This window comes from Vanacampus margaritifer, chromosome 2 (genome assembly GCF_051991255.1).
Source record: "Vanacampus margaritifer isolate UIUO_Vmar chromosome 2, RoL_Vmar_1.0, whole genome shotgun sequence".
NCBI lineage: Eukaryota > Metazoa > Chordata > Actinopteri > Syngnathiformes > Syngnathidae > Vanacampus > Vanacampus margaritifer.
The window spans coordinates 53,666,911-53,811,089 of NC_135433.1; the positions used below are offsets into that span (position 1 = coordinate 53,666,911).

General features: G+C 39.4%; 4 protein-coding genes across 8 annotated transcripts in view; 3 read left to right on the top strand and 1 right to left on the bottom strand.

Annotated features, from left to right (window-relative positions):
* Positions 1-8,271: 8,271 nt before the first annotated feature.
* LOC144043981 (retinoic acid receptor alpha-B-like) lies at positions 8,272-31,798 on the top strand. Its single transcript, XM_077558123.1, has 9 exons — positions 8,272-9,326; positions 24,487-24,641; positions 25,070-25,211; positions 26,033-26,193; positions 26,308-26,484; positions 26,561-26,765; positions 28,022-28,089; positions 28,609-28,699; positions 30,083-31,798. Exons 1-9 carry the CDS (start codon positions 9,128-9,130, stop codon positions 30,316-30,318), a joined length of 1,434 nt encoding a protein of 477 aa, XP_077414249.1. The 5' UTR covers positions 8,272-9,127; the 3' UTR covers positions 30,319-31,798.
* Positions 31,799-33,991: 2,193 nt separating this feature from the next.
* On the top strand, positions 33,992-93,779 carry tanc2a (tetratricopeptide repeat, ankyrin repeat and coiled-coil containing 2a). Its single transcript, XM_077557590.1, has 29 exons — positions 33,992-34,315; positions 56,980-57,057; positions 57,939-58,046; positions 71,476-71,615; positions 71,973-72,135; positions 74,252-74,569; positions 76,211-76,336; positions 76,416-76,682; positions 77,382-77,509; positions 78,104-78,335; positions 78,420-78,592; positions 78,680-78,760; positions 78,842-79,042; positions 79,144-79,278; positions 80,097-80,293; positions 80,443-80,551; positions 81,025-81,147; positions 82,693-82,830; positions 82,928-83,026; positions 83,368-83,559; positions 83,914-84,007; positions 85,963-86,096; positions 86,202-86,325; positions 86,463-86,638; positions 86,721-86,853; positions 87,617-87,708; positions 87,798-87,932; positions 88,045-88,145; positions 90,251-93,779. The coding sequence occupies exons 2-29, from the start codon at positions 57,000-57,002 to the stop codon at positions 91,872-91,874; spliced, it is 5,601 nt and encodes a 1,866-aa protein (XP_077413716.1). The 5' UTR covers positions 33,992-34,315; positions 56,980-56,999; the 3' UTR covers positions 91,875-93,779.
* Positions 93,780-96,056: 2,277 nt separating this feature from the next.
* cyb561 (cytochrome b561) lies at positions 96,057-106,646 on the bottom strand. Its single transcript, XM_077559887.1, has 6 exons — positions 106,353-106,646; positions 104,719-104,929; positions 99,225-99,323; positions 99,034-99,137; positions 98,802-98,959; positions 96,057-97,393 (listed from the first exon to the last, which is right to left on the bottom strand). Exons 2-6 carry the CDS (start codon positions 104,927-104,929, stop codon positions 97,201-97,203), a joined length of 765 nt encoding a protein of 254 aa, XP_077416013.1. The 5' UTR covers positions 106,353-106,646; the 3' UTR covers positions 96,057-97,200.
* A 4,183-nt stretch (positions 106,647-110,829) lies between these two features.
* Positions 110,830-144,179, top strand: part of hdac5 (histone deacetylase 5) — a 53,341-nt gene continuing 19,991 nt past the window's right edge. The window contains exons 1-7 of one of the 5 annotated variants that reach the window (XM_077555707.1): positions 110,830-111,075; positions 123,556-123,716; positions 130,465-131,629; positions 142,155-142,244; positions 143,130-143,374; positions 143,526-143,670; positions 143,790-143,895. In XM_077555707.1, the coding sequence (XP_077411833.1) occupies positions 131,476-131,629; positions 142,155-142,244; positions 143,130-143,374; positions 143,526-143,670; positions 143,790-143,895 (740 nt within the window). In that variant the 5' untranslated portion in view covers positions 110,830-111,075; positions 123,556-123,716; positions 130,465-131,475. The remainder of the gene's footprint in view (positions 111,076-123,555; positions 123,717-130,464; positions 131,630-142,154; positions 142,245-143,129; positions 143,375-143,525; positions 143,671-143,789; positions 143,896-144,179) is intronic. The other 4 variants (XM_077555706.1, XM_077555708.1, XM_077555710.1 and 1 more) reach the window with 4 other exon arrangements.

A 144,179-nucleotide genomic window follows, 5' to 3' on the forward strand; every position in this document is an offset into this window, starting at 1 on the left:
TGTGTATATGAATTTTCTATATCTGTATGTAAGTCTGGTTGAGGGTAAAAGCTCAGATGTGGCCTTGAGTTGCACTTTTTGCGTCTGGGATTTGCCACTCACTGACCTATAAGTAATGTTAACACGGAAATATCCACCAGTGGGTCAGAAGAATCACACATACATGTACAAATGTACCGTACACACCCCAGAGGAACATCATGTACTATGTATAAATCGACACATACACACAATCCACACGATCACTCTGCCCATGACAGGCAATGCATTGCACGCAATATTGTGTGTACTGTGCATTTATTGCAGCTTTGTGCATATTAACACACACGCTCACCCATTGTCACACATATTACTTACTTCCTATTGTCAATAAATTCATGTCGTCATGTCCACACTAATAAAGTAGTTGGTTTCCTCCTCGTTCCAAAAGTGTAGTTCTGTGCTGTGTCTGAGTTTTACTATGTTTGTTTACCTCTTCTTTCTTATCTGTAATGGGTTACATGCCAGACGCAAGGACTTGTATACAAGCATATATATGTGTGTATATGTACACACAGGCCTTTTTGCCTTAGAGACAGAAAATAATGTGTTCAAGTTAGGCTCACTTATTGAGTGGCAGCAACGTAAAATGGCCGCTGCGGATACAAGGGTGAGCTGGGCAGCTGGCAAGCCCGGCACGGGTCTTAACAGGCTCTATATGAATTTTAAGAAAAACAGAAAGTTAATGTAAGCTGCTTGTGTTCTTATTTCCTCATTTTCTTAGAAGTGAGTGCATGGAGATATTTGTCATTGTGATATTTTGTTTGAAGAGGGCATATGTAGAGATGTCTACTTTTTCCACTTCTGATGCAGTTGACACATTTGAGAAAGTTGTGGAGGCAGTCCTGTGTCGGCGTTCCCCAGTCGACCAGAAGCAAGCAAGCAACAAGTCTTTTCATTTTCACTTCTTTAGCCATGTTCCATTCTGCCCCACTCTTTAAATATTGCCTTGGACTTTGTTGCCAGTCATCCTGTATCCCGCGGCAACTCTAATTCTTGCTCTGGTGAAATTTTTTTTTCCAAAATGGCTCACTTCATTGCCCTTCCTAAGCAGCTTTGTCCCTGGAAACAGTAAATGTTCTTATGAAGCACATCATCAGGATCTACAGCATTCCCTCCCACATGGTATAAAAAAGGGGCCCACAGTTCATCACCAAGATATTCAATGCAGTGAGGGTCACTTGCAGTCTTTCCTCTGGCCATCAGCCCAAGTCAAATGGCCAAACAGAGTGGGTGAACAAGGAATTACAAATTGCATATCACTGTGTCTGTCAGGAGCACCTTTCCTTCTGGTCATCCCACCTACCCTGGGTAGAATATGCCCATCACGCTCCGGTCTGCATCGCCGTGGCTACAGTACGTCTCCATTCAGGGCTGCTTATGGTTATCAGCCAATGTGTCCATTTTGTCGGTCCACCATCGCCTCCCGCAAGCCCATTGAGTCTGGTGGGATACCCATGCTGCCTAGCCCCATGTGGCTGTTCATAAACGGCAGACCATTGACAATCACATCCTGCTCATACATGTCTCCTGACTGGAGTGACGAAGGTCCAAAATACTTTAAATTTTCCAAAACTGACTCATTTATCAACGCCGTTGTCAAAGAACCGTGTTTCTCTCCGCCAGGCTGCTTACTCCTCCAGTAGTGCCATCTCCTCATCATTGTATTTTGGAGTTAGAGAACACACAATTTCAGTGTCAGCCTATTTGGCACAACTGATACAGTATTTCTTAATTATTTATAACAGAGATCCCCAATTGGTGTCCGTCGCAGTGGACCACAGGAGATGCCCACAGGACTGTTCTCAAAATAGCTCACCAGAAATGGGACATAATTTTCTAGGAATGTTGTAGAAGTAATCATATGAAAATGTAAACACCGTCAAACATATATAGAAATTCTTGCATATTGATATTGATCTGTTTTTTTTAATTGTCCCTGGACAGAGAAGGAAACACCTTGCTTTATCGGTCTGTGGGGAGATAGTGCCATACAAGCAAAGGGGGAGTGAGGGAATCAAGTCCTTGTTGTTGCCGCTGTCGCAATTATATGACGTCAAACACTACACGTGCTGGAAAACGCCTCCGTTCTGACATTGTTGCTATTGCAACCAGACGAGTTAATAACGTGACCCAGTCTGAACAGGGTCAGATCCTTTTTGGACACTAGCTAAAAACAGTGCGGACAGTCAGCCCTAAAAATTTTATTTGAGGAATCATCTGACTGGAATCAGATATACCTGCAGTCTAAATGCAGTCTTTATGTTCAAAAGAGTAACAAGACCACACTTATTTTCAATTAGGTATGACATCTTCATGTAGCCTTTATTGAAAGTGATGTTGCTTGTTGCAACGAGTTTTTCTGATTTCTGAAATGAGGGAGAAATTCAAAGGAAAGCGTATGTGAAACCTGCATGATTATGTATGTTTGTAACTTGATTTCAGGGATGCATGGATGACATATGGAGATTTTCCCATTTCTGGACAACAGGTTACACGTATAATCAATTATTGAGGGAGTCAATAACTCTCTCTAAAACATATTATACGGTAACTGTACCTTCCTGAAGTAAAAATGATTTCAAATGACTTACAGTACATTGCATATGCTGTCACTGTAAATATGAGCTGCCCTCCCAACATTGCGTGAGACGGCCTATGTTGTAGATGATGTGTGAAGTCAACCATACAAGATTATATACATTAATGTCAATGTGCATGACTGCTGTACATTTTTCTTTTCACCTTAGGCACACACTGTCATGTTTCTCAACCTTTCTTTTCCCAACCGTTTCTGTTGACTATTTGTACATCTCTGTGCACCACCAGCTCTTAACTCCCAAATTCCCACATTTCTCTTCCTCTTCCCTGTTGCCCAGTCCTCTTGTCTTTGAAAAGTTTAACCTACTTACAGCACAGCTGTCTAATGAATAATGGAGGGGAGACAGTTACTATCAGCGTCTCCATCAGCAGGAACCCGCCTTTGTTCGCTTCTCTCGCATTCCCTCAAGCCTTAGCTTAATGTTATTATGTTTATTATATTATATATATTATATCATTCCTTATTTCAGCTGAACTCTTCTGTTTTGGTGTCATTGGTAAGCGTATTAGGTTAAAAAAACAAACATTAAAATACTGTATGTATCATTCAAACCTAACTCGATCTGTGTTGTTGTGCCTCAAGACTTACAGAAGTCAGACTTCTTTACATTGTACAGTATGTGGCACAGCACCAAATACATTTGGGGCAAAAATGCAACAAAAAAACGTTCAATTAAGTAGGTCACAGATTTACAGTGTCAGGCACAGGTGTCAAACTCACGGCCCTCCAAGTGTGCACCCCTAGAAATGACAAATTTATCACATAACTGGCCACATGAGGCCTTAAAGCACATGTGTCAAGATCCGGTCCTCGAGGGCCTGAGTCCTGCATGTTTTTGAGTTTTCGCTACTCCAACACACCTGATTCAATGATCAGGATCATTATCAGGCTCCTTCAGAGCATGCTGATGAGCTTAAATATGAATCAGCTATGTTGAACTTGGGAAACCTAAAAAACATGCAGGACTCAGACCCTGGAGGACCGGACTTTGACACCACTGCCTTAAAGGGTTCAATTGACTGTCACTTCCAAAACAAAGGAGTTCCTTTTCTTTGTGAAGAGTTCCTTAACTTTTTTTGTAATGTGTCTTTTACAAATGCCCATCTTATCCCTGTCAACTGCCCTGTTGTATTTAACCAGTCTGAGTGTGACTTTATCCTCATTAGAGGAGATTGGGGGTCAGTTGAAGCCTTCAGGGTTTCCTAATAACACTGTCACTGCACTTATAGAGCTTTTCCCCAATGTAGGACCGTCTGTTCTTACTTTTGTAAATAGCTGTCTGTCATTTAGTCATTCTGGTGTCTATATGTTCTCATTATTTTATTTCATACATCTCTTTTCCATATGACTTATCTTGTTCAGGGTTGTGGCATGGGGTGTAAAATATCCCACCTGACTTAGGACAGATGAGGAATCCCCTAGGGCAGAGGTGGGCAATCTCGGTCCTCGAGGGCCGGAGCCCTGCAGGTTTTGTAGGTTTCTCACTTCCAACACAAGCTGATTCCAATCAACAGGATCGTTATCAGGCTTATGCAGAGCTTGCTGATGAGCTGATCATATATCAGCTGTGTTGGAGAAGGGCAACACGCAAAACCTGCAGGACTGCGGCCCTCGATGCCCACCTCTACCCTAGGGCATAGGTGTCAAACTCCGGTCCTGGAGGGCTGTAGTCCTGCAGGTTTTGGATGTTTCCGTTCTCCAACACAGCTGATATATGATCAGCTCATCAGCAAGCTCTGCATAAGCCTGATAACGATCCTGCTGATTGGAATCAGCTTGTGTTGGAAGAGGGAAAACTCCAAAACCTGCAGGACTGCGGCCCTCGAGGACCAAAGTTTGACACCTATGCCCTAGGAGGAAATCAGAAAATCAGTTCAGGGAGGGATGGGGTAGTAAGATCATTTTATTACAGTGTTCTGGAGACTAATTTCCATGTCTGCCTGAATAGCTTGTTGTGTCCAACAGAAGTGTCCCAATCATCTCCTTCACCATCTTTGTGTTGTGCTCACCTGAACATCACTGTGACAGTTAGTCAGTCTGCATTTGTTGTTGAGATGTTTCAGGCCATGACCATGTGTGGTTTACTTCTGTAATGTCATTGGCTCCTGATTTCTTTTAGGGGTTCACATGTTTTTTCCTGCCTATTTTCTCTGTTTGCTTCATCACACCAACGCCACAGAGTCATTCCAAGACCAAAAAAACACTCTATCCAAAACCCCCAAAATTTCAAATCTAAATATACTGTAAGTTTGGACAGTCTTACACTGAACTTCAAATACAAAACAGATCTTTAAATACAAAGTAGCTTGGGACTCTGAGAAATAGAATCGTAGGAAGACTTGAGGTAGAATTGAGTTTGAAAGCAGGTGAGCAGGTGGCAGACTACTGAGTGGTCTCTCACAGGCACCTCGTAAAGAGATGAAAACCTACATTTAGGACAAAACTAAAGGGCAATTGTAAGAGGAATGGCAGATGTTGATGGCTGACTGTTTCGTAAATGGAAAATATGTCAGCTGAATGAAAAGGTTTTGGTTATTGGTGGGGGAAAAATTACAGTCATTGTTTTAAGTCAGTATAGCTTCACTACAAAAACCTAATAAAATGTTTAATATGAGAATGAAGTTTTCAAAACAATAAAAGCAGATTTTGGGTTAGTTAGAAAAACATGACCTGAACATAACCCTGTCAGGCACTCTCTCTCTTTCAATTCCTCCTCACCTCACAACACCCATTCACATTCTGCTCTTCTGCATGGTAATGACAGCTTTTTGTTGCAATAAGTCTTGCACTGCCTGTATTCCTGTGATTTATTACTGAATGCTGCCATTATTATGCATGGCTGATTTAAACACAATTTCAGTAAACTGTGTTCATATTAAAATGAAAACATATATGAAATAAATAAAACAACACTCACTGCATCAAGTCAGTGTACCACAAATCAGTTGGTAAACAGCCCAGTGATGTGGTGAGTATGAGAATGTTGAGGCCCAAAGAGATTTTAACTCTTTTAGCCAATTTACCAATTTATTGCTTGAAATAAGAGAGAGAGAGAGAGAGAGAGAGAGAGAGAGAGAGAGAGAGAGAGACCAACATGCAGAATCCAAATTTAAAAAAAATATATATATATTTATTTTAAGTCGCACATGAACAACCTACAATGAACAACGACGACACACACGATATATGACAGCCCTGATCAAAATCAGGTAACCGAATAATTACAAGAGGAAATGGAGGTGAGTAGGTAGAGATAGATAGATAGATAGATAGATAGATAGATAGATAGATAGATAGATAGATAGATAGATAGATAGATAGATAGATAGATAGATAGATAGATAGATAGATAGATAGATACTTTTATGTTGCCAACTGTTCGTGAGCTGATCGCATTTTCTGCTTTGTCTGTGTGTACCGTTGCTGCTTTCAGTCCCCATCCACTCCTTCTTCTTTATGCTCATTGTTTCCCATCCTTTTGCTCATTTTCACCGCACACTTTCCCTAGTGGTTTGCATAGATTTAATGGCCGCATTGATTAACAGGCATAGATGAATGTGATGTGTTTCCCCTTTCAATGTTCATATTTTAACCGGCAGCTAATCAATGAAGGGAGGCATTGAAGCAAAAGCGTCAATTTTTTTCATTTGAAAAAAAAATTGAGCCATGTATGTGTGTGTGTTTTGTATGCTAGACATAAGACACAAGAGATGGTCATGGTTAATGAAGTGATTAAAAGTACAGTACTGGAAAAGAAGAAAAAAAAGTACAGTACTGTACATGTAAATCAGCAGTACAATAGCATGCATAGTTTTACTGTAGCCTATGTCTAATCATCAGATCAATATTAATGTATTGGATTTATATAGCGTTTTTCTAGACACTCAAAGACACTTTATAATGGAACATACTCAGTCATCAACGTGTATCAAGATGTCTTAAGATGTCTTGATTTTGCTTATTAAGTCATTTTGGAACATCAAGACGTCTTAAGACAAACATTTGAAGACACCATACCTTGACAGAGCAGCACATGGCGTTTTTGTGTCTTGAAGACAATGACATATTTCCATGCAGAGCTTAAGATGTCTTGAGACATGGTATTATGACAGAAGCAGCACATGGGATGACACCCAAACAGATTTTTGTGTCTTGAAGACATTGAATGTCTTAAAACAGCTTAAGACATATTTAATTTGACTTAAAACATGCACATCTTAAGGTGTCTTGAGAGATGATATGGATGACTCAAAGAAATGGTCGAGCTATCTTGTTTCAATGGCAGTATTATGATGATAATGATCTACTGATATTTTGTTGTAAAACCTTATATAATGTTATTGGAGCGTCAAATAAAAATTTAATTAAAGAAAACAAACATTAGCATTCTGTATATACTGTGTAACATGGCTTTTCTTTTTTCTTTTTTACATTAGTCATTAGTGTGAAGATTAAATGTCTTCTATGGTATCACTATCCACTGTTCCTCTTAATCAGTTAAATTGAACATTTTATTACTTTTGTCAGTTGAGCCCATGTCTCACTCAGCAACTCAGGCTTGCGAGGGTGCACGCACTTAGCGAGAGTTTGTTTTCATCAGGTTTCATTCAAGACTGCAAAACGTTGCAAAGACGTTTGGCAGACCTTCTGAAACCATTTTTATGCTCAGTTTTTCTTGTCGCCATCAAATTTTGAACATGTTAAAAAAATTATTTGCGACTATAAAAACGGTTTGCAAGCATAAAAATGGGTGATAAGGTTCTGGCAATCACTCTTGGCAATGTTTTGCAGTCTCGAAAAATACCCGACAAAATGCCATCACTCGCAATGCGCGCACCCTCGCAAGCCTTCGCTGTTTAGTGAGACACAGTCTTAACAGACAAAAGTACCGGTAATAAAATTTTAAATATAAAGGGGAACAGTAAAATAGTGATACCGTAAAAGACATCTTCAGACGTTTGAAGACATCTTCAGACGTTTGAAGACATCTTTAGACGTTTGAAGACATCTTTAGACGTTTGAAGAAATCTTTAGACGTTTGAAGAAATCTTTAGACGTGTGGAGACATCTTCAGACATGTTAAGATAATCTTGAGACATCTCAAGACATTCACATTTCCAAGACATCTTAGGGCATCTTAAGGCATCTTAAGACTCGAGTCTATAGACAGGTCTTATAGAGATGCTGATTTATCAAGACGTCTCAATACATGTCTATAGACACATTTTATAGACATGTCTTGACTTTAGAAGACATCTCCAAACGTCTCAAAAATATGTCTTAAGACATAACTTAAGATGTCTTAAATGTATGATTAAATGTAAATACAGATACCAAAAATAGTCAGTTCAAAGTATTTGTACTTAACGTCACTATCATTCCTATATAACAAATCTAATATTCTAGTGTAGTGTTCTACTACCAAATTTTGTTATTGACAGTGTGAACAGGCAGATGGGTGGCGCTCGTGTTCAACTGATGCAGGTGGAGTGAGAGAGGGAAGGAGGAGCGAGAGAGAGAGAGAGAGAGAGAGAGAGAGAGAGAGAGAGAGAGAGAGAGAGAGAGAGAGGGAGAGGGAGAGGGAGAGGGAGAGGGAGAGAGAGCGAGAGTGCGAGAGAGAGAGCGAACAGGGGGAGAGAGAACAGGGGGAGAGGCCAACGAGTACAGGCTGGAGGTTACCACAGGACACAAGCTGAACACAACACAAGAACCATCAACAAGAAGATACGCGCCGACTTGTATTGCACTCACCAGGCTGTCCGCCATTGCAACGCGGGACCCAATATCCCCATTCGAACCTGAGCGGCAATTTTAAAGGGGGCGCGCGGTTTTTATGTTTCGGCCGCCCGGTGGACTCATTGAACTGGAGCGAGACGAGCGGCGCATGCCATCGTCTGGAGTGGACCTCTTTACTTTGGAGCGGTCCGTGAGCCACTTTGAGTTCCCGCGGGCGGCCATGGATTGAACCACACGCCGCTGGTTGCCTGGCTCCGTACATTAAGAAGACGGATGACAGCAGGCTACAAAGATTTAATGTTAGCTAGCGATACAAATAATCTACGTACGTATTTTTTGTTTTAATTCTAAATCGGAACCGGGTACGTTCGGACTCTATACACACCACGTGTGTCGACATTTTAATGTAACGCTATCCCCGTGTTTTTTGTTTTGTTTTTGCTTTTTTGTGCTTTCAATAGCACGTCTATTCATTTCGTGGCACTTGTATCACCGTGAATTAAAAAAGAAAGCAAGGTGTAAACCGGTGCCGCGACTTTGTGTGTGCTAAGTTTGACAGCAAACGGCGCTTGTGAAGGGTTGAAAGGTCAAAAGGACCGGTCATCTCACTCCGTCCCCTCCCCCTCTCCTTCGCCCATCAGTCAACTATGAAGATGTGAACTCTTGTCTCCCTCCCTTTGCCGCCCGGACGCTTTCATTTTGTTTTTTCTTCTTCTAAATACTGAGAGACCAAGGAAAACATTGGCGGGGATGTACGAAAGCGTGGATGTTGTGGGTTTGAGCCCCAGCCCCCGCAGCCCCAGCAGCGGCTCTTTTCTGGGTATGGACTACTACCACAGACCACCAGGGTTCGAGCCTGAGAAAGGACTCCTATCTGGCGTCGGGGGGCTTCAGAGGCCATTCGGGGGATCCCTGGTGACCAGCAGGCACTGGAGCGGATCTTGCCACTGTGAGTCTCGTTGAAACACCCCCCCATCTTCTTCTAAATAGAATTACAGGGAGGCGCCCCTTTTTAATAGTTGTTAATGGATTAGAGTCAGTTTATTAGTCTACACAATAGTTTAGGTTGTTTGTTTACATTATCCTCCTTTTTTTCCCTTCTTTTTTTAGAAGAGCTGAGTTATCCTTTCTTTTGTATTCAGACTCAAGATATTCTGAAGTACAGAGATAAGCAATTACTATTTCATATAGGTACCTTGAAAATGATTTGTATCTCATTGAAAGCTTGACAAAAAGAATTTTAGCTAATTTCATGATTAAAATCTTAAATGTTAAGCAGCCTAATTACCTGAGCAATGTGCCACATCTTATGGTCAATTAATTGTAGTCATTTAGTGCCTTCTTATCTCTTTCTAAGCAGTTTGTGCTGTTTTATCTTTATTATTGTGCACCGTTTGTTAAATGCGACTTTATTTTGCAACAAAAAATATTTCTCTTTGCAGACTGGTTGCCTTTCAGTGAAAATGGCATTTATAGATCAACAGCTGCCTGCACTTAGTTATCAAAACATCAAGCACCAGCCTGAGCTCTAGTTGGAGTGATTTTCCTGTGATGTAACAGTAGTTACACAAATGGCTGTTACACTTATTTTAGTTTTAAATTGGCTTCAGCTATGGTTGAATGTGTCATTTTACACAGCTTTTCTGAACTACATCAGTTGTAAATTCAGAGTTCAGAAATTAATGAATTAATGAAATTAAAGATCAATAGTTGTATTTTTACAATTTCCATCATCATATTGTGAAACCCTACAGATTTAGCTAACATTCAAAACAATGTATACATGTGTAGGCACAGTAAGTAATTGTAACTCAGTTGATGAGTAATATCAAGCATATTTTGAAAACTCAAATTTGGACCATCCAAACACAAGAGATAACAAGTGTAAGGTAGACTGGATTCAAAGTGGTCCTTGGATAATGTTTTCTGAACATTTTTTGAAAAGATTGCATTTGCAGGTGGTGATGTAAGATGAGCCTATAACTATGATAGACTAACATGTTAATGAATAACGCTACTTATTTAGATATCTTTTAACCATGACCTGATTTTCGTTTTCTGACATTTTCTGTTGAAGTTGATGGAGGACCAGAGTAGGCACATTGGGGTGGTCGATGGGGGTTTGTCTCCAGAGTGTGTGTCTGTGTGTCTTTTTGTGTGACTGGAATGATGAGCATCAAACCGGTTCAAAGGTCATAGGCCGAATGGACACATACACACATTCACATTCGAGGCCCACTCCAGTGATTTGCAAGCAGTAGCCGTGGGACGGTACTTGGCTTTGTGTGTGTGTGTTTGGGTGTGATCCAGAGCAATGAGTCACTGACAATTGGGAAGTGACCTACATCTCTCCCTCTCTTTATCCACCTTCTATCTGCCTCTTTCTTTCCTGTGTCAGCTGCCCAGTCATCACTTCTCCGCACTGAATGACCCCCTCGCTCCCTTCGTCTGCTTGAGGCACACTCGCACACAAAGGGGGCGCATGTACACATCGATACACACACTACATGGATCCTCTCACACTCACAGTTTGCCTGGGAATGTGAGAGTACACTGACTAAGTTTGACCCGAGTGTGCGAAAAGGGAGGAGTTGAATAGTTGCGTGTCGATGTTTATATCAAATAGACATATTTACAGTATTATGGAAGTGCATGTGGATTCTCACCGCCATTAGATAAAAGATAAAAAGAGTAGAGTTGGAAAGCTGGTTGTTAATTAATTTGTCCTTGACAGAGTCCTCAGCTGTTTACCCGCCTCTTTATGCCATGCGTTTGACTGAGACTGGCTTTCTTAGCTTGGTGCATCTTTTTTTATGGACTGGAGATGAAAGCGCATTAGTCTACGCTGCAGCTTTTCTTTATGAGTTAATGGCATTTCAATACAGCATCAAAGCTGTGCTATTTTCTTACGGTGAGCATTATTACTCTGTTTGTGTAATATATCCATTTCTAGCCAAAAGTCCCGGACATACACTCACTCTACAAAAGTATCGGGCAGTACACGCACAAAGAATGTCGGGATTGCAGCTTGCCTTAGACATTTTGTGTGGAGAATTTTGGCCTTTAATCCACAAGAGCCTTATATAGTTCAGACACTAATGTTAGTCTGATGTAAGACTAGCATAATCAATTAGTTGTGTTCATCTATCTATCTGTCTGTCTAGCTATCTGCTTTTCCCCTTAAATTAAATTGAGCTTGTTGTGTAAAATCCATTGCTCTTTTTGGTCCCATCTTGAAACAACTGAGGAAAATTAACTCAAGTCAAGTCAAGTTTATTTATATAGCCCTTAATCACACAAGCTTCACATGCCGGCAGTTGACAAATATCAAAAACATCCCCTAATCAAACAAGAAGGCAAGGGGAAAAAAAAAAAAACAACAGGCAAAAAATAAGAAATCTTGAGAAGGGTGGTAATGTGGTAATCCCACTTCCAGGATGATCAGGCTGCAACGAATGCCAAATGGGCACAAATTTACATCGTTTGTGATACTTAACATTATTAACTGTCTAGAATAGTGTGAAGTCCATTGAAGAAATTGAAGCACAGCAAGAAGACGTCAGGCAAGTGGGTCCTCATCCAAATCCAACCCGGTTGGTCGAAGCAGCTATCGCCATGGCGGCAACTTCAAGGTGATGGTCCGGATCGCATCCCGGTCAACCAGCACAGAACCCGTAATGCAACATCAGGGGTTAAAGTTCTCCGTCATGGAGACGGATTTCCATCATTTTCACGCATTGAATTTATTAATACCACCTTAAAAATTCTTGAAAAGGTATTGAATTTTAATATCTGGGTGAGGTCTTAAATTTCACCTGCGTGTACCTTCTCCGTGGAGAAGCAGCAAGCCATTTTAGGAGAAGTTGGCGGAACTGTCTGTCCCTAGAGTGCAGGGTGGCATTGCGGATCGGACATGTCGAGAGTGGAGTCCTCCACACACTACGCGGCCAATTTGAATGTAGGAGGGGAAAGAGAATGTTTTAATCGCTATTCACTGTTTGAAACTTACTCACTGAAGAAAAGGAAAAAGTTTGAACTGTCAGCGTGCTGCGGCGTCATGCTACGGAGGAGCTAGTTGCATGCTAACGTGAGTCAAAGTTTCACCTTCTTTACATATTACGCACCGATGTACTATTTAAACATCATATTAACAATAAAAATGTCAAAACTAACGACCGTCATCATCCTTGTAGCGTAATTAGGTCATAATTATAGTGTGTACATAATCTATGTAACTATGGTGATCAGTTCATCACCCATCTGCGCCTATCTATCGATCTTATCTATGCATGCATTTAAATAGGTGTCAGTTACACATGGATTTTTGTTATTCGCGGTCCTGGCCGATCTCTACCCCTGCAAATAGTTGGGGTCCACTGTCACTGTCCAAGTTACATTATTTTATTAGTAGGGTGATTGGATTACGTTAATAACTACATTTTTTAAACAAGTAACAAGAAACTGTATGAAGAATACAATTTAAAAGTAAGCATCCCAACCCTGCTTATATAGCATAACATGACCATGTATAGATAGATATTTTATTATACATTGATACTGTCATTTAAGTCTGCTTGATTTTTATCTCTCAAAATGCATCAAATAAATGTTTTTAAGTATGTATTGAGTATTTTAAAAAAAATTGCATTCCCAATTACCCTCCTAGAGCGGTCGTGTACTTGTCACATTTTTCATCCCTGATTAATGCCTAAATATTATTTTAAAATAATCAGTCCTACTGCCCTGCAAAATTTGTGTTAATTGACAGCAGTCAATTTAAACATCAAAAAAAATTAGTCAAATGAATTTTTTTTGCTTCAACCCTGGTGCAACATCCAAATTAGTCATTAACACCTAACCCCCCTCCAAGTTGTGGAGAAGGGAGGGAAAGAAAGCAGCGGCAGTCACCAGGCACACATCATTCAGCCAAATGCAAGAGTATAGAAATGAGACTTAAGACGTGAGTTAAGCGTTTCTACAGAGGTAGCGTCTCTGACCTCCGAGGGTAGGGCCCGAATCAATAACAGTATTGACAGTTATTAACAGTAACAAAACCTTAAAATGCATCTAAAGTGGACCGAAAGCCAATGCAAGTTGGCTAGTATCGGGGTGATATAATCGAACATTCTCGTCTGCGTCAAAAGTCTAGTTGCAGCATTTTGTACTAAGTGCAGACTTTTAAGACTGGCCACGGGAAGACCAGAGAATAATACATTACAGTAGTCGAAGCGAGACGTAACAAACGCATGAATTATAATTTCTGCATCACCATCAGACAAAATAGGACGAATTTTAGCAATATTACGAAGGTGAAAAAAAGCAGTTCTAGTAATATTTTTAATGTGCATTTGAAAAGAAAGAGTTGGGTCGACTATAATGCCGAGATTTTTTACTAAGTCACTTTGGCTAATAATATATTTATCAAGTTTTAAAGAGGTATTCGTAAACAGATGCCGATAACGGGCGGGACCGACAATTAACATCTCGGTTTTATCTGGGTTAAGAAGCAAAACATTAAACGACATCCATTGTTTAATGTCGGCGAGGCACGCCTCCAGATTACAGCAGTTGGTTTGCAGTCAGAACAGTGTGGTGTCAGCTATAAGAAGTTAAACTACAACCAAGTAGAATATTCTGGCACATCTCCTCCAGGCAGTATTATCCAGCTGAAAATGACACAGGCATGGAAAGGAGTCCAGTACATTCACAGGGATTCTCCCACTCATCTATTGCAACACAACTGTCAAGAGTTATATCATATCTTACAACACTACCGGAGTTTTATTTTATTTTTGTTTTTTAACACACAAAAAAAAAGATAGCACAGGTGATGCATAGATGCAACTCTGTGTACTCTCGCGAGCACATAGCAAACATGCCAGGGAGATTGGCGAGGATTGGGAGGGAGAGAGAGTAGCCTTAAATCAGCCTCCGGTCACAACAATGATTCCGTACAGAAACGTGGAGTGATGTCTATTGTATGTAATTAGCTTGGTTACAAATGGCAGTGATAACGCTGTGATTTCCTGCAAGGCCCTGGAGGGGACAAAAACAGTAGGCTACAATTCCAGACATTGTGCATGTCTTAATATATCCTTCCCATTTCAAAATAACAATGCATCATGAATTATCTGCATGCATCACCCTGTCTTCTCTTGCAACATATAAAGCATGTCCACGCTAATTTTATATTATTAGGAGGGCTCACACTGGCCAAATGTATTAAAACAAGGAACAGCTATTAGCAGCTTGTGACATACATGCCTTGTCCACACGTAGCCGGGTATTTTTTAAAACAAATATTTCTCCCCTCCCCGTATAGAAAAAAAATTCCATCCACACTGCCTTGTTTGTTAAAAAAAAGAAAAGAAAAATGCATTCAAAAACAAACTTCTTTTTTTTATTTTATAAAAAGGAAATACATGTAAATAGACAATAGAGTGAGTACATCACAACAGAACATATAGGAAAACAAAGAAGATAAATACCCCCCCAAAAAGCTTCGCTTGTCTTTTTTAACAACTTTATCTATCCAACTTACAATAACAAAAACCATTATAGATGGAAGCTTTTCGGACCTGGGGGAAGGTTGCACAGGTCAACTGTTCTGACACTTTCTCATTCCACTGCTGCTCAAATCACTCATGCACAAATGTTTGGCGTTCCCCGTGTCTGGAGCCAATGCACACCTGAATTTTGTTTTTCTTCTTTTCCTTGTCGCATACTTTTTTTCTGTTCACAATCATACAACTGTAGTTATTTATTTGTTCAAAAGACCACATGAGGCAATCACGAAATCGCAGAATAGGGGCAGAGCGCCACTTCCTAGTCACTTTTAAAAGGCTTCCCCAAGGTCCTCAAACCTTCCGCTATACATACAACGCAAGTCAATGCAATAAGTGTCTTCTCTCACAAGATGTCTAATGAGTTTCCCCATGTGAGGGGAGAGATAACATGAGCAATCCTAACCATAAAATTGAAGGCTGTAAGAAGCAAATATCGCCTGGCAGTGGATAACGATTTACATTACGATAGTGGATAACGATTACATAAAACTCCGTTTACGATTGTCACACGCAAACGCGGATCCGGAGAAATCCGCAAATCTCCACTTTGGCCGGAGTTTTTTTAAATTTGAGTTTTTTATGTCCTGTTTGCAAAAACCCCGGCTGTGTGTAGACATTGCCTTAGCCTGAGAGTTTTGATTGTGCTTTGCACAAATACTGCAACCTGTGGAATGCATTTACTGTGAAAATGGTTTTCTCTGTATCATCGTAATTGTGATGATTTAAAAAAAACTACTAGTTCTTGCTGTGAAATATGACAGATGTCCATCCAGCAAATGTAAACACAGCTAAATGCAGAGAAACAGCCACTACTTACTCTAGCCAAACCGTGCCCAGTTGCCTCCAAAATATACGTCATCACGTTGCACAGTCGTGCTGCCCGAGTGGTCGCTCGCTATATACTTCGCACGTACGTACGTGATGTCAGGGTTACGTTTCGTGCGGCGACTACGCGGCTATGCATATGTGCGGCCAACCGTATCGTTCTCTGGCCCACCTCGCCCAATCGTGCTAAACTGGGGATCCGAATCGTACTCAGGCGCAGATCGTTTGCGCTCACACTACCATACTTTAGCAGCAAGCGTGCTTTGGCACGGTACAATGGCCGAGAGTGCGCTCTTAGACCGATATTTAAATACACTCACATTGGTCTGGTTACTGTCATTTTAAAAATCCAAGCCCTCCGCCACATGATGTAGGAGGCAATATGGCGCCGCTGCGTGCGACTTCAGAAGTAACAGTGAGACATTTATCAATGTGGCTTTCGTCTACCCTGAGCAGTTTATTTGAACCAGGACTTATGGCTGTGCCCAATTTGATAATTTTTTTATTTTACGATGTGGCAACTAAAGAAAAAAAAAAAGCTTTTACAAGTACAACCAGGTGAAGACTCTCGAAAACTCTAAAAACGTATTATAAATTAGGGTGTGAACCTGGCAATTCGATTCGATACAGATTAATCCCGATACAAATCTATAAGTCGATTATTGCGATTTATTTTTTCTTTAACTTAGATTTATAAAATGGTAATCAGTTAACATGTACATAAGATTTGCATGAAAATGTATTCATTTGTTTGAAACACTCTATTTAACAAACGGGGTGCAATCTGTTTTATTTTTGGACAGCATTGAAATAAAATATTAAGACATAATGTTCCATAATAACATTCTTCCTTGCTTAAAGTGCGAATCCTAACCCTAAGTAAGACGTTTTGTTGAATATTTCCATCCAAAATTGATGTTTAAACATCGACTCGGCTGCATGTTGAATCGATACAAGAATTGCGCACTGTAATATCGTGATATCTCACCGAATCTATTTTTGTCCAAACGCCCCTAATATAAATATTGAATGAATGAATAAAAATCGAAACTTGCCATAAAGACTTTCGCGAGTGCCCACGCTGCTTGCTGGGTCCCATTCAGTTGAATGATAGCCGCAGCCCGATGCTCCCTCGCCACCCACCATGCCTGTGGCGCCGCCCCTGCCACATGCAATCGCCGGAGTGCTCGGACGCCTTATGAGCGACGACAACCAGGCCATGACATTTTCTTTTTAACTGTATTTTTACCTTTGTTTCTGGATAGGCTACAGCAGTACAGTTTGAGTTTCTAGCTACTTTCCACCACACTTGCACAACATCACTTTCAACACCGTGGACACAGCGCGCATCCCTACCTATCACCCAACCATACGATTGAGTAAAATGAGTTTGTCCAGGATACCCCCATTTGCTGGATGGACATCTGTCATATTTTGCAGCAAGAACTAGTAAGCTGTTTGACAGGTACAGGTACTTTATTTTGTGCACTGTGCCATGTATGTCTGCGATTGGCTGGCGACCAGTTCAGGGTGTCCCCCTCCTTCCGACCAGTGACATCTGTGATAGGCTCCAGCACGCCCGTGTACGTAGTGAGGATAAGAGATTCAGGGAATGGGTGAATACCATGTATGGTCAATTTTAAGAGGTTCAATTGGGCCTCGGGCTCAAGTGCATTTCCGTTTCTCATTTTGTTTAGCGTTTCATTACGCCCCACACTCCTTTTTGTTGTTAGGCATTGTATGTTTAATTGCTAATAGAACCATTGTTACAAGAAGAGATGTATGCAGAGGAAAACCGTTTTCTTAGCATGTTTTCTCATTTAAAAGACATATAAAAATAACAATTCGTCAACTTATCTCCCCCATATTCAATCAAGGAAATGTACTGAAATGCCCATATCTTCACTGTAGTTCATCCCCAGGCTGTTTGGCGTAAAAGTACAGTAACAAAGGTGGCTGCCCAAAGCAAACCGGAGAGTGGGTTTACTGCAGGACGGAGCCCCGGCTGCTGCTCTCATTCAAGTGAATGGGACTCAGCAAGTGAAATTTACTCCAAGTTTTAATATTCATAATAAATACAGTATTGTTTGTGAGTCGAGGAGTTTTCGGCTGGTTGTGTGTGTACAACCTATAATTTTTTTTCAGTCGCCACGGACGGTGTAAATGTTGATTGTGGCAGATTGATTAGCACTAGCCCCTTTAAATTTTCCTTCCAGGAAAGTGGGCATGCCCACAGCTGTTACGATTTTACAGATTCAAATTTTCAGATTGTTTTGCAACGTCAGTGTTAGCGGCCGAGACTGTTGATAAATGCCTTCAACACAAAGGCATGAGAATTGTATCTGAGGTGTTAAACTTAATACTCTGATCACGGCCTCTTACACACAGGTAGTCTTCATCTTTTGATACCATAACAAAAGTCGGTGAATTTGCGGGTGGACTAGTTTTACCCATCTCCCTTTCACCAGCCACTCCTTTAACTCCTCTAAATGACTTTTTGTGTGGTCATTTCAGCAGATTACTAACTGCTGCTGTTACTTACGGTCATGAAGTTTTTCCCTTGTGGGAGTTGAAATGCATGTTTGATAGTCTTTCGTGCATTTGATTTCTTCAGAATTATACAGAAAAATAATATGATGATACAGCTGCTTTGTGATTGTGCAATCATATTCATTGTGTAATATGTTAAGGCTGACCTTTTGCCTTTTCCTTGTGAAAAGATAGTAGGGAGAAAGAAGTCCTGATAAGCAATGCCGGGAACGTGGCCGCTCATTGAGTGAAAACTGATAGACAAAGCCACAGCTCAGTATGGTTTGCTTCTTGTGCCACAAAATAAAAACAACACAAAGAGTGAGATGAGTGTTTTTTGTTTTTGTTTTTTTGAATTCCTGAAAAATGTCAGGTACAGAAGAGAGCTTTTTAATACGTTGTCTGAACTGACTTGCCTTTTTACAACGAGGCTCATTATCATTCATTCACTTTGTGGCTTGTTTGACCTTCTTGACCCTTCCTTTAATTCTAATTCCTGTCTCTCTCTCGCTCTCTCTCTCACTGCCCTACAACATCAGCTTAACCTCCTCCTTTAATCGCCTGATCAGCCCTCTTTACCTGTACACACCTGCTCACCTTCCCTAGCACAGTAAACTGACCCATTATCTTTGCTTCAGTGTCAAATTATCTCACCCCCTTTTTTTTCTTTTTCCTTTTTTTGATAATCATTTCCTGCAAACAACTGTACACTGTTTTTGACTCATATCCCCGCCTTTAACATTTTGCCTTTGTTCAATGACTACTTTCTTTCTGCTGGAAGGCCTGTTTTTGAACAACTCTTCTCAGTTTCCCTTCTGATTCCAGGTTACACAGGCCATGCATGCTTGTTTTGGGTAATTCTATATTATGGACAACAAACAGTAAACACAGTTTAAATGTCACATATTTGTACAGTTTAAAAGACGTCTGGAAACATCAGCATTTTAGTATAAATTATACAAAAGATTTTCAACCGACAGACCAACATTCAGTGATTAATATTCGTCGTTTGTCATCGTGGGAAGAGAGTAGTGCGCACGACGGCCAGCAACATGTGCTGATTAAAATTTATTAATATCGACTGAGGGGCGACCAGCCTGAAAATGTACCCGTCGTTCGGGAAATTTACGCAATTCCTGCTGGACAGTCCGTCCTTGGTGTCAGGTGTCTGGTTGTCTCTTTCACTATCCATTTTTGCCATGTATGAACCGGTATAACACTGCCATTGCTGGTAGAATCTTAATTGTATTATGGGTAGAACCAAGGCAATGGCCTTGCCAGACCCCTTTTACAGCAGCGTGTGCCCCAGTACAAATTATCTGTGCCTCAGAATCGCTGCAGCCCAGTACCGAGTGGTCGCAGAGCCCGGTGCCGGCCCCGGCCCGGTGATTGCAGACCACTGTTACCCAGTAGAGCATTGTGCCTAGCGACAACCCTGAATCAAGACTTATCAACTATCACTGCCTCCAGCGAGAGGTTTGCTGCTTACTGTGCAAACAGGACAGGGTTGCCAGATACTAGGGGTGTTAGAAAAATCTATTCGGCAATATATCGCAATATTACAGTGCGCAATTCTCGAATCGATTCGATATGCGGCCGAATCGATTTTTAAACATCCATTTTTTTATGGGAATGTTCAACAAAACGTCTTACTTGAGGTTAGGATTCACACATTAAGCATGGAAGAATGTTATATTAATGCAACATTAAGCCTTAATATTTTATTTCTGTGCTGTTCAAACATGAAACAGATTGCAACCTGTTTGTTAAATGCAGTGGCTCAGTTATAAGCCAGAATTTTCAGATAAATAAATACATTTTCATACAAATCTTACAGTGTACATGTACAAGTTTGCTGATTAGCATTTTCTAAATTTGAGTGAAAAAATAAATAAATCGCAATAATAGATTTATAGATTCGTATCGGGATTAATCGGTATTGAATCAAATCGTGATACAAATTGAATCGCCAGATATGAGGCAATTCACACCCCTACCAGATACTAAGTCAAATATTCCCTACAATGTAAACTGTTTACTTCACTGTAAAATTGTGAGATTAGCGGGAGAAATGACTGGGAACCACGCGGGAGAAAGGGTTGCGATTCGGGAGTTCCTCACGTGAATTGGGAAAGCGTAAATCCGATTTTTTTTTTTTTTGGGCCCAATGTAACACATGTATCAGATTTTTTATTCATGCAGTATGAGCAGTACTATTGAGATTTTTTTTCTCCCCCAAATCTGACCTGGGCCTCTTTCATTTCCAATGTGTCTGAACGCTCATCTTCACACATTCAACCTATACGTCATCAAAAACCAAATTAATATTATTAATTACTGTCATTAGCACATTTGTTAATATTTAATTGTCATTGTCTCACTTCAGTGCGTAGCGCTTTCAGGCTCAAAAACACTCTTCTCATGTAAAGGAAGTGGTACTGTTTTAACAGTTTTTAGTTTGAGAATTTTACGATGTACAGTAAATAGTCTCTAACTTGCCTTTAAAAGAGCTTATAAAGAGAGTAAGATTGTTAAATTAAAGAATAATTTTTTTGGGGGGCAGAATTGGTATCGGCACTTCTACCACACCTTTGCATCTCTTTAGTTTTGGAAGCATAACTGTGCAACTGCGACATCATAACATTCCCAGCCTAAAGCAGCTGTGTGTGGGGGGCTTTAGGAAGACTGCCAATTCTACGAAAACTGTTGAGTAGTGTGCCAGAAGAAACACGCAAGCACAAAATGTGAGTGAAGTGTCAGTTGGACAGACAGTGGAATATTAGAATTTGGAGTGAGGAAAAGAGAGACAGACATTTCCCTATGTTGTTCCCCTTAGTAGTTAGAGGAGAGGAGATCAAGGGAGGGAAGCTCAATCTCTCTATAGTGGAATGTCTGGTATGGTTACCAAGGTAGGGGGAGGGGGCAAATGTGAGTGTGTGTGCGTGTAGAAGTGTGTTAGGTTAGAGGTTAGTGGAGGCAGAGGGAAAGGGGGAGAAGCAAAGGGATTGTGTTTTTAATCTGGAGGGTCATGACCCTAGAATGTGTCACACTCTATCATTGCCATGTCTCTGAACAAAAGCAAAAGGACAGAAAGGGTGGGGACAAAATTGTTGTGAAGGAAAAGTTCTAATCTATATTTAAGGTTATGATGTCAATCAGAAAGAAATGTTTTCTTTGGCACTTGAGGTTGAAAAATTGAGAGTGGCAAAGCGTGGAAAATGACCCAACTAGACTCGGGGCCCATACCAGAGAGGTAGTTCCCACCTCTTCACACTTGTTTCTTTATAAAATCTAGTAGTACTGCAGTTAAAGCAGAAATCAAAGAAAGTGACTCTTTACTTGTGCTCACTTTTGAACCTTACGCGTGCGTACTTTCTGGTCTATTTTTATGCCTGACAGCCCCCCCCCCCCACACACACACATTTTTTTTTAAGAAAGGTAAGTTAGTCAAGGCAGAGGCACAGCTATAAAAAAAAAAAAGAGAGAGAGAGCGAAAAGTTCAGAGAAACTACCAGCTATCTTATTAGTTCTTAAAAGAAATATGAGCATGTCAACATGAACAGAGTCTACTGGCAGTTAGTCCCAAAAATCCAATCTCTGTTGAAAGATTGCAGATTTGCCGACATGCTAATTTCGCTAGCCTTTGTGCTTCTCTGGTCGCCGAGGTGAACTTGCTCATTTTCTGTCAAAATGTTTGATTGGTGGAATAATTAATCTCTTTCTCATTCTCTTTCATTCTTTGTCATTCTCTCTCACTCTCAACTCTGTGTCATAGTCACACACTTGATCCTCCCCCTTAACCCTCCACCTAACATATTAAATGATATCTTTAATACTGCCAACATTTTATGAGGTGTGATATTAACGATTTATGGTAGTCTCTCATTCGGGTCCCATCAGTGACATGATTGAGGGGCACTTGGAATGTGGATGTGAGTGAGCAGATCAATGATTACACATTTGGAGAGACGACAGAACAGGATATCATAATCTTCCTTCTGTGCCAAACACCTTTAATGCAGTTGAGACCTGTTCACGGGTTGCATTAATTATATGCCAGAGTGAGCCATTATTTGAATTTCTTTGGATATATATATTTGGTACTGCTAGGGATGTGCAGAAAAAATCATTTGTACTATATATACTATAGGCACTACATCTTGATGCAATGGAAGCAAAATACAATGCGCTATTTGGCAGTTACTTTAGTAATTATTAGGGATGGGTAATAAACTGGCCCCGGGGGGGTTGCGTTTTTAAAAATTGTACTATCATGCTTTCTTTATTAGTATGTCTAAGTCAGGTGAATTTGCTCCTTGCTTTGAGAAAAATCTGTAAAGATTAAGAAAAAGTATCACAAAGTCACAGTAACACACGATGGCTTTCCATTAGTATAATGTTAATTCTTCTTAAACAAATGCATTCGCTTTGGTGAATCAATATTTTAAGGGTTGCAACTTGCAACTAATGAGTATTTTAATAATCAATTAATCTATCGATTATTTTGCTGATTAATCAATAAATCCGATTTTTTTTCCCCATCCCTTGATATTATTTCAAATTGACCATGCAGAAAATGCAGATATTAATTATGATTCAGTTACTGGTCCTGAAAATGTCGAAAAATGCATTAATATGCAGGAAAAACCTTGCACAAATAATTTGGCATTTGTCAATCAAGATTGTATTGCTATTCTACTTTGCTCTTTTTTTTTTTGCTAGATATGTCCAGTAGACAGACACTTTTGTTTGTCTTGTTTCCTGGAGACGCCAAAGAAGATCAGATGTTTTTATGGAAGATGGGAAAGTAGATGGCAAGAAAATGACACCCAGACATTTCTGTAACACATTGACGTCATAATAAAAAGGATCTTTTGAACCTTTTGTAGGGACGTTTTACAGAATAGTACATTTGATTTTGATTTAGGCAGTCTCTCAAAGATGGTGAATTTATGCACAAATGTTTTTTTTTTTTTTGTCATTAACAGAAGCTACGCTTGCGTTATGTTCCAGGCGGATAGGGTGGTCTTGTTTGTTTAAGCGTAGTGCGCCATAGAGATTTGAGCATTTTATGGGGACAGAAGGCTTATGAGTTCTGCAGGCTCAAAAGGTGCACTACGGGTTTGGCTTGTGCTGTACCATACAGATACTGTGGACGTCCAAAGCATGTTTGTGCCCATGGTACAATAAGAAAGCTTAAAAGCAATGTCAATCTTTTAGCTACCTTTACATTCGACTGTTCCCGGCTGTCATGGCAACCCCATTTTAGGCAACTGGATGAAAGATGATGGTAGTGAGACAACACTGTGAGATGAGATGGTTAGGTTTGGGCTTCAACCGTTGACATTTTTTGCTACGGCAGTCACGATGAGGAAGTTAGTTGACTGCAGTCCAACTGGATACATGCAACTGAACCTTATTAGACGTGATACGGCATAAATGTAGTACTTTTGCTTAATGTGTGCTTTTAAAAAAAAAAAAAATTTTAATTAACAAACATGATTTTGTCCACTCTGCTTCGAGTCTGGTCTATTTCTCCAAATAAACAAAATGTCCTACCGGGCCTTTAAGCAATAAAAATATATATCAGAGTCAGTTTTACCTTGAAGGATGCTAATTAGTAAAATCATTAAACATAAAATATTCTCTTTTACATAGCACTGAGGAGGCAGCAAGACTTGGCTATATATGCACCTCTGCCTACCCCAGTACATACCCCAGTGCTCCTAAATTATGTTTTGGATTTAGTTCATATTGACACCTGGATCCCAAATTCTGTCAAAATTCATTTGAGACCTTCAATTGAATATGAGTAGTACTGAGGACTCTCAAATGCAAACCCACTATACTACAGCCGACGAATTACTCATCCACATCTTGACTACCATGGCAAATTTTTAGATTGTTTACAAATCTGTTCAAGCGTCTATAATAACAAGTAACGGCCTAACACGTTTCCCCATCCCACTCCCCCGCGTTGCCTCACGACCATCCCATTTCATCCTCGACGCTGCCATGGCCACCGGGAACATAGTGTAAAGCGTAGCAAAACACTGACACTATCACTGCCAAATAAATGTGTCCAAATTGCAACCGAGTTAGATTCTAAGTAAGTTAGGAAGCAAAAGGTGAATCATCTGCTCGCAGAAACATAATTGAATTGGTGTCATTTGTGTTCACGTTTTGCAGCAATAGAAACTGAAAGCACGAGTTCTGGAGAAGATTTGCTGGTCACAAGCCCCCCATCTCCACCACCTCCACCGCGCATCTACAAGCCTTGCTTTGTATGTCAGGATAAATCTTCAGGATATCATTATGGAGTCAGCGCATGCGAGGGCTGCAAGGTACGCAAACTCATGCAGTCACAACATACTGTATCAAAACTCTGGGCAACAACAGTGGTGCAGCTCGACAATGTGCGGCAAGTCTCTTCCACGGAGCTTGAGTCGACAGGGCGTTTGCATAATGTGTCAGGGTGGAGGCCATGACCTTTACACCTCCCCTAGGATCACTAATCCTCTTAGCTTTATCTAATCCAATAAGCACACGCACACAATCTTTACATGCAATTAGTATTTACTTTGTTAACCATTGTGAGTTTTTGTTGGTCTTGGGCCACACTCCTGTTCCAGGTTTATCATCCACAGAGTTACGAGCATTCGAAACACATACACTTTTTGGTCGAAGTTTCCTCCTCCCAAGATATTCAAGGGCTTTAGCAGTGGCTAAAGGTCACTTTACTTCTCTAAAGAAATGTCAATATCTGTTTTAGGGGTTCTTTCGGAGGAGCATCCAGAAAAACATGGCCTACACTTGCCATCGAGACAAAGTTTGTGTCATAAACAAAGTTACACGCAACCGGTGTCAATCCTGTCGACTGCAGAAATGCCTTGATGTTGGAATGTCCAAGGAGTGTGAGTTCATTACAAATGTTCTTAACATGCTTCAAACAAATGTAAATGGGAAATTGAAAAATATAACAATTTTGAGTTTTCTCATAGTACTGACAGTACGGTAAATGTTAAACTCAAACACATTTTAGTCTTGGCTTTTGTCGCCATCTGGTGGCTGTTTTGGACAAATACAGTCACTCTATATATAGTTCCTTGACCTAAATTGGTACAAAATAAAACCATTCACCAGTCACTCATATCAATATGACCACATACACAATCTAATAATTTGCAATACGAGAGAAACTAAATCAGTATTGACACAATCATAATGTATTCACTAAATAATAAAGTTTATTATTGTGGCTGTAGTATACAGTGGTTGAGAACTTTGCTGCGTCATACAAAAAGTAGCTTTCAATATTTTTGCTAGATTAGAAACTTCTCTCTATATAATGCAGTAATGTGTAAACCACTGCAAATGACTACCAGTCTACCGCAATCATAAACTATATAACTAATACATTGTAAAGTTAATACATATTTTTCTTTCTGTGCCAATCACAACAGACCATTGTTACCTATGTAAATGCAGAATTGTTGATATTTTCTTATATTGGATATTGTTCCATTGTGCTAGTGGTCATAATGTTGTGGCAGCTCTGTGTACATTCAGATTAAAGTTTTGAGTGTACTGATGGGCCCCAGATACTTTCAAGTCTCTCTACAAGTAAAATATATTTCTATAGTTAATATTATATAAATATTTTCAATCAGTTATCCTTATTCAGCTAAGACAAAGCTTCAAACATGTTTTTAAATGTTACATTCCTTGACTTCAGTGGTCCGAAATGACCGTACAAAGAAGAAGAAGGAGGAGAAGAGGCAAGTGGAGGTGGAGGTCTACGTCTTGTCGGCAGAAACGGAGCAGATGATTGAGGGAGTTCGGCGTGCGCACCAAGACACATTTCCCTCTCTTGGTCAGCTGGGGAAGTACACTACGGTACTCACACTCAATATTTTTCTGTCAAAAATTGCTCATTTTTTCTAAAAGTTCAATAAATAAGTCTATGTTGTATATGTAATGCCTTTTGATCTCTCCCCTTCCTGACTGCAGAGCAACAGCGCTGAGCATCGCGTCCCTCTGGATGTCAACCTTTGGGACAAGTTTAGTGAACTGTCCACCAAATGCATTATAAAGACAGTGGAATTTGCCAAACAGCTGCCCGGCTTCACAACGTTAAGCATTGCTGATCAGATCACTCTTCTCAAAGCTGCCTGCCTCGACATACTGGTTCGTTTGACAAAAATGCAAACAAAGGAATTCAAATTCAAAGGTTGTCTTACGACTTGATCTCCTTTTGTCTCAGATTCTGAGGATCTGCACACGCTACACCCCAGACCAGGACACCATGACCTTCTCAGATGGTCTGACGCTCAACCGCACGCAGATGCACAACGCCGGCTTTGGGCCGCTCACAGACCTGGTGTTCTCCTTCGCTAGCCAGCTGCTCCCTCTGGAGATGGATGATGCGGAAACTGGATTACTTAGTGCCATCTGCCTGCTCTGTGGAGGTACTGCAGGTGTAAAATGTTGGAGACTTTCATTGTGCCATAGCCAGGTCTGGTCTGCACATGCTTCTTGACGTAATCACTTGCGCCCTTGAAATTGGCGTTTTCCAATGAGAGCTTGTCTGTGATGGAAAAGCTTGTTTGAAACTACTTGTTACTTGCTTTTACCAAGACAGCTATTGCTTTAATAAAAGTGTAAAAGCAATCGCAACTACTGTGCTAAATAGACAAACTCTTTATTGGTAAATGACCAGAGATCTTCATTTGGAATGATTTGATTTGAATAGGAATGACAAAAGTTTCCAGCTCCTGATCTTACTTCAACGTCAACCTTAAATATTTCTTGACAATAATATGTTATAAGTGATCACACTAGTCTAAACATGACATTCTGATTAATAATACATTTTTGGAATAAGAGTTATGAAGCAAAATCCAGCCGTTTATATCCATCTCAGGGGGCGGCCATTTTGCCACATGCTGTCGACTGAAGATGACATCACAGTTGCTCAGGGTTCAGGCAACGACCAATCAGAGCTCACCTGTTTTCTGAAGCTGCGCTGAGACCGGAGCAACATTGATGTCATCTTCAATGACAGAAAGTGCCAAAATGGCCGCCCCCCCTAAGATGGATAAAAACAGCTGCATTTTGCTGCTTAACTCATATTCCACTAACACAATATCAACCAGAATACCATATTTAGACTAGTGGGGCTGCATAGAACATATTATTGTCAAAAAAATTGGGTTGACTTCTCCTTTAAAGGCGCACATCCAACACACTACATACTGTACTACAGGATGTATGGAACTACAATGCGTCCTATTGCATTCTGGGAACAGGAATTAATAAGCTTCAGCTTCATCCCGACAACCCTTATTTTTTTTTGGGTATAATTGTATGTGAAAAGTGAATGTTGTAAATTGTCTCTATGATTGTCCGAAAGGAAAAATTAACAAATGAAAAACAAAACAATTTATAAAGCTAGCTTATTTCTTTACATTCACAGTGCTATTTTATTTATTTTTTATTAAAATGCATATCAAAACCAATTACTGTGTTGGATGTGGCAGGAACAAATTAATGGCATTTGAATTCATTTCAATGGGGAAAATGTATTTTATAAATGAGTTAATAAATGAAGAGTTTGGTCATGGAATGAATTAAACTCATAAGTCAATGTACCCCTGTACTGTATTTCGAATGTTGACAAACTGATCAAGTGTATTCATTTTATGTGTTTGTGTGTGTCCTACAGACCGTCAAGAACTGGAGGAGTCAGACAAGGTGGATGTTCTTCAGGAGCCAATGCTGGAAGCTCTGAAGGTTTGACATTAATTTGAGATAGATGGGCACCTGTTTTTATCCAGTAATGGTACGGGGGGACATGTTACGCTCCTTTCCTGATCTATATAAACACATTCAAGTCAATTGTAGAACACTGTTTTAGGGGTCAAGCTGGAATATGTTCAAATTTCAAAATATCTTTAAACAAGTCCAGGCAAAATGCATCTTTAATGGCAGGATCAAATTGTAACTGTCATAAAATCTTTACTACAACCTAACAATGTTTGTTATGTTTTTTAACAGCAACCGATTTACAAATCCTCTTTATTTTCTTACTGAACTTGTCCCGTTTTGCTCTTGACTTTACTAGGGCAGCACTACAGTAGGCTAATTACTTTTTTCTTTTTACCAAAAGAAAAGATCCAAGTTTGATTGTTAATTTAAAAAAAAAACAATGAATGCATGCTGTTCAACATTCTATAACTTGCTTGACCAAAAGACTACAATGTCAAACGTAAAACATATATGCATTTTTTGTTGTTGTACCCGTTTGTGTAGCTCTATGTCCGGAGGAGGAGGCCTGACAAACCTTGTATGTTCCCCAAGATCCTGATGAAGATTACCGACCTCAGGAGCATCAGCGTGAAGGGTAAGTTCCATGCTAGTCAATGTTCTGAAACGTTTTTGTTATCAAACCTAAATGTTTTCAAGCTACAGTAAAAACAAAGGAATTTGCCTGACTGTCCTAATACTTTTGAAGAGGATATGCTCATCTACGGGCCTTGATTATTTTGTTTGTACACAGCCTGGATTCTCCCATAAAAATAAATGCAACACCTGACACTGCACACCTACACCTAATGGATCCTCTACATATACTACTAATAAAAGCACCATTTATTATATTCACATACATCCTTGTATTTTTTTATGCCACAGCAAGCACATACATTGCATTACATATTTAATGATGTTCATGAGTGAGGGTTTTTCTTCGGGGGGGGGGGGGTTTGTAACACCCAGAAACTGTCACAAACTATGGTGAGCCACCAGTTTAATGGCAAATAAAGAAATGAAAATGTGAACCTGAGCACAGTTGGTCCTCAGTTTTCATGGAGTTGCAACAGAATAACCCGGGTTTCTATGGAATTCAGAACATGCCATCGTCTCTAAGTAGTACCACTACTACTACATTTAGCATGGCGAAAACAGAATATTTTCTTGTGCCGTCACCACAAATTCTTTTGTCACTGCACAAACTAAAGTGAAGCTCCACATATTCACATTTTGGTATATGCACGTTTACTTATTCGCTGCTTTTTTGTTGTTTGTTGAATGACAGCCCCCATTATTTGCTGATTTTGTACTTGGGCCCCAGCATTAAAAAGTATTTATCTGGAGCCATCTTGTGACATCTTGGTGCCAAAGAACTATGTTGTAGTGAGTTGAATAGTTTAATTTAAACAAAAATAGTGCTTTGCCATCATATTCTGGCAGCTATAGGAAATTATACGTATTTTGGGGAGAGAATCAATTGAGACTTTTCATCTTTGCAGCAGGGCTTAGCCTTTATTCATTTAATTGAAGAACCGCTACATTGTCTTTCTTCCCTCGCCACATCCTCTTTGGCCTTGATGTTCCTAACTTGAGGACCGCTATTGGCATTGTTGCTAGTTGCTGATTAGAAGGGAAACAAATGGTTAAAGCAGTATATAAATTTTGTTTTTAATTCATCAAGACTGGGCCGTACATTGCACGGGTCTGCTCTGTAACATTATCCAACTCAGTCCAGAGCTTCTCCCCGTTTTCTAGCTTCACAATGGTCCCCCTATCACCTGGACTCTTGTTTCATCTCAATAACACTCTTTTTGTACTTCTCCTTCAGTCAGAGAAGGGGCTTTATTCAACAAAGCTAAGAATATGGGTTTGAAAGTCCACAAATAGCTTAAAATGACAAATGATGTCGCGCAACAACCGTTTTTTTGTCTGTTTCTTTCTTTTTAACGCGTTCTCCACACTTTTTGACACGCAGGAGCAGAACGAGTGATCACACTGAAAATGGAGATACCTGGCTCAATGCCTCCACTCATCCAGGAAATGCTGGAGAACTCTGAGGGACTTGAGGGCCAAGGTGCCGGAAGAGTGAAGGGAAAAGACGGAGATGGCAGAGAACATGAGGAAACAACGCGCCAAAATTCTGCTAACTCGTCCCCGATATCAGTACACTCTCCCAGCCGGAGCCCGCCAGCCAGATCCCCCTCCCCGTGAACTTCCACTCCTAGTACCTGTGCATTGCACAGCATCACTATTTGGCACCATTCATGCAACAAGACTGACGTGGATCAACTGTACATTTCATCAATGGAGTCTGAATGTCTGAAGCGATAAACGTTAGTGTGAAGATGCACAGTGTCGATTAAACTGCGCTGAATGATGGGCTGCAGATGGGATGCGTGACACTTTTTGCCTGCCTAAGTTATGCTGTTAGAACTACAGTATTGTCTTGTCAAGATATGATGGTTTGATGCATTTAAAGTAAAGTATCATTTCACTTTCAAACAAAATCTTTTTGTAAAGATCGTATAGATTACTTATTTTTTTGTGTGCTTGTTTCTGGACAAAAAGAGTACTGTAGTATTATTTAGCTGCACCTGTCAGACAGATTTGATGAAGGATTATGGGGTTAGTCTATATATAGATAACCTTCTTATGCATTTTTCTCTCGTGAAAAGCCATGCGTGTTATGCAAAATTAGTGTGTGTATTTGTATGTTAAACAATGCTGTGACAGACTGACAAAACATATTTTCTTAAATTTACTTGTGTATATACATTATATATTTTATCTCCCCAAAGTGACTGACACTGTCAGGAGTTCTTCCCATCAATATTTCCTCTCGACCTTCCTGTCTCCCCCACCCCCTAACACACATCAGGGAAGAAAAAAAAAATCATGCGTGAATCAATTTTACAGCCTCACTAAAATGAATATTGCAGCAGAAAGCAAATATAGTTTATAGCATTTGTGAGAAAAGATATTCGGGGTTGTTTTCAAAATAATGGTCAACCTGTCGGTGGGCACTTTAATAGACTGTGATATCATGAATGCATGTCAAGCATATGTGAATATGTCTTCTTGTTTCACTGTGTACCACTCTGTACCAGTTCACACTGCCACTGTCTCACTTTGTATGCATTGCTACTGCCGGGTACAAATCTTTTTACAATTCCAGTGTTTTTCTTATTAAAGGGGACCTATTATTTGTGTTTACAGCTATTTGTTATCTGCTCGAGTAGTAGTGCATGAGTTACTGTTTGGAAAAATGTTTTTTCATTGCATTGGCTTTCCGTCTCCCTCTCTTTTTAGCTTCTGTCTCTTTAAGACTCAATCCCCGCTGATAGGCTGCTTTATGGAAGGCTGCCAAGGGGCAGAATCCCTGTATTAATGGGTGAGCTGTGTCCAGAGTAAATGACCATATAAAGAGTTGACTGATTAAATTCACCTTGACATGAAATTGGAAAGGAAAATATGCTGACATTTTTTTCAGAGCATCATGATGTCTGGGCTTTTTACTTTGACCTCAGATGAAACTGGTCGTTTTCAATATGGACATGAATCGTGGTAAAATTATACAGTCTAACCATCATAATTGTAATAATAGGTTCCCCTTAATATGTGCTGTATAAACTCAAAGGACCGAAGATAAACAAAACACAGGGAGTCAATAAAAGATGATTTTCTCCTTAAATGCTGTGTTTGTGGTCAGCTATTGTACATTTGTTACACCATTTTGAAATATAACACTTTATACATTTTAATATCTCTCATCAGCCACACCACATGATTTGTTTTCCATGTGGTGTTGCCTGCAGTACAAAGTAAAAATACAGATTAGGTCAGTCTGAACAAGTTTATACAACACACCGGACACAATGAGCACAATAGATGCAGTTAGGCCCAGAAGTACAGTATTTGGGATTTTGCCTTTAAGCATCACCTCAGTGGATTAAAAATCAAACTATCAAAATGGGATTAACGGGGTACATTTTCCATTTTTTAAGTTTTATTTGTACTTCTAAGTAGAGAATAGAGCGGGCAACCTAAGGGGCAATTGAATTGACAATTCCAAAATGACATCACGAGTCAAAATGGCGGTTTTATGCTGCACTCAAAAATAGTTTTGAAGTCGGATTTATCCCATTGACGTGTACCAGTTCCACCCTCAAAGCGTTTGAGACTGTCACGGTGTGGTCACAGAGCGGCGTGGTGTCTGTTGGCGTGTGGAGTAGAGGACCCAAAGTGCAGGGAGGCAGGAGAACCACGGCAGGAGTGCGGGTTGGACTGACGTACTTTATTGTACAGAAAAACACTAACCAGGGTACTGGTTAGTGTTAAATAAACAAGGACCTGACCAGATACAAAATCAAAGTGACAGACAAGACTCCAGGGGTGACCGTGACAAGCTGCAATGATCCCACACGGACTGATCACCACCCGGGAACTAAATGCACCCACACTAATTGGGTAACTAGCCACACCTGGGGCCAGGCACAAGTGGCTGAGGGCCCGATTGGTCAACCCGCGGAAGGGCGGGAACCCACTCAGGGCCCTCAACCAAAGCCAGATCTTCCCAGACATGACAGAGACAAATTTAACAAAGATCGCTGTCCTACTACTTAGCCTCTGAAGACTGAGGTACTCTCAATAAAATGGCCAGATACCTAAGCATCTAATTGAACACAATGGCGCTACAACGCTTGGTTGGGATCTTGAAATGCTATGTATAAGCAGCAGCCCAGAAAAAAATGGCAGACACAGACTGTGGAGTTCAAGATAAGCATACAATAAGAAGTTGCATGGAGACTCCTAAGCATAAATAGTGCACAGCAGGACAAAAGCATGGGGAACGTGAGAGGAATGTGACAGGTGTGGGTAAAGAGTGGCGCAACGTAATACAGTACTAGTGATCAATATGAGCAAAGTAATCTTATAGACAATGCTTGCCTTGCAATTAATGAAACTGGTAAAACAACTTCTACAGTCTTGCCATTTCAAAGTATGCCTCTTCATATCTCAGTTAACGTGACTGAGTGGTCTGCCTGAACAAATATTTGATGGTTGCTTGAGTCCGTGACCATTTGACCCAGTTTACTTTTCAGCTGTATCAACACAATTTGAAATGTGCGCATTTAGTTTGGATTCAGATTCTGGATATATATATATATATATATATATATATATATATATATATATATATATATATATAAACCGGGATAAATAAGAGATCACAATGTCATACATAAAACACTTTATATTTATGATTTGTGCTTACCAGGAAGTATTATTTCATCATGAGCCTGCCATGATTTTCATTTTGGAGTTACTTCATTGTGTCTTTAATGTTGTGTGTGTGCAGTTACTGTAAATATGGAGTTACATTTCATGCAAAAGGCAACATTTACAGTAAATGTTCAACAACAGTAGTAGTAATAATAGTATTAACCCCCAGTGTTTTTGAGCCCCCGCCCCTCAGCATAAAATCTAACATTTGTCATTTTCTTCTTTCGCACAAAAGATTAATTTTTAGTGATCAATTTATGACCTTCCTTTGGTGTTAGGGTTTGTTTTACATCTATGACCTAGCTTTCAGACAAACATTAACTCTGATTATGACTTTACAACTGTGTTGGCGTAGACTACGGCGCGTGAGTTTACATTTGTTTTACGTCGCTACCGTCGTAAATATGAGGGTCATTTGTACTAAAACAAATCAGTCGCTATGCCCTACTTTGACCACAAGGGGTCCCCCTGATAGTTGCTGCTTGACACTTCAGGCCACCGAATTTGTTGTTGGAAATACTGTAGTGTAGTGTAGTGAGCCGACACGCGCGCGTGAGCGTATTGGCCACACCCCTCTCATGAATAATTCATCATCCTACCCTCGACGGGAGGAGACTAGTGCCAGAGAGGCGACCCAGACGTCAAGCTGTAGCCTTTGCCGGTAGGCACTCGGGAGACATTGGGGCTCGCACTATCGCCACTCCTTTATTGACAAGGACATGAAAATACCCGGCCATGACCGGGGCGTGGGAGTCTTGCTCCGGCATTACGACTACGCGGGTTTTTGCTGGTTTATTTACAGGGGAGCACACATCGAGGGCTTGATATCGCCCCGACCGTGACCGACCTATTATCTGCCATTAATGACGCCATTTGTACCTCCGCTCAGTTGAAGACAAATACGTACGCAGGTGACTCACTCGCGGTAGGTTTAATGTTATCTTATTTTCCTTATTTTGTGTGTGTGTGCGTGTGTGTGTGCGTGTGTGTGTGTGTGTGTGTGTGTGTGTGTGTGTGTGTGTGTGTGTGTGTGTGTGTGTGTGCGTGCGTGCATGCGTAAGTGTGTGTGTGTGTGCGTGCGCGTTTATTGCCTCACATCCTTTTCCACTACAGTAGTGCCGTAAAATCAACAATCCCACTATGGATATGCTTGGCACTGTTAGTCATAACTCAGAAATGTTGCTATTATTGCCGTATTGTTACATATGATTTTGCAGAAAATGAAAATACATGAATACATTATCCACTGTTAATACAGAATTAATTTGGTGCTTTATTATCTGTGTCATACAGTTGCCACAATTTCTCACTTGTGAATATAAACCTGCACATCATTTTGGATAGTCCTATTGATGACCATAGTCATTTCTAAATGAATGGTTTGGAACTAGTTGCTAATTGTGTATTAGTGTGTGTGAGAGAGAGAGCACTAAGGATGTGACTTTTCCCATTTGAGACAGCTGGTGGTTACCAGTTGTTTTGACAGGAAACAAATCCTTTGTGGAAAAAAATGACAGGATTATCTGACACATTGCAACATAACTCACCCCCTTAATCTATATCACAATAATGATTGCATGTTTGTTTTTGTTGTTTATCAAGCTATTCATCAATCTACCTGCCCATCCATCAATAGATTTACTGTATATATATCCCATTCAACTAAAATCCATCACCAACCATCCATTCATTATCCATTTTCTTTCTATCTATCTATCTATCTATCTATCTATCTATCTATCTGTCTATCTGTCTGTCTGTCTGTCTGTCTGTCCAAACTGGCATCGTCCACCCATCCTTGCGTCATAATCATCTACAGCGGCACTGCCAAACTTAGATGCTGGACAAAAATACTCATACCTTTTGAATTCTGTCACTCCCTTCTTTTAGAAAGCAATATTTCAAAGAGTTACAAAAAAGCCAAAGCAAAATAACCCATTATTTTATGCTGGCTGAAATGAAGTCTAGTGAAGTTGTCGCAAAACGCATGTTGAGTGAGGAGGGAAAAGGTGGCTCCAAAACACGAAGTTAAGACCGATGAGCAGCAGTAATTAGAAAATATATATTTTTTTTTTTCAAAAGAACAAAAAAGGCAAACATGGGGTAGGGTGTAATGAACAAAGTATAAAAAGCACAGTTCAAAGAACAAAGTCATTAAAGTAACAATGCCAAAGAAACCTAATTCATCAATTCATGTGTAGCACATGTTCTACATTTGTTCGTACAGCTAAAATTTAGAGTGTGTGGGCGCAAATAAAAAAATAAGTATTTTTTCAAATGTGTGAACATGGTCCAATTGAGCATTTATAGTAGCAGTAATCCCTTTAAGTAATCAACAATCATGGCAAAGAGGGCAGAGAGAATCTCTGAAAATAACAGTAACATACTTATCCGAGAAGTAGAAACAAATAAATTGTACTCTATAGAACAAGTATTACAGGTGTTACCCCTCACCCCCAAAAATAATAATAATAATAATGTGTAATACTACTATTACTACTTCTACTAATAATAATAATAATAATAATAATAATAATGAAAAATAGATTTTAAAAAATCTGACATCCAACGCAATGCCAAAATAAATAAAATAAAATACTTACAGGTTGGCACAATCTTAATATGAAAATAAGACAACTATTCATCAGCAAGCATGATCTTACTGTACCACCCCCCAAAAATGGGTGCAATCAAATCATGTGCTGGTTCAACAAATTGAGAAAGTTACAGTCCTGCTCACCATTATTGGCACCCATGAAGGTAAAGTACATAATGTAGAATATCTTTTAAAAAAAATAATCAAGTAAAACATTTTATTTTTTTATGGAGAACTTGTGTTTTATCCAAAAGACCAAATGTTTAAAAAACTATTTAAAACAATAAACAATGGGTGGAACTAATATAAAACTTAAAATGTGCTCTGACACTGGTATTGGCCCCCTTTCCTGTAAATCAGTATGGAAACACATTGTGACTCACCTTTGGTAAATCACAAATGAGAATTCCCTTTTTTAAATTGTCTGTGCCCAATTGCCATGAATTAACCAATGAATGATGACGTTGATGTTTTAAAAAGCCACCTTTTATCCCCTTTTCCTTTGTCACAATCGTGTAAACAAAGGAGCTGTCTGAGGACATCAGAAGTGCAATTATTCACAAACACAAGACCTCCAAAGGGTATAGAGCCATCTCCAAAGATTTTGGTAGCCCTGTTTCAGCAGTGCGTAATGTTATTAAGAAGCTTGACCAGCATGGAACTACCAAGAATCTCCATGGACGTGGGGGGAAGACAGAAATTGATGTCAGAAGTCTTTGACGGTTGGTGCGAATGGTGGAAAAAAAAACACCACATTAAACATCCAAAGACCTGAAAGACAACCTGGAACAGTCTGGGATCATGGTTTCAAGAAGTATCTTACGCCACACACTAAACCAAAAACAGGGCTTCATGGGTGAAGACCATTCCTGAGACAGACATAAAAAAGAATGGCTAACCTTTGCCAACAAGTACCTGGACAAACCACAATTCTTTTGGGAAAATGTTCTGTGCACAGATTAAACAAAAAGAGAGCTTTTCGGCAATGCACGCCACCAGTTTGTTTACAGACAATAAGCTTCCAAGGAAAATAACACCCTCCCTACAGTTAAGCATGATGGAGGGTCCATAATTCTGTGGGGCTGCTTTGCTACATCTGCTATTGGAGGCCTTGATCGTATCACAGGAATCATGAAATCAGAGAAAACGTTCTAGTGGGACATGTCCTATCCTACCAAGTTTTAGACAACTTGGTTTGAGTCAAAGGTCATGGGTCCTCCAGCGAGACAAAGGCCCAAAGCACACATCCAAAAGCACAAAGGAATGGTTACAAAGCAAAAAATGCTGTTTTAAAATGATCAGACTCCTGATCTCAATCCGATTGAAAATCTTTTATATGAGCTGAAATGTGCCATTGGGAAAAGAAACCTGCAAACATTCAAGAGCTTGAACAATTTACAAAGGAAGAGTGGGGGGAAATACCAGCGGAGAAGTGCAAAAAGCTTAGAGATGGCTACAAGAAACGTTTGGAAGCGGCCGTCACTGCCAAAGGGTGTGCAACCAAATAGCAACGAGGGGTGCCATTATTGCTGCACATGCTATGTTTTCTATTTCTTCTTTGGAATTACATTATGCCAGTTGAAAAACAATTTCCTTTGTGGAATTACTTTGGACATCCAATTAAAAGGTCCTGATAATATAAATTTGGTACATTTTTCATTTATTTCCAAAGATATTGTAGAGATCATGCAAAAAATGAAGGGGTGCCAATAACAGTGAACAGGACTGTACTAGCAGTATAAAAGTTAGTGTTGAGCCCTGTATGTAGACTACAGTGTATATTATGTACTTACAGTTCTGTCATCATCACAGCACATTACATTTTTGTATTGATGTTTTTGTGGACTATATGATATGATGGCACAACAACACAAAACAACAATAGCTTATTGGCATATGTGTGCAACATTGACTATTTAGCAGGTGCTACTTTTTTCTTTCTGCTAGCACAGAAACGATAAATGAAATTCATTAGTCTTATATGCACCAATGATGTTAAAAGGAACCCCAATTGTAATGACACGTTTGCTCTTTATTATTTATTTGGTTGTTACTACTCACATAACTATGAGATTCATTTTTCAAAACTAATTTCCAGTCTAATACACTTTGTATAAACTTTTATTTTTGGATGAAATGTTACGTCGCAACGCATTCAGTGCATAGTGTCCTCCAAGCAATGTGAAATGCGTTTAAAAAAGCAAGGTAAAGCCTCGTAGCGTTCCTAAAGAAACAACATGCGAACGGGAGAGTCATCCTCCCCCACGCTGTGCTCTCGTCATTTAGCAGATGCATTCAAGAGTTTTGATGGTCCCTTTAGGAACGCTGCTACGGAGGCTTACCTTGCTGTCCTTATTGGCGTTTCACATTGATCTGCAGACAGCCTGCCGCCATTCTACGTCACTACGCATTGAATGCGTTGCAACATAAATAACAATGGCAAAAACAAAAACAAAAAATAAAAACAATGGCAGTGTACATCCAAATAACATTTCTTACTAAACTGGAAATGATTTTTGAAAAATGAATCTCATCGTTATGTTAGTAACAACCAAATAAGTAATATACTGTAGAGCAAACTTGTCATTACACTCGAGGTTCCTTTTAAATCTAAGAATCAAACAGGCAACTGTAAATACATCTATGCATCATGCATGTGGGGTACTGTAGCAAGCTCTTCCACCACAATTTGAATGAGGAGATGTTGTTCAACATATTTTGTCCCCTCCCTCCCCCACTGACTTCTGTTCCTCAACAGTGGCAGCGCAGATGGATATAATCCTACGCTAATCTGGCTAACCTTGTAGTCTGTAGTCTGGGTTTAATGTGACTCTGATTAAAATCCCTCCCACCATGGCAGTCATTAGTTAATTAGATTACTAGCGTGTGCTAATTAAGGGACAAGGTATAGCTCTCGAAGTGCAATGTAATTTCATGATGATTTTATTTAGATTTATTCTGTTTAGCCAATTCAGACCCACTTTGAGTCCGTGTTTTGTATTTTATTTGCAGTTGCCTTGATATTAATGAAAGTAAAACATAATGTAAGCAACGTCTGTACATTAGTTAGAACGAAGATGTTGTAGCGTATGATTTAGTGCTCAGGTATGCTTTTCCAGATGGAAAGAGAGAGTAGAGTGCAGGTTGCTTGACTGTCCTTGATGATCTTTACAGCTTTCAATTTTGTCGGGGGTTAAGGTCCCATGACGTGCTTGTGTGTGCCGTGCATTTTTAAGATGTCCTTCAACATGTTTACAGGCCGCTTGTCAGAAGGTTGCCTGTGTGGTAGCCATGAGGATTTTAAGCACATCTGCAGAGGTTGAACATCCTCATAAATGAAAACACACGTAACCACGTGGGTTCCTCTTGAATCTATAGGTTCTGTTTGTGGTTTACAAAGGTGGGTCCGACTGGATTTGTTCTGAAAATCTGGTATGGAACGAGGCCTGTGGAACATTTGGGGATTTAATCATAACCATGTAAATTATGAAATTATTTAATTTGCCAAGTACTTCGGATAACAATTTTCTATCCCAACTTCTTATCTTTAATCACTTCTGAGTGCCTGAGGCTTCTTATTATAGCCCACAGCTTAGCTGATTCTGGCTCAGCGGTGTCGGTAATTTCATTTCCGTGATGCATAAACAATGTAAAATGTCTATAGCATTTTCTGTATGTCCCAAATGAAGATAGATTGTGAGCTGAAAGACACACAACTGATGTAACCTAGAATTTAATATCATTAGCATGTCATCCTTATCATATATCTTTGTATAATTTCATCAATACAGTTTTGCAATTTATAGCTAGTATTACATCTCTTTGTTTTTTATGGACCACCCCCCATTTAAATAACATTGCCTTCTGCATTTCATGCTGACAATGTCTGCAGCATGAACTAAATAAATAAATATGAGAGTAAAGCATTTTAAGTTATTGATTGATGTTTAATTATAATTATGTACTAATTTTTGTATTTATTTCCACATTTATTTTCTATTTATTTTACATTTCTGGATCTTGTTTTTTTTGTATTCATATTTACTTTTATTTATTTATGTGTATATATATATATATATTTTCCATTTATATATATTTTTTAATTTATTTTTTAAATAATATATTTTATATTAAGTTTTATTTGAACTTGTATTAATTTATTTTTGCAGTTTTGGTCCTTCATAGTCATTAGAATAATGTTGCCTGAGACTCTTACTGAAAAAGATCTGAAATGGTGGATTTAAAATACAATACAGTGTTGGAAAATCCAACCATGATCACTTTTCTCTTTTCTTTTAAATGGAAATGACACCAACTTTTTCTCTTTCGCCTCCTGATCATTTCAATATTGTCAGCAACTAATTGACCAGTGTTGAAGATGGCTTGCTCTGTTTGATGAAGCAATATTAATGATTAACAGATTAGGCATACTGAACATTCTTTATTCTTTGCACAAAAAAACAACAACAACTCATGACTTCATCTTACTGAGCAGTTATGAACATCTTCTTTGCTAATATACAGTATGCATGCATGCATTAGAGTGCCCACTGGTGGCCGAGGTGTGCGCATCTGAAGGACACATTCAATAAATGCAGGAAATCATGATGCACAAACGGTTCATATCTTTTCATTGTATTTAATGGTTATTGCTGTACATTTTACTCTTAAGTATTAAAAAAACTTTTTTTTTAATTTGGCTGTAGTTTTATGAGTGGCTAGAACAGATTAATTGTGCTTCCATTTAGTTTAAAGGGGAAAGACGATTTGAAATATGAGTGTTTTAAGTTGCAAACACGCTCACTGAAAGAATTAAACTTGAAAGCCAAGGCACCCTCCACGGTCATTTTTTTTGGAGATCCCGTTTCTGCCATTGCTGTTTGAGCAGTCTGGAGGACATGACTGGCATGCACATTTTTTGGGCCTATGCAGCAGTATCCCTTATGACAAGTCAAATGGCAAACATGACATGTCCAGAAAAGACTCCAAGCAATTCTGTTGACTTAGTGGCTGCGTCTGCCAGATAGCTGAAATTGTGTTTTTTGTTGTCTATGCAATTTATTAACTGCTCAACTAAGTATTATTAGATATTATTATATTATATATGTTATTATTATATATATATATATATATATTATTATATATTCTGTATATTATTAAATAGTATTATTTATTGTACTAAGTGAGAACTAGGGCTGCACGATATTGGAAAATCATGCGATATGCAATATAGTTGCTGAATATAGAGATATCGATATTATTGCGATATTTAACATGTACCTAAATAAATTAAAAAATATATTATCTAATGAAATAATTTTTAAAAATCCATGCAGCAAAATAAGCAGTAGTAGCTTAGTTAATTACTTAAACTATTCACTTTAAAACCAGTTGGGTCAAAAGTAACCCAATTATGGATTGAAAATGGACCGATCCACTTTATGGGTCAATTTGACCCAACTTTCTGGGTTTTTTAATACAAAATGAGCCAATTTTTTAACGCAAATAAAGGAACTGACTAATATTTATGAGTTGTTTTACACTGAAAGATCCATTTCTTGACTCAAAGTTGGGTCAAATCGAACCCAAGTAGAGGATCAGTCCTATTTTGACCCATAGTTGAGTTATTTTTGACCCAACCTTTTTTAGTGTTGGATGGCGGTGCACATCACTCTAAAAAGAGTTGTGTAAAAAAATAACCCAAAATTGACCCTAGTACAGGATCGGTCCATTTTTGACCCATAGTTGGGGTATTTTGGTCCCAACCTTTTTTAGAGTGTTGGATGGCGGTGCATATCATTCTTAAAAGAGTTGTGTAAAAAATAACCCAACTATGGGTAAAAATGGACCGATCCTCTACTTGGATCAATTTGACCCAACTTTGAGTCAAGAAATTGGTCTTTTAGTGTAAAATAACTCATAAATAATGGTCAGGTCCTTTACTTGGGTCCAAAAAATTGGATCATTTTGTATAAAACAACCCAGAAAGTTGGGTCAAACCCCATTACATTTATCAATGAATTTATTGCAATTTAGGGGTACTAGAGTATTTTCAATTTGCACAGTTAAACTCAACATAGTTATGTTGAGTAAATTCAACATAAGAGCACTGTGTAAATTCAACACAACTATGTAATGTAGTATTAAATTAAGAACATTAGCTAAATTTTAGTCATCTAACATTAATCCAATTTAAATAAAATAGTTGTGTGGGACCGGTTGATGTAACCGTGCTGTTTAAATCATGTAGGGGCACCAACAAGTTTTTGGGACCCCGTGAAAAACATTTCACTTTGTGCTCCTGTGCAAATTAAAAATACTCAATGCCCCTAAGTTGCAATAAATTAACCGATAAATGTAATGGGGTAAGTTTTACACTTTTCATTTTTGTGTGTTTGATACCTGAACCTTGATTGGGGACTTATCCAACTTAATTCACCTCTTACCACACCACTGTCACGCCCCAATCATTGAAGAAACCATTATTATTATAGAGTTTGATTGGACAAAAATGTCAAGCCCTGTCTCACAAGTCTTGTGCAGTATTTACACATGATTACGTTTGAGACTCCTGGCCTTTTCAATTTCAAAAGTGTACGACCTTTTAAAGGCATTTGTCTTACTACTGATAATGACTGAGAGCCATTGAACATTTACTACAAACAAATAAAAGTGGTTTGTCACAAAGTGGCCAAATAATTGTCGTGGAAGCTTATGCTAATATGTATAACAAGATTGGATGTATTGAGAATAACTACGGATCTGTGAATGTCTCACATGTACAAGATAAGCAGTAGATGGTGCTCATTGTCCGGTCAGATGGAACCGCAGAAGTCACTCAGTTTACCTTGAGCTTTTTGTCACACGGGACTTTAGTTTCCACTTTGCAAGAGTGTCTCAATGAAAACTGTACTTGTGAGTCAGTTTTTCAGTGATTGCGTACAAGGCTACTCTGCTGCGAGAGCCCACTCTCATGTTGCTCCTGTTTTTTCCCATTGTGTGTTTCCTGTTGTGATTGCTTGAACGTGGGGGAACTCCTTGAGGACAGTCCCTAGTGTTGTTGTTTGCACTTCAGCAGTAGTTGTGAGCGATGTCATGGCCATATTGCCTCTCAAAAGAAGTTTGCTCAGTACACAAATGAAAAGAAAATACAAATGTATTTCCATCTGTTTTGTTTTACATAAATCAACCACAAACATGTTAGATGTTGTGCATGTTTACATTATTGTTTTTATTTTTGTATCTTTTGCTGAAATACTACTATGTATCATTGAAACGTTAAATGTATTTTATTTAATAAGTGTTCTGATTATTTGCATTAAAATTGCATTTGCATCTTTTGTTAGACGGTAGCATTAAATCATTGTTTGGCAGTAATTGGGTCGTCCATCTGTGCTGTCAAAGGAAGTGGGACACTAATGTAAAACTGTATAAGAATCTATTATATACAGAAGGACACATCTTACTATAAGATTGTAGAAAAGTAATCTATTATATTTAGGGCTGATTAATTAATGGAATTCTAGTCGACATCAGACTATAGTAGAATGCAATTTTCAAATCGCAAAGGCTGCAATTTGGGATAAAAAAAAACTACTTCATTTTGGTAGTCTGGTATACTTATGTACAGTATGTTTTATATATTTATTTACATAGTGTCAGATTTCGACACGTCGCTAGAAAAATGACGTTAATACACACCCCACCGACCCCGACTCTTATGTACATTCACCGCATGCGCGGGAAGTAATTCCGCTCCATACCATCGGCGGCGGTAGTCATTATTCCTAAAGGCAACCGAAAACCTGGCGGGATATAAAACCTTAAACATTGCATACCAGTGGTTACCGTTTCTTTCACGATGTCCTCCGATTTGAATGAAACCCTCCGTATATAAAAGTAAATCTTACCTGCTATATCCTTTTTTATTTTTTTTTTGAGAGCTCAGTATTGTTCATTCGGTAATTTTACCGATTCGACTTGTCATCATCATTGCTCTCTTTTTTTTTTTTTTTCTTTTTTTTTAAATAAATTTTTATTTTGTATGTGCGTGATGTACATGTGTGCGTGCGTGTGAGTTTGTACTCATTAGTTCACCTAAAGCCTATTAAAAATCCCATACCGTTCACCTAAACCGAATACTTCAGAATCCAGCTAGAATCGTGAGGTTGTCAGGAGACCCGAGGAAGGATCAAAGAAAGGAAAGTGAAATCCAGCACCGACCAGACATCGCCTACTACCCACGGGTTACCAACCAGAGTCTTTCACCAACCCCAGAAACATCTATATTCCAACAAATTAGGGAGACCTCAAGAGACCAAAGGAGAGACTGAAGAAAGGAAGGAAGGATAGATGAAGCAGAGTGAGATCTACAGACATCAGCTTCCACCGATTCAACGACCTGAGGAAGAAGCAGATTGTGTTTGAATTTCGTTAGATGCTGGTGTGGTGGATCTGGCATGCATGAAAACCTCCACCAAAGAGGGGAAACGTCGACCTCTGCCAGGACAGAGCACGCACAACCCCCCAGGGCCTCTCAGGCCACGGCAGCGCCAAGGGACAACCCCCGGGCCCCGCAGGGGCCACCGGTCGGAGAGCAAACCCAGCAGCCAGGAGCGCCTCCCACCCCAACACGGCCCGCGCCCCCTACCCAACGCAGCAGGACGGGGCACGGCAGGCCCGCCAGGCACCCCACCGACCCACAGCCTCCGCTTTCCCCAGGACCCCCGGCCACCCACCACAACCCAGCCCCAGCCGCCCCCAAAATATTAATAATTGATAAAAGCAAATAATTAATAATAATAGAGTCCCATTTTCTTCATCATATATTGAGTAATGTATGTTCTATGAATAATTTTATATTGGATAAGTTGTACAAATACGTTTTCACAAACTTGAATCCAAAAGTCAGATTCCCGAGCTATAGACAAGTCTGTCTCCCATTTCGAGATGGGTAAAGACATTTTATCAGTATATGAAAGTAACTTATATATTTTTTAAAGTTTTTTTGTTGTTGTCGTAGAAAGCTTGGTAAAGGTATAATCAACTTGTAGGGTAAGGGAGACTGGTGTATGGTCGCTTATAATAATAGGATGTATTTTTGTAACAGTTTTATCAGCAATAGAGTTATTTGTAAGAAGAAAATCAATTCTTGAAAAAGACCGGTGCACAGCGGAAAAGAAGGTAAATTCCTTCTTAGTTGGGTTTTTAAGTCTCCAGCTGTCGACGAAGCCAAAATCATCCATATATTCCCCTATTACTTTAGTAGATTGTAATCGCCTTATACATGTTGTATTATTAGAATGATCTATTAATGGAATTAAGACTGTGTTAAAGTATCCTCCAATAATAATAGTAGAGTTCGCTGCTAACTCAAACACAGCTGAGAGAAAAATTCATGGAAAAAGGCCAGATCATCATTATTAGGGGCATATAAATTACCAAATGTATATATTTTATTAAATATAGTCACCTGAATAATAATGTATCTGCCCTCTGGGTCTGTTATTGTATTATTTAGAGTAAAGAATAAATTCTTATGTATGAGTATACAGACTCCTCTTTGTCTACTATTATAAGGGGCAGAGTACGCTTGACTAAAATTCTTATCAATAAGTAATTTTTCATCAGATTTTTGTAGGTGGGTTTCTTGTAGGAGACAAATATCTGCTTTTAATTTTAAGAGATGGTCTACATTTTTTATTCTTTTTGCCTGTGAGTGAGCGCCACAAACATTTCAGGAAACCAGAACTAATTTATGCATACAAACAATAAAGACTCAGTCCTGTATATATATCTGTATAGGCTATTTGTTAATATTGGCATGTTATAGGATTGAATCAAAGTGGTTAGGGGGTTTATGTAATTTGTGTAAAATATGAGGTAACGTTTAGGTAAATATAACAGCGAAAAAACGGGGGGGAGGTGAAAGTGAAGGAAATTAGCGGGGGATTAAACATATAACAATACACCAGTAACTGGTAACCTAAGTGAGATTTTTTGTTTAAATATATTTTAGATATAGTTATGTATTAATATTATATTTGTAATATAGCCTAAACATAATGACTATTCATATTTTAAATTTTATAACCACATATACAGTATATGTATACATCTAATAATCAAACAAAGTTTAGTTCCACCAATGCCAATTAGAACAGCCAGGGAGTGGAGTTGGGGTTCTGGAATAGTTGGCCATTGATTTATAGCTTATCAACGACTATCGCAGTCTGTTTACCCTCCTGCCTATTTTATCTCATTATAGGAAACAGTACCTTTCGCCGCTCATTAATCTCTCTTGGGAATTGGTCATTCATTCCGAAAGAGGTCCCTTTAAGCTCCCGTCCTTTACTTTTAACAAATTATTTCTGTTTAAAATGCTCAAACTTAGCGATAATAGGACGGGGTTTGTTGCCCCTACGGGCTCCAAGCCGATGTACCCGGTGAAAAGAGATATTATTTACCGTCTCCTGAGGAATTTTTAACGACGTCGTCATAAAATCTTTTATCTCGACTTCTGGATTGTCAGAGGTATTCTCGGATATGCCTGAGAATATTAAATTCTCCCGCATGCTACGGGATTGGACATCCAAAAGCGTTTTATTCTCCTTTTTAATCGTTTCCAACTCGGCTGAAACAGCCGCGAGTGAAGTGCGTTGTTGGAGGTCTTTGGAGGTCACTTACCTGTTGGCCGACGAATTCCAAGCTTACCTTTAATTCTTTAACGTCCTCGCGGATGAGGCAGAGGACATCTAGTTTTTTATTTATGAAGTCCAGCATACTGACCGAAACGTCCGTAGTGGTTAGAACGTCTGTGTCCGTCGCTAAGTCATTTTTTTCTCTTCTTAGAAGGTTTCTCGAAGGAAGGATCCTCCATCGCGCAGCTGTAAAAATATCCGTCAATGAAACGTTCAAGGTCCTCCACGCTGGGTGGTATTCCAAATCTTCTGGATGAAAGAGAGAAGAGAAAAGCCAAGTTATATGGTGGTTAAATTCGGATTTGGTTTAGCATAATAGAGCTAGTTCTATCTTAGCAGCAGGGCGCCGCCATGTTGGGTATTCCCGGTCTCGTTGTAGGTCTCGCAATAGTCACAGCATCTCGCGATAGCAGCCAACGCTTCCTTCTAGCAGCCAACCCCTTCTTCTTTCAAATATAATATTAATACATAACTATGTCTAAAATATATTTAAATATAGTTATGTATCAATATTATATTTGAAATACCTGCTATTTCCAGTGGCATCGCCATGTCATGTCATAGTTTGGCTTTCATACCTTTTAACGGTAATATCCTACAATGCCGGTCTCTGTTGAACCAAAGAGACAAAGTCATCTTCCCCTTCATCCCCTGCTCGTTCCTAAACGTATGGATGTTCTCCATTGTGGCGTTACCTGGACCCTGTCGACTCCTGGCTACTCCCGATCGTCGGTTCACCCAAAAAGCTTCGGCTGTGCTGCCCTCCGCGTTTTTGACACGGTGCCGACCTCCAGCTTCTGAAGGAGCTTCCTCGAGACCATCGGACGGAAGGGCCATACACCCGTGCTGCTCACACATAGATCGTGCTGTTAAATATGCGGTCATTGACAAACAAAACGTGGGAGTTTTTCCTTTCAAGTCCACCGCTATGATTGAATTACTACCGCCTGGCTGTGCTTACTTGGATGCTCCGAGGATGTCGGGAGTAATGGCGACTATTTTTAAAAACAAATTTAAATGTAAACGATGTCTATTTATCACATCGATGAACAGCTTTGAAGCCACCTTCTTTGAAGTCGCCCAAACTGTCACTGTGCTGTGTCATTTACTGACCTCCAAAATACAATGAGGACTTTATTCATGGGTGCTGTCCTGAAAAATCAGTTGAGTACTGTTAATCTGCGTTCATCCCTTCCTCTTCTTGCCCCGTGCGCTGATTTGCTAGCTAACAGCCAATCACATGATGAAATGCCCCGACGCCAGACGCCGATTCATTATGTTGAATTGGCTGGAAACGCCCTCCCCGACGTATTCCAACTCAATCCGACATCACAACAGTAATTTATACACTGATCAGATGGCGCATGTCCGACTCCCAATGTCGGATTAGTGTATCTAGGCCTTAAAACTAACCTATAAGACCAAAAATGTGTTTATTACCAATTAATTTATTACTTTGTTTAAAATATATAAGGGAAGAAGAGCTTCAAAAAATAATCTTATATATTATTTTTCAGAATCGTTGTGCCCAAATTATATTTGATCATTTTACCTTGTGAAAAGAAATTCTTAGGCCAACCCTGGCTTTGTTATTTTTCATAGCAGTCATTTTGATGTGCATAGTAGGACTCATAAAGTTGGAAGGATGTTGCAAAATCGTCAGATTTCTGTGAAACTTGATGAATGTGTGGTGCATGGGACAAGGTGCAACATATTCATTTGTGGTGATGATGGATGCGATGTGAATAGAGGAACTTGCTTTCACCCTTTCACTCACTTTGGCATAAATGGAACCATCCACTCCCGACGATCATAATGGCACTGTCCATCTGTTCAGCATCCTCCATTAACCAGGAAATAGCTTGCTAATAAATAAGCATTTGCATTAAAGTGAATGAAAACGACATATGATGGTGGTCTTATATTTTTGGAAAGTACTGTTGATCAATAAAGGGCTGTGTAAGAATAACCATAAAGATGAAAAAAAGCTGAAATATTCAAGTCTTGTTTTTTGTTTTTTGCATCATCATTAGCATATTGAGTCAAAACAGAGGGTGGGGGAGTCAGCCAAGTCTGCCCAAGCCCACCCTTTTGATCGCTAACAAGGATATAGGAGGTCACATAGAGCAGTAACTGACGACAGATGGTGTGTGCACGTGTGTGCGCGTGCGTCTCCATGCTTGCGCGTGTGCTTCACATGAATGAGCTTGACGCCATGCCAGCACTGAGTCATGTTTGCTTGCCACAGACCGCCGCCACGAGTGACTCAGGGATAAGACATGAAATCAATTCTGTATTTCCCGCATCTCTCGTTAACTACCAGAGCCCCAACAGGACATGACCGCAGGGGGCAGGGATGCTTGTTTTTTTTATCAAGATGAATGCGCAGTCACTGCTCATAGTACAGACTCAGGAAGCCGAGAACAGCCTCGTGACATCTCTGTAGTACCATTGGCTCAAAACCTCCTCAATGGGGTAATGCAGTGGTAACTTGAAAAAAACAAATGTTCTGGCTCCGCCCACATAGCTACACCAGTAAATTCTCTAAGATAGAATTCCATCAATGTTTTTTTTTCTTAAAGTGTATCAGTTTTGGTTGTTATGTTGTAAAAATGTTACATTCAGCCAGACTGAATAGTGTCTTCTCTATTTTCCAACCACTGTGTAATTTGTCTTCAATCTTTTCAGAAAGCATTTTCTTTCCAGTGCCTTTTATTGTAATGCATATAAATATGTGGGGGTGGATGCAGCTTTGGTTTTTAGAGCCTATCTTGTCGTCAAGGATTAGCACACTGACACACATTACACACACGCACTGATAAAATAGCTACTGCATGTTATTTCGAAGAAATAAGATGACAACTAGTCACTGCAATTAGGATTTTGTGGGACAGCTCTTAGACGGGGATTATGTCTATCCCTAGACTTGCCATGCAGATAGTGGTCGTTTTATAGGATTTGGACCTGGGATGCATAATGGTTTTATTTCAGCGCTCTACAGGTTGCAATTATCATTGTTCTTTTGCCTGCTTTGGGGAATTATTGAGCTAAGAACTGCACAAGAACTTTATTTACTTCGAATGGTGTCTAGTGCAAGATATAAAATCAAGTCATGTTTATTTGCTCTATTTAGATATTGTTTTGATATTTAACTCATTCACTCCCAGCCATGTTCACTGAAGCAAACCCCTTTTGTTTGCTGGATTTTGACGGATTTTGCAAGGCCCACAGAATAGTGTAAAAAAATAAAATAAAATAGTTATTAAAGTTTCATCATTATTCACAAATCTGTTTATAACACTGGAGAAGAGCCTTTTTGCAACATAGCCCTGGTTGATCTCTTATACTCTGCTGCCACCTGTTGGCCGTTTTTTGTACTACCATTGCTTCAAGTATTCAGTTCAGAGGCTGCATCAAAGCCTTTTTCTGCTCTAGGATAAAAAAAACAAAAACCATAAATACGTTTTTGGGACCATGGCAATATTTAACTCTTTCACTGCCAGACGTTTTCAGAAACGGGTTGTCGCCAGTGCCAGCTGATTTAAGCATTTTGACTGATCTTTCAAGGTCCACAGAAAATGCTGTGTTTGGACTATGGAAACACACATACTACCAAATGAAAGATTGGACTCTCATCTTTCATTAGAAAAAAAAGTTTGTTTTTACCTTATTCCGTTCTTCAGTAATCAACAATAGAAAATGGTTAGTTTCACCGAAATGCTCTGTTTTGAAACAAAAAGCGGAGAAAAAGAGTTTTTTGTGAAACGATGTTATTTCATGCACTCTAGTGAATTGTACACTTATTTTTGTCCATGAATGATGCCACAAACACCTAAATAGTGCTTTACTTCTGTAAAACGCTTTCACCAACAATGAAAAAGTGTTTTTAGTTTGCAAAATACGTTTATTTCCATTCAACAGTGTAACAATTTGACAAAACAATTTCGCAAACTATTTACAAATGTGTGCAACTGTGGTACTACTTACAATTATGTGGATGTTTCAAATACAGTTTTTCTTTTTATAACGCTCTCCTGTGTGCAAGGAGAGGGACCAGGATTCGCACAACAGATTAGTTTCACTTTCGCTTTGTCCGTTTCGCGTGCAGACGTTACACTTTCTTGACTGCCTTTTTTTCCGGGGAATAGCAAGTAGCAGACTGTACCCACTCCTCCGATGAATATACATTGGACTCGGGGCACTCTTCGTCGTCCGATTGAACGTCCGCCTGAGCGTTGTGCTCCGTGTTTTCCGGTGTCAGCATCGCTAGCCCGTGAACCTTTATAACGTCGTCATAGCCGCCGCGTCAGCGCTTCCAACTTCGCCGTCAACTTCGGAGTCACCATCATCATCATTGATGATGATCATCGTCGTCATCAATGTGCTCTTTATCGTTGGTCGATGTCTTTGAAAAAAACGGCTCGACCGTGAGCTGCTTGCAAGCGGCCGCCATTATGGCGTCTTCAGCCATTGTCCCCTCAACACTCTAGCCCCGCCTCACGTCTTCTACTGACGCCCACCCAATCTTGTCAAAAGAGAGTCATCGCTGCCCTCTAGGGGCCAAAAATAGTCATTAGGCTCAATAGACCTGCTTGAAACTTTCACCACAGCTGCGGAAGGCTTGCCTGCACCCGTTTCCAAAAAAAAAAAATTTAAAAATTGGATGACGTCTTTTAACGTCATTGGCAGCCCTCCGTAGGTTTTTACTTGATGTCTTTTAACGTCAGTGGCAGTGAAAGAGTTAAAATAGAACGTTTTTATATGTTTTGGGGAGCAAATGAATGTTACTCTACAGAATTTACTGTGTAGCATAGCAAAAGGATACAAATCAGTTGAGGCTGCAAATGGACATGGAAAAACACGTGGCAGTTTAATTGTATATTAAGACTATCATTAGAGTAATAGACAACAATAGATTGGATTGGACTATCAGATTTTCGAACTTGTAATTAATATTATGCTGTAATATGTGAATGGCATACTATCAATTGATTAGTTTATGCTGCATACACTATCAACAGAATTTTATTGGCAGTCAGTCAGTTTCATATGCAAGCAGGCGGACTCAAATATGAAGATTGAACACAAATTCACGACAACAAAAGAAGATCCACATTGTCAAGTGGCAACCAACTGGCAGAGTGGAACAAAGAACATGTAGAACAGTGAAAAACTCAGATTGAAAACAAAAAGAGATTATAAGAGATTTAACAGCATCAAGATAATAAGACAGATTTGTTGTATAATACGAAGGACCAATTATATCAACAGTCCAGATAGGACTGTGACAGGTTGTGCATTGTAGTTTAGGACTGTATGTTAATGAGAGTTGCCCATCACGCAGGGTAAGCAAACTTTTGGGCTGCAGCAGATGGAAACAGAACCAAAAGAATAAATAAGCAGATGGGTCTACATATCCCAAACAATTGTTCAACTGGGAAGGACCCCCTAAAACCTTCTTGAACCAACCCCATAAGCCAACAGTGTGTTTACAGAACCTCAAACAACTATAATTATCTTAGAGCATTAGCTAAATTAATATTTTAATGTAGTTTAATGTATGATATAGCAAAAATTTACCAATTAGAACAGTTTCATTGGGAATGAACCTGAGGGCTATTGTAACGAGATTATTTGTAAAGGATAACAAATGTTATCTAATTTAATCAACAATCATGGGTAGCTTAGTGGAAGTGTGTTTAGCACGTTTTGAGGTTCAGGGTTCAAATCTTCCTGTGTGGCATTTGCATGTCTTCCCTCTACTTGTGTGGGTTTTTTTGCGGGTACGCCGGAATCTCCCCACCTTCCAAAAACATACCTTGCAGGAGGTTAATCAAAGAGGCAATTTTAGGTGTGAATGTGAATGACTGTATATGTGCCTTGCAATTGACTGGTGGCTGGGTCATGGTGTTTTGTACCTCTCCCCGTCAGCTGGGGTACTCTCCAACTTACCCCCGACTCTAATGAGAACAAGCACAATTGAAAATGTATGGATGGGTGCAGATTAATGACAGATCGGTGCTGGATAGCAAAGATGCAGTTCAAACTTTAGGACAATGGAGGGAGACATGGAAAATTGATGATCGTCACATTACATTTGCATGAAATAGAACCAGACACCAAACCGCAGTGATTTCAACCTAGCAACTGTGACTAAGGTGGAATCAATGAAACATAGAATGTAAAAAATATGAAAAACAGAAACATAGTGAGTGGAAGAAAGGTGTTTAGCTCTTTGACTGCCAGACGTTTTCAGAAAAGGGATGCCGTGGGAGCCAGCCGATTTAAGCATTTTGACTGATCTTTCAAGGTCCACAGAAAATGTTGTGTTTGGACTATGGAAACACACATACTACCAAATGAAAGATTGGACTCTCATCTTCATCAGAAAAAAAAGTTTGTTTCTACCTTATTCCGTTTTTCAGTAATCAACAATAGAAAATGGTTAGTTTCACCCAAATGTTTCAAATACGGAGAAATCAAGCTTTTTGTCAAACGATATTATTTCATGCACTCTAGTGAAATTGACACCTTTTTTTTCCCATGAATGATGCCACAAACACCTAAACAGTGCTTTACTTCTGTAAAACACTACCACCAACAATGAAAAAGTGTTTTTTGATAGCAAAATATGTTTATTTACATTCAACAGTGTAACAATTTGACAAAACAATTTGGCAAACTATTTACAAATGTGTGCAACCGTGGTACTATTTACAATTGTGTGGATGTTTCAAATACAGTTTTTCTTTTTGTAACACTCCCCTGCGTGCAAGGGGACGCAGCAGGATTTGCACAACAGATTAGTTTCACTGCGATGGCTCCTTCGCGTGCAGACGATACACTTTCTTGCCGGCCTTTTTTTCCGGGGAATAGCAAATATATACTGCAGTGTGTGTTTGGCCATGTTGCCATCAGGTCTACTCTCAGGATCATGATACGGTGACATTACGGTGGTGTTACGTCTGGCTTCCTCATGTCCTTCTGTTCCTATACCGGGTGGTAAGAGATGTTCTGATCCATCGTATCCACTCCATTCATGGTGGCATCGTAGTCCATAACCAGTGTCTTCTCCGTGATCATACTGTACCCACTCCTCCGATGAGTATGCATTGGACTCGGGGTACTCTTCGTCGTCCGATTGAACGTCCGCCTGAGCAGAAGTGCTCGGTTGTGCTCCGCGTTTTCCGGCGTTAGCATCGCTAGCCGGTGAGGCTTTATGACGTGATCATAGCCGCCGCGTCAACGCTTCCAACTTCGGCGTCAACCTCGGAGTCACCATCATCATCATCGTCATCAATGTGCTCTTTAGTACTGGTTGATGCTTCTCTTCTTTGAAAAAAAACGATCAAGCGTGAGCTGCTTGCCACCAGTCGCCATTTTCGCTTTCTCAGCCATTGTCCCCGCAACACTCTAGCTCCGCCTCACGTCTTCTACTGACGCCTACCCAATCTTGTCCAAAGAGAGTCATCGCTGCCATCTAGGGGCCAAAAATAGGCATCATACTAACTAGATCTGCTTGATACTTTCAGCACAGCTGGCCAAGGCTTTCCTCCACCCGTTTCCAAAAAAACAAAATAAAAAACCTTGGTGAACGTCTTTTAACGTCTTTGGCGCTCCTCCGTAGGATTTTACTAAACGTTATTTAACGTTTTTGGCAGTCAAAGAGTTAATAGAACTGTTTTTTAAATGAGACAAGAACATGATATAGATACAGTATTTATTTAAAGCTGCAATATGGAACTTTTTCCCCAAAAAAACTTTACAGTAAGCTTTTTATTTGACCATTTATGACTGAAATGCCTTCTAATTAGTAGATTAACACCTTAGCTGTTCACAATGGTTACTCCTGCAAGCCTCTGGCCAATAGTTTTCAGACTGGATTTGGGTTAGAATTTGTTCTTCTACTTCCGACTTCCAGGTTCTACACATCAGCGCAATTTCCGGCCACTACTGGCCGCGTCCTAACCGCGCGCTCACGCCTAGGGCGTCTCAGCTCTCTAAAATGCTTCGGACACTGAGACAGACACACTACTACACACTCGAAGTTTTGCACCTATTGACGGGAACACGCAGTCAAGGGGCACAAAGGCGGAAGCGCAAGTACTGGGACGCGGCCCACACGTCGCAAACCGGAAACGGAAACAAATCTGATGTGTGAAAACCCGAAAGTCGAAAGTCCCGCCTCCTCCGTGGCATATACCCCATTGAAACAACGCTGATTTCACTGGAAAGTTGCCACAACATGAGGGGCGGGTTCGCGATCCCATGATGTCAGTGAATACTACATATAGAAAGGCACCGGTCTACATGATGCCTCAATAAGTTTGTGACTTTAAATCAGTCTGACCAGTATGCTTGTCAAATTGTTAAGTCTTTTTGAGGCAGATGTACAGTTTGAGGTCTTTTATATCATGGCCACTTTATTGAAATATCAATGTGCAGTCATTGGTTCAATTTAATTCATCGTTATCATCTGGAGTGCTTGTCTCCCAATGCAGAGTTTATGGGTTTCATCCCAGGCCCCTGTGACCATGTCCTTGACCATGATACCTTCTACAGTTTATGATTTAAGGTCAATAGTAGGTGAATGATTTGAGTGGAATTGAAGAGAAAGAACAAGTGACTAAATGGAGTAATTTTTCATAATTACATTTACGTTGGTTCAACTTAATAAGCTTGTAGAGTACAAAACCAATTATGTTGTTTGTACTAAATTTAAGTACCCTATTCAATAGGATTTGCCTAACAAATTGTTGACTCAATTTACTATAACTATTAGTAAATAGTCAATTAAATTAAATTAGCAAATAACACTTTTTACAGTGTATAATTAACACATGAACGTAAAAATGTATAAATATGTTTTTAATACTTTGTCCTTCACTCCCAAAAATGTATGTATAAGGTTTTTTTTGTTTTTTTGTTTTTTTATGCAAGAGCAAACAGAAGGCTTTGGTGCAGCATGAGGAGGTGGCTCAAAGCAATTGTAGGTATTTCAAAAAACAGCCAGCAGGAGGCAGCAGAGTATAAGAGATCAGCCACGGCTATGTTGCAACAAACTCATTTTGCCATTGTTTTTAACAGGAATGTGAATAATGATGAAACTTGACTATATTCTAATGCTAAATGGTGCAAAACGGAAAAAGAGGAATATACTTTTTTTTCCTGATTAAAGAAGAGACTCTAATCTTTCTTTTGGTATGTGTTTTTTTTATAGCAATGAACACAATATTTTGTGGGACTTGCAAAATCTGTCAAAATCCAGTAAAACAGCCGGGAGCAAAGGGGGTGGCTTCAGTGAAAATGGTATTATCCCACAATGAAAATAAAGTTTGTTCAACTTAATTAAGCTCGAGAGTACAAAACAAATCAAGCTATTTGCACTAAAATAATCTTGTGCATTTACACATTGATGGCCGAGATGAAATAACTAAAAATGCTTGCAAATTATTACCTCAATTTTTTTAAGGCGAGCCAACATTTCATTTTTTAAAGTGTGGGAACTGTTTTAGAGAGAGAAAACATGCACAATATATTTTGGGTTGCACAAGTGAACCAATAAAGACTTTGTTGCTTGTTATGCTAAAGCAATAAACATGCATACAAACGAATTACTATTCTCACCAATTGGCAATTTAGTCTTCAATGAAGCGAACATGCATATTTTTGGCAGGAAGGAAGCTCGAGCACCCCCACACAAACTCAGGGAGAACATGCAAATGCCACACAGGAGGGCCTGAGCTGAGATTCAAACTCAGGCGCTCTTGACTGTGAGGCAGATGTAGCTGTTATCTGAAGATCACCTGGCTGCCTTCAACCAACCAATTAGCAAATATTGTATATGAGGTATTGAAGAGCAGAATACAGTTTGTAGAACAAAAGATCTGGCGTTTACACTCACTCCCAAAGAAAGTCTGCTTTACTGGTTGCAAAAACAAATATATGGCCTCAACACTATTGATGATGATTTCAAGGACAAAGGAACAAAGCACAAACTCTTGTGTCTGCATCATCACGATACATCATCCCATTTCCTTTATCTGTCATACATCAGCAATTAATGGAAAACAGGCACTTCTTATGATGCGGTTTCTTAGCTTTAATGGGGTGCCAAAGTAAAAGCTTCACATATTGTAATCGGCAGGATCGCCGTGTTCTCTTGTACATTTTGCCGATGTCTATCGAGCTACATCATTTCATTGTGTGACTCATATGTCAGATGTATTTGGCTTATGTTAAACAATCTTGTCATGCATGAATATTTCTAAATAGTTGGTCATCTCTTGACAGGAAGTCCATCGTGAGCAATCATGTTCCGAAACAGCCTGAAGATGTTGCTGGGAAGCAAAAGTCGCAAGAACAATGGTGGTCAGTGTTACCATGTGTCATTATGAATCTTGTGAAACACATCTTACATTGTGTCGCACTCTTGACAGAAATGCAGTTAAGATACCATCTGAAATTACAGCATGTGACTCTTTTTTTTCAAGCAAAGAATCCTTATTGGGTGTAGATAATTGACAGCCTGAACTATGGGGTTCCCCGATCAAAAAGATTGTAATATCAGAAAATTATATGCTATATTATTATTATATAATAACAACAATTACAAATGGGTGATGGCTTTAATGTATGCTAATGAAGTAATTTTCTAGGGATTTAAAGTTTTAAATGTGTCCCAAAGGTGTCAAACCCCTGCGAAGAAGATTGGCCAATCATAGCCATCCATCATTTTATGTCACCTGTGAACACCTGACACACTTTTTCCTTGACTTATGTCGGTAGAAAATTTATAACAACAAAATGCAGGAACACTCAATTATATAATATGATTATTATGGTCGCCATATACAGTGGATCCCTGCGGGTTAGGGACTGCATAGCAAATAGTGAAAATCCACGTATAATTGACACCCAGTGAAAAGCATTGGAAATAGATGACAAATTTTGAAACTCACACAATTATTTTAAAAATCACATATAACGAAAAATAGAAGTTAATAGAGGAACCTTGAACCGAACCATAAATTTAGAAGCATGGTACATACAAAACCCTAACATTTGGTGTTACAATTTTGTGGTTAGTTTCATCATAATACCGTATGCAAGAGATTTTTTTTTTTTTTTACAAATCTTGCAGAATAACTTTCATTCAAAATCTAAAAATTGAAACAATGTTAAACACTAATAGTTATCCATTCCGAGGATATGTGACATGCCACATTTGAATGTTGATTTTCTTTTTCCAGGTGGGGGCAGCATTGAGTCCACAAGCTCAGAGATGAGACTGACAGAAGGATTTACTCGTTCCCTCCCTTCCTCTCCACTTAACATTCGTCAGGCCAAAAGAACAACTGGTAAGTCTTTCTTTTTCCCGAGAGAGGTCAAGCAGCCAAACGCATTCATGACTTAATGCTAGGAAGGGGCTGTCTATCAGCCCATCCATTTTCTATATTGCCCATCATGTTCATGGCCACAGTGGGGGCTGTAGCCTACCCCGGATGATTAAGGGTGAGAAGCGGTGTACACCCTTGACGGATCACCAGTTCGCATTCACATTGACACTTACAATTTAAAGTCTTGCATTCATCCAACGTGTTTTCAGATGGTCAGAGCAAGACAGATGAACAAAGCCTACCATTGTGATGCCCCTAGGGATGGACATGAGAAAAATCTCCTTTAGTCGACTGGAAAATATATGATACAGGAAGCAAGTAAAAAATAAAAAATAAATCTAATTGTCAGCAAACACAAATGGCATTTTCAGAATTTTGATAGATTCACCTTACTTACGTGGGCAGCATGGCTCAGATGGAAAAGTGTTTGTCACACAAGCCGAAAGTTGTGGTTGGTTCGATCCGCAGCCCTTGTGAGCATGTCGACGTGACCTTGAGCAAGACACTGAACCTCCAGCTGCTCCTGATGCTGAGTCATCAGGAGGTGAACAAGGACAGCAGTAAATGCAATGCAAGCAAAAGACCATTTATGGTTGGTTAGCAACTCTCTGTAAACTTGATCAAATGTATTTCAAATCAACAGCCGTCCTGTTTCCCATGTGTGTCTTCTCATCCCACCCATGTACAGTAGTAGCCAAATGAATGTGTTTGAATAGTTGCGTAATTATCATTTGTCTCAACTTGAGAAGGGTACAATTGACTGTGTGTGGCGAAAGCTTACCTGAGCTCAATTGAAGCACTTTCCCACCTCTTCTTTTGCAATCAGTCTGGCAGTTTCAGCTGCTTTCTATTATACTAGTACAACCTAGTTAGTGGATTAGACAACTGCAATTAGTTAATTAGTCTTTTTAGTTCGAAGATCCTTGATTTTGACTAGTGTTACGAGTGCTAATTTTTGCCTGAACAAACTACACTGCAAAAAAACCGTCTCCTTAATATTAGATAAAATACACTTGTTTTTAGTGTAAATTTACTAGAAACAAGTGAAATGATCTGCCAGTGCAGTAATATAATTTTACTAACTTAGATTTCTTGAAAAAAAGTGAAGATCTATGTTAATCTTAAAATAAGCTTAATACACTTATTCTAAGCAACAAAATCGTCAATTAAATCTTAAAATAAGCCATAAACACTTAAATGGCCTAATTTCAAGTAAATTAAATCTTTACAAAAGCTTAAAACACTAATTCTAAGATACAAAAACAATTAGTTAAATCTTAAAATAAGCCCAAAGCACTCATATTAAAGAGTAAATGGCTTTTATTGTTGCTTAGAATAAGATGAAAACACCTACTCTAAGCATCAATTCAAGGGAAGCATTCTTAAAAAAATTTTTTATATAATCACGGGAAAAAATAAATAAAGCAGGGAGATGACGGGCCTATTTTTAATTGCATTTGTATGACCCAGCCAGGGATTGAACCTACAACCTCACAGTCTGAGGTTACACACTAGACCACTGAGCTGCTACTATATTTCCTGGAAAGAGGAAAAATGAGCTTAGTAAATATATAACGAACGAACAATTTTTACAAGAAAATGTTTACAAGAAAATGCTATATTGCAATTTTGGTTTGTTGTTTTCACACTTGTATTTTTATATATAGTATATTACTACATACTGCAAAATCTTAAAATAAGAAAATTCAACTTCTGAAACCCCAGTTCAAGGCTTTTGATGTTGGTTAGTCATGTTAAAATGTGGAAAATGTTTGTTTTAAGCATCACAGTACGTAAGACGGGCTGTTAACACTTAAGGACTGCTCAAATAAGATACTTAAGTAATAAGTTTATTAAAATAAGCTGAATGATCTTGTCTGACAATCTTATTTTAAGTAAAAAAAAAATACTTGTCAGAGCAAAATAAGCAAATTTAGGTTAAATTTAAGAAATTATATCTTACTTAAAGGTCTCATATTATTCAACTTTTCAACATGCTAAAATAGTTCTCAAATGTGTAAAAGACATGTCCATGAGATGCATTCGTCAAAATTTACTTTGAATCTAATATTTTAGCTGTCCCTAAATCAGCCAAAAAACGCTCTGTTCAAAACAGCCTGTTTTAGGGGTGTGTGACTTTTATGTAAATAGTTGCACCAGGCCACGCCTAGGCCATACCCTTCTCTCTTGAAGGGGCAGTGATTTCGGTCATGGTAGCCATGCGCTAATGTTGTGAATGGAAACGAATGGCCAGAAGAAAAGAAAAATACAGACATGTCTTTTACACATTTGAGAACTATTTTAATATGTGGAAAAGTGGCATAACGTTTTATCATAAGAAAAAGTAGCCTAACGTTACTACAGAGACTATGTTGTAGCGTTAGTTTGTGATTGCTTAGACAATGGTTATTTTGCCGTAACCGGCAAATCTCCCGCCAATGTTATTTTGCCGTGAATGTCTCCGATTTGCCGTGAATGCTTGTAGACATTTACAAGCGCTTATGAATAACACAAATTTGCACATTTATGCCACTGCTCGGTCGCAACGTGCAAGCCGTCTCGTCGAGACCACTTAGCGGCCGGTTAGCATCCCAATGTCATGCCAACTAGGTGACAAGTTGCCAGTCACGGCAAATTAATCACCGCGGATTGTATCTTGACAAAACAATACGCAACTGCGTCCAACCACCGTCTGCTTTATAATCTCTGACCTCTTGTAACCAAACAACCTCCACACAACAAATGTAGCTCCCACTTTAGGCACTAAAAATACACCACTAATATGGTAGAAGGTGCACATCTCTTATTAGAAAGGATAGGAAGGAAGGCTAAATCAAAAATGTTAAACTTACACCTTTCCCGTTTGCAGTCGTGTCACACTGTTGGGACCGATCCATTATGTTTCAACGTGTTGCAAATCCAGCTCTGAACAGGCTTTCACTAACAAAACAGTACAGTCCTTTGAGGAATTAGGTCGGTACACGTCCTTCAAAAATAAAGTTAATCCACTGTCTTCTCAAAGACTTGGGACGAAGGAAGCAACCACTTTTTCCTGGTCATTGTTTCCCCTCTCCATGGAGCATTTGCGAGCAGGGGGATAAAAAGAAAGGAGCAGCCAGCTTCTCGAATTTCAGTGGGCGTGACAAACCTTTACCAGAGGTGGTGCCACTAACCCGAGTGGGCTGGGTCGAGTGCACTTCCATGTCTTTTTGACATCACTAAGTCACGGAAGTTTAATCTGCCCGTTTGAAGCACACGTTTTGGAAAGGAGGAGAAAGCTAAAGAAGTCGCGGACTGACTTTTTTCATACCTGGTTGGATTGTAGACAGGCCGGGGATGCATATTGATAGAAAACCCCACTAAAGTGCATTTCATACTATGGGACATTTAAGATTTTAGTTTTTTCAGTGTAATGAACATTTGGCATAAACTTTGATAAGTGTATCATTTGAGTCATGTATAGTATTAGATGCCACCTAATGTTAACGAAATAGCATCTGATATTTGATGTCAGACTAAATAAAAGGTGTTTTTGCCATAAAAACTCAAATACTAGCGCAATCACAGCTGCCTTTAGATGAGGTTGAACTTTCCAGAGCACCCTCCCCTTTCCTATCTGTGTCTGTCTTGACTCACATCCATCTGTGTGCCTGTAGTATTTTGTCTGGCAAAAGGGGGTGGTTTGAGCTTTGACCCCTCATTTTCCTCAGTGAGAGATAAAACACAGAAATGTAAGCCACCCCTTGTCATCCTCTCCTGCTTCTGCTCCCCTTCCTCCTCCGTATGGTTGATTTGACACACTTCCACTAAACATTCCAACGTGCAGGATCAGGCTTTGTTAAAACAGGGACAGCAGAAAAGCACTTATATTCATTTCTAGTGTTCATACCTCTATTCGTTATTCAACTCACCGAACCTTTCACGTAGCAACAGAATTGATTTGGAGTGTGAAATTGAAAGTGATTTTTGCTGAAATCTCTGAAAAGCAAATGGACACTTAACACACTCTAGTGCATTGTGTTGCTGTCAGTTCTCGGGTTGGATAATCTGTGAACCTCAGAAGCTGCTGTTAGCTTGCATTCTTTTACAAAGTGTCAACCAATCCAAAAAATTTAAGCAAAGCATACATAAAGTAGTGATAAAACCCAGCAATCCAGTGTTTGTGTAGTGCATGAGAGTCCCCCTTTTTGTGATCTTTCAAAAAAGGACAAAAATAAACGTGTGTGTTGTTTCAGGTTGGCAACTTTGGTTAATCGTTTCGATACTTAAAGAAATATTAAGAATTTGTCCAAATACTGAGAATTTCAACAGTAAATATTATTTGATTTCTGTTCTCCCCCTTGAAAGCATGTAAAGAGACAGAATGAGCAGACTGTTTATTTGCGCACAGATCATCAGTTTATATAGGAAAAGCGGACATGAATGAGGCAACGGTCCACACAGATAATCATTTTAAATTCAGGAAACTTGAGCGTGAAAGTGGTCCGAATGCAAACGTTAATGAGGCAAGGGTCCCGGAGCGATCCTATTGTTGCTGTTCAGCTCGCCGGATTGCCAATAGGCTCGCGCTTGACTTCCGGGATGCTGTTTGCAGAAGTTTGTGTGCGGAAACACAAATCATGTAGGGAAAAGTTGCTTTGCTGATCTGATTGAGTTCACCGGACATTGTCTATGGTAGATCGATAAAACAATCGGGCGGGCGGGTAGGTTGTCCAGCAAAGCATCTTGAGATGGCACACCTGTGAGGTGGGATGGATTATCTCGGCAAAGGAGCAGTGCTCACTATCACAGATTTAGACTGGTTTGTGAACAATATTTGAGAGAAATGGTGATATTGTGTATGTGGAAGAAACTCTAGATCTTTGAGTTTATGTTATAAAAAATGTGAGCAAGAACAAAAGTATTGGGTTTATATTTTTGTTGAGTAGACATCTTCATTAAGTAGAGTTTTTCAGTTCCATATACACGTACTTTACATGTGTCGATCTTCTGCATCAACTCCAGCGCGTCCGTTTGTGCTTCTGCTAGGTAGACCGTGTGCCTCTGCTGCTCTGAAAACACCAAAGAAAGGAAACTCCACCCGTGCACAAAGTCTGATAGCGCTTTGCGCTAGACTTGCACTGGGCACGGAAAATATGGCCTGTGTCTCTAGAACTGCGTACTACATAGATTTCAGTCTTTACACACTTTTTAAGGAATTATGTACATGTCTGTATTCTCTTTATAGAGTTGAGATTTCTTTTTTCATACAAGGAAGAACGGTAACAACTGCAACTACACGAATTGCTGATGATTAAATACAAAACTGATGATTAAATACGTCCTTGAATGTGTCAATCAAAATGGCAAGGGATCATATTCAACAATAGGGAGTTACTTGGGTTTCATAAAATGTGTACCTATTGAAATGACCAGTGAGTGTAAACATCACTCATTACCTGAGTTTGTGGATCATTACTGACTACGTTTACATGCAGGCAATAACTCTTTAAAACGTGAATATTGGCAATATTCGGGTTTTATAAGGCCATGTAAACAGGCGCAATAACCCGAATATGCTCTTATTCGGGTTTTTAAAACCCGATTAAGACCCCTGAGTTACTCCTTTCATAACTGGAATGCTTGCTCATATAAACACATTCGGAATACCTCGATCGATCGGGGCAATGTTTTTTGCTGTGTGTGTGCTCGCTATTTTCTTCTTCGTCTTCTTTTCTTCTTCATTGCTTATTTGATTCGCAAGGAATCTTGGTCTATGTAGTCACAACTTGTATGCGTAGCTCCGTCCTACTTGCTAAAGGAGCCTCCCTTGAATGCATTGATTACTCTGCTGCGGCGTCAACGTTATTTTGTGTCTCTACAGCGAAAAAGACACAGTTTGTGCTCATACACACATACAGTAAATACAAGAATATAAGTCTGTGCTTCTGGCGTGAAGATAGACCACAAAATAGGACGGGTGATGTCTTGTATTGTTTTCTAAATGTGTTAAAGCCTTTATGTGGGAGTTGCAGAAATCACTTCAGTCTCTGGAGACTTACAATGAAACACTGATGTCAATACAATCTAATTGGATCACAGTCAGTGTGGTTGTTGGGCAGACATTCAGTTGGCATGGGTATTTTTGTCATTCAATCATATTGAAAAAACTAGGCTTGTATTTTGAAGCTATTAAGATTGATTATAGGTTCTGTGACCTGCATTTTTGGGTAGGCAGTAATATTATCCTATAACATCTGGAAAATCGTATTACAATCTGTTTTACAAGTTGGAAACTGTGCTTTACTGCTTTAACTTTATGTATCATTATTTGAAGGTTCTGTAAAACATAGTCAACAAGTACTTCATACCTGTAAAATAATTGTCCTTTATTATTTTTCCAGAAAATTACTATAAATCTGCCTTTATTTTTTAAGGAGGGTATGATCCATTTTTATAGCGGTGCAATGTGTAGAGAAGTTATTCCTGGAATAAAGGGGGGCTTCGGTTGGATGTTCTCTAAATATTTGCTGGAAAAATAATAATAATAATAAAATCACCCACTTTTTAGCCTTCTAAAAAAGAACATTTTTCTGTGAACAAAATTGCCCTGCGTTGAGCTGCTCGTGCTAGCCGTCCCTCTTTCTCCTTCATGTGCGTGTGTGTGTGTTTTGGTTGGAGGAGGGGAGTGGTGATTTGCGCTGCAGTCAGACGAGAGAGATCGCCTTTCAGACCAGATATGGAGGCTCTGCTGTGGCAAAGGAAAAAAATGTGAAAACATGAAGACATGACTTGTTTACTGGCAGAAGAAGATCTTCATCCAAACTTAAGCCGTCCGTGTTGTTTTGTTTTTGACAAAGGGATCTATCTCCCTGTGAATGAAAACTTTGAGACTAAAAGGAGTTGGACACCCCCCTGGTCTGTTCTGAAGTGAGTTGAGGCCAACTGTTAAAAGCTCTCTATTCATGAGTGCGTGCGTGGACACTCGATTAACTGACCATTAACTCTGTTTTCGTGTTGTACTCTCTTGCTTACGGATTGTTTTTATTGTGCCTCTGTGGAGTGCAAGCTTGAGTATCTTGAGTGCTTTTCTATTCCTGGACAGACTCACTCTCTTATCTTCTTATTCCCACCATATGCATCTCCTTTCTCCTTTGTGTTCTCTGGAGAAGGTGGAGCTCGGAAACTCAGCGGTGCTGATGATTCGTTTTGGTGACCAATTGTGAAATGGTCGTAGCTGAAAGGCAACAAATGACGACGCCTTGAAGGACCTTTTTCCTTGATCATCACACCAGTGGCAAGCGCTTTTCTGGGGCAACCAGTCGACATCCCTTTGATGTATTGACGCCGCCCTCCACATGGAAACACTCTGAACCAATTACAACCTGGCTCGTGGCTAGTTATGGACTGCACGGCGGCGATTTTGAAAGCATGCGCCCGTTGGAGGACAATGTGGTGTCGGCATGAGCGGGCATCCGCGCATCACCCGTGGAGATTTGCGGAGAACTGCCGTTGCGGGGCAGTTGGCACCTTCAGCCATGCCTCCTCCCTTCTGCGAAGCTTGCTGTTTTACGTGTGCTGCTGTCTGACTCATGAAGAAAACTCGGATCGGTGTCTGGTTTGGGTCGATCGGCCCATCAATGGAGAAAGGAGAAGCAGGAGAGGGAGGAGATCCGAGGAAGGTGAGAGTGAGGTCTATTTTGTGTCCAAATATCTAATGTTTCAACAAATGCAATATGCTTGCACTAATGACGATTCCAATTTCACCCCCCCCCCCCCCCCATTCATTATGAAAGATGCCATAGTTTATTTTTACATCAATGATCACATGGATTAGCTGCACAGTTGTCAATTTTAGCACTGGTCAGTAACGATTACGTTAAAGAGGAAGTCAACCCCCCCCCCCCCATTTTTGGGGGACAATAATATGTATGTTCTATGCAGCCCCACTAGTCTACATATGGTATTCTGGTTAATATTGCGTTAGTAGAATATGAGTTAAGCAGCAAAATCCAGTCATTTTTTAAATCCATCTAAGGAAGCGGCCATTTAGCCACTTGCTGCCAACTGAAGATGACATCAATGTTGCTCAGGTCTCAGGTAACAACCAATCACAGCGCAGCTTCAGAAAACAATTGATCTCTGGTTGTTGCTTGAGCCCTGAGGAACTGTGATGTCACCTTCAGTCAACAGCAAGTGACAAAATGGCCGCCCCCTGAGATGGATAAAAAACGGCTGGAAATGTGCTTCAAAACTCATATTCCACAAATGTAATATTAATCAGAATGTCATGTTAAGACTAGTGAGGCCACATTGAACATATTATTGTCAAATGTTTAACATTGACTTCCACTTTAATAATCAATTAAGCTGTCAGTTGTTGTTTTTTCCATTTAATTGACAAATCAAATTCTAAATATCAGATTTTTGTATCCAAATGTCCATCCCTTTATTATACAAAAAACAGAGCATTATTTCAAATTGACAGTGCAGAAAGTGCACAAATATTTATTAATATTTCAGTTACTGGTTTGATCTGTAACGTGCAGTGTTAAGGAAAGAGGAAGGGTACTGGATATAGGCTGGTCTCTAGTTGTCTGCAGGCTGCGAAGTACGAGATACAGGTGATCATTTTTTGTGATCAGCAATGAAAGGCATTTACATATGCGTGCCTTTGCATGGAAGTCGGCCGATCACGATTGGCGGCATTTTGATCAGAACACCACTACAAGAGACAAAGAGATTCCTAATCCAATCCATAAAATGTGCTATTTTAGTAATTATATTCATGGAATTAATAGTAAGACATGCTGTACATATTTTATAACCTAAAATAAATATGGGATTCTAGTTGACCTCGTTTGTTCAAATTTGGGAAAATAAATGATTATGTTCAAGTGTAAATCTTTCCCATCAAAAAAATCATTCATTAACTGCATTTGAAGATTTGAAAATGTAAAAACACTCATACCTTCATAACTTCCGTCTTCCACCCACCCATCCATTTTCTACAGTGCTTGCACTCATTAGGGTCGCAGTTGGTCTGGAGCCTCTCCTAACTGACTTACTCCATGGGATGGTCACTAGAAGCCAATGCTAGAGACGATATAGACAAACGACTGTTCACACCTATGGACTCTTTAGATTATTCAACTAAACAAACATTCATGTTTTGGGGATGTGGGAGGAAATGTATATTTAAAAAATAATAAAAACACTGAAGCACATGGAGAACTTGAACACTCCACGCAGGGAGACCAGAGCCGAGACTCAAGCTGTGAGACAACATGCTAATCACTCACCCACCGTGCTGCCAAGGAATAATTTATCATTTGTATTAACAACTTTGTGTGGTGAGACGGTGGCCAAACGTGTCGCACCAGAGCCACAATTGAGACGGTTATCTCCGTGTCACTGTGCAGAGGCTTCTATGGTCTGTCCTTATGCAAAAGTGGTCTGTGGTGCAAAAAAAGAGTGGACACCGGACGGCTGCCCTAGAAAACTGTGTTAAATAAGATCACCGATCACAGGGTCTCATACTGCAAGTTGGTTGTGGGCAAAAAGTTTTTCATTGCCGGGCCATGAAACTCAGTTGTGTTAAATATGAATTTAATGTATTATAATTATATAATTATGTTGTTCTAATTAGGAAATAAAAAGAAGACACAAAAATATTTATTCAGCTACATTAGCATGACACATGATCTACACTTATTATGACAAATCACAATTTAATTAACATAAAAAAAAATCTACAGTGTCCATATGTTTACCCCTATATTTTGAACGTGTTTTGACATTATGAGAACAATCTACTATTAGCCATTCTTGGGATCCCAGATTATTACCTGGAGATTTGTGCCAGCATGATGATCACAGTTGTGACGTTGAAGACAAGTCGCTGATTTTGTCGCTGATTTTGTTTGTTTGCACTGTTGACAAGCATGGACATCCAAATAAAAGCAATGCATATTTGACATTTTATTTGGACAAGATGTTTTCATCGTTCATCTATATTCATTTATGCTCAAGCAAATCTAGCGTGACAGACCTTGTGCTGGTATTTTTGCAAACCCGCACTAGCGGCGGCCCCAGCGTAAGTAAGGCGTTTTATACAAATGTGAGCATGGACACATACAACTTTTATTTTTTTCTTAAGGAGAGCTCTGTTATTTCAGTTGGGAGCCTTCCGGAGTCAACATCTCATCATCATCACTACTTTTTGTGCTCTTTAATTCACATCCTTGAAACCAGTTACAAATCCAAGACCCTTCACCATCACCAGATCCATCTGAATCCCAACAGAATCATGAAGTTGTCAGGAGATCAGAGGAAGGATAGTTGAAGCAAAATGAGATCTACAGACACCAACCTCCACCAACTCAGTGACCAGAAGGAGGAACAAACTCTTAGCACTGTTGTAGCTCCACAGCCAAAATAGAGCTTTGGTAGAATTATAATGACACACAATCACAATCATATGGCGGCATTGCACCATTTTAGAAATTAAATAATTTTCAGGATATTTAACCATTGGTTGGTCCTTTTTGTATGAAAGTAAAGTAAGTTCTCTGAGGTTTGTAAAAAAAAAAAATCCACAAAGAGCAGTAAGAAGATGTCATGTTGAAAATGGTGCACATTCTTTCGCTAACTACAGTGTTGTTTTTGACTCCAGTTTACGTAGCGGTTTTGGGTACTGCTTTCATGATTTTGGAAAGTTAACCTTCAGTATATTTTTAGATAGGCTTTACAAATCCCTTTGGAAAAGTGTGGGGCACGAAGTTCAGATACTGTTCAAATATTTGAAAGCAAGTCAGATCTTATGAAGTGGTACGCTGGTATGATTAGCTGCTAGTTTCATTCTTCATCCTTTCTCCCATTTTTATCACCGTTACAAAGACAACAAAATGCAACAGCCTTGACGAAATTACAGATCAATAAAATGCTCCGTAAAAAGGCAAAAGGATAGAAGTAAGCTGAGGAAAGAAGAAAAGGAAGAGTTGTAGGAACTCAGGAGATTGAAATGGAAAGACTTTGTGCTTGTGTCTTTCCATTTTATTTTTGCCCTGCAACTTACTCTGTCATTGACTGACCACACATGACTTTGTGGTCGCACGCACAATACGTTTGTATTATTTAGTCCACCAGTCGTCAATTTATAGCTGTAATTATAGACTGTCAAGCGACGCTATGATTTTTCATGCTGTGGTTTACACATGCGCGCGCACCCACACACACACAATCACATTCCTACTTGCGCGTGTTTGCTTGTGGTGTGGGATCATACCAAGTGGCATAAATGTTTTCATTTAGCGACAAAGCTGTTGTGTGGTTGGGCTGATCAAAAAAAAATTATTTCATTGTATGAGGTTGAAATGTACAAATGAAACAATGCAACATGGACAGAAAGCTCAGGGACAAAAGGAATTGTGGTCATCAAATGACTATTAGACTAACTCATTGGTGGTTAAAAAAAGTTCAACTTGTCTTCAAATCTATACAGTTCTGGCTCTTGCCTTCAAAAGGCCCCAAGAACATGTTCCATCTTGTATACTTGACGGGGGATTGAATCAAATTGGGCCTTTTTCTCACTGATAGAGAATAGTCTGTAATCATTATGATAACATGTTAGTCATAAATAATAATTCTGTTTGCTACTTTTATTATCAAGTGTTGATGTGTTGCCCTGAGATTACTGTATATTCATACTTGGCTATTTAAAAAATATAATGTTTACTTCAAACAAAGAGAAAAAAAAGGCTCCAAGCGAAACGTTTTCTCAATAAAATGGCCCAGCCAGCTGTGACAAAAGAAAGAAACTTAAGCGAGCCAATTCTTGGCTGAAAATCGTAGCATGTCAATATGTTTACAGATAAGAGGCCCAAACAATGCAGAGTGACAGTCAAGCAACTCAAGAAGTCAGAAATATTGATGTACTTTGTTGATAGACAAACATCCATTTCCTAAAACACTCATTGCGGTTTACTCAGGAGGAGTGTTCGGGTGCATCCTGGACTGAGGATCTGTCAGTCAGTGAAGACATAAGCAGACAATTCACACTTGACCATACATGTGCAGTTTACTTGTAAAGGTTACTGTGCAATTTTCATAGTATCAAGACACATTTGAAGGCACTGTATATATAACACCGTATTTATAGTACGCACTGCTACTACTATACTATATATTTACTACAAAATAGTTCTCTTCCAAGTGGGCGTGGCCTCCCCTGACCTCATTGCCAATTTATTTTATACGCAGTTTAATTGGTGTCATGTTCACAGTCCCTTTAATTTTCTGAGCATGCGGTTGGAAAGTGGTGATATTGCAGTGAAAACAGATGGATGGTTCTGCGTACAGGACAAAAAGATTCCTGACTAGGAACAGCTAAAATAGTGAGACGAATCTTGGGCTAAACTTGTTCATGTGAATGTGTAGAAGATGGCTTCTTGAGAAAAACAGTTCTAGTATACTGGAGGAGTTCTCCAAGTCAAGTTGAAGTGAAAACAGCCCAAGGCTTCAGGCTTGGCTGTACTAAAGAAGGGATTGTTGTTTTTGACTCGTTACTCTGAAGACTGCCAACAAATGAACTGGTACATTTTTTGGTTCAATTTCTGCCTAATAGAAACTTTCCTTTATACGTCCTGCATGCTCTCACAGACGCATTATTTAACAGTACAATGACTTTCTTGAAATGTCCAGTGTTTTCAGAGAACTGACTTGTACTATGCCATACTTTCCAGCACTAGAAAGATCCTTCTTTTTACCCATAATGCTTTATCATGTGGAACAACTTATTTAAGTGATTTTCCTTTAACTCATTCTCTGCCATTGACGGCTATAGACGTCAAAAATTCATTTGAACTATTTTTATTACTTTAACATTTTTTCCCACTTTTTATAACAAGAGTATGAAAACCGAGACTTTTTTATTGTAATTTTAGAACAGATATAAAATTTGTGATTAATCGTTAGTTAACTAGTGAAGTCATGTGATTAATTACAATTAAAAAAAAAAATAATCGCCTGACGCCCCTAATTAAAAAAAGGGGCGTCAGACGATTAGAATTTTTAATCGTAATTAATCACATGACTTCAATTGTTGACTTATGATTAATCACAAATTTTATATCTGTTATAAATTTACAATAAAACATTTTTTCTTAGGTTTTCATAAAAAATGAAATTAAATGAAATAAAAATGTTTAACGAATAGCAATAGTTCATATGAATTTTTGACATCTATAGTCGTCAATGGCAGTGAATGAGTTAATATGGCTTGTGGGGGAAACTAATTAGCGAAGAACCTGGCTGAAATTTATATTACTTACCTAAAGAGACAAAATTTTATTAAAAAAATGTTGTTTACTGTAAATTAATTATTTTCTCATCCTTTTTCGGGATGTGCAAGGTGAAGAGGAGGAGTTCGGACCACCTCCCTCAGTAGATGAGGCATCGGATGCGTTGATGACCAGACTGGGCTTTTTATTGGGAGAAAAGATCATTAATGAAGAACCTGGGTCACCTCACCATGCCCAAGTCGATGGACAGGTAATCATACACTCGCAGTATGTCAGCAAAATGTTTTCCAAAGTTGATATGAGCAGAGTCACTGACTTTATTTCCCACTTGGTGATGGTGCAAATGTGAGTGTGGATGTCTCGCTCTGTGACTTGCACTTTCCCACGACCCTGAGCAAGAAGTAGTATAGAAAATGAATGAATGGATAGAAATGAATAGCTACAAGAATGATGTTTTGACCCTGAGCTACAATACAAAAAGAAAAAGCACATCAGAAAATGCACATTAGTTTGTCAAAAATGTTCAATTACATGACACCATTAAATTCTCTACAAAAATGATGCCAAGAAAATCTCTAATGTTCTTTTGTTAATCTCTCTCCCACAGAGGATCTCGCCTTCCTCCAGCCTAGACAGCAGCAACACCTCCCCCTCATCTACACTACCGCCCCCTGCTGGAGTGGAGGGTAACAACAACAACAAAGCGTCCATCCATGCGTCTGTCACCTCCCCCACGTCAACACTGGAGAGCAGAGATAGTGGGATTATAGGTATGGATGAGCCTGTAGATCCATTTTAAAGCTCTTCTATTTATCCACAAAACACTTTATGTTCTCGGCTCATCGTTCCTTATACCATATTTAAACCCTTGCAGACCTTCAGGTCATACATTTAATTGTTGATGGTTCTGACAACATGATGCAGACCAATCTTTGAGTAGCACTCGAAAGAAATACCTTATGAGAGAAAATTTATATTTACATTCTTACTGATAACATCTGCATTTAGAGCTTTTCCCGCACTTATTGGTCAACCGTACGCCACACACTGTGACATTTTCGCTGCAAAGGAAGAAAATACGGTAAAAAGTATGCAGCGGAAAAATCAATGTATTCAACTTACTGTAGGTGCGCTCTAAGCGAGTGGCAATGCACAATGGTCGCCACCGGCTTCCCTTCTCGCTTCGGCATGAGCAGTCCAGGTTATTTTTTACGTCCATGTTGTGTCAGCCTGCGAATCCACCTCTGAGTCTGACCGTGGTCTTTTTTTAAGCTTTGAGCCATGACAGCATGGGAGTTTTCATTTCATTTTCTTAACTCAAGAGCTATGGTTGTACACACGCGTTCAGGTCGGCTAGCATCGGGTTAGTATCACGTTTACAGCGGGCGACTTGAATGACGTATGTGCGCTTCTCTCGTAAAGCACAGATTTATATGAGTACTGGAGTAAGAGTCTGCATGGTGATGTGATGAGCACAGGACTTCCATACCATATGCAAGTAGATCTGGACGATTATGGGAAAAATAATGATCATGATTATTTTTAATTGAGATTGAAATCATGATTAATAAAACGATTATTCGTTGATTTGAAAACATTGAACACTTTATTCTTGAACGCTATTCTTTTTGTCAAGTATATCATAACCTTATAAATATATGAAATTAAAGCATCTTGCATTTTTATTCTTCATTTTCAAACTTAAGCATTACATTACTGTCATATTTAATTTATCTTATGTTATTTTCACAAGTCTGGGACCTCAGGGATTGTATTTTGTACTATGTCATGTGTAAATGTGTATTAGAATGAACCAAAAAAAAGTCATTGGGTATATTTGTAGTATATTATATTTATCCTTGAATGAGGAAAAGAAAATTCCGTGAATCTTTAAACTAAAAAAAAGGAAAATAAAAATACTGTATACACTGAAAAAAATGGGGAGTGATATTTACTAAAGCTTAGTAAAGATTGATGCACTCCTAACCCTAACCCTATTCTAAGTACATTTTACAAGGAGTTTTAACTAGAATTTCTGATGTGAACAAAATTTACTAGATTTTTTCAAGTTCATATCAATCCCCATTTTTTCAGTGTACTAAAACAATAATTGCAAAACAAATACTGTATTGGGTGTTCCTGCACATTTTTGGCGTGCATCCATGGTTGTACACGCTTACAATGAGAACAGAAGAAAGTGGCGATTGAATTCTATTAAAATAACTCGTTTTCACAAATTGGGAAGAATTTGTGCGTTTGAGTAGTGTTATCTTACCCGTGGGTATGTGTTTCCACGGCATTTATGTGTGAATATTCGTTATTTGAAGGACTATTACTCTCGAAGTTGATGCTAACTTCCTGTTAGCATTTGAATGGATCCTCCATTCATTTGCATTAGCATTAACGCTAAGCGCGCAATGTGTTAAAAACGAAGCATGTTTGGTATTTAAACACACACTATATGTAATTCTCCTTATTGTGTGTTTAGTTTCATAGTTAACTCCAACTAGAGTGTCAAAAAAAGCTTAAAGGACGCTGAAGGATCGGAGAATCACATTTATTAACTCGGGACTAGCTACAAGCTAAATGGTGCATTCAGGGTCCTCTTACAACGTAGGGAACTTGTGCATGCTCCGCAGCGTTCTGCACATTAATCGTTTTTAATGATTGAGAGAAGCCAAAATCTAATTATGGGCATTACGAAAGGCCTATATACTGTGTTTTAAGTGGTCTGGAACTCACTGGTACGGACTATGGAGCTCCCAGCACTTGCACTGGTGCGTTCCGGCCCAATTAAAACTGCCTTTAGTAAGAATGGAAGTTGTCCAGATGTAGTTTAGAACGAGAACCTCAAAATGTTTAATTACATACTAATTCATTTTTCAGCTACATTGACGAGCTATTCGGCCGAATCAGCAGTAGAGCATGACAACAACACCAAGCACACCAGCGACGGTTACCAAGGCAGCAGCCTCAAAATGAGAAGGGAGGGGGGCCGGCCGGTGGTGGCTTCAACTTCCTCTTCCTGTATGACAGCTACAGGAAGCTCGACCGATGACTACCTCTACAGGGCGGAGGACAACATGGCTTCCACATACAGCCTTAATAAACTCCACCCAGATTGGGGACAAGACTCAAAGCACTTGTCTGGATCAACCCACTCCATCCCACTCTACCTTATGCCTCGCCCCAATTCAGTTGCTGGTAAGATGAATGTGTGAGTGTGAGTGCATGTGTGCATCAGTCCCCCACTGCCCTTCCTGTTAGGAAGGAAATCGATCGTTTCTCTAATTTTGTGAACTCATGAGACAAGAAAGGTTGTAGAGCTCACTTAGATTTCATTTTGTTAAGCTTTACAATATTCTCAATTTGCTATTCACAGACAGATACATAAATCTGCATATTCAAGATAAAAATCCATCTAAAAAACAATCCTGCTAAATAATAAAGTGAAGTGGTTTGGAGGAAATAGGATATAAATCATGGTGCCGACTTTTACTAGTTAGGAAAAGAGACAATGCTCATCTCAAGAGTCGTAAAAACATCCATCCATTCTTTGTATTGCTTATCATGCTCACTAGGGTGTGCTGGAGCCTATCCCAGCTGCTTTTTTGCTAGAGGCAGGGTACACCCTTGATCTGGTCACCAGCCAATCACAGAAATCCTAAACAGCCACTGAAAATGAATGAAGCAGATTTTTTCCTAAATTCACATTGGAATGCAAATTTAACTTGGTTACTGTGATTAACACAGAGAATAGCTGCATTTGAGGATGCAGATTCCCTCCCCACCCCCCATTTTGTTAAAACGTTTTGCCACCAAATGCTAATGCTGCAGAGATTCATGGAGTTAATGGTGAAAAAAAATTCCATCCTCAATTTTCAATGCTTTCTTAACAGTACTCTGGCATTATAAAACCACATGAATGTCTGCTAGTGTCAAAGTTACAAAAGTCATTAACAGAACTCAAAATTGATCTGTATGATCTTTTGGACCACCTGCATGCTGCGGAGCTGCCACAGTACAGAGCGACCAGTTTCAGAGCATAAAGGGCGACATGGTTTTATCTCATCCACCCTTCCCCTTTCTCCATGGCCACTGACTCATGAACGCTCGAGAAGAGCGCTTGGGAAAGGAAGGAAGTAACATGTATGACGTCTCATAACACACACACACATGCACGCACAGGATATGAAGTTAGCACTAACGTTCTCTGTAGTTGTGACTGGATTGACTATTTTCACACATTTGGTGAGTTTTCTTTTTTTGTATACAGCATAACTCAGTCTTTCCAGCATTTTGTAAAGAAAATAACATTTCTTTCAATTAATGTGTGAGCGATTCTTCGCTGTGCTTAGGTTTGCACATTGTGAAAACCTTGTTTGTTGATCTGCTGTTGCATTGCCTTTTATGCGTGTCCTGTTAGTGTATGCAGTGATGAACCGAACCAATTTACCTGTATCTTAGTCACATAATTATTTTGTCATTTGCTATCATCTGTGATGGGATGATAAAAAAAATAGAGAAGCTCCATAATGAATACAAACCCAATACTGTTTAAAGGTGCTGTACATTCAGCATTTTGTGTAATGCTTTTCTTGAAACAAATGGGCTAATGTACTGTATATTGAAAGTTTTTAAAGGAAAATCAAGTACGATAAAGACATAACGCTATTCTTTTTGCCTGTGGAGGCTGCATGTATTACATTTTTCTCCTCCTGTGCATAACAAGTATACTGCTTGGATACTGTTAATGTTAGCACTGCTTAAAAATATTTTACTTACTTACTACTTCATTTAAATATTTTACTTTTGCTCTGTCAAACCAAGTTTGTCTTTGTTCAGCCACTAGTTCTGCTCAACTTGAAGATCTGGCCTACCTTGACGAACAGCAAAGGCCGACTCTTTCCAGGGCATCTCTCAGAATGCCCAGACAAAATTCTGGGAGTCGAAGTCAACAGGAAAAGCGAGGTAAAGACATGAAGCACATTTGGACAATTTTACATGTAGCGTGATACATGTACACAAAACTTTCTTTCCCTCTCTGCAGTTCAGTTGACTCCATATCTCAGCCTGAAGCCCCTACATTTTGAAATTACCGGTCTTTTGTCCGATTGGAGGTTTACTGGAAGGGAGTGGCTCTTCCAGGAAGTCGACATCTGTCTCTCCAGTGATGACCCCTTAATCAATCGAGGGGTGGTGATTGTCGGAAACATGGGCTTTGGCAAGACGGCCGTCATTGCCCGGCTGGTGGCACTAAGTTGCCATGGGAACCGGATGTGGCCGACATCCGCTGGCATCCAGACGCTGCCCAAATGTAAGCAGAAGCAGACCATTTAAAATAACTTTGGTATGTCATTGAATCTAAATACAGTGGAGACTTCCTATTGAGAATAATTACAAGTTAAATCACAAAAACCTCGTTAGCTGGCTAATCTTTGAAAAAAAAAAGTTGTCTATTACGTGTAAATATAGTTCGATCACTGTTGGTAATTAGTCATTGAAACATTATTTATCACCTACCACATATTTGATACTTTAAGTGAGGTGCAAGTCACCTGGCATAGACAACACACATTATTATACATCATTTTTTCTTCACCTCTTTTAGGGATTCATAGTCATCCTAATAGGTAAAAGTATGTGCTGGTGTGCATGAAACATTTGGGGTTGATGTTAGGTTGTGAGGGGAAGTATAAAATAGAGAATCTGCTGTAGACATCGTAGACCAGAAGCAGCTTGGCGTGGATTTTCGACTAAAGACCCCCAATGCGTTATTCCACCCGCAAAAACAACCTCATATTCCAAACAGCTGAGTCATCATGCAAAACGAACTGAATCAGCCAGCTTTGTAACCAACAACTAGACGCACTGCCAAACCAGTCGCCAGAAAGGCCCATGATATAGTGGAAAATCAAACAGCAACGCAATGAGATAGAGTTATTGTTAAGTAGCAGCTATGGTTGCGGGGATGTTTTTATATGTGTACTTAACATGAAGTCTACTTCTATTTCAGACGCGGAATCTTTCTCCCATGGTTCACTGGGACGAGGAGGAGCAAATGAAGGAGGAGGGGGTAGCTGCCCAGGCACTCCAGAGATCAAGAGGAGACAGCAGGAGGCGATGCTGCGGCTTGCGGGACAGGTAGCGACACTACTTTATAGAATCGACATCGAATCTGCGCATTTTAAGATGTATGTTTTAAAACTAGATTGCTGAGCAAGCAGTTTTGAAACAAACCTCCCTGCTCAGTTATGGACATTTTCCAGCCATCATTTCCTAACTGCCTGTGAGACCACAGACGCTTTCATATCCGAGCAGCTGTCAACCATGACGTTCAAGTCAAGACTCCCTTTTTATAGCATCACACCCCGGAAACCTTTATTTGACATGTGGCCCGAGACCTGTTCAATAACATTGAGGGCTGCGATTTATGAGCTGTCGGCCTACTGCTGACAGTATGATACATATCTTTTGGCAAGCTTTGAGCAAGCAATAACAGCATCTGCAGTCAGTTGAAGAAGGTCTACAGTCATTGATACTTCCACAAAAAAACACACACATAAAGACAATTAACACACCTTTACGTGGACAAAATAACAACTGTCCATACACTACGATTTCCTTCTCTATTGCAGGCCTACTTTCAGAGTAGTGTGCATATTTTCCATACACGCTACAAAAAATATATAATCAGAATCATTTCAGTGCAAATGTTATCCCTGTCTGTCTTTGCAGGTGGTTTCCTATCATTTCTGTCAGGCTGATAACTGTCACACGTGTCTGGTGCCGGAGTTCGTCCACAACATGGCGGCGATGTTAACCGAAGCGCCTCAGCTGTCAGCGTATCGAGAACTGCTGCATCGATCACCGCAACTTCAGAGCTCACTCAGTCTGCGATCCTGCATCCAAGACCCCAGCTCAGCCCTCCACAAAGGAATTCTAGAACCACTGGATGCTCTGTACAGGGGTAAAATGTGACTCTGCTGCATTTTTTTTCTCTATGACAAATACAAGCAAATAAATGTTGTGATTCTACTTTGTTCTTCTCCAGAGAGGAAGTTGCATGTGGAGGGGGTGGGGATCATTTTACTAATTGATGGGCTAAATGAGGCAGAGTTCCATCGGCCAGACTACGGCGACACACTGACCTCGTTTTTGTCCCGCAACATTCACAAATTCCCTTCATGGTTAAAGATCATTGCCACTGTCAGGACCAATCAACAGGTAGGTAGTTCAGTTCATCGAGCCACATGGATGCTTTTCCAATTCACGAAATGGAACTTATTAACTCTTTCTCTTATCCCCAATCAGGATATCACTCGCTCTTTACCTTTTCACCGCATCTGTTTAGACAGGATGGAGGAAAACAGTTCCATAGATCAAGACTTGCAGGTAACACAGATTAATTGACTGCATTTGTGGTCTGTATATCTGTTATCCTCATATGCTGTTTAACCAACGGTCTTTTTTTAGGGTTACCTGATGCAACGAATCCACAGCAGCCCTGAGATTCAGAGCAATGTGTCGCTAAGCAATGGTCGCCTCGACAACATGGCACTGACCAAGCTAATAAGCCATCTGAAGACTCTAAGCAAAGGCTCATACCTCTACCTGAAACTGACCCTGGACTTGATAGAGGGAGGATCCCTGGTCCTCAAGAGTTCCAGCTTCAAGGTGTGCAAGGGGGAGGGGAAAAGAAGACAAGTCTATATTTGAATTATTCAACATTTTGCATACTGTTTTATAAAGCAGCTCGTGTTTGTCTTGTTGTTCAGGTGGTTCCAGTAAGCCTCGCGGAGGTCTACCTGCTGCAACTAAACATGCGGTTTCCCACACAGTCGTCTTTTTTGAGAGTTATACCACTGCTAAATGTAGCTGTGGCAACACTGCACCCGTTGACCGACCAACAGGTACACACAATCAATAACTGGAATCTCATTTCATTCAATATTCTACAGTTATGCAAACAGTAACAGCTCTAATACTCACTAAAAATGTATTTTTAAGTCTTACTGGGGCTTTGTGGCAATCCTTCCTTAGCCTGTCAAGCCACACACACTTTTAATCATCAAGTTTTCCCCCGCAACAACGACATAATTTACTACTGTCTCTCTTCGGCTAGTAACCATGTTGGATTTTTACTCCGTCTCCGCAAAATAAATAAAAGACTTCAACGAGTTTCTTTTCTGATGTCACGTCTGCTCTTTGCTCATTGGTTCAGTCCACTGTCTGTTAGTTAGCTCAGGTTTGCCCTGCCTCAGAAATGCGACTGATAGGGCGGTTGACCAGGCTAATCCATCCTGCCACTGTGATACATTTTTATTCATAAAGCAACCACGTATGAAATGCAAGCCTTTCTTAGTTGTGATTATATGTGTTTGCATCACATTAAGGCTATGACTTCTACCAACCTCAATTCCAATGAAGCTGGGACGTTGTGTAATATGTAAATAAAAGCAAAAATGCATATTCAATTAAATTCACTACAAAGACAAGATCTTTAATGTTCAAACTGACAAGCTGTGGTGGGGGTTTCAGATATTCGCTTATTTTGAATTTGATTAAATATTTAAACATCAAAACAAAATATTTGCAAATTATTGTATTCTGTTTTTATTTACATTTTAGACATCGTCCTACCTTCATTAGAAATAGGGTTTGACTAACTGTTTTAACCCTGAATAGTAGTACACATGTAAAATAACTTGATCTTCCCCTTCATTGTCAGCTTTTTGAGGTGATTAATGCCGGCACGCTGACTGGTGGGGCGATGCAGTGGTCCGAGTTCATGCAGCGTCTGGAGCAGCTGTTGCCTTTCCTCCTGCAGCGGGCTGATGGGACGAGGATGCTAAACCACACCTCATTCAGGGAATGGCTTGTGTGGAGGGAGGAAGGGCAGGACGACAGGTTCCTCTGTGACCCCAGGTACTTTGATAAGCATTGACAAGGAAAGCAGGATAATAATGAATTGGATTTCTGAGTGCGTTTATCCTTTACTTGAAACTGTTCATGCGGAACTGGATCACCCAAAATAATGCAGAATGCTCACGACAGTGTGGATTGTTTTGCTTCAGGAGTGGTCACACACTGCTGGCTTTCTGGCTCAGCAGACAGGGAGGGAAGTTGAACCGACAGCAGACCCTTGAGCTGGGTCATCACATCTTAAAAGCTCACATCTACAAGGTAAGCTACCATAGTCCTGAAGTTGCTTGCTGTGATTGATGATTCATGAAGGAAATCTTTTCAAATGATATGGTTAGAAATAGTATACTGGTACCAGTGTCCATTTGGTGCCGGCTCCTATTTCACGCAGTGTGAAAAGTTTGCCGGTCCACGCAAAATCTGCACTTCCATGGACCAGGCTCCTGGCGGGGAAAACCACTGAACTAGTTTACATATTTTGGAAACTGATGGTGACATTCTGGTATTACTCCATAATAGTGAAAGTGGAAGACTAACAAAATAATTAACTCCATCATTACAGTTCTTCACGCTTAATATTGACTTATTCACTGCCAGCCCAGTTAAAATGTATTTTTGACATCTATAGCCGTCAATGGCCCTGAATGAGTTAAAATTGACCCTGCATAATAATTGTCGCCATCCTGCTGTGATCCATAGTTGCGTGTTTTTGCGGATTTCTTTGTCACTTATAGGGCTTAAGCAAGAAGCTTGGGATTTCCTCCTCAATTCTGCAGGGCCTGTGGATGTCTTACAGTACAGAGAGCTTGAACCATGCTCTCTCATCATTGCGAAACCTTTACACCCCCAACATCAAGGTAAATATTGTGCATACTTCACTGTATATCGGTGTTTTCTAAAAAATAAAAAATCTTGAATCAAGACTTATACAAATCTCCAAGCACACCACCAAGAATGTCACAAAAAATATGATCTTCTCTCAATTTACTCTAAAGTACGCGTGCAGTGTAAAATCTGGCCTTGTTCAGTTGAACACTAAGCTATTGTTCTTTTGTATGAATGGCAACAGATGGATACACAGGTTAATTGGACCTTCTGTCATCCTGTGGAAGAGCATTTGTTCTGCCTGTCACTATTAGTCACTGACATAGATAGATGAACAGATGCTCTATATAGCCACTTAAGAAACTCTAAAGTTTGGGGATTTTCATAACTAATGTACAAGAAGCAGTCTTGTAATTTTGGCTTTAAATTTATTCCAAATGTTCTTGATGGGATTTTGGTCAGGTCACTGAGCAAGTCAGTCAGTTATTTATACTAGGATCGTGAAAGTGGTTTGCCTCGGCTACTGGCTGAAAGTGTTGAAGATTAGAATACTGTGGGCTGAACCCATTAAAGGTTTGCGCGGTGCTTGCTGGTATAAATGGAGCAATTCGGGAGCATCTAATCCACAAAGCACAATAAGACGCAGATGGTCATATGCATCACTAACTGTGTAGCCAATCAAAATGCATATTGTTGTGAGGGTGGGATTTGCGCCTATTTAAATGAGGAAATATGCATATATATGGTGCAGAAATTGCCCACCTCTATGCAAATGAGGCTCATTGATAAACAGCGTCTAATTCACTACAGCGCTAATTGCCACATGCCGTTTGAGCGACACACATAACGTTTACTGGAAGCTGGTGTAAACTTGGTCAGTGGAAGCAGCAGCGATTGGTTCACGGAGAAAAGATCGTCATGGCAGACAAAGCCACCCGCCTCCCTATTGACAATTCCAAACATCAATCAGCAATTGTGATATTTACGCAATGCGAACGCTTCCTTTACACGGTAACAACAACCGCCATATTGTATTGCCTTTGCCTGTGACTAACATACAAACCAGGCATATTGTTACTGTAGTCAAACGACATTTCAATGATCAAAAGTCCAAACAGATTTTTCCCTTTGTTAGCATTGGTTTTAGCACGAGCAGTTGCAGTCCACAGACAAGAGAAATTTATTGGTCTGTTTTAACAGATGCAACAGTTTGAAAGTGCGCTATCGACACCCACAGGACTTGACTGGAACAGCAACAACTTTTGTTTTGAGTTTAGGTCAAGAATCAGGCTGGGGTCATTGCTTATATGTAATAAAAGTTTACAATACAGTTTATGGTTTTCACAGTCATACCAGCCCTCTGAGGGAAGCTGTAACTATGATGTGGCCTGTGACAGAAACCACTTCCACAACCATCATAGAGTTAACATTATTGATAATCAAACACAATCTATCTCAATTGAAAAACAGATATTATTCTCTAATTTGTATTTGATTAAAATGTGATACCTAACTAATCCACCTGTTGTGCATTCATCTCAAAGAGGCAGAATGTAATTACCTCTTTTCCTATGCAGGTGAGCAGATTGCTGATTATGAGCGGGGCTGATGTGGATTATCGGAGCGGTGTCCTCAATAACGCCCCCCTGCTATGTGTCCACGCTCATTTGGGCCATAGTGATGCCGTAGCCCTTTTACTTGACCATGGAGCTCAGGTATAAAAACAAACAATACAACTAAAATTGCAAATACTGATTAGACATAGAATTTAACCTGGGTTAAAGCTTAAAATCTTGTAAACAATTTGTCTAGGTGGATATTCAGTCACAAGATGGATTGACTGCACTCGGATTTGCTGCTTCTGCTGGACATCTGGAAGTTATCACCCTGCTTTGTCATTATAAAGCCAAGGTAATATTTGCCTAACAGTTGATCAACATCTCAACCAGTTGTTATTTGTCACTCCCAGTTGAAGTTTACTATAAAACTCACACATAAAACAAAATAAGTTAGCACTGAATATTTAATAAACACCAAATATTCAACCATATCATGTAATTTCGTCCAACAAAATTTGCTTAGTTTAATGCTAACATCCATTGCAAAAGGTGGAACTATTACACATTTAATGTGAAACATTAAAACTTTAAAATCTGTAAAGTAGTGACAGGCACAAATCACTGTAGCCTAATGCTAAACTGGATTGTTGGTCAAGAATGTTCCTGTCAAAATGTGTGTCTGTGTATGCTCAGGTTGGTCACGTTGACAGCTCAGGTCGGTGTGTTGGTGTGCATGCAGCTCAGCGAGGCCACCTTCACGTGCTTCGTTCCCTTCTCAAGCATACTGACTGGAGCTGCACCGCCTGCTGCGGCCAGAGGGCGGTGAGCAGGAGGCAGGCGCTGCAGCAAGCGCTGACGGCAGCAGCCAGCATGGGCCACACAGAGGTGCACATACATACATATAGTCATATACACGTGTTGAGACGTTGCTCCTCAATAGGGTAGTGGATGAGCTAGGACAGGCTTGTCAAGCTTTTTACACAAAGTACCGCCTGGAAAAATATATTTAGCTCTCATGACCATGGACAAGAGGTGTGGTACACTTCGGCCTGCCAGCCAATCACAGGGCAAATATTATAATCATACTATTATGTTAATATTGACAAGGGTGCTGTCACTATGTCAATCCATGTGTACATTCCTAAGGATGTGGATCCTACTAAAGAAAAGTGAGATTTAAGACGTATTGTGAATAATATTTTCAGTAGAATTTACATCTTTTGTGTATTTTGTGTGTAGATTGTGTCTTATCTCCTGGATCCTCCAGAGGACGATGATAAAGAAGAGGAGAGACCTGGCATCAACACACCTGACAGTCTGTGGGGAGAGACAGGTACAGCAATTATGTTGTGTAAAATGATACTCTGTTAAACATTAAATATAATGTTGTGTACCATAATGTTACAAAAATAAAATGTGACAAAGCTCACAGGATTATCAACCATATCATACTGCAGCTTGGCTGTTTTAATATTGCTAATACAAGTGACATGGTAGTTATCAGCCCCGCTTCCACCATCTGAATTTGGAATCATTCTGTTATCAAGTTGTAAAGTGTAACAAAATAATAGCCGCAGTTTTGGCACACGTACTACAAACTGTTTTGTTTCTTGTTTATGTTAGTATGCTCCAACTCCATTATTAAAAGCGCCATCTCTGATGAGAACACTCACAGCCAAGATTCTATTCTAGTCTAATTATGCAAATGAAGTTGGTTTAGTTTAATCCTTGCCAGTTTAGAGGGACTTTATTGCTTAATCCTTTGCACACAATCCTTTTGTTTTCATTTTACTACTCTTTTATTGGATGTATACACTGTTGTGGAGATGTGTTTCTACAAAATGAAAAGTGCCCACTACAATGTGTGTACAATAGATACTGTAGTTTATATCAGCAAATTTCTGCTAATTTATAACCTGAAGACATAGCATTACATTTTTATAATTTTATTAATAGCATGGTTTATGATACCATTGATGAGTAACAGATTTAATATTATTCTGAATCATAGAAAGGAAATGCTGGAAAATAAAAGGTGAAGACATCACTGAGTACATTGTTGAATACAGTGTATGTTAGATAATTCATGCAAATTATTTTGTATGTTTGCATCAACTACCATTCATTCTGACCATTATTTGTTATGCATCATTTGTTATATGGTCTATGTCATAGCACTTTAAGCATGTTACTTTAAGCATAGTCTGCATGTGAGGCCACTCAAGCCATTACAAATAATTAGCATTAATTTCTGGTGTATCTGCATATTAATTTCTGAAATATCTGCATATTATGGATTTGTTGAAAATCATACCTAGAAATGGATTAAAAACTGGCCCAAAGCACAAATGTATGTTTGTTTTTGAAAAACCATTAATATTTTTCCACAGCTATCAGTCAAGTAATTAACTGAACTAATTAGATATGACATAATATGAATATTTTGTAAATTGACAGATAATTCCATTAAAACAGTTCTTATCACACTTTTTGGTGCTCGGGGCTTTATAATACTCATACAGTTTACTATGTTGTTATTTTATTGCTTTGATGCAACAGGAATTGCATATCTTTAAAAAAAAAAAATCCATATTTTTTTCGATCGATTTCACACTGATTAACTTTAAATTTGAGTCTAAAAAAAAACAACGAATAATTGCAAATTAATTTGCGGACATGCTTGTGGACCTGGGCGGTCTGGGGACCCCAGTTTGTGAAGTGTGGCCATAAATAATTAAAAAAAGAAAATAATACTTTTATTTTATTTTATAATTATTGCTCTGAATTCCAATTTTATAATAGATCTACCGAAACATATTACAGCACAGGTACATATTAATACACTCATTTAGGGAAAGGGAATATCCGCCAACATTTTAGATTTTGTAATACAGTGTCGGTTTACTAACTTTCATTCACCCAAGTATTAAATCAGATACATTTGAAATCATTTGTTCCATTTAAGATTATGCTTATCAATAACTAAATAAATAGTTCAAAAGTGATTGTACATTGTCATTATATAAATGTAGGTTTGAAAGGAGATCAATGAGAAGAAACTGGCAATATGTCATGTGTACCAATACACAATGAGTGACTATTGGGTGATTTGTGTTAAACTTGTGGTTAATGGAGATTATGCTAAATGATTACGTTTCCTTTCATAAGGCCAAATATTAACATATTTATCAAATTTCCTGTATTCCTGGTGAGTTTCCAACTTAGATAAACCCTAATTGCATCTACAGGATCTATTTGCAAATTGATTCTCACATCTTGTCTCTGTAGCTCTGACAGCAGCAGCAGGAGGTGGCAGGTTGTCAGTCTGCAAGCTGTTGTTGGATCAAGGTGCTGCTCTGGAGCAAGGCAGCAGACGAAGTGTCTTACCGCTGTTCTGTGCGGTCAGGCGGGGCCACTGGGAGGTAGAAGCAGCACAACACACACACTCAAACAAAGGAGTGTGGATGTTTTTTTTGTGTTTTTTTTTAATGTCTTCTTCCTCTTAATCTGTCTCCTCTCTGTGTCAGGTTGTGGAGTTGTTATTGAATCATGGGGCGCAGGTGAACATGGTGGACCAGCAGGGCCGTACTGCCTTGATGACAGCAGCCTCAGAAGGTCACATGACCACCGCCAAATTGCTGTTGGATCACGGTAAAGGAAAACTCACCTTACTGTAGTGGGGAATAAAAGAACACACCAAACCGTCACACTGGTCAAAACTTCCATTTTAACACTATACGTCCTAAATACTGCTCTTCATTTGGATACATATGGTGTGATGCTTTCAGGTGCGTCCCTGGATCAGGCTGACAAGGAAGGCCTAACAGCGCTGAGCTGGGCATGCTTGAAAGGTCAACTCCCATTGGTTAGAGAGCTGGTGGCCAGAGGTGCAGCCACAACACATAGTGACCGCAGTGGCCGCACGCCCTTGGATCTGGCTGCATTCCGCGGTGATCCTGAAGTGGTCAGTCAAATAGATCATTAATTGCTCATATTTGAAAAAACACGCATACTCAAGTTTGCCTGTGCTTCGTGGCGGTCGTCAGGTGAAGCATCTGGTTGATCACGGTGCATCTGTGGAACATGTTGACTCCAGCGGGATGCGACCGCTGGATCGAGCGGTCGGATGCAGAAACACTTCGGCTGTTATTGCTCTACTCAAAAAGGGAGCCAAAATAGGTACGTCATATTTGTGCGTTTTTTCCATGAATTTATTATAGACACAATTAGGGGTGTCAGGCGATAACATTTTTAATCGTAATTAATCGCATGGCTTTAACAGTTAACTAATGATTAACCGCAAATTTTATATCTGTTCTAAATTTACAATAAAATGTACAATATAATAATAATGAGTTTTCTTACTCTTGTTAACATAAAAATGGGGGGAAAAAATTAACTAATAGAAATAAGGGGGCATCTTTTAGTCATTGATACAGTAATTTCATAATAATTCATAAAATTGAGTTAAAATTAAAAAGATGTACTGTAACTGTAAAAAAACGAGTGTGATATTGATTTGTGTTGAGGTAATTTTTCTGCCAGTAGATAGCATAATAGTATTTGTAAGACATTTGTGACAGCTCAGTGCATTTTTCTTTTCATATTAAGAGATATCTAATCTTTAACATGAAGTAACTTTAAAATTGTAAAATACAACTTGACCCCAGTCTACAAATATATGCATTATTATTACATTTATTACTACAAAATTTTGACTGGATGTGTGTCTGCTGCGTTGCGACTGGAATTCCTCCAGTACAGGCTTTCCAAGTAAGGGGCGGTAATTTAAAAACAATTAGGGGCATTAAAGGAACTTTAAATTAACTCAAAATGAACACACTCATTTTGACACCCCTAGTGACAATGTTGACAACACAAAAAAGCCCATTTAGCAGATTAGTGTATAGACAAACGTGCCCCTCTCCATCCATTTGTGCAGGACCAGCAACCTGGGCCATGGCTACATCCAAACCAGACATTTTAATGGTTCTTATCAGTAAATTAGTCCAAGACGGCGACAAACTGTACAAGGTAAGAAACCAGCTTGATTCAACACGAGAATATACATGAGTTGTCTTTTGTAAATATAAAGAATTGTATGCGTGTTCATGTGTGTGTAGCAAGGTAAAGTGAGAGAAGCTGCTCATTCCTATCAGTCTGCACTCCAGAAGTTTCCAGTGGACGAGCTCAAGACGTTCAGACAGTTGAGAGTGTGTGTGCTCCTCAACCTGTCACGTTGTCGCCGCAAGATGAATGTGAGTCGCTCGTTCTCTCCTTCTTTGCGTAAACACTTGCTGAACACACGCGCACACTTTCACAATGCTTTGCCCTCGTCGTTTGATCTCCAAGGTATATTTTTGCCTGCAGGATTTTGGCCTTGCTGAAGAATTTGCTAGCAGGGCTTTGGAGCTAAAAGCCAAATCTTATGAGGCCTTCTACGCCAGAGCGCGTGCCAAACGCAGTCGCAGGTAAACACAACCCCGTAGGACATAAGTTCTTTAGAGCCTGTTCCTGTTTCATTTATGTAAGAATCCCACACAAGTGTTTTAAAATGGATTCAGCTTCATACAAACTGATTTAAAAGGAAGTAAAGTTAAAAATAGCTTTTATTTATATGCACAAGCATTGAGAATCTCACACATTCCAAATCACGGCTTTAAAAACAAACCTAAAATATTATTATTCGTTTACAGAAAGTAAAATAAAATAAAGGTTAGTTAACAAAAAAATAATAATAATTGTATAACATTGAGAGCTGCTTTCACATATGTGTTGCATTAAGTCAACTTGTGGAACCTGCCAATTAGTTTAACAGGCCATTTCACAAAAAATCTGGACTTGTTGAACTTGGAGATGCCTATTTGAAAGTAGTCCCATTGCTTAAAAATCTATTTGCCATAGCCCACATTTACCAACTGGCCTAAAGAGAAATAGGGCAACATTTTGTGGACTGATGAACCAAAATTGTTCTTTTTACGGCTAGCCACTGCCGACAATTGTCAGATGTCAGACGAAACACTGCAACCAAGCCACAGCTGCATTTTGGAATAGTGTAACAATCGGCAGTGTGGCACCACGCCAAGGGGTGGCGCTTCCTTGTTTTTGTGTGCATGTGTAGCACTTCTTCGTTTTCGGCGGCGAATGTTTTTTTGATGCTGTGGAGTCCTACAATTATTGTAACTCGTGGTGATGCCGAGCCCATTTGTATTCTTTGGTCTTAAAGTGAATCAGTGGACTGCCAATCCTTTTGTTACTCTCCCGTTTTTTTTGCTGACCCACTGCGCCATCCATGGCTGTTTGTCCCGCGCGCGTTACAATAGGCATCTTGTTGTGGGCTGTTGCCGACGTTTCAAGGCTAGGAATAGCGCGCAGTGACATGCTCAGATACCATTGTATGCAGCGTTTTTCATTTGATTGTTTACTGCAAGGTGCTGGGCCTGTTTATCGCATACCAGGGATCAGTAAGAATTCGTCAGAATACTTTACGACGTTATGTTTTCTTATGCCGATCAACGTCATGCCTAACCAAAATAAACTAAATAACTAAAACTAAGAGGAAAAACATGTTTGTAAATTAAAGGGATTCTTGACTCATTGAGCCATTTCAGCAGTAAAAAGCTAATTTAAAAAAGTTGATAATTTGTCCACAATAAATTTAATAGCTTTTTTCCACTTGCTGTCAATTGAATTACCTCACCTGTGCTGAGGAAGTAAGTTAAGGACCAATCATGGCTCATCTGTTTTCTGGGTTTGGTCAGCAAACTGAGCCTTGATTGGTCGTTACCTACCTACTTCCTCAGCACAGGTGATGCCATCTTCAGTCAGCAGACAGCAAGTGGAAAAAATAATGTGTGTGTGTGTGTGTGTGTGTGTGTGTGTGTGTGTGTGTGTGTGCGTGTGTGTGTGTGTGTGTGTGTGTGTGTGTGTGTGTGTGTGTGTGTGTGTGTGTGTGTGTGCGCGCGTGTGTGTGCGTGTGTGTGTGTGTGTGTGTGTGTGTCTTGTCTGTCTGTCTGTCACTAGCTAGCCAGAGCGGTATATAGAGAGAGTTTGGCCAGCAGTTGATCAATCAGAGCGTCACATGAGAAATGTCACATGAGATATGGACGCCATCTTGTTACCCTGCTGAAGCCGAGTTGGCCAAACTCTCTCTAAATATGTCTCTGTAGCTAGCTAGCTACCGACTAGTGAGCTACAGTTTGCTATTCTGGCTGGCTGGCTACACAGAGGCCACACTAAGAAATGGGAAGAAACATTTGACCGTAGTTAAGCTGGTCAAATTCATTCAACATGGATGTGAAGCCATTTTTCAGAAACAGTGGTTATATCAACTCTTTGTTTGGCACGTATGTTAAAGAAAAAGAGGAAATAGGTATTTGTTTCCAGCCTCATATTCCTTTGAAGTCATTTTCTGTTAATGAACAACTTGATTAGATTTGATTTGGAAGTGAATGAGCAATGTTCCCAAATTATTGGCATGAAAGCTCCACTGTTGAGGTAACAAACAAAAAAATCGGTCTAATATGAGTGATTCATTTTTTTTGTCATCATTTCTTGACCATTTCTCCAAATGTAGGCAGTTTCATGCAGCCCTAGAAGATCTTCTGGAAGCCAGCCGCCTGTGTCCTTCCAACCGGGAGATTCAACGGCTGATATCTCGGGTCAAGGAGGAGTGTCGACAGCATGCGCAGCAACAAGACTCTTGCGCTCCCTCAACGTTCCACGTTTGTCAAGGAAACTTCTCAAACAATGATGCAAGGGATTCAGAGTACTTGCAGGTTCACGCCAATGAGGCGTTTGATGACGAGAATGAAGAAGATAGAAATCAGTGGAAAGGAGATTCTACCGCTCATAATATCTATGGCCGTCCAGGCGTGCAGTTGCCTTCTTCCCTCTCCCCAACTCATCATGTGCGTCGCCCCCAATCGAGTCCCACCCATTCACCCTCTTCCTCCCCCTCTCATGCGGCACCCTCTTCCTCCTCCTATCACTGTTTCAGCCCTCCGACCTCCCCACGGCAGAATCTGCAGCCCACCAGCCCGATCTCGGAGCGCAAGTTGTTACCCGCTCACCATGCAGACCAGAACCAGCACCACCATCAGTCGAGGTCTTTTCAGAACCAAAACCAGTGGCTGCAGCCAGCCAACGTCCAGCTTGTCCGAATGGGTCAACCCAGTTCAGCAGTTCACTCGAGCGTGGTTTTGGGTAGTTCCGGCTACTCCCAGTTTGCACAGCTGCCACAAGAACTTGCAGAACTTGGGGAGGGGATTTGCCCAAACCCCTTTGATATGAATCCCAGCCAGCAGGCACATGCAGGTCTGAGTTGCGGTGCTTTGTATCTTCAAGAGAGCCCAGATGTTGACCCGCTTTACCAGTCGAAACCCACACCCGCCTACGCGGCGGGGATGAGTCGCTTTGGCCAGCCCCGTCAGTACAGCCGCAACCAATCCAAAGCTGCCTATTATCCCATGGAGGTGACTGAAATAGCAAAAGCTCCAGCGGATGATCATCAGTACCATCACCAGGCGGCCCTGCGACACCACTCGACCTCCCCCGCCCTCCCCCACAGACCTGTCATCCACTCCCAGAGCACCAACGTCTGCTTCTCCACGAGCAGTGGCAGCCTGGCCAGCGGGCAGCAGGCCAACCGGGGACCCAGTTTCAGGACGTCGGCCTCCACGCAGCTCGTGGACTTACCTTTTAAAGGAGAGGCCATTGGTCACCTCGATGATCTGCTGCTCAACTCCTCGCCCCAGTCGGAGTGCGTGGTTGGAGGCGGGGCTTATCCCGGAGAGGCCGTTCGTTCGTCAAGGAACACGCCGTACATGGGTCTTAATGACAAGTCTGCAAGGGTCCACCAACAATATCAGCAGCAAGCCCCGCCCTCATCCTCATCTAGCCTCAGCCCCTCTCGATCGTGGGCCGTGTCTTCGGTGGACACCATCGTCACGTCGCCCGGGAAACCAGCCAACGAGCTGAGCCAATCGCAGCAGGCCTTCTCCATCGCATATCACAACCGCAGCAACAACAACGGCCACTATGACAAGCAGCTACCTTACTACGATGTGTTGCCGGGCAACAATCCTCAAGTTGCCGGTTACATTGACGTGAAGCTCACGCGGACGTTGCCGGTCAATAGAAAGATGTGTCCCACCTCTCCTGTCAAAGCCAAAAGACCCTTTGTGGAGTCTAATGTATAGAGAAGACAAAGAAGAGGAACAGTTGACCTTATTTGTATGCCAATATAAGAAAAGGGTAAGACGATAATTGCTAACCGTTGAATGGTATCCAGGGTGCTTCATCGTTGATGTAGTTAAGAAGTGCACATTGCAAGATCAGAATTGTACCTCATTGGTGAGATAGTGGGATGTCGTCCAAGCACAAAAGAGGAGCAGGAACGTCTAAGGTGGATTTATGTCCTCCGTGACTTCCTCCAGACTTAGTAGCAACTTGACACCTTCACCGAAGAGCTGCACAAGCACTTAACCCGCTCCCCCATAGAAATATGATGAAAAACCACTACATGGTTGTATGGAAAGCCGCTCCAGCATCTTTTGATATCCTTACACAGTAAATTCTGTAGAGTAAATTTGTCTATATTTAGAGTTGGACCAAATAGACTCAGTTTTAAAGTAGGCTAATATTTATACTTGGAAGAGAGTAAAATAAAGAATGGGGGGAATAAAAGTCACTCAAGGGTTGAGGAACAAACAACGACCTTCAGCTTGGGAGACTACCACACTACCATCTGACCTATGTCCCTCCTACTGTTTGCTTATCTCCAAGAGGAGATAGTAAAAAAATAGTTTTTGGTCTCTTGAGTTAGCTGACACGAGCGATATACTGTACGAATACACAGCAAGAACAGCGTGGCTCGGAGTAGATTGACTCTCTCCCAAGCTGAAGGTTGTAAGTTCGTTCCTCAACCCTTAAGTGACTTTTATTTTATTTTTTCAATTTTTTTATTATACTCTCTCCCAAGTGTAAATATTACTCTAAAACTGAGTCTATTTGGTGCCACTCCAAATAGTGTCAAATTTACTCTCCAGAATTTATTGTTTATTAGTGCGCTGAATTGTCCATGTACTAGTATGACAATTGAGCGCACTAGTATAATGCCTAGCAATTGCCCAAACTGTTTTGTGTGCTAGCGCGCCTTGATGATTGATGCCGGTCAGAGTGAGCCAGTCCCAAACCACAATTTGAGAGACTACGCTGTCGTCACATGACAATGGTATTTATCTTCTTCTTTTTTAAGTTGTTTGTCTTGGAATGTGTACATTTTTTGTCCTTGTTTTAAGAAAGAAAAGAAGTCTTAAAAAGAAGATGTATATAATTTTGTCTGCATTGACCATCCTGCAACAAAAAAAAGTGTCTCTTCTAAAACTACTTCATTTAAGTTTATTTGCAAAATTTCACACCACATGGATGTCAATTGTTATGCATATATTAGGACCACATCGAAAAGACCAAAAAATAAAAGTACAATTGAGAGAATAAAATTGGTATTTCAGGATCAGTCACTATAGTATGGTTATTCCAAAAGTAAAATATATGTTAGTTTCAGTTCAGCAACTGCTATCGCCATGGAAATATAGCCAACATACCCCTTTCACTCATGTTCCTTAGTGGTTGTAGCCGAGCATTTGGCCCACCTCCAAGGCCAAAGAACACATATTTGACGAAATTTTAGCACAAGTAGCCATCAAGTGAGTATTGAAAATCGTCTTTAAGAGATTCACGCATTTCTTCTCGATGGCGTTTTGCCTGTGCAGGGTCACAGGCACAACTTGTTTTAGTTCCTTGCTTTAAAGTTTTGTGAGTTTTGTGAACATGAATGTTTGTACATTTCATTTTGTATGTTTCTGAAAAACAAGACTTCTGACCTCTCACCGTGCAGTTGCTGTCACGGTTTGCAATGCTGCAACACATTCGGCAGCCGTGATTTTGACCACTTGGAATTTTAAAATAGCCACTTGATTGGATGTATTAAATTGTCATTAAACGTCATTGACAACTCGCTGTGGTGTCTTAGTCTGTAGACTGCGAGACTGAATCAGAATGTAAGTGTCAATCGGAATAAAGATGAATGAAATAATACTGTATGTAGCCAATACCTCTCTGTTTATGGGTGTGTTACGATTGAGAGAATATGTGAGGAGGATGATGTGTCTCGATTTTACAACACTGCTATTAGCATCTTTTCATTCTAATGCACAATATAAAACTGGAACGATGACAGGAAAAGGTAGAGAGCTGGTTGACATGATGCAGAGGAGCAAGATGGACATACTGTGTGTTCAGGAGACCAGGTGGAAAGGGAGATAAGCTAGAAGTTTAGGAGCAGGGTTCAAGTTGATAGTTGAAGTCATGGTGTAGATAGGAAGAGAAATAGAGTAAGAGTTATCGTGAAGGAGGAGTTTGTTAGGAACGTCCTGGAGGTAAAAAGAGTGATGAGCCTGAAGCTAGCAATCAAAGGTGTGATGATCAATGTTAGTGTGTGTGCGCAACAGGTAGGATGTGAGCTGGAGGAGAAGGAAAACTTTTGGTTGGACCTTCATGAAATGATGTAGAGCATCCCTAGAAGTAAGAGAGTTGTCATTGGTTCAGACTTCAATGGTGCAGGAAACAGAGGTGATGAGGAGGTGATGGGCAAGTTTGGTATCCAGGAGAGGAACGCAGAAGGACAGATGGTGGTTGACTTTGCAAAAAGAATGGAAATGGCTGTAGTGAATACTTACTTCCTGAAGAGGCAGAAACATAGGGTGACCTACAAGAGTGGAGGTAGGAGTACACAGGTAGACTACATCTTGTGTAGACGGTGTAATCTGAAGCGTCTGCAAAGTAGTGGTAGCTAATGGTAGTGGTAGGAATGAGTACATCAGAGGGACAGCACGTTAGAGGCTTTGGAGATAAGTCAGAAAGGCCAGACTGAGATGGTTTGGACATGTCCAGAGGAGAGATAGTGAGTATATTGGCAGAAGGATGCTGAGTTTCCAAAGTTTAGAGGAAGACCAAAGAGGAGGTTTATTGATATAGTTAAAGAAGACATGAAGGTAATTGGTGTGAGAGCAGAGGATGCAGAGGACAGGGTTAGATGGAGGCAACTGATTCGCTGTGACGACCCTTGAAGGGAAAAGCCAAAAGGAAAAAGAAGAAGACAATATAAAACGGCGTCTCAACTCTCTGAAATGCTTCGAACAACTGAGACAGACAGACTACACACTCGCACCCGTCGACGGGAACGGGCAACCGAGAGGCACAAAGGCGGATGCGCAAGAACTGGGATGCGGCCCACATGTCGCAAACAGGAAATTGAAACAAAGCTAATGTGTGAAATCCAGGAAGTCGGAAGTCCCACCTCCTCCGTGGCATATACCCCATTTGTCTCGGAAAAATGTCAAAAGCTAATTTGATTTCCTTCATTCTGTAGTCTAAAAATGTCCCCTGTACTACTGTGGAATGCTTTGTCACAGAGCGTACCAACACGTTTCCATAAATGCACTTTGGATTACCGTAATTCTGGCACTCTTTGTCCTATCTGGAAAAATTCCAACTGTGTCTGAGAGCTAAGACCCTGATCTTTTCAGAAAAAGTACTGTTATTACGGTAATTTTAGTCCTTCCTCGTGCAGAGAAACACAGCTGGGGATTTTCAGACGTCACATTTCTTCATCAATTTGAACAAAAAATTATGGATGAAAAAAGATGATACCGTCACCAAGTCTGTGATTTTGCAGTACGTACGTAATTGTGTGAAATCTGCCTTGATGGTGAAATTTTTCTAGAATAGTTATGCGTTGCCATGTCTTCTTTGTATCTTTAGATCAGGGATGGGCAAAGTAGATCCTCAAGGGCCAAAGTCCTGCAGGTTTTGGAGGATTCTCTCTTCCAATAAAAGCTGATTCCAATCTGCTTATGCAGAGCTTGCTGATGAGCTGATGATATATCAGCTATGTTGGCGAAAGGAAACATTCATTTTTGCATTGAGATTTTTTTCAAATACTTGTTTGCATTTTTATTTTGGGACTAAATTCTATTTTGTGTACATCCCTACCCTGTGCTTTGCCTCTCCTGCTTTCCTGTATTCTGGGTCTGCTCTCACAGACTTTTATGTATCCAGATACATTTTCGTCAATAAACTATACGGAATAAAATGTATCCTTAGGGCCCAATTCTAGCATTCATCTTAATCTTTATAGGCTACCACATGGGAATGGCACGAAACAGTATCACATCCATATTTGTTAATGAGACAGCGATACTGTCTCCTGATGACCCACTGCAAATAGGTGTCATTTTAAACTGCAATTTACAAACTAACAAAACAAACAAATGAGAGAGATGGATAGATAAATAGATAGACAGACAGACAGACTGTGATCCTCAATAAGTTTAAGGCTTTATTTTCAAACATCAATCACTTCTGTAGTGTAAAGAAAAACAGATTTCCCAGTGAAAACAAAATATTTTCATGCTAAACAGGGGCTGAAACACAAACAAATGCATGACTTTAAATGCACATTTAATGAAAGAAAACATTGAGACGTGCCATATAAGCAATGCACAAGGAGCACATGTAATCCAATACTGCAGCTTTGACTTTGACAAGAGTATATTAGCCTGCTCCCAAAAAATATGTGTATTATTCTCCCCTCTAGGATAAGCAGGAACTTTTTTCTTCATTCTCAGTTTTCCCACAATTCCACATTCTCTCGATGTAAAAATAATAATAATAAAGGAATGAGACAATCAACGAAAAAGGTCTTTCACATTTCTACTTGTTGAATGAACTGTTTAGTTAATTCAAGACATTTTGGGAGCAAATTTTCCACATTGCCATCACAATTTTCAACACAGTATTGCACATTTTGACAACATTCCCAAATAATTGCACATGCTTTACTCCTCTCACATTTCTCGACCAATTCAAACTGTTTAATCTTTTAAGTCTCGGGTTCACATTTCAACAGTTAAATTAATTCCACAACATTCCAGTTCAGCACCAGAACTCACGTGCTACGTTCAAATTGTACAAATATTCAAATTGGTAAAACTCTAAAGTCCGCAAAGGCTATATCAGTGGGCTTTATCTAGATGATTGTTTTGATTGACATGGTCAAGAGAGCTTTTGTAGTTGTAGAGTTGCGTTTAAAACTTTGCTCACCATGAAATATTACCCAAGGATCACAGTATGACACAGTGCAGGACTACATTACTACAAACTACAAATAATACATTAAATATATTGCTAACAAGCATAAGGACCTCCACCAAGACTTGAATATTTGACACTTGTTAAATAAATTAAGGTAAGTCAAAAGCACATGAAAAGTGGATTTGAAAGCATCTGAACAATACAACAACAGCTGACAGGAAGTTGCACAATCAAAAGTGAGCGTTTATCACACCTTTTATATTTTTTTGTCCAATACATCTCTATTCTCTATCCATTACAAGTGGACGGCATCAGTAGTCAATCAAGAGAATTGTGGTGAGCAGCTGGTGTCAGAACAAAGCGAATGAGTTAGGGCGTGGCGGGTGAGCCCCCTTCAGTCAGGGTCTTGAAGTGGACTGCCAAAGCCTCCTCCTCGGGGTTGGGTGGCCGCCTGTACTCTTCCCTGGTGATCAAGTAGCACAGCAGCACCCCAAAACACACAAGCAGGATGCCCAAAACGTTGGCCAGAACCCCCTCGGGTGGAAAAGTCGAATAGGTGGGCCTGTAATGGAGAACAAAAAGTTACTATTAGTAATAAACACACCTTGGCCTCATGAGATCTGTCTAACACAGACTCACTGATATTAGGGGTGGGAATCATTGACTGTCTCTCGATTCGATTCCGTTTTTTGGGTATGCGATTCGATTCAGAATCAATTTTCGGTTTAGAACGATTTTTGATTCAAAATGATTAGATTGACAATGATTTCTGCTTCAATTTATAGATGTGCAAAGAATCGTCATGATCTACATGATGACAAATGGAGACAATAAAATGTTATTATTATTGTATTGTATTGTTTATATTGTTATAATATTAATGCAATTATTATTATTGTTAAATTGTAAGGAAAGTACAACTGCTACTCTATGTAGCTAGCTATAAATTTTTATCGCTTTTACAGTACAGGCTATTCATTAGCTCAAGGCTAACGCACAATGGAAAGTGCCATTGACTCGCTAACGCTAATTAGCGCGCTACTTGCGGCACTTTTATCACTGAAATGAATGGCTATTCATACAAAATGCTGATATTCCTATGCAGCAAAAAAAAAAAAAAAAATATATATATATATATATATATATATATTTATTTATTTTTTTTTATTGGCTTAACTTGATGGTGACTTTTTCCTTCTACTCTCTAATGTGGCTACAACTTAACAGTGTGTCAGAACACGCAAAACCACACTGCCCCTAAGTGGCCAAATCGTGTACAACATTAACAGCGCTCCTCAAAAAAGGCAAACACAAACAAGGGCAAGACAGTATAAAATAAATTAAATAGAATTGATTTTGGGACATTTTATATCGATTCTGAATTGTACTAAATGTGAATCGGGATTCACAGTCTGGGCTTCCCTGACCTCGGATAAGCAGTAGAAAATGGATGGATGGGTGGATGGTGAATCGGGATTCTTACAAGAATAGATTTTTTTTGGCACACTCCTAACTGATATACATGTAGACGTTCACAACTAAGCTCAGCAAGCCTCAGTAAAATTGGCTTGTCTTTGCAGAACATAAAGAATATGTGCCAAGGAGAATTGTCATTCTGTCTGTCTACATGTATTGCTCCTCTGTTTGTGATCAAATACCCATTGCTTGATGGATAGCTGTCTGGAAATCACGGAACAACCATTTTTCCAAAGACCTGTAATATAATTATCCTTCTTTCCAGCCTTACCGGTCAATTCCAGTTTGCGTGTAACATGCAAACTCCTAATTAAAATACCTACAAGGCTTAAACTTGAAGCCATAGTTTCAACAGCTTTCCCTTACTACATTCATTCGAGACCACTGATTCTCCAAAAGTGGTCCTCGTACCACTAGACACTGACACTATATCGACAGACGTTGTACAGATGGACACGTGAATAATAACAGACAAACAGTAGTTGCGGACGTACATGATGCTGAAGAGGAGTTTCTCTGTGATACCGAGCAAGCTGGTCCCTACGGACATCACCAACAGGAGCAGACCACAGAACGCATGAACGGGGAGGTACGTTGATCGCAACCATGACGACGCGACGGGAAACAGGAAGAACAACAAACCCATGACCCACTGTTGAGAGATCAATAGAAAATGAGACAAAAAAGCACACGTGTCGGCATATGTGCTACTGCATGTGTGCCTACCTGCAAGCTAAACAGGACAATGGTGGCCATGCCACACCAACTGTGCAAGGAGTACATGTTGGGATACTTAGATGCTCTGTGGGAGTCGAACACAGCTGCCACACCTACACACACACACACACGCACGCACACACGCGTCGTGACAGAGACCAGAGCACGTTTGACCAGAAGCACTTCTCGCTAAAACTTACCGACAATGCTGATGATGAGGGCGAGCAAGTGAATGACGCCATGAAGCACCTTCACGTTCTTCTTTGCCTCGTTACGGAACACTCGATAGACAAGGATGGCTAGGAAGAGATAGTTGAACACAAATGACTTTGAAAAGTGCAAACGTTTTTCATTAACCCATTCACTGCCATTGACGGCTATAGACGTCAAAAATTGAACTGTTTCTATTAGTTTTTTCCACTTGTGTTAACAAGAGTATGAAAACCTAGACATTTTTTTTTACTGTACGTTTAGAACAGATATACAATTTGTGATTTATCGTGAGTTAACTAGTGAAGTCATGTGATTAATTACAATTACAAATTTGAATCGCCTGTTACCCCTAATTAAAAAAAGAAACGATTATTAAAAATTAGGGGCATCAGACGATTAACATTTTTAATTGTAATTAATCGCATGACATCAATATTTAACTCGCGATTGATCCCAAATTTTATATCTGTTCTAAATGAACAATAAATAAAAAAAATCTAGGTTTTCATACTCTTGTTAATAAAAAAGGAAACTAATAGAAATAGTATTAATAATGAATTTTTGACGTCAAAAGCAGTGAATTAGTTAATTGGTCCGTGAAACAGTTTTAAAGGCCAATGGAAAGAAAGAACACAATTCTCTCAGGATTTCTTCATAGTGCTCTTGTTTAAGTAGCCCATCTCCATATTTTTTGAGCTAGCGTTTTTTTTTTTCTTGTATCAAAGTCTAATACACTCCACCCCTACCACCCAGAAAAACAAACAAAAAGAATGTGCAGTAGACAAAACCAAACAATATTAAAAAAGTAATAATAATAACTAGCGCACCTGACTATAAGCCGCGCTAGCTAAATTTGGGGAATACTACACATATAAGCCACACCCGACTGTAAACCGCAGGTGTTTTAATGTTACCGCGACTTTCTTTTCCATAATGAGAATTGTCTTGCTCTCGTTCTGTCTCTCCTACTGTATTTGGGATCACTTGGTTTGTTTTGCTCTGCCTGATGCTCTTGCGCTTCCTTTATAGTGCGCCCCCTTGTGATTTGATAGATAAGCCGCACCTTTGTTTTAGCCGCAGGGTCGAATGCAAGTGAAAAAAGTAGCGGATTGTAGTCCAGGAATGACTGTAGCTATAAAGGGCGCATTGCAACCCTGGCCACGGTCGGGTACTGGCGCATAAGACAAGAACCCTCTAAAATATACATGTTTTTGCCAGGTCTTACGTCTTAGCTAGTGTTAATTTTATCAGCCATTTTTTTTTTTATTTAGTCTCAGTTTTAGTCCAGTTTCAATCACATTTGTTAATTTCAAACTTAGTTAGTCAACCTCATCCTGTTTTTATTTTGTCAACTTTTAGTCGACTGTAAATCTACCATTTTAGTCTTTAGTTTACATAAAAATTATTTTATTTGTCTAGTTTTAGTCAGGACAGCCATTTCACCCCGATATATATATTTTTGTCAGCAGATAATGAACATTTCCGATCTAAAACTATTCCATGACATTTTCTCTCATCTTTTTGATAAAAAAACATCTTGACACACAATTACAATATATCAAGAAGAGGCTACGTTGGCTCCATGCTATGAGCTAGCAAATTAGCTAGCATTAGTTAGCGGTTGGATTAACATTATTGTTGGAACGATATAGCTGTTGGATTGATGTTACGTTATAACTATAATTTACTTTTTTTTTTAACCCCTCAATGTGACTCCACCTTGTGTTAGTGGATGTTGCACTAGCTAGCTGAAGATTTGAAAGGGGGGGGTGTCACTGTGTGTGTCACATGACAGTGTCGTAGTGACAGATTAGCAGAGTTAAGATTTTACAAATTCATATAATTTTTGTCTCGTTTTTAATTCGTGAACTAAAATTTCCATAGATTTGAGTCTAGTCACAGTTTTTATTAATTGAAGTACATTTTTGTCTCGTCTTTATTAGTCGACGAAAATGCAAACGCATTTAATCCCAGTTGTTTACTAGTCTCGTCTAGTTTTTATCTGGTGAAAAATGTGTTGCCGAAAATATTTTCGTTTAGTTTTTGTTGATGAAAGTAACACTCGTGTTCATGAGTATTCGCAGAGGTTTAGACCCTCAAAAACAGCCTTGTTTTTCTTCACAAACAGCGCATCGCCACGGCAACAGAATGCAAAAAAATCTAACGCTTTCAATGACTTTTCATCGTAAACATCTTCAGAAGAAACCCCCAACGTTTGAATACGATCAGATAGGCGCTTAATATCTACCAAGATGGTAGATCCATCCCCCATCCTACATACAAAGTGTGCAAGTGTGTGCGTGGAGCACGTCCCCCCCCCCCCCCCCCCGGGTGTTTCCATCACTTGTCAACATCTCGCTAATGTCCAGCTGACCTTTGCTGCGATCACTTTAATGCAATTTCGCTTTGACAGCTGTCCTGCTGAACCACAGGAGCTAATGTGGTTAGTAGAAGTACATGGGGCCGCACGCGCGAGAAAGAGACAGGAAAAGGGCCCACAGACATCAATTAGTAATGCTGCAGTAAGAGCACTAAATTGTAGTCACGTCATTACATTTTACCCAAAATATCAGCTTTTTACTTATTTAATGTAGCTTGTCTTTGCCATGACCAACCATGGCAGCCTACATAAATCATCAGTAACACAGTTAGCGTTCATTTGACATTCCTTGTACTAAACCTCGTCAAACAATGATTGATTGATTGATTGATTGAATGACTGACTGACTGTCTGCCCAGACCTTTTTATTAGCAACACAAAAACCTGCAATCTGCCTTTACTCGGTGATGCTGCTCGTCTTTCAATTTGTTGTCAATTCAAAATCGGTGACAATGGAAACGATTCATTCCACAGTCAAAGCACAAAACATCCTCTTGTTTACAGCCAGTGTTTAAAGTACAGTGACGTTTTCAAATGAAGGAGGCCAGGTAAACGCAACATATATGAATAAATGAAGTGAACCACTGTTAGTGTTCTTAATCTGGATTATTGTCATTTTTCTGTTACACGGAACAGTCTTAAAGGTACACAGTAAAATCGGAAGTGTAAATTTAACTCTCATAGTGTTAAATTTAACACTTTCCTCAAGTTTATATAGTTCTCACCAGTTCCGAGTTAAATTTACACTTCCAAAAGTGTTAAAACTTAAACTCATTGGTAGAGGAAAATTACAACACCCATAGTGTTATTATTTGACATATAAAAGTAAACTTTTTACTCTTTAAAGTGTTATCTACTTTCATCTATCAGTGTTATTTTTTTCACATTATCAGTGTTATTTTTTAACAACTAAAAGTGTTATTTCCTTTTATTTTGTTGCATTAATTTCTCACAGTTTTGTTGTTACTTTTAACCATGAAGTGTTATATTCATTCCTTTAATTCCCCACAGTTTTAGTGTTACTTCTTGACAAGTTCTTATTTTCCAACCCCAATGGAGAAAGTGGGACTCGAACCTAGTACCTTGCACTTGGAGGGCAACAACACTAACAAGTATGCCACAATATAGTACATGTGCGTTGCCGCAAAATTCTTGTAGGCCTAGAGTTCCAGCATGACTCGCAAATACGAATTGCAAAATATCCACTTCGTTTTTAGTTTTACAGAAAAATAATGAATACAAATTACACTACTCATTAAAATCCGGAAACTTTTTATTTTATGTCTCACACACTTTTTCTACGTTAATTCGTGAACAAAATAATTCAAGAACTGTATAAATTTCATCCTTAATTTATAAAACCCAATAATCCAGACCTAGAGTTGTCCTTAAAATCCTGGGGAAAAATGTAGCTGCCTTGCAGGAGAAAAGAGCCCGGATGCATAAGGCAACTCAGCCTCGAGTCATTTAGTTTGACTCACTGAAATAACATCGCCCATAGAGCTTTTTCTTCACTGTGAGTGTTCAAATAACACCCAAACCAACACCTGGTAGTTCAAAATAATTAACACTAGATTTTTAACTCAATTTAACACTACAAAATTTGCTGTGTAGTACATTTTCAAAACAGTACACTGGGAAACAGAAAAAGAAAACACTAACAAAAAACAACAGCGAACAAGGGTTCCCAAGGCAGATGGCTAGAGTCCAAATATACCGGTATATATTTTTTTTAAACTGTCTTGAGGTGAACTACAGATCACATTCTCCTGTCTATAATAGCAGGACATCTCAATCATATGGACTTTAAAAGTAATGCTTACTAAAATTCACCAATATGTGAACTGTGCCACATTAGAGGAAAGGCCTACTGGAGAAACACATCATCTTGTGATTCCCAACTGGTGAGTCAGGAGTGGGGACCCAAAATTTCGATCACAGGTCCGATTTGTCTTGCAGGGGCTAGAAACAATGGACACGGACACAACAATCTGAAAAATTTGGCAATGCAGGATATTGCCAAGATGTTCATGTTAATTGAATACACAAAGTAGCTATTTGTGCACCCATTATATCTATTCAATGTCCACAAAATAACATTTTATGTGCATGTTCCATGTCTATAACGTGGCTACTAATAAATAAAAATAAAATAAATAATATATTATGTCATGTTTGAGGCTCCGAATATGTTTACTGACCCATTGTTTGGAGCTTCTCTTCATTTCTTTTCTTTTTAATGATGACAAATCTTGACGTGAGAAAGTGGTTGGCCTGGCTTTCTCCATCCCTGTCATAGTATTGCTTCTCTACGACAGCGAATTAGGGCCACATATAAATATATAATTTTTAAGAGGGAGGGGGCAATATTCAGAGAAAAAAAAGTCGCTAATTTGTGACTTATTTTCTTTCTTATAAAGTGGCAAATTTGCTACTTTATAAAGTGTCAGATTTGCGAGAAAAAAACTCAGAAACTTACGAGACATACACGTAGCATACAATTCGGATGTTTGTGCCAATACTTTTTGGTCGCATTTTCAAATAAGGAGATAGTAATTGCTTTAACAATATGATGTTAAGCATTTGCACGTTGAAGCATTGGGTACGGCCAGCGACAAACACGCCTCGCTTTGCGAAGGTTCACACCTTGAGGATCAAACATTTTAGTTCATTTGTTCAAATATATATTTACGTGTACATTTATGTTTCCAGAATTATTATTTACACATTCCTACTTTTTTTTTTTTTTGTACAAGTAGATAAGTTGATGTGTCGCATCTGCTGCTCTCCGCCCTTCACTTGCATTTACCTAAAGTATGCTAGCTTCTGATTGGTTAGTGTTAGTCAGCTGATAGGGGATCAGGAAGTGTTGTAGCTCTAGCTGTCGTGTATGACGAGTAAAGTTTAAATTCTCATTCTCACCCTCCCTAAGGGAAATGCCTACACCTTTAATGACTCCTAACAGCCCTGTTTGTATTCATGCTGCTCTGACTGGGTCAATGTCACAACGTTATTGTTTAAAAAAAATAAAAACATATACAATTGATCCTTTTTTTTTTTATGAAGATGTGAAATCCATACTGATGTTTATGACTGCTCACCATCTCCTTGCAAGAAGACCAGGCCCAGAATCATGCAGAGAGGGTGCAGGTTGAACTCCTGTTGCGTGCCATCCCAAGCAAAGCCCCCGTGATAGTGACCCATCCACACTCCAGTCAGCACGACCGATGCCACGCCCAGAACCTGCGAGCCTCCTACCAGCCATGCAAATGTGGAGCGAGTGGAACGTGGAGCAGAAGAATCCTCCATCATCTGAGACAGACAAACAAAGACACTGCGAATCCCGTCTTTTGCCGGGAGCTCTGCTGTTTGCTATCTGCCAAATTAAGTTATGAAGTAGATAAGGTTAGTAGTACATCAAATTGCACAGTAAACAGAGCTCTCTGTCAGTTATTAACTTATACATATATTATTATATTAGAACCAGTCATATATATATGAACCAGTCAAAAAAAAAAGATTTTTGGGGGAAGATTTTTTTACAAAAACTGCTTCACTCAGACCGTTGGAAAACTGTGTTGTGTTGTTCAAATGTGCCGTTTGGCTATTCAAAATGCGGAGCCCAGTGAAGGCAACACAAGGAAAGCAAACAGCTGCGTTCAGACATTAAATAAGGAGCGAAGCATGCTTTGCACCCCGACAGCACACAGACGAAGGTGACGAAACCTCTGATTAATAACTACATTAAAGGTTTTCCTTTACCTTAACCTGAACCTCACGTCACTGTAACCTATAAGGTACAATTAATTTGCCTAATTGTTATTGTGCAAAACAAAAGTTAGTTAGTTGCCATGAGTACAGTAGTCTTCTACTTCTGTACTTTTGGCGGAAGTGGTTCTTCTTCATCTTCTTTACAAGAATAAGAAGAAGATTGTCCATTCAAATTTTGCAACACAGCAAAACCAGTAGCCACTCATGATAACTAATTGTGAAACCATGGCCATGTTGCTCGGTGAGGGGAAGAGCTTAATGAAGGTCCTATTAGAACACAGGTATCAAAATCAAGGCCCAGATCTAGTACGCCACAGCATTTCACTAAAGCAAAGCAAATCTTTCAAACATCTGTACCAAAATTGCTAATAATCCTCGCTTTAAATAACGTTAAAATATTGTGAGCATTGTTACCAACCACCACACCCCTTTTTTTTATATCTATATCTTGAAATAAATTGAACACAAAGCAGTTATCCATCAATTATTTGCATCCAAAATTCACACTACATCCCAGAATTCTGTCTTTTTTGTGAGCGTAAAAAAACAAAAAAAAACAAAAAAAAACGGTATACTGTACTTCCTGTAATGCCTTCACTATTTGGGAAACAAAAGCTATTTGAATACCAAGAAGACAGTAAACAGTTTATGCTCACAATATTGTGTGTGTTTTCACAAGATTTTATGAACCCCAAACTGCTCCACGGGCACAAAGTCCTGTTGCTCGGGAATTAACCGTAGTTACAGACACTACTGTAGGACAAAGAAGTGAGGATATATTAGAAAAGTTTGAACGAGGATGAACGGCTGTCTCACATACGGATGTCATTGTCATAACAGCCAGCATGCCACCTGTTCCGACATCGTCACATGTTTGACTACACCACTCCGGTCACAAAATCAGTTTAGACCAGTCTGTCAAGTCTAGATAGATGCAAATAAGTTGGTCATTTGCAATACTTACTGTGTCGTAGTTCTGCTCTGGGTAATGTTGTTGGTAAGTGGCGGAGTGTGGCTTTACATCCGCCTTCTTCCCTCCTCAAGTGCTGCGCTTTGGGCTTTCTAAACAGACCCAGTCCACGTGACTACGAAAATAGAAAATAACAAGGCTAGCTTTCTGCAACCTATAGTATTACTAATGCACGGTGCCGCACGTATCCAATTGTTACGGTATTGTTCAAATCTGAAAATAAATTGAGAATTTATTTTTTATTAAATTAAATGCAGACGTCACATGCGACGGCGACAGTCTGGATTGATGACTCAGCTCAAACGTAAAGGTTTAGTTGCCTAGACAACGCTCGAGGAGAGAGAACGGTCAAGAGGAAGCAAAGGAGGGTGGGTGTGACAGTGAATTGTAGCAGTCTATTTCATGTGTCTAACCCTACTTGATACACATACTACAATTAATCCAAAGGTCATTATAGCAAATGACACCATACGCTCGTTCATTGCCAGCAATAATAGTGCAAATGTGCCTCGCTGCTTGAAATTAACGTCCAATATTCCCATCGTGTGTTAATCATCCAAACAACAATTTAGTTGGTCTGAAAATACAGTGTTCACAAGTATTCACTACAAATATTGTATGTTTGTTTATCTATCTATGCTAGCCACGTATGATGATGGCAGAACAATTTAATTAAATACCAGGAAGGCTTATAGTACCCATATGTAAATATAGACTACTTCGCAATGTTTGTTTGGTGAGATTTTTTTGGGAGAGATTTCAATTTGTTTCAATAAAGGTTGGGAAACACGATTGTCACTTTATCCCAAAAGAAACTGACATTTTAATTGGTTATATAAATACCTGTTGACCCGCTCTCGTCAGCTGTGAAATTAGACAATCAGTTGTAAACTACTCTAAATTGAGCAGCATTTTGATGTTGGGGTATTTGAGTTTGGCAATGTATCTGCCCATGTAATAAATTTAGCATGTGTAATTTGGCAGCTCGAAGGAGTGATGGTTCTAAGTGAATGGTTCTAAGGCCTTTTTCGCCAACTATACCACCCCAAAAATTGCTCAAATAATGCAGAATTAGTCCTTTAAAAATTACAATTAATATTATAGTAAACCACTGTAAAAAAGAAAAAAGTGTGGTTTGAGCATGAGCACTGTGCTTTAATATTATCAAATAAGTACCTTTGCATGTCATTTGCGAGAGGAGCAATTGCAAAAACAAGGTAAATGCTGCATGTTTTTTTTTATTTTAGCCTTCTTCTCTTCTGCCGTGGTTTGAATGTGTTATAATAATACTAATAATACTACTACTACTACTAATAATAATAATAATACATTAATTCATTAAAAAAAAAATTTACCTTCGTGTGTTGCTTAAATTTGCAAATGAGTATAGTCTACCATTGAGCGGTTCTTTGGTTACTGTTTGACTATTGTAGAAAGGTGTTTTGACGGTTAAATGAATAGTGCACTGCAGTCTACCGAGATGGGAATTCTAACTTGGAACAGCACACAAGTCTTCCGGGTTGACTCAATGGTAGCAGTATCCCCCTTTCTCCGGTTGAGGGCGCTGCAGCCTAATAATTTAAGCATGTTGCTACAAAGGCGCAAGTCGGATCAACACTGTCTTTCGGATGCACTGAAAGCCTAAAACATTGTGTATATATGTATATATATAAAATCAGCCTCCCAAAATGATGTGCTTTCTTCGCAATAATAATTTGAATTTGGTACATGTTAACGATTTGAGAATATACAGCAATCAGAAGTACTAAAAGGCTCTTAGTTGATCAACTGTGTCATGTGCAGACAGCTAGCCCTCCCACATCATCGTGTGCATTAATGTACAAGTCAGACAGACAGTTTTTTTGCTTGACATTTCTTATTTCTCCTGTGACTCAGAGATCAGACTCACCACTGCTCCCATTGCTATTTCTTTGCAGTGTGTGTGTATATGTGTGTGTATCTTTCCTTTTTCTCTTTTATTGTCTAATAACTCCGAATGGCGCCAATGGACCCATTTTCCCACCAACAACTTTGCAGTGCACTAATGAGGACCTACGGTGTCTGCAGTATGACTGGACAAATTTTCACCTGGGTGGGTTAGGAATGGGGATGATTCCGTTACTAAATTAGCATATGCTATGACTACTCAATTACTGATATGCTAAAATATTGTTTGTGGAAATTATCTTTAAATTAGTTTATCCGGATTGATGATGATTGATTATCCATTTTCTCAAATATCAGCATGTCTTTTTAATTATTGAGAGCCAAGTAAGAAGCAGAGAGAAACATTAGTTTAACAACCTGTTCATGGGGGCTCAAGAAACAATTTCTCATACGAAAGTGAACATTTTTAGAGTAAGCCCTTGAAAATAGCCATCCTTTGCTCTGATCACTGCTTTGCAAACTCTTGGCATTCTCACCTCTGGGAACTCACCATAAAGCACCAACCCACGGATGCACCTGAAACCATTTCAGGTGACTATACTCTTGATGCTCATCAAGGGACTGCCAAGAGTGTGCAAAAAATAATAATAATCAGAGTGACTATTTTGAAGAAAATATTGGTCATTTGTTTCGAATGTCATTTCCGTTTTGGTCATTTGTTTCATTTGTGTTGCACATTGAGATGCATATTACCAGAAGGCAAACCCATTTGAAGGATAAAGGCATGCAACGGGAGCACCTTTGCCCTTCACCTCAGTCAACCAATCAAATGCCATGTGTTCTCCAGATTACCACCAATCAGTGATGTCCTTCAAAAATCCCCACAAGGCACCTGTGGAGTATAGTCTGACTGGGGAAAAGCATCTCCATGGCAACAACATCATTACCAGAATAGCTCTTTCCTTCTCTCTCTCGCTCTATGTATATATATATATATATTTCTGTCTCTTGCGCCCTCCTTCCTTTTATTCCACCTACACAGCGCTCCCTGTTCTTGATCTCCCTCTCCTCTATACCGCAGTTCTTCCGCACTCCTCTTCAGCCATCATTCCTCACCATCCTTCCATCTCGGAGGCTCGCTCACAGTCTCGCTTCTGTCTCACTTGCTGCTCTTTTCTCTCCTCGGTCTTCCTATGCATGTCCTTTGTAATTCTCTGTCTTTCTCCATTCTGTTTTCCCTTTTCACTTTCATTTTCTATTCTGCCTGTGACTTCCTCACTCATCCCAATATGCATCATATACAGTATATTAATTTCTCATCTTCCGTGTTTTTCTTTCTTTTTTTCTTTCTTTCTGTCTTTCTTTTTTCTAAGGGTTTGAAAGTTATGATGGACTTCCTTTGTAGAAAATGATGTCCAGATTGTCATGTGGAATTGATTGTTGAATTAGCAAAACAGTGCACAGTGGTTTGCATGTGTGTCTCACAGTTGTGAAGTTGAGGATTCATTGAACACTGTATTTCACCTACAATTTTTTCAGTACTGACCCCTTTGTCACTGATTCCACTACCAACAAGTCTGGGAAAAGAGAAGAACTAGTTTACAAAATCACAGTTAATAGTGCCAACTTGGGTACTTTATTTTAGGACTTTAGTGACCACTGTTTTTTTTTTTTTTGCTTTTAATGAAATGTGAAGAATTTGTTACTTAAATGTGAAGCATTTGCAGTATAGGCTGCTGTAATGAACTAATTTTTAAAATGTTTCTTTTCTTCTCAATTAACAAATTGATTTGATTTAGAAGCACAGGGACACCTCACAACCCAGCATTGGCAAAATTGTATATATATATTGTGTATTGTTTAATTGTTAATTGTTTGCAGTAATGTAAAAAATAAAATTTTAAAAATTGACAATCTCCTTCGTTAAGGCCAAAGAAATATTTGTTTCTTAGTAAAACCCCCCAAAAAACAATAACCCCAAAAAAACATTCATAAACACAATGTGTCCAAATGTGTGTGCTACTGCATGTAGCATATAGTTCACTAGTATGGGGTCACACCATTTTGTAGGGGTGTCCGAATGTCTAAAAGAAAAAAATGTAAGGCACTCAAAATTACCCACAATGCACTTTGAAAAGTAGTGACCATCGATGGTCACTCAACCGGCTAACTAGACGTCAATGCATTGCGAGTATGGGGAGGGGTTAAACAAGTTTAAAATAAGCCTAGAGACGCCACTGATTGATAATGTAAATGTTCAGCGAGGATTCATCACAAAAGCAAACAGCATTATTTGGAATTACCATATTGTACTATTGTATATGAATCAACTATGGAGACGGGTAAAGTGTCTCTCTCTCGCAAATTGTCGAGAACTACTGTATGTTTATAATAGCAAAAAATGAGTAGTTGGGTGAACATTTGATCAACTTCACCGTAGCTCTGCTTGTCTATCGCGATCCTGTCTGTCTGCCATTCTGTCTGTCAGCTTCCATTGGTTTCGACAGCGTCTATTTTTAGCCTCAGCAGACTGGTCACGTGGTAAGAGGAGGACGTCAATAATGTTGTTGTTGGTGGTGGCGGCGGAGAGGAGAGGAGAAGGGAAGGGGTAACGTTAGCGAGGCGGACTGTAAATATGGAGGTGGTGAAGCCTTAGGAGGGTGAGTGGCGGCCAGGTTGTGGAAATTTCACCTTCCGCGCTTGCTTTGGCGTGGAGACGTTGCAAGCCGCGATGGGAGCCCGAGCCGGGAGGAAGACACCGCCGCACTAGTACACGTTCCAGGAGGACCCGCCGACATCCACGGTAACCGTGGAGAGTGAGAGAAAGCCAGTGCGTGCGTGTGCGAGCGTGCGTGCGTGTGTTCATGCGTTACTGCCCCGCTTGCTTCCTTTTATTGCTTCATTGTTTAATTAATTGTTGCGTTTGTTGAGCCGTTATCCACACTTAGCTAACTTGGAAACACACTGCTATGGCTAGCTAAAGGACACCCAAACCTGACTGATAAAACACACGTATCTTTAAAAAAAAAGAAGCAACACGGCAGCTTCTTTCTGGCACGCAGCAACTACACACGTTCGCCTCGGCGTTGTTTATTTAGAGTTTGCGTTCAACTGACAGCTAGCAGCTAACGAAGCAGGGCACAACTTGAAGTTGTCAGTAACCAACAGTAGGTCTTCTCCAGTACACGCCTTAAGCTAACAGCTACCATTTAACAACATCCTGCCTAATAACCTCACTAACCGACTTTGGACGCTTAAAACACGTGTATTACCGCCTTATTATCTTTAGTATTTACCTAAGCCATTTGACAACAGTGCACTTTGATGTTCTGATCTTAATGTATAATCACTGAGGTGAGGTTACTTGTCTCAACTAGGTTCATTATTCACAGTCACACTATTGTTTGTGTAGACATGAAGATAAAAAATACTGCTCAACTTAGTTATCTTTTTTTGATGCACTTTACAATATGACATCTATCTTTCCTACTTCAAACCTTCGATTGATTCTTTAGAAAAGACACTATAACAACTCTGTTATATTGTATTAATATCCCATTTGTTCAGGAAAAATAGCTTTCTTTTATTGTATATTATTTCCTAATTTTGGGCTTTTGGTTTACATGTCTTCCTCACTGTTTCGAGGTTCGGGGTTTTAGTCTTTGCTCCGGCCTTCCTGTGTTGACTTTGAATATGTTCCCTGTTGGTTATGGTTTCACTTGGCTGGCTTTCTACTACATTATAGAAATAGGCAGATTTGGTTAATTGATTTAATTTGATTAATTGATTGGTGCGATCAGATTTGGAAAAAAACAAAACAAACGGGAAAACAACGGCAATTAAAAAAATAGGGTGAACCCGCATTTTATTAAGTCTACGGTCTTTTTTTTTTTTTTAAATACACACATTTCAACAAAGAAACTTGTCAAAACGCTCACACAAATATCACCTCAGACACAGAAATGAAAGCAAAGTTGTTGCACAACACCCTCCCCAGTCAAACCAACAAAAATGTACAATATTTACACACTTTCTTGTTTTTAATTTAAGAAGTGGAAGCTGAATTATGAGTCGTTGTAAATGGTTGTTTGTACAGATGTTCTATACCATTTTTTTTCTCAGACCGATACCAGTACGAGTTCTCAAACCTTGAGTAGTCACCAATACCGATACCAAGTTCCGATACCAAATCCATAACATTTTTACTAAACCATTGACTGATCATTAAAAAAGAAGAAGAATAGCATATAGAATATATTAAGAATATAGGTTCGAATTTAAGAATATATCCTAATATAGCATTTTCCTTAAAATTTCATGAAAACGATGGCAATTTTTGATTATCTTTCTCCATTTGTTCATAAAATATTGATTTGGTATAGAACACACAATAGGAATAATTTAAATAAATATATATATGAATAAAAGTGGAAAGAATTTAATTGAATACAATAGTGCTTCAAGTAACATTTAGAATTACCTTTAACCTCTACAGTTTAACCAGCAACACAAGTTCATCTCCTTGTTGTAAGGAAATGTTTCAGTCTGAACAACGGGTGGCACCCACGTAATGACATACATGACTTCAACAGAAGAAGAGTCAGGAGGAACGAAGAAGTCTTGACGTCATGCACTGTGTGTTGTAAATAAAGTCCATAAAGAAAGAAATAGCAAGACTGACTGCTGAGAATGCTACACATGGGCCAAACCCGAATGTCCTGTACATGCCCAGAAAACTCTTAGTGGTGATCAAAGGCTTTTATTTAATAATAATAATAATAATAATAATAATACATTTTATTTCGAAATCGCGTTCCCGAAGAGCTCAAAGACGTTTTACAGTTTAAAAGTATGCGCTGATCACTCGCACAACGAAGCAAGATGCTAATGCTAATGTGAACGCTCGTGACCCACTTTCTATCACTTTAGTAGTCAGCAACTGGGCATTTACAAGGATTGACATTGATAAAGTTTACTGAGAAAAACAAGCTTATTACATCCTGATTGTAAAACGGTTGCAAGAGAGCAGCTGATATTGATATCGATCGCTGCCACAATACCTGATACCTTGAAATATGAATGAGGACAAGTGGCATAGTACAATAAATGTATGGATGTTTATTCCGTTTTTAAATTGTTGGCTTTATAAACCCTATATTAACTGTAGTTGCAAAGGTTTTGGAAACATGTTAACGGTAGGGGTGTAACAAAAGAAACGGTTTGAATTGGAAAATTGTTTTGATTTAATGGAATCATTCCACTCTAAAATTGAGATACATATGCAAGAGAGATATATCTTTGAAGGAAATGACACCTTTGCCGTGAAGGAAATGACACCTTTACGGCACTGACAAGTTCATTCACATATATGTGAAATAACAAGAAACTGATTGCATCATACCCTCTCAAACTGAACCGTACCATAATGAACCAAATCGCAGTCCCACTGAATTGAACCGAATCGAATCATTCCACATAAAAATCAAACATTCCTTGAATGGTATCGTACCCTATGTATCAAGATAGCTACTGTATATATATGGAATATACATTATGCTCGGCCTTACGAGTCTTATATACTGCTTTGCTCTGAAGTTAAGTTGACTCCTCATGTTGTTCTCATAACATTGTAACTATATTATAGCGCTTTTAATATTTTCTTATAGTGGCTTTCTTATAGCGGCTATAAGACGTTCTCAACATTGGCTCAAAATTGGTTGGCTCTGCTTCGAAACCTGTGAAAACCACTCCGCAATGAACACATGAGACGGAATGAAATTAATAGCAGGTGGGGCCGTTGAATGCTGAGTGGGTACCACTCAATAAAAAACGGGCCTACGTTCCATTTCCGCTTCTGTAGTTATCGCATTTGATTCTTTACCGTCACTTGCATCCTACTGTGGGGTATCACAAAGGAGCCGAAGAAAGACGATAAACCCGGGTGAGGAATCAAACCTTTTGATGCTCAAATCTCCTGCAATATGCACAGGAGGGAAAATGACATTTGTGAAAATGAGGTCATGCCACTTTAAATGCAGGTTAACTTGACTTTTAAGCCTTCTCTTACATTACATACATAATTTCTAACTCCTGTTGAAATGTTATATGAGAGAATTATGAGGAGGAAGTTAGTGTTACATTAATAAATAGCTAACTTTCCTTGAAGGAAGTATACTGCAATCACTTTCCATCAGTATTTCACAACCAGTGAGGATGATAAACCTCAGTCTATTTCTTTTTCTTTTATTGGATTTGGCTGTGAAGACTAGGTACTCCTAAATGGTTCACAGGATAATCATGTAACTCAGATGCTACTCCAAGCACAGTTTGTGAAATGCCTGCTGTGCTTGACTCCTCCAGAATTTTAATTCTTGTGTGTGCTTTTAGCCTATTAGTAATGTCTAAAAGGTCTTATATGCTCTAGAGGGCTTGACACCCATTTTTTTTTAAATTGCCTGATTGCCGACATTTTTTCAATTAGTTAGTTTTTGTTTACTAATTAGGCACTTTAACCAACTAAGCCACAGTAACCCTATATATCACGATGTAATGATAAGCTCAATAGTAACACTTTCCCTGAGTTCCATGTTATTCAGTAAGGTGTTTGTAGGGTCCTATATGTTATAACGAGGCCTGGATAAGTGATGTTCATTATATCATTTCTAACGTTAAATTTGTGAACATTTGATGGTGTAACTATACCAATCATCATAACCTTTTTGCTAACTTTTTTTTTTGCCTTAAAAGTAATTTAATTTAAGAATGTTTAAAAAAAAAGAAGAAGAAAAAAGACCAAGCTTCAAAGTATTTTTCAGAGTAGCTGCGGTCCAGGCCTGGACCATGTCAAGGTCTCAAGCGGTGTTTGTAGAAATGAAACAATCATTCCTCGATGGCATCTGTTGTGGAATTTTCAGTAGTTATAATAAATTGTTTTTTGGGTTTCTTTATATTTGAAGCTTCAAATATACACAAGTCTTACAGAGCAGTCTATACAAGATAGCACCTAACTACTGAAAATTCCACAACACATCATTTTATGAAGAAAGAAACCAAGATGAAGGTACGGGCTTTATTCAGCTAGAGGCGCGGTCGGCGTAAAAATGGTCGCATCTCAATTTTTGTGCTGGGGCAGCGGTTAGTTCTAGCGTGTTTGTGAATTTGATAGATGCTAGTGATAGACCAATATGTTTTTTTCAAGGCCTATACCGATACCGATTAGTAGTAGTCATCGATAACCGATATTCCAAGCAGATATTCATTTCCAATAAAAGAGAAACTATTAGCGTCAAAAATGAAAAAAAAAACCTTTTTCTTTTAATATCAAACATATAAAGTATTGACAGCTTTGTTAAAAAATGCTAACAGAAATTGCAGGGTGCTTCCGGAATCATCAGCATGTGTTAGCTAAATTAAAAACTAAGCAAGTAAATAGTTCCCTTTTTTAAAGTTTTTTACTTTAAATAAAGTTTTCCAAAATTTCAACATACTTTCTTAATTAGATTTTTTATTTTAAAAAATAAAAAGTGTAGTGAGTTTCCAGTGTCAGCATAATTTTTTTATAAAGTGGAAATTTAAATAAATCCATAAATGAAAAGTTTCCTATATCTCACTGAGCCACAAATGCATCTGAATGCAGCTATATTGGTGTTTTCGCCAGGGCTCGTAAAAGGTTTCAAAAGATCTTCGCAGACAGTAAAAAATTGTCTGAATATATTGGTTAAATGGTTTTGGGAAAAGTAAAAACAGTGAACATCTTACAAATCCTGATGAAAACCTTAAATTTGTCTACCCTCGCAAGCAGTCACTGCTCAGTGAGATACCAGCTTTATCGGCCTTCAGATTTGTAAAAAAAAAAAAAGAAGGCCAATGCTGATATTTGTCAAGATGCCAAATATCTGCCCTAATATACGCTGTGCCTCCCTGGACGTTCCAGCGTTTCTCACACGTCATTGGTGCAAGGTAGTTTTAAATTGCCCACATCACATCATCCGCAAAGTGAGATCTTGAAGTTTATCTGTTGATGTCATGTACTGCAATTTCAGACCCAGTGTCCTCAGGTTCACTGCACTCATCCCTCTGCAAATGTGGCAGGGTTCGATTGGCTAGGGAAACACTTTGTTCTGTCCACCAAAGACGCACCCATTACGCCCAATTCTACTTGTGCAAAATCTACGAAAATACCAAAACAAAGACAACTCTCCTCCCATGAGCACTGTTAAGGCCTAGATACACCAACCCGACGTCGGGAGTTGGACAGCGTTGGGCCGACGGCATGTGCCGTCTGTTCAGTGTATAAATTACTTTATAATTACTCGTAAAGTCGGGTCGAGTTGGAATACGTCGGGCGGCCGTTTTCAGCAAATTCGACATGTTGAGTCGGGCATCTGGGGCATTTGATCACTTTGATTGGCTGTTAGCTAGCGAATCAGTGCACGGGGCAAGAAGAGTAAGTGACAACGCAAATAAACAGTACTCAACCCAACTTTATGGTTTTTCAGAACAGCACACGTGAATATTACAGTCCCCCATAAAGAGGATATGATCATATTTCAGCCTGATTTCGGCAAGAAGATTTGCAAAGACGTTTAAAAAGTTCTTATTGTATTTTGGAGGTCGGTATATGACACAGCGCAGCGACAGTTTGGCCGACTTCAAAGAATGTGGCTTCCAAGCTGTAAATAGTCGCCATTCTTCCACCTCAGCCTGACGTCCTCGCGATAAGCACAGCCCAGGCGGTAGTAATTCAATCATAGCGGTGGACTAACGGGCGACAGTCCAGGTCTCTGTCAAGCAGAGGAAATCGAAGTTGTTGGAAAGGAAAAACTCAAAATAAACGTTTTGTTTGTCAATGACCGCGCATTTAACAGCGCAATCCTTGTGGGAGCAGCAGGGGTGCATGACCCTTTCTGTCGACGGTCTCGAGGAAGCTCCTTCAGAAGCTGGAGGTCGGCACCGCGTCCAAAACGTGGAGGGCAGCACGAAGCTTTTCGGGTGACCGATCGGTAGCAGCCAGGAGTCGACAGGGTCTACGATACGCCACAACGGAGTACACCCATGCGTTCGGGAACGAGAAGGGGACGAAGCTTGTTCCAGCGCCTGTTTTCGCTTCACCAGCTGGCCACTGCGTTTTCCCCCGCGCCGCTGTCAACACCGATATAAGTTGTTTACGTTTCAATTTCGTTCCTCCCGACCGCCAGGTGGCGGTGCTGAAATAGCACGGGGGATCCCACCCACGTAAAGAGGTTGCCTGTTGCCTTTAGGAATAATGACTACCGCTGCCGATGGTACGGAGGGGAATTACTTCTCGCGTATGCAAGGCACGTAATAGTTGGTGTCTGTGCGGTATGTATTTATGTCATTTTTCTATGCGACGTGCCGACCGTCTGGGCCGACGCCACAGGGGGTAGGCGTCGGTCACATTTGGCGAACGTTGGATTGGTGTATCTAGGCCTTTAGACTGGATTTTGAGCTAGACTTGCACCGGGAACGAAAACAGGGCCGTATGTCATTGACGCGTGTCACAAACGTTGGCTGAATTAACACTATCACCACAAAAGACCACTTTACTTTTGTTATTTTGTTACTTTATGTTTCAAGCAGAATAATCAAAACTGTTACGCTTCACAACTTTGCAGCAGATGTACAGTACAGACGACTTTGGGTGGGCCAATCCAAGCCCATCTCCACCCGCATATCACATCCTTCACCATTTATACATATTTGGAGTGACTTGTAAATCTGTATACCTGTGCAGTGTTGATGTGCTGCTTTTGTATTACATTGAATGCAAAAACAGTGTAGAACTATCTTGCAATAGTATTATTTTCATGAATACTTAGCTATACAGTTGAATTTTGGCCACTATGGTGGTACTTAGAGCATCAATTCATCAGCAGCAACTCAGTATTATTTTTAGGAGGTACTTGGTGTGCACAGTTTGAGAACTGCACCAAAAGACATAGTGGTTTGAAGTTGTCCTCTTTTTCTCTGCTTCAGTCAATCTTCTCCACTTGCACATTGTCTTGTTTTGAGGAGAACATTTGGGTGTAGGTGTTATGTCAAGGGGGCTGAGCATGCAGGGCTCAGTAGGGCCGCCGGCGCTCACAAACACACTTTGGGACCCTTCACCCATTTGAGAGTTGAACAACAATAGAAAAAAAATATTACAGAATGTACTGTTTAGAGTTGTATCTGGCCCTTTGAGGGCAAAAATTAGGCTGGTGTGGCCTTGAAAATCATGTGGGGTGAATTTTAGTGTGACACCCCTGCACTACACACACTTGGCCATTTGAATCATGCTCGACTTCCTTTGACAAGAAATATTTTTTATGAAATTATGCACTACCAAATCCTCACACAAATGTGGGTGTGATTGCAAATAAGATTTGCCATGCGCAAAAAAATAATTTTTTAATAAATGAATTTTTAATATTACAATGCTGGAAATTTAGTTTACACTAATGAATGTTTAGTAAAGCAAAATTAAGATAATTAATTATATAATAATAATTATAATAATAATAATCATAATAATAGGATTCCAGTGTTCAGCCACAGGTGTGTCTAATTATCATTGAAATTCTAAAAATAGTTATGTTGTTGTTGTTCACTCTGAAATGGATAATACTGTACTCCTGAAATTAATGGACCTTGCCATTCCAATACTTTTGGAGGGGCTGAAACAGCGAGCATGGTTGTGAACATCCTTCTTCTTAATAAACTGGGCTCGTTCTCAGAACACTTTGCCGTTTAATTCGTCCGTGTCGCCTCCTCCCACAGGGGGCTTCAATCCCTCTGCTGATCGTCTGCTTGGAAGGACTTTGGATGAGGGATTTGCAGCTGTATAATGTACTGTTTTTCCCCCTAACGCCCAGAAGTCAGATCTCAGAGGTCAAGGGTGCATTAGGCGCATTAGTTGCATAATGTCTCCACGGGCTGTGCAATGCAACCCACTTTCACTTACACACACATTTGATATGAGGGTCATTCTCCTACTGAGTTTGACCAAGTTGAGATAATGGTTGGCCAAATTGTTCTGGCACATGACTATCCATTGTCGTTTTGAAGTAAATGCATCACTTTCATCATTTGTCATTCAATTTGAAGTTGAGAGGTCGTGCGCTTTAAAAAAAATTTTTTATATCAGTACCACAATCAGTTGTGTGACCTTGGTCAACCTTTGATTTCAGTCAAATTTCCCCAATTATATTTGGAAGAACTTTTAGTCCCATCAATATTTTAAGTGTGTCTAAATATATAAGCAGACATTCTTGCCGCTAATAATAAAATGCTAAAATGACTAACACTCTTCAAACACCCTCAACGGCAATGACGACTGAGTGGGGTAAAAAAAAATCCCTGTACCTGGAAAAGAAAAAACGCACACTCAGATTTAATCTTTTGATGCTGGCGGAAATGAGCTCTCGTGGGGGTGCGCTGACACATGTGATCTGCTGACGTCACATATTATTACATAGCTAGTTTGATGTTTGACATCTAGGCAGTCAAGAGTGTAATGTATTTGAAGAATGCGATTGTTGCACTTTATTTAAAAAGTGACAGGAAAGACATCAGATGATCATTAACGAGCTCCAGTTTTCACCCCACAACTCGCCCTTTCTCCGTCCTGATAGCTCACACTTGTTTGTTTAGGCACAAAACGTTCAGGTGAACCGTTACCACGGCAGCCAGCTCTTTGGTTGCCAGGCAGCTCTTCCTCCTCCTCTCCTGCATGGGAGGGGCCAGGTATTTTCGGAAATACCGGTGTGAAGAGGAGGAGGAGGAGTGAAAGAGAGAGCTTTCTATTTTTGATGATTCTTTGGCAACATTGGGAACATGTTCTCATGAAGTACAGAGATACCGCACGATTTTCTTACGTTTCTGTCTGCCTTTCCATTTTTGCCCCTAGACCTCTAGTGCAGTTGGCCAGCAGGTTAGTCTGGTTACCGCCATATGCTGAAGTACTGCTCTCTGTGACAGACACACACTCTATTGCATTATCTCTCTGAACATTTCCTCCAATTATCTTGGCACCGACTACAACTACAAAGCTGTAAAAGAGCCACATAGTCATCATAAGCAAATTGAGGACACTCCAGTAAATGTGTTTGGTTTTGTCACGCTGCACATTGCTAATAGGCTAGCATCATTATTCGATTCAATTTTGATTCTGTGGGTGGTGATTCAATTCGATATCCATTTCAATGCTCCGATATGGATTCAATAAGAAGTAGAATACACAAACTGGAGTAAACTTTGACAATTTAGAATTATGTAACTATCAAATCATATGTGACATGCAGTGATATGCAAAGCACAGAGAATGCCTGGAACTAGCGCATGAGGATGCCCCGTAATTTTTTGTTCTTTTTTTTGGTCAAGGATGGGCGTTGGATGGGGGCAGTAAAGTTTTCCATTCTATGTAGACTTGCAGCGATTATTTGATGAATCACCAAATAATCAAGATAATTGATTAATCGTTACCTTTTTTAATTTGCAATTACATGGTTTCCACGGGTCATTAACAAGAATTAAGTCATTAAATGGATTTTAAAAAATTAAGGCCTTAAATGGCATTATACACTATTAATTTATTGTGATTATACAGGATAAGCATTTAATAATGGCTCTTTGGTCTATCTACGGCCGGTACACAAATTTAGTGTTACACCCTGAGAACAAGCTCATGTGGAGAAAATGGGAAAATGCATATTTTAGTGGATGGAACTGTTCAAAACCTGTTTGAAGCCCGTCAACGGTAAACCCAGAGATGCTTTCAGCAGTGTGTGCAAAAAAGACCATCAAACTTTGCACAGTGTGTGTCAGTGGGGTGAAATCTCCAAGCTAGCTTGCTACAGCTGACAAAGGCTTCTGCCCTTTGAGAGGCATATTTTATTCAGCAACTCCAGAAGCTCGCTCGAATGATTTTGTTTATTTCTGGCTCGTTTCCGAGAAAGTTTCGTCACTGATGACAAAGTGCATCCGTATAAAGATTTAACAAAATAAAGGCATAAAACGTTGTGCAAAGGAGTTGCTATAACACAATATAGCAAAATGTGTAAAATAATAATAATAATAATAATAATAATTATATATATATATATACATATATATATATATATACATATACATACATACATACATATATATATATATATATATATATATATATATATAGGCATTTGTGGGAACTGGTGACTAGTAGTAATTTACAACAAACAATTAGGGCAGGAATCCACAAGTTGCTTCATGTACCGTATATCAATTGCTCTTACTTTGAAGAGAAAAATGTTCTGTTCCTGTCATCAACGTCCAACATGAAACGCTAATGCCACTTAGTGGCAGAAAATTACTTCAACACAAATTTATAACTTAATGTTTCACCTTTTAACTGTATAGAGTAGTTTATATTATTTGTTGTTTGGGGTGCCTGCCACTTTTCATGGACCTCACTATGTGTAATAATTTTTTTATGGCCACTAGATGGTGTCACTACACTTTCTCTTCTTCGGGTTTTTGGGCAACATTAAGGCAAGGCAAGGCAGCTTTATTTATAGTGCATTTCATACACAACTTGACTCAATGTGCTTCACATAAAACTGTAATTAAAAGTACAACATTTAAAAGCACTTACAGTTACAGACAACCCTACCTAACCCTACTGCAAAGTAAAGAAATAAAAGTATCTAAAATTACAATAAGAGTGTCCAGTGCAAGAACAAGAGTTTGGAAAACATGGTTTTCAAGTCAACTAGGATCAGCTCCAGCTTAGCAGTGACACCAAGGAGGGACAGGTGCTATAGAAAATGGATAGAATTGTACTGCATCATACTGAGAGCTGTTCCAAATGTTTTTCTCGCTCATGTAACTAATTCAGATTTCTCTTTTTTTCAAGCTATAACTACAGCAATAACACAGGGTTAATTAATGCCTCACTATAGCATTAATAAAAAGGCAGTGCTTTCAATTAGGGTCTTGTTGGCATTTAATTGGGTAGTTATACAATCCTTAAGCATAAGGTGAACTTAATGAGTGCACATATGATGCATTTAGGCTCATTTCAGTCAACAATAAGGGAGCAAATCGCAGCTTAAGATGTCCTTCTAAATCACATTACTAGCTAATGAGTTTGAGCCTTACTTCTGACATGCAAGCACCCACCAAGTTTGATTGATTGACTTACGCACCAGCACAAAGGTTGTAGTCACTGACTGTCATTAGGTTGTCATGGGTACAATTCCTTGCGATGCTCATATCTGTAAATCTGGGTTTCTTCATGTCTGTTGCTTTGGGCCTCATGCAAGTGTTCTTGTTGATGTAATCAATCTAGGGCCAGTAGGTGGCACCAGACTACTGTTTAGTCTGATAGAACTACTGTCGCTGTGGAAATGGTTCCTTTGCCGGGCCATTTCAGGTGGAAATAACAGTTTATCATAATTTATTAAATAAATATAAAAAAAGTAAAATTATGATAAAAATGCATTTTTGTTCAAGTTACTTTTTGCTAGTTCTTTCTTTCTTCCTTTTATTTTTTTTGTCTTTAAGGGAATTTAAACATAAAAGTCCTAATGGGCTCTTTGCACAGCTCGACTGCTTCCTGAACTTAACACCACTCCTTTGTTTCCTGTCTTTAATGATTGGACAAACTGATTAATCCAGGTGTGTCTGGCCATTGTCGTCGTGGTTATTGAGGTCAGGCACACCTGGAATAATCAGCTTGTCCACTCTTGAAAGACAGGAAATGATGGAGTGATATTGAGTTCAGGATTAGTGCAAAGAGCCCTTTTGTCATTTCTTGACGGTCACACTACATGATATTTAATGAGATGGATATCATCAAGCAAAGTTTATGTTTGGATAGATTGAAGTATAACTTACTCAGTTCCAGCCATTTTCAGACCCTGAAGTGCCACTGAAGATTTGAAGCCTTGAAATGCATGCTCTAATGATGACTAACATATTTGGCAGAATGGCTTATCATTAAGTATGTTCAACAAAAACTGTTAAAACATCTTTTATTCATATTTTTGTTTTTTTCCACCTATTTTGAGAGCAAATTTGAGCAACACTACAGTTATTCCAAGTCAAGTCATTTACGTCAAATGCTGAGTGAAGTTATCGGCTGCCGTCAAAAGTGCCCGATACCTTGAAATAAAGCCATTATCTGCCCGATACTATACCTGGTATCGATACTCGCCCATCCTAGAAAAAAAAGTAGCTGCTTATAGTCCGGAAGTTATAGTAATTTCTTTCTTCAGATCCAAATAACATGAACCCTGTTTTTAAGTCACATGTTTTTTTCTTTCCAAAGGAATTGACACTGAGGACGAGATTTCATTCATCTGTCCATCCGTCATCTGTCCTGCAACACATGGCTGACACAGAGGACCCACTTTAACACGCACACACAGACTTGAAGAACCAGAAAGCGAAGGCCAGATTCAGCCTCCATGAACTCATCACACACCTCCGGTAAGTTTCCATTGATCCATCATATCAGCTGTGAGTAATTATAAAACACCTTTGTTTGTTTCCAGTGAGTTTAGTGCTCTGTAAAGTTCAGTGAATAAAATGTTGTGGTCTGAATAATGGCTTGGTAATTGTTGTTGTTGTTGCTGGCCCCTGCAGCTTTGTGAAAATGGACTTCACTAATGATAGTGAAAGACTTCACCTAACGATACTGTGGCTACCTGGCTGGTGTCTGTTTCATACTGATGACGCAATCTTTGGGAGCAATGTACACTGAAAAAAGTTACTTGTTAGACTAAAGTAAAAAAAAAAAAATGCTGTAATTTGTTATAGCTAAATTTATTTATTTTCTTCTCGTCATATTCATGGTTTGGTTGAAAGCATTTCATTTTCATTTTCAATTTAATATAAATCAAATACATTTATTTGTTCCAAGCCAAATAATAAAGTTACATCCAAGTAATGTTTTACTTTGGAATAAATAAATTAAAGTCAATTTTATTATTTTACCCTGAATCGAATTTCTGATTCAGTATGAACAAAATTTGTGGGGTTTAACTTGATGTGGCTGCCAGACAATTGTAGGGCACACACACGGGTGAACAAACTTGCACATCAAGGGAGAATTTAGTGTTCAACTCAGCAACCATGCATGCTTTTGAGATGTGGGATCAAACTGGAGTATGCCCGCACAGGGACCCATAGAACATGGAAGCACCACACGGGAAGGCTGGAGGCTAGATTTGAAACCTGGACTGCTGAATTGTGAGGCGGGCATGTTTACCAGTGGGCCACTAAGTTTGTAGATAAAATGAAAAAACATATTTGCATTAAAATAACAAAATGCCAGTTAAAAAAGGAAAACTGTCCCTTAAAGATCTTGTTTATTGTGAGATATATATTTTTTATATATTTAGCTCCTCTTTGTGTGTAAAATTTGACATTTTTACCTAATACATATGAGAACTCAAGACAGGAGAAAATATTTTTTAAAAATTATATTTTATATATTTTTTAGTTAGTTTAAAAAAAAAAACTTTTTATAGGGAGTTTTTTGTTTTTAAAGGCAGTTTGTTATTTGACTGCAAATAGGTTTTTGTTTTATTTCAATTAGCTTAGCTGGCTTGCTGGCCCACGGCTAAACACATGCGCCTCATAATTCAGCAGGCACAGAGATGCTTTAATTAGTTTATTCCAAAGTAAAAAGTTACTTGGATGTAACTTTTTTATTTGGCTTGGGAAAATAAATTTATTTGATTTAGATTAAATTGATAATGATGCGTTCAACCAAATCATGAATATAATGAGAGAAAAAATAAATAAATAGCTGTAACAAATTACAGCATTTTTTTAGTTTAGTGCAACAAATCCCTTTTTTCAGTGTATGCACAACACATTCAGGTTTTCACACATCCTGGAAAACCTAGAATATGATTGACCAATTTTCCAGTCAAGGAAAACACATGAAAAATAGTTCATCCAGAAATTTTCTTTCTGAATGGGAGTGGAATCTTGTATAAGCCCTTCCGGTTTCATTCCCCCTGCACTGTTTATAAATTGTGCTAAATAAATAAACAAACAAACAAAACACATTTTGTTACCAATAATAATAAATGTAATGCCTTTAAATTAGTGACCCTAGTGAAGCAAAACTAAACGGTTTGGATAAGTAAAGGTTAATATAATAATATAATAATTATAAACAATAAAATATAAACCAATGCACTTGTTTATTTTAGTTTTCTTTTCTTAATGTTATCTTGTTTACCTATCTTCTACATTGAAAAAATGGTTGATGCCTGAGAAGAGTGAATTATGTACAGTATACCATATTCAGCGTATTGTATGTATTTCTTTATTATAGACAGTTTCATAGTTTTCATAGTGCAACTCTGTTACATTAAGGCCACAGTATTGCCGTCAATTTAAATTGCCCCTTCATTTATAAATGTGTCAGGTATTCTGGTACAAGTTAAGTTTAGTAAAAGTTGAATGTAGTGTCGTCATAATTGTCTTTATTATTAATTTGCACATACCCGGTACCTTAAATAATTCAAGTTAATGTTGTGACCGGAAATAATCCCAAATAAAGGGCCGTGCGTTAATTCGTAAAAAAAAAAATATATATAGTTCTGTTGCTTTAACTTGTTATTAATGTGTCAATCATGTGTATATATATATATATATATATATATATAGGGGTGGAACGGTTCACAAAATCCACGGTTTTATTTTATTAATTATTATCATTATTATTTTTTAAATCAACCTCATTGCAGTATGAGAAAGTCATCAAGGCACCTTTGTCCCTTCTCGACTGAGCGATGTCAGTTGTCACACTGACTGTAATTTGGTTGTCATGGATACAGATATAGCACATGCACGCATGCATGCACACACTCACACACGCACATACACACAAAGACACAGTGTGACTCCAGTGGTTGATGCGCCTCAAATAGAAACGCAGAGATGAGTCATCCGCTGAGCTACTGCAGTACACACACACCTTCAGCAGATGTGTTTAGTATGTGAGACCATTGAGATGTCAGATATGTTGCTTTGTCACTTTTTGTCACCCTCGCAATTTTGTAGGGATGTTTGGAAAGCTCAATAAATATTTTGCATTACTAAATGATAATGTTGCGCCAAGATATATATATATATATATATATATATATATATATATACTGTATATATATATATATATATATATATATTTATTTATTTATTTTTTTTAATTTTGTCGTTGCATTCTGCCTGTGAGTCACACTGAGGCGTATGCAAGTCTGCCCATAGGCATACAGAGTTGTTTACACAGGAGGTGAGGATGATGAGGGTGTGGAGGAGGTAGAATGAAGGTGACGAATTAATGAAAATGTTTTAATGAGATTTTCTTTCCTGGAGAGGAAACAGTCGTTCTTCTATTTTAGCCTAACCTAAAATAGAAGAGTCATAACAATTTGTCCTATGATTATTATCTTCATTCCTTTGCAATTCCTTAAACAGTGGAGTACTTGGAGCTGCTTCACTTTGGAATCAAGTGCTGAATGGAACAAACAAATACTATAAATAGCAGCCAGTAGTTTCAATTAATAATATCCACACTGACTACAAAGTGCGCAGTGCAGCTTTTGCTTGAAAAGCAAGCTTACACAATGATGCTTGGTTGCATCTCCCAGGTGCATCACTCTAAAATACTGCTCTTCAACACAACATTACATGCACAGTTTAAATTCATGTATGTTGTCAGTAGATACGGGAAAAACAACATTAGAGGTTATGTGTCTTAGCTCTACAACCTCTTATGGTATTTTATTTTCAGGCAGCCAGATACTGATATCACCTCTAAAAGTATTGAAACAATGAGGCCACGGTCGCTGTAGACTGTAAACATTTGTGTCTGTCATCAAAATATGAATATGAGACAAGAGATTTAGAGGCACAATTTTGAAGATAGCATTGTTTGTGACACCTCATTGAGCAAAAGTGTTGAACGTAGTAGTAGTAATTTTGATGTATGCTTTCTAGATTTCACCAAAGCTGTTTTGTTTTGGTGGTTCAGTGCCGTCAGTTTAATCTTGATCAGATAAAATGTATGCTCAATGGCAGTAGTTCCAGCCGCACGGCCCCGGTCCACACTGAAACACAACAAAATATATTTTATTGATCATCAGAGTCTGAAAGAAGTTTTATTTCGAAAATCAGATGCATATATACAGTAGTAGTAAAAAGATAAAATAAAAAAAGCCCACAGGCTTGCACAAATAAGTAAAAAAAAAAAAAAAAAACATTTTGGAAAAGGAAAGAAGCACTTCCAAGAAAAATAAAAATAAAGCTGCATTTAGGAGACAATATCAGCTTAAAATACGGGTATATTGCTATAGGTGATTCTCACACACCAAGCCCACTCTGCATGCTATGTAGTGAAAAGTTTACAAATAAGGGAGTGAGGCCTTCAAACAACATCCAATCTTTGTAAAGCGGGATTTTCTGCAAATAACAGCAACCAAAACCAAATTAAGACATAAACTAGACATGGAGTCAATAACATTCACGCCGTTCTCATCTTTTTTTGTTCCAAACATTACCACAGTGGTTTTTAAAAGACACAAACGGCATGTGCTTTAACTGCGGACTTCCAGCTTCAATTTGAGGGTATTTACGTCCAAATCAGGTCAAGGGTGTAGGAATTCCAACTGTTTGTATATGTACCTCTCACTTGCTACGGGAGTACAAATAATGGGACAATTGGCTGTCAGCTGTTCCATGTCCATGTGGACATGTCTGGCTGCCAATGGAACTGGTTCCCCTTATATTTATTGATGATGTGATGGCTGACAAAAGCATCAGGATGAATTCTGAACTGTTGCGGTCAACATTGCTAGTTTTCAGCCAGATGCTTCAGAGCTCAATGGATGATGCTTCGCAGTGCAGATGGACAATGACCTGAAGTATACTGCAAAAGCAACCAAAAGGTTTTTTCAGCCGGAGTGAAATGTGAAATGTAATGCAATGGTCAAGTCTAACCTTACTTCAATACGATAGAGTATGTATTTGGCTTGCCAAAGAGAAACCTAAAAACTGAAGATGGTTGCAGTAGAAGGATTTGCAACCAAGTATTAAAAAGTAAAATTTTAATTTATGATGGTTAATTTGTCTTATCATTATAAAAGTGGGAGGCATATAGTCTACCATATACAAATTATTGTGGTTCCTGCACGGTAATTTGTAAACCTCCTCAAATGAAAGCTAAAAGTTGCTGCTCTATAGCATAGGTGTCAAACTCCGGTCCTGGAGGGCCGCAGACCTACATGGTTTTGGATGTTTCTGTTCTCCAACACAGCTGATACATGATCAGCTCACCAGCAAGCTCTGCATAAGCCTGATAACGATCCTGTTGATTGGAATCAGCTTGTGTTGGAAGAGAGAAACCTCCAAAACCTGCAGGACTGTGGCCTTCCAGGACCGGAGTTTGACAGCTATGGTCTATAGGGTTTAAGTCTGGAGATTGACTTGGCCAATCTTGGCCCTGATGCACTCCTGGGTGTCTTGCTATCTCGCTGCAAGATGATGCCTAAGCTAAGTTGTCAGTTTGGTTGTATACGGTAGTTTTTGTATTTGGCAGTTAAAATGTTTCTGGGTTGATTATGTTACATCATCAGTGAAGATTAGTGAGCATGTCCCAGAAGCTGCAGTGGTTTTGGGAGAGGGAAGTCTGGCCTTCTGTACTCTGTACTTTGCTGCCCCCGCCCCCTGACCCTGGATAAGCAGAAGATGATGGATGAATGGACTGACTCATTATTAAATTTTGCCATGAAGCAAAAAATTATTGTGATGCAACCAGCAGAAGCACTGCTTATTATGTCCAAACTGCAAAAAAACAGCTTCATCTGTGTAGGCTCAACCAAGCTGTGGCAGCCTTATTCTCCCCAATTCAGCTCTGACATTGAAACAGGACTTCGGAACAGATGATTGTAAATACTATGGAATATCTTTGGTTTAGTTTTCACGGTACGTGGCGTGGTTCTTTACCAGAGTGGACACACTGCTTGTCCTGTCAATGCATGTAATTCAAATTTAGTAAGTAGTAGTAGAAGAAGTAAAAAAAGAAGAAGAAGAAGAGGGCTCAATACTACAATAGTGGTGACAATTCCAAACTTTAATTTAGTGAGGATGGAAGCGCTGTAAAATTTACAATGATGTACTGATGATCGCAGTTTGGTTCGGCTTGAAATAATGATGGACTGACGATGACGGACAGGTGGACCGGTCACTGACGAATGATGAATGACAGACCGCCAAAAATAACGTGCCCACCTCAGCTAAATAGGATGTCGCAGTCCCAGCCTCATTGTTGGATTGACAAGTGAATTGTGGGAAGTGCAGTGCAGAAACATGACATTGGTTTGCACCCCCACCCCACCACCACCACCACCACCACCACCACACTCCCTGAGCTAGAGGCTTATCTCTTGCACTCTCTCCCTTTCTCTCACTCTATCACTCGCTCACTTCCTCTCTCTCTCTCTCTCTCTCTCTCTCTCTCTGTCTGTCTATTTCTATCTTTAACTCCTCCTCTCAGGCAGGCTATTTTCATCTACAGTCCCCACATCACCCCCCCAACTCCCATGTTAGAGTCTCTTTTCTAGTCTTCATCAGATGAAAGCTGCAGGAAAGACTGAAATAAATGACGGTGTTCCCTTTTCTCATTATAGGACAAAAGCTGTTGGGTACTTTTGTTTATCCGTCTTAACGTCCTCTCCACCCAGTGATCAACTTTCTGGTCCCTCTCCACCCCCTTTCATTCAACAGCTCAGAGAGCGTCACACAGCGACTTTCGTATGCCCAAACACACACTCCAATGACTGTCAGACAGTGAATATTAGCTGTCTGACCAGCACTTATTTCTAGTGGGTGTATGAAGGCTGACGCTGCTGCAGCCTTCCCTTTTTTGTGAATTTTTATCCATGGCATTAGAGGATAGCATAAGATCCTTGGCTGTTCATTTTTCTAGAAGGATTGTATTGCCGCTCGTCTTCTGCTGCCACAAATTTCCTTGTTTTTCTTTCCCTTTTCATGTCATTCGCTTCCTCACCCGCCCTCCTCGCTTCCATTTCCCTCTCTCTATCGTTCTCTCAGCACTTGATTCTAATTTTGGAAGCATGGAACCTCGGGGAGTGCTCTCCCAAAGCTATTTATGTACTCGCCTTTCCTTATCTTCCTCCTCTCCTCCTCTCCCTCTCATCAGACAGGAGGAGAACAGCGTGAGGATCCTTTGATGCAGGGGAATTCAGCGTCTCCTTGTATCTGTTTTGGTGCGGTGTTATTAGCTGTGGGAAGTGGCGAAGAGGCAGCTGCAGCTCTCGGCTAGTCCATCCTGATGCGAACCAACTGCACACATGGAGCCGATCCTTTCCATCATTTCACAGCCCGTGGAAATGTTTCAACTTTCACAAAGTGGGGTTTCAGTGATTTCCTAGATTAGTCTGGTTTCTTCACATTGTTCGGTCAAGACTTGGATTGGGGGCAGCAGAGGAGTCAAACTTTCTGATGTGAAAAAGTGGCTACTACATCCTACAACATACGAGCCATTACTATATGTTAAGCAACTTGCGCTGTGTGGATCTGGACTCCAGATGAAATAGAAACAACAATCCTAACTAAGTGTGGGCTATTCTAAGGAGCCTGTTACAATTGGTCATCTTCCAATTCATACTTTCATTTTGATTGATTTTTGTCTGCCGAGCCAAGGAAGGACTTTCCGGAGGCTGCATCATAGAAGAGGATCTTGTGAGTGACTGTTTCAGGATAAAACTAGACTGAAGGAGTCAGGAGCTACTTAAAATTCAACAACGACTTGCATAATATTACACAACAATTTTTATGGATCTTTTGATGGAATCGCCCAACTCATTTTTGGAGATCCGAGAATTATTTAGAAGCTGCATCATAGAAGAGGATCTTGTGAGCGACTGTTTCAGGATAAAACTAGACTGAAGGAGTCAGGAGCTACTTAAAATTCAACAACGACTTGCATAATATTACACAACAATTTTTATGGATCTTTTGATGGAATCGCCTAACTCATTTTTGGAGATCCGTGAATTATTTAGAAAAGCAGTTTTTAACTTAAAAGCTTGTAAGTGATTACTCATATCCTCCCAAAATGAGTAAGCTGCACTTCTTGAATACATGGCAGTGTTCTTGAAAAGGAACTGACTCGTTTTGTGAGCAAATAGAGCACTTCTCTTCTTTTGGCATGCTGTTGCATCCCACGGTGTCAGGATTGTGCACCATGTTGCAGACCATTTATGAGACGGAGTCCTGTTTTTCTTCTTCCAGCACAGACAGCCAACAGCCCCTGGAGCTCCTGAGTAGCAGCAGGGGCTCCACCACTGCCATGCCCACAGCCGGTGAGTCATCTCAGGGAAGGGAGAAGGGGGAGGGCCGGGGGTATGCCGGAGGTCTTTTGGTTCCGCAGCCTAAAAGCTTACATTGATATGTAGAACATGCAGATGTTATATACCGTATGTTTGCCACATCTTTAAGGTTCATGCTGACTCCCTGGATGCTCATGTTGTTTAGTGTTTAATGGCAGGGCTCAACGGACGTGCACTTCTAACCGTCATTTGCACTCTTCTGCCTTCTTTTGCTCTTCCAATACTTTCTTTTGCTTTCAACAATAGTTTTTGAATGTTGATGATTTTGAACATAAATGAAATTATTGTCTAAACATGTAGGCTATATTCGCGCATCTTAAGTGTTTTGTGGTTCTACTTTCAAGATAAAAAGGGAATTACTGCTACAGATGCAATCAATTCTGTTTCTGTTCGATCTTATGCCATAGACTTATTCGGGTATTATTTGTGGAGTGTCAAGGCAGAAAAAAAGTGAGTCTGGCATTTGACAAAGGTGCACTGAGGTTGAGCAGGGTTTAGAGTTGGGGTTTGATGCCAACAGCTAAGTAAATTTGGAACAAGACATACGCACATTCCCTCTAATCCCCTGCTCTATTGACACATTGATTTCTGACACTGGCAGGTCGTTCTTAAGGAAATGTTGTTTTGAGCAATATAGACTAGAGCCTCCAAATCTCTGCAATTGTAACCGGGGTACGGGTCAACATTGTTTGTATTAAAAAAACAATACACCTCTTAACAAATACTATAAATTTAAATAATCTGTTTCTTACTCAAACTGTTGCAATCATAAGACCTGTATTAGCTGTAAAGGCAATGTTTTATTCTTAACCGTTCTTTAAGATGCAAAAAGATTGGTTAGCTGAAAAAGACCAAATAAAACTAAAATAAAATTGAATTACTTGCCCCTTGAAGACTTGATGTAGTTGTAGTGAACATGAAAGTAAGGAGGGGTCAACTTCCTTGTACCTTTTACAAGTGTGAAGAGTTAAATACCCTGCAAAGTGAAAGACGTATGTCTTCTAAATTTAACATACCAGAGAGAAGAATGTTGTTAAAAAGTTGCTAAATGTCAATGATTAAAAAAATTGCGAATCAAACCATTCTCTGGTTCTGGATGTTGTGGGCGTGTCCACACCTTGCTCAACTGTCATTCAAATAACTCTACTACGGCCTGCGAAAACGGCTACAACATCGTTCAGCATCTCTCATATGCCTGCACATATGTAACGGAAATGTACGTATCTGCTTCAAGCCTGTGGTTGCTGCAATACTGTATATCCCACCAGGTCAGTTGGGCTTTTCCATGTCATAACAACGTGGCACTCTAAGGCAACCAAGCCTGCCCTAAGGCCTTAGTCCACATGCTGCCCCCCCCCCCCCCCACACACACACACACACATTTTGCCAGCGAAGAGGCATTGTTAAGTGGCCACGCCCCCGGACTATCCATGCCTTTTCGGGATGTAGATATAGCTAGCTAACTATAAATGCACTTCAGAATTGCATCAAATAACTGCTGGTGTGCTCAATTTCTTATCTAGCGTGATTCATGCCAATTGAACAGTGTGCATAATTCTTTTTACACTATTACATAATATACTGCAATAACTCTCCCGCTCTAGTGGTATTGATAAAATATCTAAAAAAGGAAAATTCTGACAGATTGTTATGGAAATTAATTTGTATAGGTTGACAGCGCTGTTTTTCATCTTGTTCACAGATTTCACAAAGCAGACATTACATTTTAAAATACCTTACAATAATGGATGTGTAACACCCACCACACAATTTGCCATTGGTGTACTTTATGTAATAGTAGGATCCCAGTGGTTTCAAAAACGCTTTTATTGTGCTTGTCTTTTAATGCCAGCCGACACCATGTTTAAAGCGGAATCACTTCTTGCACGTAGGTGAAAAAAAGTCTGCTAGCGTCAATATTCCCTGCCAACGAATATCACAACTAAAATGTGATAATAGGTGACGTAGAACGCCTCTGACCAGCTCAGTTTAAAAAAAATGTGTTCAGTCTCTCTTCATATATTTGATAGCTTTCATAGATTTACATTTTTTCTGGAAGTGTCTTATAACGTAAAACTATAAGTGCAGTATGTTTCACCTTCCTGGGGCACTGGACTTACTACAGCTTGTGGAATGTGACATGAATGACAGATGTGGATGGGAGAATACGCGTAGCCAGAAAAATCTGTAGTTGCACAGAGGAGAATATTGACCTAAGTGACTAAGTAACTTGTTGCAGAAAATTGAAGCATATAATTGAATCCAAATGACCTCAAACATCTTATGCTGTAATTCGTAATGGTAAGAGCGAGTAAAGACTGAAAAAGGTTCAGACTGTAAAATCCAAATAAAGATAGAGTACTTTACTACTTTTTAATTCATCTATAAATAAGTATTTTGGTTGCATTGAATTGTGGTAGGATGACTGGTTAGCACGGTCGCCTCCCAGTGCAGAGGACGTGAGATCGAGTCCGGGCTTCGGCCTTCCTGGGTGGAGTTTGCATGTTCTCCCCGTGCTTGCGTGGGTTTCCTCCGGGTACTCCGGTTTCCTCCCACATTCCAAAAGACATGCATGTCAGGTTAATTGAACACTCCAAGTTGTCCATAGGTGTGAATGTGGACGGTTGTTTGTCTCTGTGTGCCCTGTGATTGGCTGGCAACCAGTTCAAGGTGTACCCCGCCTACTGCCCGAAGCCAGCTGGGATAGTCTCCAGCGCCCCCCATGACCCTTGTGAGGAAAAGCGGTTAAGAAAATGGATGGATGGATGGATGGATGGATGAATTGTGGTAAGGACAAATCCACATCAAATATAAACCAACTGTTCATATGATTGTGAGTGCTGGAGACGGTGTCCTCATTGAGATGTGTATTAACGTTTAAATGGTTGTTGCCACAGACATTAAGTTTTATGCAACAAAACATCAAGACATCAAATCGCTCGATGACCTGTAGCCATCCCATAATGCATCTGGCCCACCCATCTGTCTTTATGGCAACAGGACACATGTGACTACTCTCTCTGACTCAAGGCTTTTAATTTGTCCAAAGCACACGCGGCCATTATACTATTTTTACCTTTTCGTTCTTCCTCAGTGTGTGTCTCTCTGCTGTTTTGCAGGGCTGACGTCACAGTACCTATTTTCCTTTAGCAGTGCAGAATAAACAGGACAGGGAAAGAGAGAAGAAAAGGAAAGATGAATATTGGTTTCCCAAAATACCACTGCAGCAGCAGTACGGTGAAATAGAAATGACCAAAAAAGAGAAATGGAATGACAGACAGGTTCATTTGTTAATATAATTACAATATCAGACTACATGCACAGAAATATTTCAAGCCTAATTTAAGATCTATGTAATTTTTTTACATAAGAAATTCTCATTTAATTATTTTTTTGTTGTTGATAATTTTAACACAAACCGACCAAATAAATCTTATATGATACATATTTATTAGTCTAATAAAGCCTATTTATTGGAAATGCATAATCCTGTATCCTAGTATAAAAAAGTACAATTACTCTACAATAATAATAATGAGAGTATATATTTAAAATACATAAAGTATATTGTTTGAATTGCATAATAATCAGGTTACCTATACACGATAAATATACTGCTATTGTATGTGAAAAACACTTATGCTCTTTTTATTTCTTTTTTTCTTTTTTCTTTTATTTTACATTTTATGTTTTTGGGATGAAACTGAATGCAGACATCCCAAAAATGTTTTAAAAAAAATTATCATATAAGTTTTATTTGGTACGTTTGTGGTAAAGATACTATTCCAATCAAGTGTATTCTAGTAGTGAACGTTATGTTAGCACCAAGGTTTACACCAGTGGAGATTCGTTCCTACTTAGATTAACGTGCTGGACATGCTGGATGTAAAGTCTCTCCTTGATTGCATTTACTATACATGACTTATTGTATATAACTGTAGCGAACCGTTAAGAGGCGAATATTATTGACTAAAAATCTGATTTGACCCGCCTCTTTGCCAGACTGTACGTTAGTGTGAGTTTGTGTGTGTTTGCAAGACTATAAATGTCTTTAGTTTGACGTCAGAAGCTGGCTGCTGTGGAATGCTGCTCTCTTGCCAAGAGGGCTGTTGTACACACACTCACAATCCAGTCTCACATATACACACACTCATCGGGACAGTGTGTGTGTTGTAGTGGAAAGGGAGACGCGTGCGTCACGGTGAAACACCAGAATATTTGTTTAGGTAATTGAGAAGTGAGTGGCTGCACACACATTCACAGACACACATCGTGTTTATCTACCAGCATTCAGGTTTAGACGCTTTGACTCTTTCCAACTTTTTTTTTACTTTTTCAGCAGCAGTAGCACCAGCCACAGTGACTGAGCCAAGTGAATGGTCACACACCACCAAATTTAAAACTGTCTTGATCCTTTGGTTATGTGTCTTCTCATGTGGAACATTTAAGCGGCATATTTTTTTAAAGAATTAATCGTTCACCAATTTCTAATTTAGCTCTCTTTTTTTGTCACACATTTTTGTTCAAACTCCAATACCACGATACAGTCAAGACAATAGGTCAGTAAGTCAGATTGGGACAGGAGACAGTCAAGATTTGAATGACGTTTTCCGCTCTCTAGTCAGGACAGAGCTAACAAGTTTAGCCTCAATGTGGATGTTGGTGTTTGATGAGCTTACCTTCTACTTTTTCATGGAACGTAAAAACTTGATGTTAAAAGGGGGTAAACGTGAAGCTAAATAAACCAGACTCATTCGGGAAACACAGGTTAAGCAAAGTGAAATAGAAGCCGTGCAAATTGTCACTTATGAAGGTACAAAATCCAAAATCTGATTTAAATATCCTGATGCCCTAACGTACCTTTTAGCATGTTCAGGAAGTAGCCTAATCCATTAGCAGGGATCAGCTGAGCTCAAGAGAGAGTAGCCAACAAACGCATGTGGCAGATCAGGGTCAGTATTGGCTCACTTCTCAAAAGTCCCATCTTACACACACTAACACACATATCCAATGATTAGTGTAGCTGACAGAAGCCGATAAGCTAATTGGAGATGTCTATTCTCAAGTTGCTGAGTCTTGGCTTGTCTCGTCTGACGAAATACTCAACTACTTTCTTTCTTTTTACTATCCAAAAAGAAAGGCAAATAGATTGGAGAGAACATTGTCCTGTCTGCAGAGTAGTGTAAAAAAAATAAAACAATGATATCATTCGATCTCGATTATTACCATGATTTTTTTTTACATTCTTTTGAAATTGCCTGTTATAACGAAAAGTAAATAAACTATTAAGTAGTTCAACAGTTTATTAACATTAAGTAAATGTTTAAAACAAATGGTATCCTTGAACATCAAAAATTATCAAAACAATTTTGACCCAATTGTACAAGTCTAGACCAATATGAAATAATACAATGAACTAATTTCCACTCTTGAGGCATAATATGTAAGTATGCAAAACCCAAAATGAAAAAACTGCCCCTTCAGGAATAATAAAGACACCTTGAAATGTAAACATAATGATTATTAAGTAAAGATGCTACATAATATGCTAACATCATTGCTACATGCGAATGTGCATGCAAAGATGCCAAGTGTTCCCGTTAGGAATATTTTGTCACGGCAGTTGCCATTTATTCTGCTGTTATAAGGAGTAAAAAAGATTCCAGAAAGGACGGAACAACATGCGTGGTAGAACTTGGAGTTTGCTAGTCAGTCCGTAAGAACCGCAGCTTGAGATTGTGCTGAGTTGGACTCTACCAACCAACAGCAGACCTAAGGGGGCTGTGTCTTCCCACCAAGATGCTTGATCCCTACCCCTTAAGGTACGAATCAAAAGTACAAAAGTAAACAAGCATATATTTTTTTTTATTTGACTTCAATTTGATTTTATCATAGTAGCTATTTTTGTGTTAAGAAGTACTAGTGTTGACTTCGTTATCACTAAGACATTACAAATATAAACGAAACAATGGTGTGATTTTGTCTAATCAGGATTAAGCGGTTCGGAAAATGGATGGAAAATCTGTAAGAGCCTATCACGGCCTTACTGAAAATAATATTAGGTGTCCAGGCGCAAGAATCCCACACATTTGTCATAGTGAATCTGGATGTATTTTTGTGTGATGTTGTCTCATGGAATGACATACCTGCAAAATATATATGATACGATACGATACGATACGATACGATATACTTTTATTTTCCCCGTGGAGAACTTTTTCCTGGACCCCGTCCATATGCGTATTTGTAAATGGCTACTAATAAAGAGGAACGCTGCGGTAGACACATTATGACAGGCGACAAGGGGCACCTTAACAACGCCAAGCTTTGGCATTAGGGGCACCTCAGAGATGTATTTTTTTATACAGAAAACCAAACACAGGAGCCACAAAACCATTTTGATATCTAAATGAAGGTTGTTTTTCTTTTCCTTTTTTTTCTGATGCAGACACGGCTTTGAGCAGGCTGGCCCTTTCTGTGCGATACGTCAGCACGTCCACTGTATTGGATGAGGCCATTGTTTCAGCCACAAAATCTGCAAATTATAATATATTCGTAAAACTGGGTTGGAATGGCAATCAAAAGTAATTGGTTATTCTTAATTCCACGATAATTCCAGATCTCCAAGGAGCAAATGATAAAAGCATTTTCACAGATCTCTTCAGTTAGGCCACATCTAATATGGCTGCAACGATTCAGAAGGGAGGGTCTATGAAATGTACTGTAAGTGTGGTCTGCCAGGCATTGCACAGCCAGGCACCATTCTAGACTGTTGACTGAATGTGGCAGTGCTGCATGGATAGAATAACTATACTCTACATTATCAAAAATATGGAGCAAAGTACTGTCGCTAGTGAAATAATCATAATTAGGCCCCTTACTTACATCTCATGTGCCCCTCTTAAGACAGGTCCGGCGACAGCTCTGTCTGTGACTAGCGTGTTGGCTAAACAGCAGCCACTCCTCTAAAAGTCAATCATCATTACCTCCATAGTGGTGAATAAGAGATACTTTTGATAAGTATCGAAAGGAGGATTAGTAAGCATTTAACAGGTGAAGAAATGCTAATGCATGCCATGCTAAACTGGCGTTAGGATATCGTAAATGTAATCACAAAATGCCAGAATAAATGATTTATGCTACACAGCAAAATTGCCAGTGTTAGATTAACACTGAAAGTGTTAGGGTGTATTCAGACCAGAAAAGTCTTTTAGTCCGCTTATTTGCTCCGGACCAAAAGCGGACTTTATTTTTTTTCGTTTGGTGCGGTTCATATTCACACTGTGCTTTTTGCAAGTGGACTATATTGCGTAATCACATCGATCCACGTGACGATCTGTGCTCCCATTGGACAAAAATAACGAGGGCTGATGGCATAACCAAACCCGGAAAAAGAGGAAAACAGGAAATTCCAACATGCTGTATTATTGCTCTGAATATTTGTGGCGTTATTAGATGATATTTGTGAGCATCAAGAGTAGCTCATTCAACGAAGGTTCCGCAGCGCTGTTTCTAATTTTGGAACGCGTCGTCGATTGCGTGCAGTAACCGGAGGAGAAGTTGCGCTCCGCGTGCCCCGCCCCCACAACATGCTGACAGCAGCATGGCTATACAGAATACGAATGATTATGAACTAATTTAGCACAATATTCACCGCTTGTCCTCACAAGGGTCGCTGGGGGCACTGGAGCCTATCCCAGCTGGCTTTGGGCAGTAGGCGGGGTACGCCCTGAACTGGTTGCCAGCCAATCGCAGGGCACACAGAGACGAACAACCATTCACACTCACAATCACACCTATGGACAATTTGGAGTGTTGAATTACTGCCATGCATGTCTTTGGAATGTGGGAGGAAACCGGGGTACATGGAGAAAACCCACACAAGCACGGGGAGAACATGCAAACTCCACCCAGGAAGGCCGGACTCGATCTCACGTGCTAACCAGTCAACCACCGTTCTGCCTTATGTGTGTCCACACCAATGAGTGTAAATCTTACACTTTTGTAAGTGTTACTTTTTTCACACTTAACCAGTGTTACTTCAGCAATGTATTGTGTTAAAAATCTATACTGGTAGACATTGAGTAGTGTTTAAGTACTCTACACTAGTGTCAGTGTTAAACATTTAATTCTGCCAAACTACACTTAACTCTGGTGTTTCAACACTTAAATGAGTGTATTGCACTAGTGTCAGTGTTAAATATTTTAACTCAAACTACACTTTACTCTGATAAATGGTGCTTCATTTATATAGCATTTTTTCTGCTTACAAGGCCCTCAAAGCACTTTACATTTTGACTACTGTGAAACAGCATCAAGGGGTTCAGTATCTTGCTCAAAGCTACTTTGACATAGTCACACAGCACCGGGATCGACCCACACTCTCTTGGGTGGCAAGGACTCGTCACGACTGCAGTACTTCAAATGATTAAACAGGTTTGTTGTGTTGCCCTTTTTTGAGGGCACCGCCCGTTGACATACCTTGCACATCAGCTTAATTTACTCCACATCGCTTTGAAGATACTGCCACACAACCGATGATGAGTAATTTCACGTGTCAACCTCATCTTTGGAGGATAATGCCAATTTATGGCTGACATCTATTTCGCTGCCTGCAGCTGCGCATTTAGCTGCGCATTTAGCTGCATGTTCTGTCATTGGAATTCTGTTATTACTACTTGCAGTAATATGCAGTAATCACACAGCCCTACTGCTGATTGTGAATGCTTAAGCTTCAGCAATGCTTAGTGAAGAAAACCAAATCAGCAGCCATTGCCCACAAATCCTAATTCACACTCAAACAGAAAGTTAAAAAAAAGAATAAATTCAATATGTGTTTCTAAAATAAATTTAACAGTGAATATCTCCACATGTAGGCAAAATAATAGACGATCATCTATTAAAGAATGTAAAACTGAAATAACTTGAAACTGATACAAGTTGATTTTGCCAAAATGCACCTTGACAACAAGCGACAAATCCTCTGGAAGAAAGAGCTTTGAAATGATGAAGGGGGAAATAATGCTGTGGAACATACTCAGTAGCATTTTAGTGTTTTGCTTGAAGAAATGCTTGATTAGAGAAAGCAGGTCATGTCATTATTATGGCTAATATTCTGCATAATTTGATAGTTATTTTTTTCATACACTGGTTTGATATTTCTATAGGAGAATGACTGCAGTTGGCAAGAGGTTTGTTTCACGCTGCAGATTATCAAGTTTATTCTGGTTTCTGATTTACAAAATATTTTGCAGACTGCAAACTTTGTTTGTAGGGTTTTTCCTGGCTCAAATTGAGGTGGTACCAGAGGTGGTATCACCCTGACTATGTATCGGTATCGGTATCGGTGCCAATACCAGTCTTATTTTAAGGTATCAGTACTCGCAGTGGTGACCGATATAATTTCGGGCCGCCCTTCTGCAGCCATTTTATGATCCTGGACTAGAAATGAGAAATTCTATCAAAGGTGGGCATTGCCATTGACTGGAATTGATGATTGATGGAAGTGCCCACCTTTTGGCATGTGCTTCAGCACTTTCAGCGAATGCTTGATGATGCGAAGCCTTGAAAAAATGCACAGACTGAGCATGGAATGAAACAGGATTACTTCTGTCGATCGCAGTGAGCACACACGGTCCTTCTCAATCTGTGTATTTTTGTGAGGCTTCGCATTATCAGCATTAAAGTTAAAAAGAAAAAAAGGAAAGCTGTTTCTTCTTCGGTTGTTGTTTCAGGTTTTTCCAGTGCACTGCTGTTGATATAGTGCCTCCATAATAGTGCAACATTGCAACTGCAGTTAAAATGCGTTCCTACCAAGCGCGATATCAGTGGCTCAGGCTGGAGGTGGCAAGCAAATTTGAATTTTGTACACAGACCCTGGATGTTTGTATATTGATTTGTATTCTTCATGTGAAGAGATGTTCATTGGAATTGTTGCACACTGTTTAAATAAGCATTTATGTGATCTCTATGTTGACCACTGATCAGTGTGTTTATTTGACTTTGTCATCGTTGTGTTGACTTATTTTTATTTAAAAGCTAGCATTCCTTACATATATATATATATATATATATATATATATATATATATATATATATATATATATATATATATATATATATATATATATATATATATAATGTTGAATGCAGCTTACGATGTGTCTTGTCAAATTTATTTTTTATTTTTTTTACTTATTAGTGTAGATGTAGAGCTTTGTCAAAGTACCTACTCTGAATATAGAGTAAACTGGTGCCAAAGAAATACAGGGGTGAAGTGAAGCCAGCTTCCGGTCGACACAAGACTAATGTAAAGCTTGTGCCTATTTTTAGGCAGCAGGATGCTGCGTTCCTTTCTTCTTACATTACCGTCGCACATCTGAATGAAATAAGAACTGCATATCTTGGTTTGTGTCGCGGGCAATGATGTAATAGACTGTTGTGCTCCTGACAGCATTGTCCAGACTAATCAGACATTGTCTTTCTCCCCCCCTTGCAGTAGTGGAGGTGAAAAGCAGCCTCCCATCAGGCATGCAGAGCCCAGTCGGAACAGCAAGCGAACAGCGAGGAGTGGGTGGAGATGGTGGTGGTGAGTAGTAGTCCTCAATAGTCGTTTGGTGTCTATCTGCTCCTTGATGAACATGCCTGGGACAAGTCACCGGGGTGGTGCTGACCCTGGAAGTCCTGTCTGGAATAGTATTAAACGGATGCGAATGTAATAGTGACCAATGTGAAAAGACTTTATTATTTGTCACCTTTTAAGCTGGGGTTGGATTTTAAATGGGACAAATGCATTTAGTCAACAGGCAGCTAAACCAGAGTATTTCATTTGTTTTCTACAATTGTTCCATTCTCGATTAATTGAAGACCTTAGAACTTGATGATTACTGATACTTTTGCCACTTTGTTCATGTCATCTCCTAATTTGATCACGGAGATATTACTATATTTTGATTTCTCACTCTATGATCAAATTGGATTTGCATTGCTATAAACCTTGGTGTTATAGATACCGGTAGTCAGCACACATGCAGTTTTTTTTGTTTTTTTTTTAACACGCTCGTTTGGCAAGTGTTACAAAATGTTACTTTCTTATAATAAACTACAATTCTCTGAAAAGTGAAAGTTCCTAAAATGCGTCACTACTTTGTTAAATACCCTCAAGCATATAGTCTTGTGACGGAAACGCAAGTGTCTGACGCACCAAACCAAGTGCACTTGTATGGAATAATACCTCGGGCATGTGAGATCATGTTTTAGCGGGCTCCTTTGACCTTCGTGAGAGATCATCAAGGGTAATCCTTTGTGTCCTTTCCTTACTTGGATCAAATGTTTTATTTAGAGAGGTTTTTAGTGTATCTAGATTCTGTTTATATGTGTCATATTTTTCAGACTGTAAGTCACTTTTTTTCTTTTCTGTTTTTTTTTAGTTTGGCTGTAACTAAAATGAGTAAATGTGCTAACTCCCTCCCAGGTTCCGAAGAAGGCTCAGGTGGTGGAGGAGGCCCTGTTGACCTGCGCACTGAGCCTCGGTTGGGCTCTTTGCCTGTGGGAACTGCAGGAGTGGACACCACTTTGAGAGAACAGCAGCTCCAACATGAACTGGTACTACTTAAACAGCAGCAAGAGCTCCAGAAACAACTGCTCTTTGCTGAATTCCAGAAAAAACACGAAGTACTAACCAGACAACACGAAGTCCAGCTGCAGGAACACCTGAAGGTACTTACAAACATCGAGCTTCTTTGAGAACCAATTTACTAATAATGGGACAAGGCACTGCTTGACTATATTTGTCAGCCATTATGTAATTTATTGTCAATTCTTGTCAGTTGGGAAATTTGTCATTCAGATAATTATATTGTTTTGTAAGCAACAACAGGAACTGCTGGCAGCAAAGCGACAGCAAGAGCTGGAGCAGAAGCGAAAACTGGAACAACAAAGACACGAAGAGCAGGAGAAACAACGACTGGAGCAACAGCTGCTTCTCCTTCGGAATAAGGAGAAAGGCAAAGAGAGTAGGTTCATGCCATTGCTTCTGCTCCTGAGATGCCGTAGTGCTTTTGCATTATACAGAAGACAAAGCGTCTTTGCGCGTGCACTAACTGCATTTGTTTGCGTCTATGTGTTATGAAAGGTGCCATTGCCAGTACCGAGGTCAAGTTGAAATTGCAGGAATTCCTACTGAATAAGAAAGAACCTGGTATCGGCGGACTGAACCATTCCTTCTCCTCAAAGTGCTGGTAAGGATATCTGCTCGAGTGTTACTCTTCATTACCAGCTCGGGCCATCAAATATTTAGGCAAAAACTTTCCAATCATGACATTACATTACATTTGTGAATTTTAACCAATTCTACATAATACTGTCAGACTCCTCTCAGTATGATGCAGTTCTACACCACTGGAAACTCAAACCACAATCATAAAGTAGTATTATAAGTATAACTAATACTACAAACGGTGTCTCTGCCACAACCAGGTCCATATCGCAACTTGTCCCACTTCCATAAGATACATTTCAACAA

Bases quoted from the DNA above. Each gene is read 5' to 3' on its own strand.
- LOC144043981 (XM_077558123.1), top strand. From the start codon at position 9,128: ATGTACGAAAGCGTGGATGTTGTGGGTTTGAGCCCCAGCCCCCGCAGC. The intron at 26,194-26,307 runs GTACTCACACTC...TCCTGACTGCAG, and splicing joins AGCTGGGGAAGTACACTACG to AGCAACAGCGCTGAGCATCG. The intron at 28,700-30,082 runs GTAAGTTCCATG...TTTGACACGCAG, and splicing joins CAGGAGCATCAGCGTGAAGG to GAGCAGAACGAGTGATCACA.
- tanc2a (XM_077557590.1), top strand. From the start codon at position 57,000: ATGTTCCGAAACAGCCTGAAGATGTTGCTGGGAAGCAAAAGTCGCAAG. The intron at 57,058-57,938 runs GTCAGTGTTACC...TTCTTTTTCCAG, and splicing joins AAGTCGCAAGAACAATGGTG to GTGGGGGCAGCATTGAGTCC. The intron at 86,639-86,720 runs GTCAGTCAAATA...GGCGGTCGTCAG, and splicing joins TCCGCGGTGATCCTGAAGTG to GTGAAGCATCTGGTTGATCA.
- cyb561 (XM_077559887.1), bottom strand. From the start codon at position 104,929: ATGATGGAGGATTCTTCTGCTCCACGTTCCACTCGCTCCACATTTGCA. The intron at 99,324-104,718 runs GTGAGCAGTCAT...ATCTCTTCCTAG, and splicing joins GGTCTTCTTGCAAGGAGATG to CCATCCTTGTCTATCGAGTG. The intron at 97,394-98,801 runs GTACGTCCGCAA...TCTCCATTACAG, and splicing joins AAACTCCTCTTCAGCATCAT to GCCCACCTATTCGACTTTTC.